We start from the raw sequence: 116,726 nt of genomic DNA, 5'->3' as shown, positions 1-116,726 counted from the left end.
AGTGCTGTACTTGCAATAGTGAGTGAGTTCTTTATTCTGAGTTCATGGGAGATCTGGTTATTTTAGAGTGTGGCACTTTTCCCCTTTGTTCCCTTGCTTCTGCTCTTGCCATGTGACATGCTGGCTCCCTGTCACCTTCTGTCATGATTGGAAGCTTCCTGAGGTCCTCACCAGGAGCAGATGCCAGCACCACACTTCCTATAAAGCCTGCAGAGCTGTGAGCCAATTAAACCTCTTTTTCTTTATAAATTACCGAGACTCGGGTATTTATAGTAATGCAAAAAAACAGCCTAATATAGGCACGTACTTGCTATTTTAGACATAACGCTATTGCACACTTAACAGACTACAGTATAGTGTAAATGTAATTTCTATATGCACTGGGAAATCAAAAAAATTCATGTGATATGCTTTATTGCAATGTTTGATTTACTGTGGTGGTTTGGAACTGAGCCCACAATATCTCCAAGGTATGCCTGTAAATTATTACAGAAGCTTGAACTCATTAGTTTAAAACTAAACACAGGCCGGATGCGGTGGCTCACTCCTGTAATGCCAGCACTTTGGGAGGCCAAGGTGGGCGGATCACAAGGTCAGAAGTTCGAGAGCAGCCTGGCCAACATGGTGAAACCCTGTCTCTACTAAAAATACAAAAATTAGCCAGGCATGGTGGCATGCACCTGTAATCCTAGCTACTTGGGAGGCTGAGGCAGAAAAATTGCTTGAATCTGGGAGGCAGAGGTTCCAGTGAGCTGAGATTGCATCACTGCACTCCAACCTGGGTGACAGAGCAAGATTCCGTCTGGGCGGTGGGGTGGATTAGGAACTAAACATTCCATTAGGGCAAAAACTAAGTGCTGTAATCTGATTGGCTAACTGTAGAATGTAAACGTGTGTGGAAAGAATGTTATCTTTGCTCCTTATTTCTCTCTAGAAAGATAAGCACAATCAGGGTATGTGGACAAGGAATTACTCTGTGAGAGATTTAATTTTTTATTTTTATCTATCTATCTATCTATCTATCTATCTATCTATCTATCTATCTATCTATTTATTTATTTTGAGACAGAGTCTGGCTCTTGTCACCCAGGCTGGAGTGTAGTGGTGCAATCTCGGCTCACTGCAACCCCAGTCCGCCTCCCAGGTTCAAGCGATTCTCCTGCCTCAGTCTCCTGAGTAGCTGAAATTACAGGCACCCATCACCATGCCCGGCTAATTTTTTGTAGTTTTAGTAGAGACAGGGTTTTGTCATGTTGGTCAGGCTGGTCTCGAACTCCTGACCTCAAGTGATCCACCCACCTCAGCCTCCCAAAGTGCTAGGATTGCAGACATGAGCCACCTTGCCCGGCAAGAGATTTAATTTAAATCTCTTTGAGGAGATTTGAATTAAAATACTTCAGGAAAAAAAAATGTCCTCAGCCAGGCGTGGTGGCTCATGCCTGTAATCCCGGCACTCTGGGAGGCTGAGGCAGGTGGATCACCTAAGGTTAGGAGTTCGAGACCAGCCTTGTCAACATGGTGAAACCCCGTCTCTACTAAAAAAAAAAAAAAAAAAATACAGAATTAGCCGAGTGTGGTGGTGCATGCCTGTAATCTCAGCTACTTGGGAGGCTGAGGCAGTAGAATTCCTTGAACCCAGGAGGTGGAGGTTGTAGTGAGCTGAGATTGTGCCACTGCACTCCAGCCTGGGCAACAAGAGCTAAACTCCGTCTCAAAAAAAAAAAAAGAAAGAAAGAAAGAAAAAGAAAAGACGGCTGGGCGCAGTGGCTCACGCCTGTAATCCCAGCACTTTGGGAGGCCAAGGCGGGTGGATCACGAGGTCAGGAGATCGAGACCATCCTGGCTAACACGGTGAAACCCTGTCTCTACTAAAAATACAAAAAATTAGCCGGGCGTGGTGGCAGGCACCTGTAGTCCCTGCTACTTGGGAGGCTGAGGCAGGAGAATGGCGTGAACCTGGGAGGTGGAGCATGCAGTGAGCTGAGATTGCACCACTGCACCCCAGCCTGGGCCACAGAGCGAGACTCCATCTCAAAAAAAAAAAAAAAAAAAAAAAAAAGAAAAAAGAAAGAAAGAAAAAGAAAAAAACCTCAAACTTTTAGGGACAGATGAACATGGACAAATTAGACCATCAGAATAGGGACAATGTATGTGTCAGGTAGGCATTAAGTTCGTAAGAGGTTTTTAAAAACTGGCTAAGTTACATGTAAATCATGGCGAGTTCTGTAAATTTGATATACTGTCATTCAGAAGAAATGTGCTGAGTACCTATATACCAGGGCCTCTGGAGGGTGCACCTACAGAGAATTAACACTACACCATCTTTTCCCTTGAGTGGAGCAGGCAAGACAGATACTTACAGAAATAAGGTTAATAATGGGGGCATGAGAAACATGATCATATTGAAAGAATCTGGGAAGGGTCTTGCAGAAAATGGGTGAGGTAAGACCAAAGATATTAACCTGAGGATACAGAGCAGGGAGAAGAGCTTTAACAAAGGCCATGGGCAGGTGAATGTATGTGTGGGGTGAGGCGAGGAAGGGTGTGTTCAGAGCTCAGGCAAGAAAGGCAGCTAGAAGCCTGTGATGGTCAGAGTTTTTTTTTTTTTAAGACGGGCTTACTATATTGCCCAGGCTGGTCTTGAACTCCTAGGCTCAAGTGATCCTCCTGCTTCGACCTCCCAAGTAACTGGGACTACAGTTATGTGCTGTTGCACCCAGCTGATGGTGAATTTTATGTGTCAACTTGAGTAGGCTGTGGTCCCAGTTATTGAATCAAACACTGGTCTAGGCGTTGCTGTAAAGGTATTTTGTAAATGTGATTAGCATTCATAATGGGTCGACTTTAAGTACAGGAGATTTTCCTAGTTAGTCTGGGTGAGCCTGATCCAATCAATTGAAAAGCCTTAAGAGTGGAACTGAGGTTTCTGTAAGGAAAAATAAATTTCATGTGTGGACTGCAGCTTCAGCTACTGCCCAAAATTCCAGCCTGCCCTTCCTGATGGCCTGCCCCATGGATTTCAGACTAGCCTAGCCAGCCCCCACAATGATGTAAGCCAAATCCTTACAATAAATTTCTTAATATATGTCTCATACTGGTTCTCCTTCTCTCTCTCTCTCTCTTTTTTTTTTTTTTTTTTTGAGATGGATTTTCACTTGCTCTTGTTGCCCAGGCTGGAGTGCAATGGCACGGTCTTGGCTGACTGCAAACTCTGCCTCCTGGTTTCAAGCGATTGTCCTGCTTCAGCCTCCCAAGTAGCTGGGATTAGAGGCGTGTGCCACCACGCCCGGCTAATTTTGTATTTTTGGTAGAGACGGGGCTTCATCTTGTTGGTCAGGCTGGTCTCAAACTCCTGACCTCAGGTGATCCACCCACCTCGGCCTCCCAAAGTGCTGGGATTACAGGTGTGAGCCACTGTGCCCAGCCTGGTTCTCTTTCTCTAGTTGACCCTGACTGATATAAAACCAGATTGTGGAGGGCTTTGAATGCCAGTTTGAGAGTGCTGAGTGCAGTCCAGATGAGGGGAGCTCTGATCTAAGACCTAGAAGGAAAGGGAAGGGAAGAGCATTGATAATTCTAGAAAATGCTGAGGGATGCCCTCTTGCCCATATTTCATATTTCCAACTAACTCCAAAGCTCAGGGCCTCTGGGAAAATTATGTAAACACCCTTCTCAGTGGAAGGGCTCCCACCCTCTCCTCACCCCGTGGGGTGTTTCGGTCTGGCTGGCTGTACCTCCCTTTGAGATTCCAGGCATTATAGGAGAGTCTAAATTCATCTACTTGTTCCAGTCAGTCATTTCTTCTGCAGGCATTTCTTTTTGTTGCTGTTTATTTACTTTTTTTTTTTTTTTTTTTTTTTTTTTGCTGGGACATGATATTTATTTATTTATTTATTTATTTATATGACAAGGTCTCACTCTGTTGCCCAGGCTGGAGTGCAGGGGTGCCATCTCAGCTCACTGCAACCTCCGTCTCCTGGGCTCAAGCAATCCTCCCACCTCAGCCTCCCAAGTGGCTGGGACTACACACGTGCACCACCACACCCAGGTAAAATTTTATTTATTTTTTTGTGGAGACGGGGTCTCACCATGTTGCCCAGGCTGGTCTCAAACTCCTGGCCTCAAGTGATCCACCCACCTCAGCCCCCCAGAGTGTTAGGATTACAGTTGTGAGCCACCGCACCCGGCATTCTGCAGGTATTTCTTTTTTTTCTTTTCTTTTCTTTTTTTTTTGAGACCAAGTCTCGCTCTGTCACCCAGGCCGGAGTGCAGTGGCGCGATCTCGGCTCACTGCAAGCCCTGCCTCCCGGGTTCACGCCATTCTCCTGCGTCAGCCTCCCGAGTAGCTGGGACTACAGGCGCCCGCCACCACGCCCGGCGAATTTTTTTGTATTTTTAGTAGAGACGGGGTTTCACTGTGTTAGCCAGGATAGTCTCGATCTCCTGACCTCGTGATCTGCCCGCCTCGGCCTCCCAAAGTGCTGGGATTACAGGTGTGAGCCACCGCGCCCGGCCTTCTGCAGGCATTTCTTGGGCAGCAACTGTGGACAAAGTACTGTACAGTGCTCAGCTTCCAGATTACAGAAATGAATAAAATGTGGCCCTTACCTCCAAGAAGCTTTACAAACAGACTTGTCGAGCACTAACTTTAACAGCAGACAGAGAGAAAGAAGCCCCCTCCTCTCCTCCCTGCAGGACCAAATCATCATTTTCTGAGCCTGCCACTTTGATCCCTAGCACAGTGGGCTTCTTGCAGCCCAATGGAAGATTTGACTAGCTGGGCTTCCTTTTCATCTTCAGGCAACCTGGCCCACTCCTGGGTATTAGCATTTCTTTCAGGGTATTTTCTCTTTTCTATCTCCTATGTCTGCTCCAATTTTTCCCTCTCGAAGCTAGTGTGACCTGCTCTCATTGTTCATATTCCCTCCTTGGCCTTGTCAGCCAACCCCCAATTCAATGCCAAGTGGTGAGCTTTCAAAGGCCACCACAAAGTCTATCACACATATAGAGACTGCCCATGCTGCAGCCCATGCCAGCCTCACCACCTCTCAGGAGTTGGCCCTTCTATTGGGGCACAGACTCCCCATCTTTTTTTTTTTTTTTTTTTGAGACAAAGTCATGCTCTGTCACCCGGGCTGGAGTGCAATGGCGGGATCTCGGCTCACTGCAACCTCTGCCTCCTGGGTTCAAGCGATTCTCCTGCCTCAGCCTCCCGAGTAGGTGAGACTACAGGCACGTGCCACCACACTCAGCTAATTTTTTGTATCTTTAGTAGAGACAGGGTTTCACTGTGTTAGCCAGGATGGTCTCGATCTCCTGACAGACTCCCAATCTTACATTCTCTGAGTCTTCAGCAAGAATGCAGGCTGTCTGAGGGCAGAGGCTATATAGCTCTTACAGTCTCTAGCATAGATCAGCCTCAGAGAGGATGCATTTTAAACACTTAAGGATTTGAATTGAAAATCTGGATTGACACTGACAGATATCTCAGGAAGTGACTTTATTTATTTATTTATTTATTTATTTGAGACAGAGTATGGCTCTGTCGCCCAGGCTGGAGTGCAGTGGCACAATCTCAGCTCACTGCAACCTCTGCCTCCCAGGTTCAAGCGATTCTCATGCATCAGCCTCCTGAGTAGCTGGGACTACAGGCACGTGCCACCACACCTGGGTACTTTTTGTATTTTTGTTTTAGTAGAGACGGGGTTTCACCAGGGGTGACGGGGTTGGCCAGGCTAATCTCGAACTCCTGACCTCAAGTGATCAGCCCGCTTCAGCCTCCCAAAGTGCTGGGATTACAGGTGTGAGCCACCATGCCCTGCCAGGAGGTGACTATTAATGACTTCTCCAAAGACTTCAACATAGGAGTCCTCTGAAAGAGCAGAGGACTTATACATGTAAATCATAGTTTTATTAATATAAGTCTATCTTAAAATGAGTCCTGTTCTGGAAGATTTTTCTCATAAAATGAAGCTGGCTTGTTTTACCTTAGATAGGATTTGGCTGAAACTTTTAGATGTGCCTCACTCTTCAAGGGTTCCCGCGAGTTGGTTTCTTGTGAATGTAGGTGTTATTGTACAAGGTCAGTATGACAGGGAGCTAGAATCATGTAGGGATTTAAAATATGGGAGCTTTCAGTCCTTCTTGACAGAAGGTGATTAGATAAAAACAGCAGGGCCAAGTGAGCTTTGTAGTTTGTTCTGGTGCTTAAGTTTTATGAACTGGGGAGTTCTCCCAGTTTAATTACTGACTTGGGGAATGTTGGGTGATGCTGGAAGTACTTGCCTTTGTTTAAAAATGCTTAAATGAAAGTATGATGAGAAAAGGTGCTTTTTAAAAGCTAATAGACCCTTTAGTTCAGCCCATTCATTTTATATAGTAAGAAATTGATAGCCAGAGAGGGGAAGTGAATGCCCAAGGTCACACAGCTAGTTTTTGGAAGAGCTGCAAGTCGAATCAAAGTCTTCTGGCTCATGGTGTAGGGCTTTCGCTTGCAACTTTGTTACAGAGCCAAGCTAATATGGGCTCAGGGCTGCAGGAACTGCAAATCAAATAAAAGTCTCTTTCATTGTTCAGCAGGAGAAAATCTGTCCAGTTTCTTCTTGGTTCCTTGAGTCTTTTCAGGTCCCTGGAGGCATTGTACATTCTTGCTGCGCCAGGTTAGGAAAGATTCCTTGCTTTACTAACAATTCTGTCCTTGGTGACGAAGGCCATATCGGCTTTTTTTGTCTATAAGTCAAACTAGGAAGCAGGAATTGCATTTACTTCCAAGAAACTGCAAACGGCTTGCCCATACTGCAGATTTATTCTCAAATTTATATGAGTGAATCAGGGAGGGGCAGTTGGGATCCTTAGCTTATAAGGGAGCAGGCTGAGGGATTGAGTGATTAGGGCTCTAGAGAAGGCAGAGAGAACAGATGTTACCTCAGTGGCTTGGGCACTCCCTACTGTCATAATCACATAATTGAGAGAAGAGATTTCTGACAGCCACATTACCAAGGTAACACAGGATGCATATCAATTTAAAAAATCATGACCGGGCGTGGTGGCTCACGCCTGTAATCCCAGCACTTTGGGAGGCTGAAGCGGGCAGATCACCTGAAGTTAGGGGTTCGAGACCAGCCTGGCCAACATGGTGAAATCCCGTCTCTACTAAAAATACAAAAGTTAGCTGTGTGTGGTGGTGGGCTCCTGTAATCCCAGCTACTTGGGAGGCTAAGGCAGGAGAATTACTTGAACCCAGGAGGTGATGGTTGCAGTGAGCAGAGATCGTGCCATTGAGATAAAGAACTGCACTCCAGTCTGGGTAAAAAGAGCAAAACTCTGTTTCAAAAATTTTTTTCTTTTAATACAAAAATTCGCTGGGTGTGGTGGTGCATACCTGTAGTACCCGCTACTTGGAAGACTGAGGCAGGAGAATCACTTGCACCCGGGAGGCAGAGGTTGCAGTGAGCTGAGATCGTGCCACTGCACTCCAGCCTGGGCAACAGAGCCAGACTCCATCTCAAAAAAAAAAAAAAATTAGATTCATTGCATTCTGCATTGGATATGAGTATATCTGACATTGCAGGAAGCCCTTATGCCCAGCACAAAGTGCTTTATTCAGTTAATCAGATGGCTGAAGTTCATTATGTTGCCCTGGCAGAGAAAATGGGGAGATGTAGTTCAAAAGATACAAAGTAGCAAATATGTAGGATGTAGGATGTAGGATGAAGTCTAGAGATCTAATGTACAACATGTAACACGTCTATGACACCAGTTTTTGCTTGGGGAGAGGAAGAGAAAAAGGTGGGTTTTTGTTGTTGTTGTTGTTGTTTGTTTTTGTTTTTTGAGACAGAATCTCACTTTGTCACCCAGGCTGGACTGCAGTGGCATGATCTCGGCTCACTGCAATCTCTGTTGCCCAGGTTCAAGCGATTCTCCTGCCTCAGTCTCCTGAGTAGCTGGAATTACAGGCATGCACCACCATGCCCAGCTAATTTTTGTCTTTTTAGTAGAGACAGCGTTTTGTCATGTTGTCCAGGCTGCTCTCGAACTCCTGACCTCAGATGATCCATCGGCCTCGGCCTGCCAAAGTGCTGGGATTACAGGTGTGAGCCACCGTGCCTGGCATGACTATTCTTTAAAAAAAAAAAAACAAAAAACCCAAAACCAAAACCAAAACCCTTTCCTATTAAGCCTAAATGTTGAGGAAAAATTAGACATTCAAGCTTCCTTTATTACAGCTGCTTTTAGCAAGGAGGATGAGGATGGAGGAAGAGCAGGAAGATGTCAGAGAAACATGTGAAGGGTATTGGCCAAAGGCCAAGATGAGCTTTGTGTACACCAGACTGTGTCCACTGAGGACAGGGATTCTCCATTGAGGAAGTGAGCTGGCTTCGCAATTTCGAAAAAAAGGCCCAGGGAAAAAGAGGTCTTGCATGTCCTTTTTGAGGGAAACTGACTGAAAATGGCTTTGCCTGAGAGCAATGGATATTTGGAGAAAACAGTCCCCCAAAGCTCTGCTAGCCAAGTTTCTACTTCCAGGCCTTTGGTGCAAGCTTAATTAGTTTCTGTGGACCAGCTGCAAATGGGGCAGTTCGATTTGCACTTGTTAAGCTTGTACAGCTAAGACTCAGGATTTTTACAGCTGCGTTTTCAGCACCACCTCATTAATCCTCACAGCCATAGAGGGAGGCTGAAGACTCAGTCATCTTCATTTTAGAGGAGAGGCCCAAAGAGATAAAATGACGTATACCCCATCATATGGCAAGTCAGTGGCTGGGCTGAAAAATAGAAGTGAGCCCTGATTCTAGGGTGAGCTGCTCAGCCTAGCCCACACAGCTTCCCTGCTTTGCTTGCTCATTGCAGATGCAGAAATCTCCGGATGGTTCCCCTCGGTCTGGGCTTGGGGCTGACCTGCTGCTAAAGTGTGTAATAGGCAACAGTTGGGGGGCAGGGGCAGGGAAGGGGAGGGAGCCTTTGATAATGCTGCCCCATCTCCTCTTGGTGTCCCTTTCTGACACCCTGTCACTTCAGGTCTTTCTCTTTTTTTTTAGATACAGGATCTTGCTCTATCACCTAGGCTGGAGTGCAGTGGCAGTGTGACTTCCTGGGCTCAAAGGATCCTCCCACCTGAGTCTCTTGAGTAGCTAGGACAACAGGCATGTGCTACCATGTCTGGCTAATTTTCTTTAAAGAGATGGGGTCTTGCTATGTTGCTCAGGTCTCCAACTCCTAGGCTCAAGCGATCCTCCGTCCTTACCTCCCAAAGTGTTGGGAAAACAGGCATGAGCCACCTTACCTGGCCTTTCCAGGTCTCATATCCCCGAACAAGCACTTGACCCCCACCCTGTGCCCAGATCCATGGAAATAGACGGGTCCCAGCTATCCTCCCCTTGAGGCTTATGCAACCAGCTGGCTCATCTGATGGGCCCCAAGTGTGTCAATACTTCCATCCAAGCATGTCTATTAGTCAAAGAGAGTGAACTTGGATGCTAGGTAGATGGCTATGGGAATGTCATCGAAAGTATCAGACACAAGACTCAAATGTCTTTGAAATGGTATGTATCTTTAAAAGGCATTCATGTTTGCATTCCTCACATGATACTTTTATTTATTTTTATTTTTTTTATTAATTTTTTTTGCACACAAAACAAACATTTTCTAAAAATACATACAAACAAAAAGATGCATATCAAACATATTAGGAAGGTTGCACATGGGAAGTCGGGGAATAAAAATGGGGGGTGGGAGTTAAAATAAATGAGAGAGAGACTTTATGTGGATCAGTGATAATAACTCAATCCTCTATTTGACAAAGAAGAGGGAGAAGGAAGAGGAAGAAAAAGAAAGTGGGATAAAGGATCAGAAAGGGAGGAAAATAGAAAAAATTAGAGTATGACTCCAGGGTAGACCTGTTTTGTTGTCACTGAGTTGGTTGGTTGGTTTGTCTGTTGTATTTTTCATGTTTCGCCAAGTTGGCCAGACTGGTCTTGAACTCCTAGCCCGAAGTGATCAACCCGCCTCGCCCCCCAGAGTGCCGGGACCACAGGCGTGAGCCACCACGACCAGCCCCCACATTGCTTCTGGCCTCCGTGGTAGACCTCCCAGATGGGGCGGCCAGGCAGAGACGCTCCTCACTTCTTCCCAGACGATAGGTGGCCGGGCAGAGGCGCTCCTCACTTCCCAGACGATGGGTGGCCGGGCAGAGGCGCTCCTCACTTCTTCCCGGACGGGGCGGCCGGGCAGAGGCGCTCCTCACTTCTTCCCGGACGGGGCGGCCGGGCAGAGGCGCTCCTCACTTCTTCCCGGACGGGGCGGCCGGGCAGAGGGATACTTTTAGATAAAAATATTTAATGTGGGCCAGGCGTGGTGGCTCATGTTGGTAATCCCAGGACTTTGAGAGGCCGAGGTGGGCAGATCACCTGAGGTCGGGAGTTCGATACCAGCCTGACCAACATGGAGAAACCCTGTCTCTACTGAAAATACAAAATTAGCTGGGCATGGTGGTGCATGCCTGGAATCCCAGCTATTCGGGAGGCTGAGGCAGGAGAATTGCTTGAACCCGGGAGGCGGAGGTTGCAGTGAGCTGAGATCATGCCATTGCACTCCAGCCTGGGCAGTGAGAGTGAAACTCTGCCTCAAAATAAATAAATAATAATAATAATGTGTCATCAGAATGATAACTTTCCTCCAAAATCTTGGAGAAAAATTCAAATGTGTCAGGAGTATGGGCCACATTGTAACTGTGGCTTTTTGTGTCTGCCAGCACATTGCCACATACTCTGGGGGGCTCAGGCCCCAGGTGGAGGAGCACAGGGAGTCCCATAACAATGGGCAGATGGTACAGGATGAGGGGACCACCTGGGAGCCACCTGCATATTTTGAAGGCTGCTTTTTGGACATAACGCTCAACCCACAAATTTCCATGCACATATACTGTTTCATCCCTGGCTCCCTCAAAGAGGCATGAGGCACAAGAGCAGACCAGTGAAGATAGGTTAGGGGACAGGTGGGCTTGCACTCACACTTCAGTGTTATAGGCCATCTGTTACCCACGGGTTGCCAGGACCCTGAGCAGCAATTACAGGTCATCTTCTGATGAGTGTGGCTGCATGCATGCCTCTGTTTCTAGGAGAAGTGATTAGCAGGTAAGGTTGAAGCCAGGCGTGGTGGCTCATGCCTGTAATCCCAGCATTTTGGGAGGCTGAGGCAGGCAGATCACTTGCGCCCAGGAGTTTGAGACCAGCCTGGGCAATATGGCAAAACCCTGTCTCTACAAAAAAATAAATAAATAAAAATAAAAATCAGTTGGATGTGGTGGGTGCCTGTAGTCCCAGCTACTTGGGAGGCTGAGGTGGGGGATCACCTGAGCTCAGGAGGTCTAGGCTGCAGTGAGCTGTGATTATGCCACTGCACTGCAGCCTGGGTGACAGAGTGAGAACCTGTTTAACAGCAACAACAAAAACCCCACAAAGGTAGGTTCCTCCCTGCACTTCCAGATGCTGTGGAGAATGACCCTGGGTCCACAGAAAGGTGGGGTTGGGCTAAGTACTATAGGGTAGTAGTTGAAAGCATGATGGGCTGGGTTTGAAAACTGATAGGCTTACCACTTACCAGCTGTGTGACCTTGGGCTAGTGATTTGTCTAGGCCTCAGTTTCCTCCTCTGATAAATGGAAATGATAACAGTACCTCTCTCAAAGGATTATTGTGAAGGTTAAATGAGATCATGTGTGTAAAGTACTTAGCAAGGTATCTAGCATATGGCAAGTGTTCATACACAGTTGTTTTTGTCTATTTAAGGGCAAGGTTCAATTTTTCTGTGTTGTGGAAGACTCCCAACATAGTACAGATGCATATTCCTTTTAGCCAAAGCCTTGAAAATGAGAATGAGGAATCAATACCCAGAGGGAAGGACATCACAGACAGGAGAGCAAGAAAAGCTAAACCTGAGCTTATTCCTAAGTGGTAGGTAAAAATCCTGCAGCTGAAAACATCACACAGACACTAGAACATGTCCCTGTTATGCTGGGGTGTGGCATCAACCAATGACTTGGTGCATGGATGTGTAGGCCTTTGTGGGTGTCACTAGAAACGCTCATGTGAAACAAGCAGTTCTGTACCTGCAAGAAGGCAGCCTTCATCATTTCCACTTTACAGTGGCTTCCAGCCGGTCAGGACATTGAACCCAATAAACCCGCCTGGAGTCCAGGACATTTCTCCAGGGACCAAGACTGAATCCTGAGAGGTCATTTCCTCCGACTCCATGGAGGATGTCCTCCTCGCTCCAGATGTACACCCACAGTCTGGCTTCCAGGCTGCAGGACGAGGAATGGCATGTGGCTATTACCTTGGAATCGGATGTGGTTATTACCCTCATCCTACTGGCTGTTTGGAGGAATTCGATCCTAAGACATAAATGTATGCCCCCTCCCAATGCTGGCAGTTGAGCCTCCCCTGCCTCTTTGGCAGCAAAAATTCTGGCAGAGGCAGGTTTTTTCAATTCATTGCTGATGAAATTACCTATTATCCACAGTGCCTTCACAACAGCTTGAAAAAAATGTGATTGTGCCAGCACCCACTGGCATTTTGGGTCCACGCCAACAGTATGAACCCATTTTCCTTTAAGTGGCTGAAGTCAGAAAGGCAGGAGTCAGGCTCTGGGACACTTGGATGGGGTGACTGGAGAGCATCAGCTTCAGGTTCAGATTGAGGCCAAAGATGGCAAGGAAGACGCTGGTGGGAATATGGCCTTTCCCTGCACTCCCAGATACTGCAGAGAATGACTCTGGGTCTGAGGTGACTGTCAGTCACCTCAGGAGAGTTTCAGGAGCTTTTGGAAAGTAGTTGGTGAAACTCAGCTGAGTTGGTGGGGCATGGAATGATGGCCCCAATTCCTCATCTTTTGATAGGAGGATGCCAGGCTGTCTAGCCATGTCCAACTACACTGCCCCAAATCAACCACTCCCAGAGGAGAGAGAGCCCTTTTCACTCACACACAAGTCTGGGATGGCTCTCTCATGACAGTCATCTCCTTCAACACTCATTCATTCTACAAATATTTGAATACTACTATGTGCCAGGTACTGTGTGGGTGGGTACCCAGGGTGTAAAACTAAATAAAAATGTTTTCTGACCTTAAGGAGCTACCAGTGTAGTTAGTGCAGGGCCTTAGAGCTCCCAAGTTTTCAGACTGTCCAGTTGGATCATTTTGAGTGGCAGTGGGCTTCAGTTTATCATGGCATTGACTCGCACTGAATCCCAACCTTAGTGTTGTAGGACAGTATGACTGGCAGGCAGCACCTGGAAGAGCTCTACCTCTAGTCCAAGGGCTGCTGCCTGTGGTTCCCTCCCATGTTTAAAGAGGAGCTTTGGCTTGATGTTGAGGAACATGCAGAGAATCCCAGCCTGACTGTGCTGCCCCTGACTGTGCTGCCCCTGGCTCCTCTTCAATGCTTTGCTTCCAAACCTCTTTAGCCATAACCTTTGCAGACATGGAAAAAAAGGAGTCTGTAGGCCGAGTGTGGTGGCTCACGCCTGTAATCCCAACAGTTTGGGAGAATGAGGTGGGTGGATCACCTGAGGTCAGGAGTTCGAGACCACCCTGACCAACATGGTGAAACCCCGTCTCTGAAAAAAAAAAAAAAAAAAAAAAAAAAATTAGCTGGGCGTGGTGGTGGGCACCTGTAATCCCAGCTACTTGGGAGGCTGAGGCAGGAGAATCACTTGAACCCAGGAGGCGGAGGTTACAGTGAGCTGAGATGACGCCATTGCACTCCAGCCTGGGTGACAGAGCGAGACTCTGTCTCAAAAAAAAAAAAGAAAAAGAGTCTGTTATCAATCTTTGGAAGTGACTAAGTAGGATGGATCACTGTACACAATTGTGTAGCTTGCATACCTAGCCAATAAGGCAAGTCGGGCTGGACAGGGCTGAAATTACCAAGCCATGTGCCCATCACACAGAGGGTGTCATGGTGGGGGCATGGGCAGCAGGAAGAACCTTTTTCTAATTTGGACAAAGATGCCTCAGGCTAGTGAAGACCTGTCAGTACCAGAAGAAAATTAGGAAACAGGAGAAACAAAATAATTTCTCACCCTTGGGTAACTCTGAAGAGCCAGAAGGGTTAGCTCTGATTAGGGTCCTAATGCTTCCATACTATGGAAACAATCCCTCCTTCCCACCCCACTACATGGCCAGAGGCTGTTGCCAGGGATTCCATAGCCTAAACTGCGAGGCAGTCAGGCTGCACTCTGAGAGCAAGAAGGCACAGTTCAGAGGGAGAGGCCCCATTTCCCAACCCCAGTCTGAGGAGTGGCCTAAAATCCTAATTTCCAGGCCATCTGATACACTAGGCACAGAGCACACTGTTTCTCCACACACTCCCCCACACCACCTCCAGCCCTTCAGCTCTGAGGTCACAGCCATGGGGTCCAGGTGAGCCAGAAGCCTCGTGGTCAAGAGAAAGAGGTAGACAATTTCCAACTCCCATGAGAAACAGGCTTCAAAGAGGAGCAAAGGGGATCCCCTGTGTGTTGGGGAGGTGGGAGGAACAGGGTCCTTAGCTGTCATCACCCACCAGTGCCCAGTACATAAGAGCAGGGGCCCAGGATGAGCACACAAAGGGCCACCACCAACCAACAATTCAAGGACACAAGGACACCCACAAAGAGGCACCGCAAAGACTTATTGGGATAGTAAGATGAATAGATTTAATCATTCTTGTTTGAAAAACAAGACATAAATTAGTATATATATATATATAATTTATATAGTTTATGTAGTATATATACTATATACAGACATTAGAAAATGTTTCCTCTCCATGAGGCTGAGGGAGAGGTGAAGGATGGTGGTGGAATGACACAGGCAGGGGCTGAGTGGCGAAGTTGGGAGAAAAAGAAGACCATGTCAGCACTCCAGCTTGCAGTGGCTGAGGGGAAAAGGATTCCCCATTGCCTGCATCTCTCGCCCATTCAACAACTTGGTCCTGGGGGAGGAGAAGCAAGGAAGTGAGGGGCTGGATTCTGCAGAAGAAACTCCCCTCCTCCTTACCGGGAGAACTCACCACTCAGAGAGACTTTATTGCACTAGGGGCTACCAAGGATGGGCAGGGGTTAAGCACAGTGTACATCTTTATAAAACTTACATCAGAATGAAAGATTTCACATGGGCCTCTGACACAGTGATGAAACAGAGGCAGACACAGGGCACAAGGGTGTGGGAAATGGGGAGATATGGAGAGGCGGACGAGAAGCAATCTATACAGAAGAAACATTGGCTTTCTTTGTTCCCTACAGTGGGACAGTTGGTAGGGACTCCGTGTCTTCACTCCCAGGAAGGTTGCGGGGATGGGGGGAGGGTTGGCAGCGGTGGTTGCGGTGGTGGTGGCAGCGGCGGCGGCGGCGGCAGCGGTGGTGGCAATAGGAGGTGTGTGTCAAGGTGGATGTTAAACAGTGTGAATTCCCTTCCAGATGACTCCAGAGAGGGAGAAAGAGGTGCAGGACTGCACCGGGTAAGGCGCTCAGCTTCTTTTCTTAGAGAGACAAATCCACAGGGTCAATACACAGCCAAAAGCATATACTCAGGATTAACATATCACGCTAGCTTCCAGAAGTTTAAGATATAGTCATCAACACCCCCCACCCCTCCCCCTTTCCCCCCTCCCCCCACCCCCCTCCCCGATCCACAGCTAAGTCAAACTCCGAAGGACAGTCTGTCTGGTAGAGAGATGTTGAGAGAGGAGCCTCATGCCTGCAGCAACAGCCCCTGTGCTGGGCTGGGCCGGGCTAGGCGGGCTCCTGGGCCTGCACTGGGTCTCCCCAGGCAGACGTTTTCACCAGGTACCTTACCCAAAACGAGTGGGGTGATCCCAGATGCTTGCTCCCTAGTGGACTGAGCTGCCCTGCCCATCAGCGAGGGGCAGGGCACTTTGGGGATGGCTGGTGTGGAGCTACTGGACCTGGAGGTGAGGGCTCCCCAGGCTGCCGGCCAGCTGGGCGGCTGCAAACAGCCTAGTGTGTCTGTTTTCTGCAGACATCTCACCCAGGCACAGGCCTCAGGGTGGCACCTGCCAGGTGAGTGTGAGCCCAAGGTGGTTGGGCACATCTGGACTGAGCGCCCTCTCCCCTCGGCACGGCAGTGTGGCCTGCTGCTACTGTCACTGCTCCCAGCAGGGGAGCTGATGCCACGAGGAGCTCAAAGCCTGAGGGTCCGCTTGCTTCAGGCTCTGGCTCCCCCAGCGCCCAACATGGATTGAGCAGGAAGTGAGCCCGATGTCACCGCTCAGCCCCAGAGAAGAGATAAAATACAGCTCTGCTGTGAGCAGAGTGAAGAGGGGCCTTTGCCCTCACAGTGAGGCCCAGAGGCCAGGAAAGGGGTGAGGACACCCAGGGCTGCAGCTAAGCCTGCAGCCCTTAAGAGAGAGCCTCAGTCAAGAGAGTTTCCACTCCCCGGAGACTGATGGGCTCTTGGACCCTGACTGGCCCAGCAGACACAGACACACTCACCACAAGATGCAAGGACCACAAAGCTCAAACCTGGGGCCATGGTTGGGGAAGGGGGACAGGTGTGGGCAGATGCCCTACTTAATAAGGGTTTTTAAGGAGTGGGTGAATGTGCTCATAACAGTCGCCGAAGTTGGGGAGCCTGGTGGATGCTCTGTGGCTGCCCCTGCAGCTGCTGCCACCTGCTGCTGCTGCTGCTGCTGCTGCTGCTGTTGTTGTTGCTGCTGCTGTTGTTGTTGTTGTTGCTGCTGCTGCTGGTTGAGGTTACGGGCTGTGGACTCCTCAGCTGCACGCAGCAGGAAGGTGTAGTTCCTCACCACCTCTTCTACCTTGGCCAGCAGCTCTTGGCGCTGGGCCTCGGAGCGCACAATGAACACCAGCCGCACGAAGGTCTCAATGAGGCTGCTCAGCACCTGGAAGCTGCCCGTGATGGCTGCCAGCATGTGAGTTGGGCTCTTGTCCACATTGGCCACACGGCGGCAGGAGGCCCGGAGCTCCTTGAACTTGAGAGCTAGCTCGAGCTTATACTCAGAGATCTGAGAGACATAGGGCTTGGGGGCACGGGCCTCGGGGCTGGCCACACACTGCCGCAGGACTGTCAGCAACTCGTTGGTGTCCAGCCGGGCAGCCAGGAAGCCATCAGGGAGGCCATAAGCATGGGCCCGCAGGGCATTGATCTTGGCCAGGCTCCCCTCGAAGGTGGACACACGGAGGTCAATCTCCTGAGTGCGGGAGGCCTCAGGGCTGCTGCTGCTGCAGGTAGCAGCATCCAGCACCTGCAGGGTCCTGCTCACCACAGGCACCACCTGCTCGTCCAGCTTCATGCCAGGCAGGATCTTCATGGGGATAGAGTAGGAGAGCTCATCCTTGCCATCACTGGCATCATCTGCCATGTCACACTTGCGGTAGTAGAAGCAGTAGCGGATGGAACAGCACTTGCTGCTCTCACTGTCCTCATCTAGCTCGGCAGGCTTCCGGTACACCTCCTCGGGCAGTGAGAACACGGCCATCTGTCTGGGGCCTTTGGTCTCTGGGGCAACCTGGACGTAGAAGGGGTCTCCCAGTGTCGGTGACTCCAGAGACCTGCTTTTGGGACCCAAGGCTATGGGGAGGCTTGTCTCTACCTCCTTGGCCTCCCTGGGCAGCATGCCCAGGGGAGGATGTGGGTAGACATCCGAGGTCAGCGAGGCCCTGTCACCCTGGTCCAGCTCACTGATACTGTAGCGGCGCATCAGTTTCCTGTAATTGGGAGCTCCCAGACACTCGCCCCCCGAGGCACACGTGGTCAGGCACGAAACACCACTCTCAGGGTCTGATCGGCACTCTCGGGATTCCAGGCTGGTAGAACGAATGCGCCGGACATTGATGGGGCTGCTGAGGCTCACGCCTGGGCCAGCCTCTGGCTGCCTCTGGCTAGGGAGGACCCTGTCCCTTTCCCTCCCCCGGAGGCTGGGCACTGGTGTCTGGGTGGCTTGTGGCCGGCCCCCCCGGCAGATGCGCTTGCAGTCGCAGCTGCGCCTCTGCTCACGGGACATGCCAGGCCCCTGCTGCACAGGGCTGCTGCGGAGCTGGCAGCTGCAGCGGCCAGGTGCTGGAGGTTGCAGGTACTCAGTGCCTGGCAGCTCCCCCTGGCTTGGTGGCTTTAGAAGTTCCTCAAGGAACTCCAGCTCATACTGCTTTACCTTCTGCAATTGGGCCTGCCGCTCATCTGTCTCCTTCTTCTGGCGGGTTGGGAAGGTGGCAGAGAATAAATTGCGTAGCCGGAAAGGACCTCGGGATGACTTGGGTTTTGCAGGGCCTTCAGAGGTCGAGTGGGCTCCATTGAGAGTTGTTTCAAGCTTCCTAGAAGGCATGGTGCTCACCTGCCGGCTGGCAGCCTGAGACCTCAGTGGGCTCTGGCCTCGAGGTTGGCAGCTGGGGCTCTGACCTCGAGACTGGCTGCTGGGGCTGTGGCCATGAGGCTGACAGCTGGGGCTGTGGCTTCTTGACTGGCAGCTGGGGCTCTGCAGAGCCATGGGGTAGGTAGCTCGGGGAACCAGGCTGGTCTCTTCGAGCTTGCTTCTTTTTGGTGTGCTCTCCAGCTGCACCTTCTCCCCTTGGCTGGAGATGGTGCCCTGCTTCTGCAGGGTGGGCTTACCACCCTCTGGTCCGCCTTTGCCTACCGCCTCCCCTGTAGCTTGCTTGCCCACTGACTCTCGGCTTGTTCGCAAAAGATAGCTTTTGGGAGGGAAATTTTGAACAGGCAGCCTGTCCTCTTGTTGGGAGAGGTGCAGGCTGTCAGACCGGCTGCCTGTGGGTGCTCTGGGGCTGGAAGAGACCTCTGCGCCCAGCTGATGCTGAGAATTCCGTGAGGTCTCTGGAGCACTGGGGCTAATTTTGAACTTCAGATTCTTATTGGCACTGCTGCTCATCATGCTAACCTCTGGCCTCCCCATGCTGGCCTCCAGCCTTCTCTCACCCCTGCTGGGGGGGTTCCCCAAAGCCCCACCAGCAGTGACTAGACTCTTACTGTGAACCACTTGCTGTAGAGCGGCCGAGATGATGGCAGGGGTCACACTGCCCTTTGGGTCCAGGATAAGCTTGGGGCTCAACCTGACCTCCTTGGGCAGGTTGTCCCTCAGCTCAGAGACCTGCTCGTCACTGAGGGATGATGTGGCTGCCCTCAGTGACATTTCTAGGCCTGCCCTAGTGTGGCCAGGCCCTTTGTCCTCAGGAACTGGGGACAGCAGACTCAGATTCTTCTGTTCACTGAGCTGTGGGGACAGTGCTGGGTGCACTGCCAAGGAGTATGTTCGTTCTCCCTCTACCTGGCCCTCTGACTGGGGCAGCTTCCTCCGAGCGCCAGGGGGGCCAGGACTCTTGCCTGTGGCGATGGGTTGGAGAGATGAGTTGGGATCCGGGCGCCCGAGAGAGTAAGGGGCCGTAAGAACGGCCTGGGCTGCACAGCTCTGGATCCGGAAGGGCAGGTCCTTGCGGGCAAGGAGGCTGTCCTTGTTGAGGTGCTGGGCCAGGAAGTAGGTGGTGTTCTGGTGCTGCTTCATGGCCGACATCATCTCTGACATGTCTGTGAGCTCTGAAGAGTTGGTTTCATGACCCGAGTCCAGCGATGATTCAGGGGTGATTGTGGCCAGCACAATCAGACCTGGAGGAACAGGGACAGGGCTTGTTATGCTTACTGAAATCAAGTTCTTTTCCAGCTCTACACGGTTGTCCCTCAGTATTCATGGGTGATTAGCTCTAGGACTCCTGAAGATTCCAAAACTTGCAGACGCTCAAGTCCCTGATATGAAATGGCATAGTATTTGCATGTAACCTATGTACATCTTTCCATGTACTTTAAAGCCTCTCTAGATTACTTATAATACCTAACACAATGTAAATGCTATGTAAATAGTTGTTATACTGTGTTGTTTAGGGAATAATGACAAGAAAAATCTGTACATGTTCAGTATAGACATATTTCTTTTTTTCAAATATTTTCGATCTGCAGTTGGTTGAATCAGTGGATGCAGAACCCTCAGATACAGAGGGCTGACTGTATAGGAAGTGCATAGAAGCCAAGGTTAGCCAGCAGTATTTCCAGCTGGAAAAAAACAGTCAGGCCTGGCGAGAATACAGGGCTGAGGGTGGGAAGAGTGGAGGGGAGGGGACAAAGAGGGGCAAGCTATAAGAAGGGGATGAAAGGCTGGAATCCAAAACAGAAGCAAAAGAGGTGGCGAGAGGATCTGGGCAGTTTTATGGCAAATTACCATGCAAATCACATGCAAAACAGCATGCTAATCACAACTATTTTTAGATTCAACAGCTAGGAAATTTTTGTTAATTGTTCTAAAGAGGGGCTGGCAAAGAGAGGTCTCTCTCTGTCCCTCCTCATCTGGCCAGGCCTGCCTACAGTCATTGCAGCTGAGGCCATTTAGCTGAGCTTGTCCTCTCTCCAGCAGCCACATGGGACTCAAGCCTAGGAGCAGCTAGCACTCTCTCCAGACTCTAAGCAAAGAGAAATGCCAGCCCTGGGGGCCAAATACATGGGGGCTGCCCAATGTCAAGGGTGTCCTCACACATGGAAAAGGCAGGCTCTCTCTGACCCCAATCCCTCGTGGTCCCTATTCCTCCCTATTCCTTTTCTGTTGCTGTGTCATTTACCTCTTCTCTTTCTTTTTCTTTTCTTTTTTTTTTTTTTTTAAGAGTCTCACTCTGTCACCCAGGCTGGAGTGCAGTGGTGCAATATCGGCTCACTGAGACCTCCGTCTCTTAGGTTCAAGTGATTCTCCTGCCTCAGCCTCCTGAGTAGCTGAGACTACAGGTGCACACCAGCCCACGCAGTTAATTTTTGTATTTTTAGTAGAGACAGGTTTTCACCATGTTGGCCAGGCTGATCTCGAACTCCTGACCTCAAGTAATCTGCCCACCTTGGCCTCCAAAAGTGCTGGGATTACAGGTGTGAGCCACCACGCCCGGCTCTCTTCTCTTTTTTTTAAGGTGTATGTATATGGAGGGACATATGTGTGACTATGGGTATGTGTCTGACATGTGTTTGTCTACAAGATGGACATACGTGTGTCTATAACAGGGAACAGCATGCATGTTGTATGGTTCTCCTATGAACTAATACTCAGTAACAATAGCTACCACTTACTGAGGCCTTACTGTGTGCTAGGCAGTGTTTACATGCTTTGCATGAATGATCTCATTCAATCCTTATGACAACCCCATGTGATAGAACTTTTATAAAACCCATTTAAGATGACGGAATGAGGCTCAGAGAGAGTAAGTGCCTTGCCAAAGGTTACACTGACAATGATTGAAGAAAGCAGGACTTGGGTGCATCTGATTCAGAGCCCATGTTCTTAAGCAGGATAAAGACCTCAGCCATGAGCAGTGATGGCCCTTGGCTCCCCTGGTCCCAGGTCACTGGGTAGTGAGTTGGTCGTTTTGCTTTTCTTTCAATCATGTGCATGCTGGATGTTCTGTTCTTCACCTGTCTTCTACATCTCTCACAGTTTTTCTCTGATCCTCCATCCTGGCCTGCATCCATAGCTGTCATGACCCCAATCCCTGGGATCTATCTGTAAGGCATTTCCAAAGAGATGCAATGACGAGAGCCAGAACTCTAGCTAGAGCTGAGCAGCTGCTCCCTGCTGAAACATCGTTGCTCCTCTGACCCTATCTAAACAACCTTTGGTACATCCACTGCCCTGACATACCTCAGTGACTCTGACACCTATTTGGGAAGACACAATGTTACCTACTGGCCCTTCTTGGACAAGAGAAGGGGGTGGAAAGAGGGAGAAGGAATCGGTCATTACCTGCAGTCTGTGGGGGTGGTGGGTGTGGTCCATCCTCGGATGCAGCCAGGGCTTCCAGAGCCTGCAGAGTGGACACCAGGGCATCATCTAGCTCCTGGGCATGATCTCGAACTGTCCGGGTCTGCACACTGTCAATCAATGTCACTGGAATCTCATCGTACAGAAGCCCACGCAGGTGGCGTCCTTGTTCCTGGCTCTGGGCAGCCCGGCGCTTGGGGTCATCCTCATCAGAGCTGTTGTCTCGGAAACCAGGGGGTGGGGCAGCAATGGCTGGCAACAGAGAAGTTGTCTCATCTTCTTCCTCCTCTTCCTCCTCACTCCCAGGTGGTGGGAGGGACATCAAATCTACTATATTGTCACGAGAGGAGCCAGGCTTCCCACCTTTGCGAGGGCCCAGCTGCTCCTGAAGTTTGGCTTTGCAAGAGTCACAGTAGAAATTCAGGGCTTCAGCCCCAAGGGAATTGTCCAAGGTGTAGGACCGGGCCCTGCTGGCACAAGGCTCGTGGTCTAGGCTAGCTGCATCAAAGTCATCAGGGACTACCTCATAACCTTGGCCAGAGCTTTTGGATGTGGGGTCAGACTTGGTTCGGGGCCTGGTCTCTTCAAAGAAGATTAGGTTCTCGTTGACATCTGTCCGGCTTTCCTGCTCCTTCCTTTGTTCCCGCATATGGAGGTAGCAGAAGCTGACAAGCTCAGAGTCGGCAGGTGGGGGCGTGCAGCGGCTCGACTTCCTGGGGCTGGTGCCCACGCTGCCCACATAACTACTCTCCTTTTTCCCCAGGTGGCCCCCAGTGACAGGGCGGTGGGCGCTGTGCATGTAATCTAAACCCAGAAAGAGAATCAACAGATGAGTCCTGGTGCCAAGGATTGTGGATGAGCTCCCTTGTCGTCTCTGGCCCATGTCTCTGCAGCACAACCGAGTGGCAGGTCCCAAGACAAAGCATTACCTGGCTGCCAAAGATTAGGGGTAGGGAAGTTGATGAGCTATGTTACTGCTGACCCTAAAAGTAGAGTGAATAGAGTCTAATAACCTGAGCTGCTAATAGCCCCATCACCTCTGAAATGGGAAAAGGCATGGGGTATGGTAGGGGTGGGGGTGAACACCCTGGTTTAGGGCCTGGTATCTGGGCATAGCTGGACTCTTACATGGATACCCTCTATCTGAAAGTCAGCTGTAAACGTATGTCCCACTTGGAACTGTTCCTGCCCCGGTCCCCACCCCTTTTCAGAGCTTTTCCAACCACCAGTGCTCTGTTGTTCTTGTTATTTTGAATCTCTTCTAGCAGAAGGAAATAAATCTGACAAGTTACTAATGCTTTAGTTAGAACCTGTTAAACAGGCTACATATAATGCCCAGGAGTTTGCATTTCAAAGAGGCCTGTTGATGGAGGGATCCTAAAAGAATAATGCTCTATATTAGAATTCCAGGGTCTGAATGTGTAAAGTATATGGGAGATATGCTGGGATGTGCATATGTGGGAGGAGGGCAGGGAAAGCATTCTTATAATTCTTCAAATTTTATTCTTTTCTGCATTCATGCAGGGCCAGCCCTACCTGCTACACATACATGTGGCAAATGCTCTCGTCAACCGCTCTTAATGATGGTAGGTGTGTGCATCTGAGAATTATCTATAGCAAATGCTTTAACTGTGAATACCTTCTCTCACTGTTTTTGGAGCTCTTCCCCATTTTATCTGTGAGAATATACTCGGACAGCAGACAGACAGATGACAAACAAGCACTAACTTAGGCTAAGGTCCTAATAGACATGATCCCACTTATTCTTCATAACAACCCAGTGAGGTAGTTATTATCATTATTCACATTTTACAGATAAAGAAACTGACTCGCCTAAGGTTACACAGACCAAGTGGTAGACTGGATTTCAGCCTAGGTCTGAAAGACTTCAAAACCCATGTTTTTAGCCATTACCCTTATAACTCATCATGGTGGTCAAGATGCTGGAAAACAAGCCTCTGAAATGCCACTCAAACTCCAGTTTGACAGAGTCAATATGCCAGTATTGCCTTTCACTAGAAATTACATCTATGACAAAAGTACCGCACTGGCACCTAACAATAAAACCCCCAAATACAGGAAGAAAAAACTGACAGAATTGAAGGGAAAAATACACAATTCAACAACAGTAGTAGGAGACTTTAATACCCTACTTTCTTTCTTTTCTTTTCTTTTCTTTTCTTTTTTTTTTTTTTTTTTGAGACAGAGTCTCACTCCGTTGCCCAGGCTAGAGTGCAGTGGTGCAACCTCGGCTCACTGCAGCCTCCACCTCCTGGGTTCAAGTGATTCTCCTGCCTCAGCATCCCAAGTAGCCGGGATTGCAGGCGCCTGCCACCACGCCTGGCTAATTTTTTGTGTTTTTGGTAGAGGCGGGGTTTCACCATGTTGGCCAGGCTGGTCTCAAACTCCTGACCTCAAGTGATCCACCTGCCCTGGCCTCCCAAATGCAGGGATTACAGGCGTTACCCACCGCATCCGGCCAATACTCCACTTTCAATAATGGATAAAACAACTAAGCAGAATATCAACAAGGAAACAGAGGACCTGAACAATACTATAAATCAAACTAGACCTAACCAAAATCTACAGAACCATCTACTTAACAGCAGCAGAATATACATTATTCTTAAGTGCATATGGAACACTGTTGTGTATAAACCATATGTTAGGATATAAAATAAGCCTTACTAGATTTAAAAGGAATAAAATAATACAAAATATATTTTCTGAGCACAACATAATTAAATTAGAAATCAGTTACAGAAGGGAGTCTGGGAAATTCACAAGTAGAAATCAAACAAAACACTTTTTTTTTTTTTGATACAGGGTCTTGCTCTGTCACCTAGGTTGGAGTGTAGTGGTGCAATCTTGGCTCACTGCAACCTCCACCTCCTGGGCTCAAGTGATCCTCCCGCCTCAGCCTCCCAAGTAGCTGGGATTACAGGCACCTGCCACCACGCCCGGCTAATTTTTTGTATTTTTGGTAGACATGAGGTTTCACCATGTTGGCCAGGCTGGTCTCAAAATCCTGGCCTCAAGTGATCTGCCTGCCTCGGCCTCCCAAAGTGCTGGGATTACAGGCATGAGCAACCGTGCCCAGCCAAAACACTCTTAAATAACCAGGCTGTCAAGGAAAAAAATCACAAGAGAAATTAGAAAATACTTCGAGATGAATAAAAATGAAAATACAACATACCAAAATTTATCGAATCTAGCTAAAGTCGTTCTTTTTTAAAATTTTTTTATTAATTTATTTTTTGAGATGGAGTTTTGCTCTTATTGCCCAGGGTGGAGTGCAATGGCACAATCTCAGCTCACTGCAACCTCCACCTCCCGGGTTCAAGCGATTCTCCTGCCTCAGCCTCCCAAGTAGCTGGGATTATAAGCATGTGCCACCATGTCTGGTTAATTTTGTATGTTTAGTAGAGATGGGGTTTCACCATGTTGGTCAGGCTGGTCTCGAACTCCTGACCTCAAGTGATCTGCCTGCCTCAGCCTCCCAAAGTGCTGGGAGTATAGGCGTGAGCCACCATGCCTGGCCTAAAATAGTTCTTAAAGGGGAAATCTGTAGCTGAAAGTGCCTACGTTAAAAAAGAGGAAAGATTTCATATGAATTACCACAAATTTCCACTTCTACCTTAAGAAACCAGAAAAACAAGAGCAAACTAAGTAGAAAGAATGAGTAAGACCTACTATTTGATAACGCAATAGGGTGACTACTGTCAATAATAACTTAATTGTACTTTTAAAAATAACTAAAAGAGCCAGAGTAATCAGACAAGAGAAATAAATAAGGGGCATCCAAATCGGTAAAGAGGAAGTCGAATTGTCACTGTTCACAGATGATATGATCATATACCTAGAAAACCCTGAAGACTCATCTAAAAAGCTCCTAGATCTGATAGATGAATTCATTAAAGTTTCAGGATACAAAATCAATGTACACAAATCAGTAGCACTGCTATACACCAACATTGACCATGCTGAGAATCAAATCAAGAACTTAACCCTTCTTACAATAGCTGCAAAAAAAATAAAATACTTAGAAATATACCTAGCCAAGGAGGTGAAAGACCTCTACGAGGAAAACTACAAAACACTGCTGAAAGAAATCACAGATGACACAAGCAAATGAAAACACAGCCTATGCTCATGGGTGGGTGCAATCAATATTGTGAAAATGACCATACTGCTAAAAGCGATCTGCAAATTCAATGCAATTCCCATCAAAATGCCATCATCATTTTTCACAGAACTAGAAAAAAAAAATCCTAAAATTTGTGTGGAACCAAAAAAGAGCCCACATAGCAAAAGCAATCCTAAGCAAAAGAATAAATCTGGAGGCATCACATTATCAGATTTCAAACTATACTACGAGGCATGGTACTGGTATAAAAATAAGTACATAGGCCAATGAAACAGAATAGAAAACCCAAAAATAAACCCAAATACTTACAACCAACTGATTTTCAACAAAGCAAACAAAAACATAAAGTGGGGAAAGGACACCCTTTTCAACAAATGGTGTTGGGACAATTGGCTAGCCCCATGTAGGAGAATGAAACTGGATCCTCATCTCTCACATTATACAAAAATTAACTCAAGAGAGATTAAGGACTTAAATCTAAGACCTGAAACCATAAAAGTTCTAGAAGATAACATTGGAAAACCCCTTCTAGACATTGGCTTACACAAGGATTTCATGACCAGGAACCCAAAAGCAAAAGCAATAAAAACAAAGATAAATAGTTGGGACTTAATTAAACTAAAGAGCTTTTGCACAGCAAAAGGTACAGTCAACAGAGTAAACAGACAACCCACAGAGTGGGAGAAAATCTTTGCAAACTATGCATCCAACAAAGGACTAATATCCAGAATCTACAAGGAGCTCAAACAAATCAGCAAGAAAAAAACAAATAATCCCACCAAAAAGTTGGCTAAGGACATGAATAGACAATTCTCAAAAGAAGGTATACAAATGGCCAACGAGCATATGGAAAAATGTGCAACATCACTAATTATCAGGGAAATGCAAATCAAAATTACAGTGCAATATCACCTTGCTCCTACAAGAATTCGCCATAATGGCCAGGTGCGGTAGCTCACGCCTATAATTCCAGCACTTTGGGAAGCTGAGGTGGGCAGATCACAAGGTCAGGAGTTCAAGACCAGCCTGACCAACATGGTGAAACTCCATCTCTACTAAAATACAAAAATTAGCCGGGCATGGTGGTGCATGCCTGTAATCCCAGCTACTCAGGAGGCTGAGCCAGGAGAATGGCTTGAACTCGGGAGACGGAGGTTGCAGTGAGCCAAGATCGTGCCACTGCACTCTAGCCTGGGTGACAGAGCAAGACTCTGACAAAAAAAAAAAAAAAGAAAAAGAAAAGAAAAGAATGGCCATAATTTAAAAATAAAAAAAAATACATGTTGGTGTGGATATGGCAAAAAGGAACACTTTTACACTGCTGGTGGGAAAGTAAACTAGTACAACCACTATGGAAAACAGTATGGAGATTCCTTAAAAAACTAAAAGTAGATCTACCATTTGATCCAAGAAGTCATTATATGAAAAAGGCACTTGCACATGCATATTTATAGCAGCACAATTCACAACTGCAAAAATATGGAACCAGCCCAAATGCCCATCAACCAACGAGTAGATAAAGAAAAATGTGGTACAGTTGGGCACAGTGGCTCATGTCTGTAATCCCAACACTTTTGGAGCCGAGATTGCACCACTTCACTCCAGCCTGGGTGACAGAGCAAGATTCCAGCTAAAAACATTAATAAATGAATATTAAAAATTTTTTTAAATGTGGTTGATGAGATTGGACACATTCAGGGTGGTATGGCTGTAGACTAAAATGTGGTAAATATATACAATGAAATACTACTCAGCCATAAAAAGGAATGAAATAATGGCATTTGCAGCAACCTGGATGGAGTTGGAGACCATTATTCTAAGTGAAGTAACTCAGGAATGGAAAACCAAACATCATATGTTCTCGCTTACAAGTGGGAGCTAAGCTATGAGGATGCAAAGGCATAAAAATGATAGGATGGACCTTGGGGACTTGCGGGGAAGGGTGGGAGGGGGTGAGGAATAAAAGATTACACACTGGGTACAGGGTATACTGCTCGGGTGATGGGTACACCAAAATCTAAGAAATCACCTCTGAAGAACTTATCCATGTAACCAAACACCACCTGTTCCCTAAAAACTATTGAAATAAAAATAAAATAAAATAACTAAAAGAGTATAATTGGATTGTTTGTAACACAAAGAAAGGATAAATGCTTGAGAGGATGGATACCCCATTCCCCATGATGTGCTTATTTCACATTGCATGACTGTATCAAAACATCTCATGTACCCCATAAATATATACAACTAATATGTACACACAAAAATTAAAAACAAAACAAAAATAAAGGCAAAAAAAGAAGAGCAAACAACCCAAAGCAAGTGGAAGGAAATACATAGAGGATAGAAAAAAAAATAGAGAAAATCAATGAAACTAAAAGTTGGTGCTTTGAACAGATTAGCTGGAAAGATCAAACAAAAAAGAGAGAAGACTCAAATTACTAAAATCAAGAATGAAAGAAAGAATATCACTATTGACCATACAGATATGGAATTGATTATAAGGGAATATGAATAAGGATATATCAACTGGATAACCTAAATGGTATGGACAAATTCTTAGAAATATACAACTTAGGCTGGGTGCAGTGGCTCGCGCCTGTAATCCCAGCACTTTGGGAGGCTGAGGTAGGTGGATCACTTGAGATCAGAAGTTGAAGACCAGCCCAACCAACATGGTGAAACCTCGTCTCTACTAAATACAAAAAATTAGCTGGGCATGGTGGCACATACTTGTAATCCCAGCTACTTGGGGGGCTGAGGCAGGAGAATAGTTTGAACCCAGGAGGTGGAGGTTGCAGTGAGCCAAGATTGCACCATTGCACTCCAGCCTGGGCAACAAGAGCAAAACGCCATCTCAAAAAAAGAAAGAAAGAAAGAAAGAAAGAAAGAAAGAAAGAAAGAAGGCAGGAAGGAAGGAAGGAAGGAAGGAAGGAAGGAAGGAAGGAAAGAAAGAAAGAAAGATACAATTTGCCAAAACTGATCAAGAAGATAGAAAATCTGAATAGACAATAAGAGGAAAAGAAATTGAATTAGGATAGGAATTAAAACTCCTCCCTCACCCCCCAAAAAAGTCCAGGCCCAGGTGACTTCACTAGTGGATTCCACCAAATGCTGAAAGAAGCACTTATACCAGCCTTTCACAAACCCTTCCAAAAATCAAAAGAGGAGAGAACACTTCTTAACTCATTATATGAGGCCAGTACTACCTTGATACCAAAACCAGACAAAGATGTCACAAGAAAACTACAGACCAATGTCTTTCATGAATACAGACACAAAATCCCTCAACAAAATACCAGCCAACTGAATTCAGCAACATCTAAAAAGAATTATACACCATGACCTAGCAGTGTATAAATACTAATAAACTGAATCCAGCAACATATAAAAAGAATTACATACCATGACCAAGTGGGATTTATTGCAGTAATGCAAGGTTGCTTTAACATCCAAAAATCAATGTAACACACCATGTTAATAGACTAGAGGACAAAAACTACATGATCATCTCAATAGATGCACAAAAACATAAATAAAAACATAAATCTAACACCCTTTCATAATAAAACACTCAATAAACTAGGAATAAAAGGGAACTTCCTCAGTATGATAAAGGTTATCTATAAAAAACTCACAGCTAACATCATACTTGATTCAAATGAAAGGATAAAAGCTTAGATCAGGAAGAAGACCAGAATGTCTGTTCTCACCATTTCTTTTCTTTCTTTCTTTTCTTTTCAGTCTGGGGTCTGTCCAGATGTTCTCACCACTTCTATCCAACACTGTACTGACTGAAAGTTCCAGCTGGGGCAATTAGGAATTAAGATGAAATATAAGACATCCAGATTGGAAAGGAAAAAGTAAAACTATCTCTTGCAGCATACAAGCTCAATGTACAAAAAATCAATTTTTTTTGTATTTTTATTTTTTGAGATGGAGTCTTGCTATGTCGCCAGGCTGGAGTGCAGTGGCACAATCTCGGCTCACTGCAACCTCCCCCTCCTGGGTTCAAGCGATTCCCCTGCCTCAGCCTCTTGAGTAGCTGGGAAAACAGGCACACGCCACCACACCCAGCTAATTTTTTGTATTTTTAGTAGAGACAGGGTTTCACCATATTGGCCAGGCTAGTCTTGAACTCCTGACCTCAAATGATCCACCTGCCTTGGCCTCCCAAAGTTCTGGGATTACAGGCATGAGCCACCATGCCCGACCTCAATTCTATTTTTATACACTAGCAATGAACAACCTGAAAATATAATTAGAAAGCCCTTCTATTTACAATAACATAAAAAAGAACAGTTATAAATATACTTATTTTTTATTATTTAAACCTTATTTTACTTAATAATTTGTCTTTTTAAAATTCGACTTTGTCTTTTAACTAGTTATGAATTTAAAAAGGAGGACAGGGCAGGGTCAAGATGGCTGACTAGAAACAGCGGCAATCAAGTTTCTCATGGAAAAGAATCATAATAAGCATGTGAATCCTTTACTGGCAACCAACATATCCAGGTTCTCTCATCAGAACTGACCAGGAGGTCGGCATGATCCATGGAGAGGAAGGAAGAATAGTGTGGTGAGGTGGCCCACCTGAGAGCCACACAAGGCAAAGGAGCCCCCATCCCCCAGCCAAGGGAGGCGCCTCCTTGAGTGACATCTCCAGGCGCAGGAGTGAACCAGATGAATAGGGCCTGACGTGAACTCCCAGCAAATAGCAGCAGCCCTACAGAAGAGGGACCTGACCATTGAAAGAAAAACAAACAGAAAGCAACAACAGCATCATCAACAACAAAAGCTCCCACCAAAACCCCATCCAAGGGTCTTTGAGGCTTCAAAGATTGAAACTACACAAACTCATGAAAATAAGAAAAAAATCAATGAAAAAAAGCTCAAAACTCAAAAGGCCAGAGTGCCTCTTCTCCTCCAAATGATCACAACGTTTTTCCAGCAAGGGCACAGAACTGGATGGAGGATGATAAGAACGAATTGACAGAAGTAGGCTTCGGAAGATAGGTAATAAAAAACTATGCTGAGCTAAAGGAGGATGTTCTAACCCAACGCAAAGAAGCTAAGAACCTTGATAAAAGGTTAGAGGAGCTGCTAACTAGAATCAGTTTAGACAGGAACATAAATGACCTGAGGGAGCTGAAAAACACAGCACAAGAACTTCATGAAGCATACACAACTGTTGATAGCTGAATCAACCAAGTGGAAGAAAGGATATTAGAGTTTGAAGACCACCTTGCTGAAATAAGGCATGCAGACAAGACTAGAGAAAAAAGAATGAAAAGGAATGAACAAAGCCTCCAAGAAATATGGGACTCTGTAAAAAGACCAAACCTACGATTGATTGGAGTACTGCAGGGAGACAGGGAGAATGGAAATAAGTTGAAAAACACACTTGTGGATATTATCCAGGAGAACTTCCCCAACATAGCAAGACAGACCAACACCCAAATTCAGGAAATACAGAGAACACCACTAAGATACTCCACGAGAAGATCAACTGCAAGGTTGGGTGCAGTGGCTCACGCCTGTAATCCCAGCACTTTAAGAGGCTGAGGCAGGCAGATTACCTAAGGTCGGGAGTTTGAGACCAGCCAGACCAACATGGAGAAACCCCGTCTCTACTAAAAATACAAAATTACCCAGGTGTGGTGGTGCATGCCTGTAATCCCAGCTACTCGGGAGGCTGAGGCAGGAGAATCACTTGAACCTGGGAGGCAGAGGTTGTGGTGAGCTGAGATTGTGCCATTGCACTCCAGCATGGGCAACAAGAGTGAAACTCTGTCTCAAAAAAAAAAAAAAGAAGAAGAAGAAGATCAACCACAAGACACATAATCATCAGATTCTCCAATTCTCCAAGGTTGAAATGAAGGAAAAAATGTTAAGGGCAGCCAGAAAGAAAGGCCAGGTCACCTACAAAGGGAAGCCAATCAGACTAACAGCAGACCTCTTAGCAGAAACTCTAAAAGCCAGAAGAGACTGGGGGCCATGCTGGGTGTTGTGGCTCACGCCTGTAATCTCAGCACTTTGGGAGGCAGAGGTGGGTGGATCACTTGAGGCCAGGGGTTCAAGACCAGCCTGGCCAACACGGTGAAACCCTCTCTCTACTAAAAATACAAAAACTAGCTGGGTGTGGTGGCATGTGCCTGTACTCCCAGCTACTCAGGAGGTTGAGGCAGGAGAATCACTTGAACCCTGGGGACAGAGGTAGCAGTGAGCCAAGACTGTGCCACTGCACTCCAGCCTGGGCGATGGAGTGAGACCCCGTCTAAAAAAAATATTGAGGACAAATATACAACATTCTTAAAGAAAAGAATTTTCAACCCAGAATTTCATATCCAGACAAACTAAGCTTCACAAGTGAAGGAGAAATAAAATACTTTCCAGACAAGCAAATGCTGAGGGATTTTGTCACCACCAGGCCTGCCTTATAAGAGCTCCTGAAAGAAGCACTAAATATGGAAAGGAAAAACCAGTACCAGCCACTGTAAAAACACACCAAAATATAAAGACAAATGACATCATGAAGAAACTACATCACCTAGTGTCCAACATAACCAGATAGCATCATGATGACAGGATCAAATTCACACATAACAATACTAACCTTAAATGCAAATGAGCTAAATGCCCCAATTAAAAGACACAGACTGGCAAATTGGATAAAGAGTCAAGACCCATGGGTGTGCTGTATTCAGTAGACCCATCTCATGTGCAAAGACACACACAGGCTCAGAATAAGGGGAAGGAGGAAAATTTACCAAGCAAATGGAAAGCAAAAAAAAAAAAAAAAAAAAAGCAGGAGTGGTAATCCCAGTCTGTGACAAAACAGACTTTAACACAACAAAGATCAAAAAAGACAAAGAAGGGCATTACATAATGGTAAAGGGAACAATTCAACAAGCAGAGCTAACTATTCCAAATATATATGTGCCCAAAACAGGAGCACCCAGATTCATAAAACAAGTTCTTAGAGACCTATGAAGAGACTTAGACTCCCACACAATAACAGCGGGAGACTTTAACACCCCATTGTCAATATTAGACAGATCAAAGAGACAGAAAATTAACAAGGATATTCAGGACTTGAACTCAGCTCTGGATCAAGTGGACCTAATAGACATCTACAGAACTCTCCACCCCAAATCAACAGAATATATATTCTTCTCAGTGCCACATGGCACTTATTCTAAAATCGACCACATAATTGGAAGTAAAACACTCCTCAGCAAATGCAAAAGAAATGAAATCATAACAAACAGTCTCACAGACCACAGTGCAATCAAATTAGAACTAAGGATTAAGAAACTCACTCAAAACTGCACAATTACATGGAAATTGAATAACCTGTTCCTGAATGACTCCTGGGTAAATAATGAAATTAAGACAGAAATCAAGAAGTTCTTTGAAACCAAGGAGAACAAAGAGACAATGTACCAGAATCTCTGGGACACAGCTAAAGCAATGTTAAGAGGGAAATTTATAGCATCAAATGCCTACATCATCAGAAAGCTAGAAAGATCTAAAATCGACATCCTAACATCACAATTAAAAGAGCTAGAGAGGCAAGAGCAAACTAATCCAAAGGCTAGCAGAAGACAAGAAATAACTAAGATCAGAGCAGAATTGAAGGATATAGAAACACAAAAAACACTCCAAAAAAAAAAATCAATGAATCCAGGAGGTGGTTTTTTGAAAAAATTAACAAAATAGACCACTAGCTAGACTAATAAAGAAGAAAACAGAGAAGAATCAAATAGACACAATAAAAAATGATACTACTGACCCCACAGAAACACAAACTGCCATCAGAGAATACTATAAACCCCTCTATGCAAATAAACTAGAAAATCTAGAAGAAATGGATAAATTCCTGGACATATACACCCTCCCAAGACTAAACCAGGAAGAAGTTGAATCCCTGAATAGACCAATAACAAGTTATGAAATTGAGGCAGTAATTAATAGACTACTAACCAAAAAAAGCCCAGGACCACACGGATTCACAGCCAAATTCTACCAGAGGTACAAAGAGGAGATGGTACCATTCCTTCTGAAACTATTCCAAAAAATTGAAAAGGAGGAACTCCTCCCTAACTCATTTTATGAAGCCAGCATCATCCTGATACTCAAACCAGGAAGAGACACAACAAAAAACAAAACTTCAGGCCAATATCCCGGATGAACTTCAATGAAAAAATCCTCAATAAAATACTGGCAAACCGAATCCAGCAGCACATCGAAAAACTTATCCATCACAATCAAGTTGGCTTCATCCCTGGGATGCAAGGCTGGTTCAACATATGCAAATCAATAAATGTAATCCATCACATAAACAGAACCAAAGACAAAAAAAACACATGATTATCTCAACTGATCCAGAAAAGGCCTTTAATAAAATTCAACATCCCTTCATGTTAAAAAATCTCAACAAGCTAGGTATTGATGGAACATATCTCAAAATAATAAGCTATTTATGACAAACCCACAGCCAATGTCATATTGAATGGGCAAAAGCTGGAAGCATTCCCTTTGAAAACCAGTACAAGACAAGGATGCCCTCTCTCACCGCTCCTATTCAACATAGTATTGGAAGTTCTGGCCAGGGCAATCAGGCAAAAGAAAGAAATAAAGGGTATTCAGATAGGAAGACAGGAAGTCAAATTGTCTCTGTTTGCAAATGACATGATTGTATATTTAGAAAACCCCATCATCTCAGCCCAAAAACTCCTTAAACTGATAAACAACTTCAGCAAAGTCTCAAGATACAAAATCAATGTGCAAAAATCACAAACATTCCTTTACACCAACAATAGACAAGCAGAGAGCCAAATCATGAATGAGCTCCCATTCACAATCACTACAAAGAGAATAAAATACCTAAGAATACAGCTAACAAGGGATGTGAAGGGCCCTGTCAAGGAGAACTACAAACCACTGCTCAAGGAAATAAGAGAGGATACAAGCAAATGCAAAAACATTCCATCCTCATGGACAGGAGGAATCAATATTGTGAAAACGGCCATACTGCTCAAATGAATTTACAGATTCAATGCTATTTCCATCAAACTACCATTGACGTCGTTCACTGAATTCGAAAAAACTACTTTAAATTTCATACGGAATCATTGAAGACCCTGTATAACCAAGACAATCCTAAGCAAAAAGAACAAAGCTGGAGGCATCGTGCTACCTGACCTCAAACTATACTACAAGGCTACAGTAACCAAAACAGCATGGTACTGGTACCAAAACAGACATATAGACAAGTGGAACAGAACAGGGACTTCAGAAATAACACCACACATCTACAACCATCTTATCTTCATTGAACCTGATAAAAACAAGCAATGGGGAAAGGATCTCCTATTCAATACATGGTGCTGGGAAAACTGGCTAGCCATATGCAGAAAACTGAAACTGGACCCCTTCCTTACACCTTATACAAAAATTAACTCAAGATGGATTAAAGACTTAAATGTAAAACCCCAAATCATAAAAACTCTAGAAGAAAACCTAGCCAATACTATTCAGGACATAGGCATAGGCAAAGATTTCATGACAAAAATGCCAAAAGCAATTACGACAAAAGCCACAATTGACAAATGGGATCAATTAAACTAAAGAGCTTCTGCATAGCAAAAGAAACTATCATCAGCATGAACAGGCAACATACAGAATGAGAGAAAATTTTTGCAATCTATCCATCTGACAAAGGTCTAATAACCAGAATTTACAAGGAACTTGAACAAATTTACAAGAAAAAAAAATCCCGTAAAAAAGAGGGCAAAAAATATGAACAGACACTTCTCAAAAGAAGGCATTTACGTGGCCAATGAACATATGAAAAAATGCTCAACAACCAAAAAAAAACAAACAAACAAAAAAAACAGGGCCGGGCATGGTGGCTCACACCTGTAATCTGAGCACTTTGGGAGGCCAAGGCAGGAGGATCACCTGAGGTCAGGAGTTTGAGACCAGCCTGGTCAACATGGTGAAACCCCATCTCTACTAAAAATACAAAAATTAGCTGGGCATGCACCTGTAGTTGCAGTTACTCGGGAGGCTGGGGCAGGAGAATTGCTTGAACTCAGGAGGCAGAGGTGGCAGTGAGCCGAGATCACGCCACTGTACTCCAGCCTGGGCAACAGAGTGAGAGTCTGTCTCCAAAAAAAAAAAAAAAAAGAAAGAAAGAAAAAGAAAAAGAAAAAAAATGCTCAACATCATTGATCATTAGAGAAATGCAAATCAAAACCACAATAAGATACCATGTCATGCCAGTCAGAATGGCGATTATTAAAAAGTCAGGAAACAATAAATGCTAGTGAGGCTGAGGAGAAATAGGAATGCTTTTACACTGTTGGTGGGAGTGTAAATTAGTTCAAACACTGTGGAAGACAGTACGGTGATTCCTCAAGGATCTAGAACCAGAAATACCATTTGACGCAGCAATCCCATTACTGGGTATATACCCAAAGGAATATAAATCATTCTACTATAAAGACACATGCACACGTATGTTTATTGCAGCACTATTTACAATAGCAAAGTCATGGAACCAACCCAAATGCCCATCAGTGATAAACTGGATAATGAAAATGTGGTACATATATACCATGGGATACTATGCATCCATAAAAAGGAATGAGATCATGTCCTTTGCAGGGACATGGATGAAGCTGGAAGCTATCATCTTCAGCAAACTAACAGAGGAACAGAAAACCAAACATCGCATGTCCTTACTCATAAATGAGAGTTGAACAATGAGAAAATATGGACACAGGGTGGGTAACAACACACACCAGGGCCTGTTGGGGATGGGGGCGCGAGGGGAAGGAACTTAGAGGACGGGTGAATAGAAGCAGCAAACCACCATGGCACATGTATACCTATGTAGCAAACCTGCACATCCTGCACATGTATCCCAGAACTTAAAGTAAAAAGAAAAAAAGAAAAAGAAAAAAAGAGAAAAAGAAAAAAACAAGACGTGCAAAATTTGTACACTGAAAACTATACAACATTTATGAAAGAAATTAAAGGAGATTTAAATAATTGGAGTATATTCTCTGCTCATGGATTGGAAGACTCAATCAATATTGTTATAATGATAGTACTTTCCAAATTGATCTATAGATTCAACATAGTCTCTGTTAAAATCCCAGCTGACTTTGTCAAAATTGACAGCTAATTCAAGAATTAATATAGAATCACAAGACACCCAGAATAACCAAAACAGTCTTGAAAAAGAAGTACAAAGTAGGATGACTCACACTTTCTGATTTCAAAATTCACTACAAAGCCATAGTGATCAAGACCGTAAAGTGGTGGCATAAGGATAGACGTATATATCAAGGGAGTAGAATTGAGAGTTCACAAATAACCTCTCACATTTATGGTGAAATAGCTCAATTCAAAAATGGAGAAATGATTTGAATAGATATTTCACCAAAGAAGATATACAAGTGGCCAAAAAGCCCATGAAAAGATGTTCAACATCATTAGCCATCAGGAAACTGTAAATCATAAACATAATGAGCTACCACTTCACACACACTATGACAGACATATTAATAAATAAAAACATGGCCAGGTGTGGTGGCTCACGCCTATAATCCCAGCACTTTGGGAGGTCAAGGTGGGTGGGTCACTTGAGGTCAGGAGTTCAAGGCCAGCCTGGCCAACATGGCAAAACCACAACTCTACTAAAAACACAAAAAATTAGCCAGGTGTGGTGGCACATGCCTGTAGTCCCAGCTACTCAGAAGGCTGAGGCAGGAGAATTGCTTGAACCCAAGAGGCAGAGGTCGCAGTGAGCTGAGATTGTGCACATGCACTCCATTCTGGGTGACAGAGTGAGACTCTGTCTCCAAAAAAAAAAAAAAGATGGACAGTAACAAGTGTTGGCAAAGACATGGTTAAAATTTAACACTCCAATATTGCTGATGGAAGTGAAAAATGGTACAGTCTCTTTAAAAAACAATTCAGCAGTTCCTCTAAAAGTTAAACATGGAGCTACCATTTGACCAGCAATTCCATTCCTAGGTATATACTGGAGAGAAAGGAAAACATATGTCCCCATAAAAACTGTCCCCATATAAACATGAATGTTTATAACAACATTATTCATAATAGTCAAAAGGTGGGAAAAAAATGTCTATCAACTGATGAATGGATAAAAAAATGTGGTATATCCATACAATAGAATGTTATTCATCAATAAAGAGGAATGAAGTACTGGTGCATGCTGCAACATGAATGACCCATGAAAACATGCTAGGAGAAAAAAGCAAGTGACAAAAGACCATATTTTATTATTCCATTTACACAAAATGTCCAGCATAGGCAAAGCTATAGAAGGAAAGTAGACCAATGGTTGCTTAGGGCTGGGCGGTGACTAGGAGGGAAATAGGGAGTGACCACTAATGGGTACAGAGTTTGTTTTGGGAGGGGAAAAAAATGTTCTAAAATTAGATTGTGATAATGGCTGTATAACCCTGTGAGTATATTAAATATATTTAAAAAATTGTATTGTGCACTTCAAATGGGTGAATTTTATGGCTTCAAAATTATATCTAAACAAAGCTGTTTATTTATTTATTTTTAAAGCACAGCTCTGGGCACATGATGAACTCTCAGTCTTTAAAAAAACAGCAAAAGACTGGGCATGGTGGCTCATGCCTGTAATCCCAGCACTTTGGGAGGCCGAGGCAGGCGGATCACCTGAGGCTAGGAGTTTGAGACCAGCCTGGCCAAAATGGTGAAACCCTGCCTCTACTAAAAATATCAAAAAATTAGCTGGGCATGGTGGTGACCACCTGTAATCCCAGCTACTCAGGAGGCTGAGGCAGGAGTATAGCTTGAACCCAGGCGGCAGAGGTTACAATGAGCCGAGATCATGATACTGCACTCCAGCCTGGGCAAAAAGAGCGAGACTCTATCTCAACAAACAAACAAACAGAGCAAAAAAGGGTACTCTGTATTGTGAAGGGACTTTATGTGGTTTATCTCACACAATCCTGTCAAATTCCTCATGAGGTAGGTAATAGTATTATCCTCATTTTACATATGAGGAAACTGAGACTAAGTTTCTGGCATTTAGTTATGATCACATAGCTAAGATATGGCAAAATAGGGACTGGAACCCAAGTCTCTGTGACTTCAGATCTCAAGCTCTTGCAATTTTCCATAGACCATGTTGCCACTTTAAATATAGAATCAATGAGTGGGGTTGGTTCAGGCCTTACTGGGCTTTACTGTATCTAGGGAACTCTAGGTCAGTTGGGGAAATATTTAATTACCCTCCATCCAGGCCTCTGAGACTTAGGGAATAAGTGCTCCAGAGGAGCAATCAGCCAGGAGTATGAACTATAAGTTCATGATGTCTCTCTACACCAAGACATTGTCCACAGGTCCTGGGGATGTACCAGGTGCTAACTACCTATGAGACAGCTGAGCAATCAGGAGAGCCAGCCTGGCAATAAGCTGCCATCAAAGGTGGCTCCCAGTGGCATGCCCAATAAGCAGATTGTGACTCCTCTCAGGCAGAGGCTGGAGTTCTAAGGGTGGCTTCCCTCCCTGCAAGATGGAAACATCTCTAAGCACTAGACTGCCAAGGCCAGGTAATGCCCTGTCCACCACTTGGTACCATGACTTCCAGATCAGAAGACAAAATGTGCCCGAAGAATCCCAAATCTCCTCCTGGCAGAAAATTAGAAGTGCCAGTAAAATGCCAGGTGCGGCTGGCTGATGGTTCGGGACAGTATGCCTCCCAGATTGCAAATATGTTGTAAATTGCTCATCAGCTTTCCCCAAGGGGATTGCCCTAATCTATCCCTCTGTACTCAGTCACTCAGAAGACTGACTAGAAAAAAATGCTTGCAAAGAACAGGACAGTAATTCAACTGGAGTTATGTTTGAAAATATATGCAGCTTATTTTTATATATATAAACATCCAGTCTGTGTGACATTGACTCAGCCAGCATTCTAGTACTTGGCCCTGCTCTATTCTATAGTCCAATAATCACTGGTCATAATGACGACCTAGAGGCCTTGCAAGAATCTCATGTTCTTTCTGAATCACCCAAAACAAGTCTACTATGTTCAGTCTTACTTTAGTACTCTGTACATTTTGCTGGGTTTTAACTACATGAAAATTGGTAAGCCACTCATGGGATATATAGTAGCCATTAACCAAAATATTCAATTCATCAGACCAAACTATTTTCTAACCACGGTAGAAAACGTAGAGTGAGTCCCTCCAACTGAGGCTCTCAAAGCCTTTTTTTCCTGGATTACCCCAGGATACAGAGAGCTCAGGGCTGCAGAAAGATGGTAGCTGCCTTTGGATTGCCCACACCCTCATTACAGATAGAGAACTGGCATTTTTTTGGACCTTTCTCTAAGCTCAGAGCCTTTCTGGGCCCTCAAACCCAGGCGCTGCTCTGTTGTATCTATTGAATCTCTTATATATAAATGCAAAAGTACTTACGTTATTGGCCTTATCCTCTTAATAATCTGTCAGTATTTCCCCTCTACTAGATTGTAAGCTATGTGAGGGCAAGGATCATAAGGACTATGTCTGTTATTCATGGCTGCTTCTTCTGCACCTGGCACATGACAAGTGCTTGATTTGTTAAGTGAATAAGTGTAGTACCTTTGGTGAAGCTACTGATAAAGCCCAAGAGGGAGTCCCTTCCCTACCATGTCCCCATTCTCCTTTTTTTTCTGAGACTTGAAGGAAGGTGATGTTTTCACTTTCCCAGTTGCTGGTTTAACTTCATCCTTCAGGCCCAATAGGCTGAGCCCTGAGTTGGACTTGCTGACAACCAGTAGCTGCTGTGGGACAAGAATAGAGCTGGCTAGACCTCTTCCTCCCTTTCCTGAGAGACCAGGACCTAACCAGGCTGTGGCTTTGGACCCTGGGGGAAAAGCCCTGATAAGGCTGGGAGGATGCCTATTCCCTATTGGCCTTTGTTAAGGAACAACAGTTGGCACTGGGGCTTCTGTTCTGGGATGAAAGTAAGGGCTGGTGTAGGAAACTGATTTCAACTTTGGACCTCGGTCCTAAAAGTCTACAATATCAGGAACTGATAATCCCTTCACTGTAACCTGAGCTGAGGTCTCCTCAGTTGTGCCCTTCCCTTCTTAGCGGCCATGAGACAAAATATGCACACCGAGTCCTAAAACTTTGCTGGGGCAGTGGCAGCTCAGTGAACTCAGGTAGAGCTGTGAGGCTCACTCTGCCCCACTCCACCCACCAAGAGCACCTAAAAATAATGGGGCCCAAGATTTAAACCATGTACCTAGGGAGATGATACCTAGTTCAAGTTCTCATGTTTCTGGCCAGAAGAGATGGGGAAGGAAGAGCAGAACTTTCTGTAGGTCTCTGCCCCTGAGCTGATTATTTCTACCCCAAGAGGGAGAAGTACCACAAAACAGAGACATCACAGTGGTCCATCTGGCTCCTGCATGGACACAGAGGCCCTGTGCTAGAGGCAACCTGAGCCCCCATCATTCTGCAGGCCCAAGGCGGATCTCAGAAGTCAGGAAGGCGGTGGGGGGTGGGGTGTTCTAAAGCCACACCTAGCCCATAGAGAATGCAAGAAAACAGATTTGCCTTTGGAAAAGCAACATGGAATGTTCGAATGTGTTCAGTGAGGCTGCAGGAACACAGGAAGCACATATCCCTCTTGTGCTTGGTGTCACTATCCCCAGAGCAAGGGGAATACTTGGGGCCAGCATTGGCTAGGGTGCTGATGGGATGATAAAAAACTGTTAGGTAGGGTGGGACTACAGAGCCACCTCCAGTGCCTTCTGAAAGTGGATTCCCTCCAAATAATCTTCACTGTCACATTTGGTCTTTGGCTGGGCTCCAGGTTCTTCACTTTGTCTTCCCTTTTCATTTTCTCCCTCTCTAGCCTGTTCAGTAGGAGGTATAGTTTACTTGGATGTGATTAGAGAGAGGAAGACCAGAAGTGACAGTGATAATGCTAATGCTGGCTTTTTCTTCATTCGGCCATCTGTAGGTTTGCTAGTATGGCCGCCTCTTCAGAGCTGTTCACCTGGAGACTTGCAGCAACTCAGCCCCCTGGTTTCTTACTATCCTAAGTCAGCTCCTTTGCTTTTCTATGTGGAATCTCCTTCATATGCCTTAGGGCCACCTATCCTTTCCCAAATCTGTGTTTGGTGGATTGCCATTCAGTTCCTATGGACAATGTCATGAGATGTAAACTTAGGCATGTCATGATGATCGTGATTAAGAGACAAGAGGTGAGAAGATGTGTATGGGAGGGGGGTGTCCACAGCCTTCTAGGTCTGGGCCATCCATCAGGAGTGTGTGTCTGCTCTCAAACACCTCGATCGAGATCTGATCTGACTACTGTTGTTTGTTTGTTTTTGAGAGGGAGTTTTGCTCTGTCACCCAGGCTGAAGCACAATGGCGGGATCTCGGCTCACTGCAACCTCTGCCTCCTGGGTTCAAGCAATTTTCCTCTCTCAGCCTCCCAAGTAGCTGGGATTACAGGGACCCACCACCACACTTGGCTTTTTTTTTTTTTTTTGAGACAGTCTCACTCTGTCACCCAGGCTGGAGTGCAGTGGCATGATCTCAGCTCACTACAACCTCCGCCTTCTGGATTCAAGTGATTCTCTTGCCTCAGCCTCCCAAACAGCTGGGACTATAGGTCCACACCACCACGTCCAGCTAATTTTTGTATTTTTAGTAGAGATGGGGTTTCACCATGTTGGCCAGACTGGTCTCAAACTCCTGACCTCAGGTGATCTGCCCACCTCAACCTCCCAAAGTGCTGGGATTACTGGTGTGAGCCACCATGCCTGGCCTATTTTTTGTATTTATTTATTTATTTATTTATTTATTTATTTATTTTTTTAGTAGAGACAGGGTTTCACCTTGTTAGCCAGGCTGGTCTCAGACTCCTGACCTCAAGTGATCCGCCTGCCTCGGCCTCCCAAAGTGTGATATAACTACTCAGAAAACCACAGCCTTGAAGAAAGAAATAGTCAAGCAGCAAGGGCAAGTGGGTTGAGAGTATTCAGCATGTGAGGAGAGCAAACTACCGGATGTCAGTCTCAGCTTCACCTATTATTTCTGGGTGCTAGGCTTGGGGAGCACTTACTGCATCTACATGAGCCTTAGGTCTAATATGTGAAGTACCTGTTCTTTGAGCCACCTACTTTTCATCAGACCTTTATATTCATTTTCATCTTCACTTCAACTGAGCCAGAACACCTGTAAATTTCCTCTAGATCTCTGCACCACTAAGTTTGCCTTAGATCCCATGCAACCATTTAATTGGCTCTATTTATCCTGTTTACTATTTTAATAATACATTCATTGGCTGACTCAATCACAATGTTGTCACAGGTATCCTTTGTGGAACAAGTACATGTGAAGGCCAGCTGTCTTTCCCACTGGGCTGTGCCAGCTAGGATATAGTGGTACAGTGTTGGCTCCTGGCAAATCAGGCACTGTTGGCACGGGGTGAGCACTAAGGCAGAGAAGCTCTTCCCTCCATGTCTCCAGAGTCCAAAGGGCCTCTGGCACAGCAAAAACCAACCGAGGTTGAGCCCTACCTGCCTTGATCATTGGAGGTGGAAGTGGCTGGCTGGCAGGCCTGGAGAAGACCATCTTCCTGGAATCCAGCAAGAGGCGGCAGTACCCCGCGATCAGGCAGGCAAAGTTGGTGGCTTCAGGCCACTCCATCAACAGCACTAGAGGCTGCAGAAGAGAAGGGAAGAAACATGAAGACATGGGAAGGAGGGAGGCAGATGCATTTTCAGAGGCATGGTAGCTAGGAAAAGATGACTTGCGTAGTTAAAGGAACCATACTTTCTGAACCAAAAATTGAGGCACATGGCTTGACAAATAGTTTATTCTGATTTGAGAATTTCTTTGTATTAACCTCTTACCCAGGTATCAAAATTAAATCAACCTTTAATTATACATTTAATGAACCACCTTTGCTGAAAAGGACTAAAATTATACAACCTCATGTGACTGCTGTGTAGCTGTATTTGTGTTTGCCAGGGCTCAGCAGATACACAGGCCAGCCGGGACAGCGGGGGTAAAGCTGGGAATCTAGGTTAGACTTCAGAACGGCCTAGAACACCCTCGATTCTAAGTCCCTTGGGTGCAAGAGCTATGTCTTGCTCATCTTCACATGCCCCTGTAACACCCAGAACACCTCCCTGGACATGGAGGAATCTCTGTGGAATCAGGCCGTAACTCTGCCTTTTGGGCTAAAGTCTTTCTGGCCTGCAGCTCTGCTCACAGCGTCATGCTCGGCCAGGCGCGGTGGCTCATGCCTGTAATCCCAGCACTTTGGGAGGCCGAGGCAGGAGGATCATCTGAGGTTAGGGGTTCGAGACCAGCCTGGCCAACATGGTGAAACCCCGTCTCTACTAAAAATACAAAAATTAGCCTGGCGTGGTGGCAGGCACCAGTAATCCCAGCTACTCCAGAGGCTGAGGCAGGAGAACTGCTTGAATCAGGCAGGTGGAGGTTGCAGTGAGCCAAGATGGTGCCACTGCACTCCAACCTGGGTGATAGAGTGAGACTTCATCAAAAAAAAAAAAAAGAGTCATTCCCTATCCCCTTTCCTTTATTTCCCTGTGTCCTTCAGATGTTGTTAACTGGTGCTTATTAAAAGAGCTCCTTGGTCAAATATGTTTGTGACATTGGGTTAAATAACACTATGCAGATAGTTTTACTATGAGAATTCATAAGACTCTTTAATATACAGTTGTGCACTGGGAAACCTCAGAAGAAAGGCTTTAATATTCTAAGTTTTCTGAATTTATTAGACCACGAAGATCTATTTTTATAGAGCATCTCATGGTAACAAGGTTATTGTTGTTGTTGTTAACCCACCTTGGGAAATACTAGCATACATTGTTGACTTCTGTTCCTAACTCTAAATCAGTCAGATTAGTCCTGGGGTTAACCGGTTAACTGCTTCAGAGACCAGGCAATGCTATTCAAGAAAATCAGCACTATTTCAAGAAAACCTCCTAGTATCTGTATTATAATTTTAACTGTGGCTTGACCAAGTTTGAGTCAGACTGAAGTCAGCCTTGGGAACATTCTCCTTGGAATAGGGCAGTGGTTTCCAGATAAAGATCATTGAAGACTGGCTAAAGAGGGAGCCATGGGGCTGTGGGTCACCCAGACCAGGCATTAATAAATAGGAGAATTAGGCAGAAGAAATGAGGCCCTTCTCTGACCAATGAGGAGGCTACTGCAACAGTCTAGGAGAGAGGTGGTTAGGGCCTCCACTAGGGTGGTGGCTGGTCCAGTGAAGACCTGACAGAACTTGATCACTAACTAGATTAGCCTTCCTTGGCTGAATCACCATTACCTTGGGCTCAATTCTGATTCTAAACCAGCTCAGCTGTTAGCTAAAGTTGCAGTGGTTTTCTTTTTCCCAGGATTCCAACACAGAGCCTGAGTTGAATATTTTGTAGTTCATATAGGCCAGGGGTCAACACACATTTTCTATAAAGGGCTGGTGAGTAAATATTTTAGGCACTGTGGGCCACACGGGCTCTGTCACAACAACTCTGCCATTATCCATAGTGTGGAAATAGCCACAGATAATCTGTAAACTAAACAAACAGGCGTGACTGTGTTCTAACAGAACTTTATTTACAGAAACAGGCAGTGAGTCAGATTTGGCTCATGGGCCATAGTTAGCCAACTGATCTAGAAGTGAAACTTCTTTTTTGCCTTTTTTTTTTTCTTTCAATAGAGACAGGGTCTTACTATGTTGCCCAGGTTTGTCTTGAACTCCTGGGCACAAGTGATCCTCCTTGGCCTCCCAAAGTGCTGGGATTTACAGGCATGAGCCACAGCGCTCGCTGAAGTGAAACTTCTTTACAGCTAGAAACAATTGTATTCATTCATCACACATCTCAAGTTATTACATTTGCTAACAGCAATCACCTTCTTTGGAAATTCTTCTCTTGGCTTCTGTTTCTGTGAGTTGTGTTCTGGTTCTGTAATCTGACCATCTTCATCTCTCTCTTGGCTGGCTCTTCATGTGCAACCTCCTCACTCTAGCTATATCCTAAGCTCAGTCTAGAGCCCTCAATTCTTCTCCATCAGGGTGTCTGCTTTAACCTCTATGCTGGCGATTCAAAAATCAACATGCCCAGTCTACTCCTTTGAATTCTTTTCCTATTGCAGAAATCATATGGTGCTATGTCTATACCACACAATCTTGTGTTGGATCAAATACTAACTTGAATTCTTTCATAGTTGTTGTACATTCAATTACAATGCATGCCACAATAAGGCATTTGGACTCTGCCCCAACTTTAAGGCAACAAGTTAGTGATGCTCCTATGGAGTTCGTGCAATACCATTGGGAGGAAAAAGGAACAGTTTGTACCTTGAGGAGCAATGGCTTTTTTTTCCAGTGATAAAGGGGCCAGAGACAGGTATTACTTTTTAGTCATTATTGGGAAGGGGTAGAAGGGACTTTCGTACCTCCAGTTAATGAATGTTTCTCAGTCACAACAGAATGGCCAAACTTGCATACAACAAAATAAAGACAAAAAAGTATGGAAAGGAAATGAACTTGGGGGGCAGGGAGTCAGATACCCCTTCTTGCTGTCTTGCTGCCACTGTAGCCCTGCCACTGATGGCAGAAGGATATACAGATACAGAGGTTTGAGTGTAAATGGCGGCTACCAGGAGGGCCCAAGACTCACTAGGCTTGCCTCAGGTGTATTCACATCGCGGCCATCCCTACTGCCACTGCTTCATTTCAGGACCTTATCATCTTCCCGCCAGATCAAAACTCCTCAAGGTATGTGTGAGTGGATGGCCTGTGTGCTGAGATACTGAGCCTCTCGGCTTCTCAGTCCTATTGCCTTTGGCCACAAGCTGCCTCATCTGGTATATATATATGCCTCATTTGTTTGTATGTTTTGTCATATAAATTGTGACATTTCTCATGATATGGAAAAGGTTGGGACACACTAACCCAAGAACCTCCAATAGCCTCCTGACTGGCCTTTCTCCCTCTAGTTTCTACCCACTTGAATACACTTCACCTCCATATGGTTGCCTGAAGATTCTTTTCTACTTTATTATTATTATTATTAGTAGTAGTAGTAGCAGTAGTAGTAAAGACATGGTCTTACTATGTTTTCCAGGCTGGTCTCAAACTCCTGGCCTCAAGTGATCCTCCCACCTCAGCCTCCCAAAGTGCTGAGATTACAGGCATGAGACACCCTGAATGACCCTGAAGGCTTTTTTTTTTTTTTTGAGACGGAGTCTCACTCTGATGCCCATGCTAGAGTGCAATGGCAGAATCTTGGCTCACTGCAGCCTCTGTCTCCTGGGTTCAAGCGATTCTCCTGTCTCAGCCTCCCAATTAGCTGGGATTACAGGTGTGTGCCACCACATCTGACTAATTTTTGTATTTTTAGTAGAGATGGCGTTTCACCATGTTGGTCAGGCTAGTCTCGAACTCCTGACTTTCAGTGATCCAACCGTCTCAGGCTCCCAAAGTCTGAAGGCTCTTTCTAAAGCACAAGTCTCACTGTCATTTAAAATCTTCAATAGCTCATCACCTGTAGAAAATCCAACTGCCTTACAATGGCATACAAAGCCCTTCAGGACCTGGACCCAACCTCCATCTCCAACCATATCTCCCATTAACTCCACTGGTGCTCCCCTCCCATCACTGTCCCTCACCTTATACTCCAACAATTACAAATACAGTTCCTCATGTTCCTTCACATCTTCATACCTTAACCTATGCTGTTCCCTCTGGCTGAAATGCTCCTGTGCCCTGCTTTGTCCACCCAACAAGCTGCCATAAACTGGCTAGATGCCTCTTGGAGAACATGACCAAGTGAAAGATGCATCCACTCATTCCAGAACTAGGCCAACCTAGTTCCTGCCCTCATGGAGCTTACAATCGAGCAGGAAATAAGACATAACCCAAATCAAATAACCATGCAAATAAATATGATTGCGAGGTGTGATAAGCACTTTGAGGAAAACGTATAGAGAGCTACCCAAACGTAGAATGTCCTGGAGTGGTACGTGGGTGGGTAAGTGTGAATGTGTGCGTGTGTGACTAATTTGGTTTCAGACGCTGGAGACAGCTTTGAGAAAATAGCATTGGCTGACAAATATAATATGAGACCATTTGACCAAAGTAGAGGCTGAATGGCTGGCTGACTAATGAGCTGGCCGGCTGCAGGGCAGTCTGACTCACTCATGCCCTGGTTGACAAGCCAGCTCAGGACAGACAGAATGCCTAACAGCCTCACATTCTGACCGCTGAGCTGCCTGGCTGGCTGTTGGCTGGCTAGTGGACAGAATTACTGACTGGAGGCTGGGAGAATGGCTGATTGACTTCATTGTCTGACCACTTCAGTTTCCCCTCTTACCCCCAATATAGCCCAGTGCTAATAATAAAACAGCACGAAAGCAAAATCCTGTGCACAGAGAGGGCCAAGCACAACCCCAGCTGGCTCAGCACAGCACAGCTCATCAGGAGCCTCTCCTTGGCATCCCCAGACAGCAAACTTGGCCCCAGCATGGGCCAAATGCAGCTCGCAGTAAAAGGAACACAGATGCACTTTTTGCGAAGAGAAAAATGAAATTTTTGCCAACAGGTAAAAATGAAATCAAAAGCAGGCAAACAAAAAGGTTGGACAGGTTCCTTAGAAACCTTCAAAAACAATTTTTTATTTTAGATAGGATTTTAATGATCATGACGTGTAATGTAACGCTTGTCCCTACAGACAGCACTAGAGAAATAAAGCTCAAACATGAGAACAGGAGACATACTGGGTCACAAGATACCCCTTGGGACATTCCTTTGATGATTTCTTTTTCCACCTTATGTGCTTCTGTGGTAATGGGGTATGGTAATGGCCCAGGTATGCCTCAGTCCCAGGCTGCCATGTCTTGAAGAAAGATATTTGAATACTACCTCATGTTTGCTCCACTAAGAGCAAGTAAGCTGAGTGAAAACTAATTAATATGCCCAGGCCATCTTCAAATGTAGCATGAGGAAAGGAGAATGGAGTTGGAGGCATGAGCCAGCCAGAAGAAGGTACAGCAGGGATTAATTTGACATGCTCTAGCCACATCTCCTTCCCAGGGTGCCCTGGGAGCTATCAGGCACTTAGCACTCTGAGATGCCAACTAGGAAAAGGATTTTCCCTGGGGTAGCCTTCACTCACTCTAGCATCCCTGAAAACAGGAAAAGGATGGAATCCAGGGGCCTGGAGGGGAAGGGTAAAAGATGATGGTCTAGAGACCCAAGGGATCAGTATATTTGGTTCTTGCCTCCACAGCACTGGGAAAGGCTAATTGGGCACAGCCAGCCAATTTGGGGGCAAGGCAGAATATCACTTAAGGTGGTGGTTCTCAGGCCAGATACAAATTAGAATCACCTGGAAGTGGTAAAGACCTGTATACCCCTGGGCCCCAACCCCCCAGAATTCTGATTTTAAATGGTCTGGGAGGAAGAGTCTGGGCATCCAGTGGTTTTTAAATCTCTACATATGATTCTAATGTGCAGTCAGGGCTGAGAACTACTTTAAATGAATCATCTTAATTTCACCAGACCCTTATAGAATATTACCAGACCAGAGTGGCCTGTCTAGGCGGAAATGGGCCAAGTCTGGTTTCTAACTTCCATGTCCCCTGTTAAGGATGTTCAGACAGTCCTTCTTCAGTGTATCCTATGCAGTTGTGTGCTGGTAAACATTTCACAACCAGTTCTTTCTTTCCTTTCTTTCCTTTCCTTCCTTTCCTTCCTTCCTCCCTCCCCCGCTCCCCCCTCCCTCCTTCCCTTCCTTCTCTTCCTTCCCTTCCTTTCCTTCCCTCCCTTCCTTCCTCCCTCCCTCCCTTCCTTGCTCTCTTTTTCTCTCTCTCTCTTTCTCTCCTTTCTTTCTTTTCTTTTCTTTCTTTTTTTCTTTTTCTTTCTCTCTCTCTCCTTCCTTTCTTCCTTTCTTTCTTTCTTTCTTTCTTTCTTTCTTTCTTTCTTTCTTTCTCTTTCTTTCTTTCATCTTTCTTTCTTTCCTTTTTTTTGACTGGCTCTCACTCTGTCACCCAAGTTGGAGTGTAGTGGCATGATCACGGCTCACTGCAACCTCTGCCTCCCAGGCTCAAGCCATCCTCCCACCTCAGCCTCCTGAGTAGCTGAGATTACAGGCGCAAGCCACCATGCCCAGCTAATTTTTGTATTTTTAGTAGAGACGGAGTTTCGCCATGTTGGCCAAGGTGGTCTGAAACTACTGGCCTCAAACAATCCAGCCATCTCAGCCTCCCAAAGTGCTAGATTACAGGCGCGAGCCACTGCGCCCGCCCCACAGCCAGTTCTTTCAAGTAGTAATTTGTAGCATTGGCCAATTTCCCTGGTGTACATACACCCACCATAGCTGCTTTCAAACCATTAACATGATGGCACTGAACAAAGAGATGGCGAGAGATGTGCCCAGCTGGCTCTGATGCACTGTGTGAGCCAGCTCCAGCACACCACTGGCTCGGTGGGTAGATTCTTACTGAGCCCAGGGAAGCCATTCTCTAGTAAGAAGCTTCCCAACCCTGCTCTCCCAATTCCTTCCCAGAGCCACCTCTCACTAAACCCAAATATTGCTGATATAAAGCACCTCTAAGAAGCTTTCCTTAATACCCCCAGCCAGAATTTTGTCCTCCCCTGTACTCCCCTAACATGCTTTTGGTAGCTCTCCTATGGCACTTCCTTCTGTGTGCCATGTATTTGTGCTTTTTTTTTTTTTTTTTTTTTTTGAGATGGAGGCTCGCTCTGTCGCCCAGGCTGTAGTGCAGTGGCACAATCTTGGCTCACTCCAACTTCCACCTCCTGGGTTCAAGGGATTCTCCTGCCTCAGCCTCCAGAGTAGCTGGGATTACAGGTGTGTGCCACGATGCATGGCTAATTTTTGTATTTTTAATAGAGACAGGGTTTTGCCATGTTGGCCAGGCTGGTCATGAACTCCTGACCTCAGGTGATCCGCCTGCCTCAGCCTCCCAAAGTGCTGGGATTACAGGCATTAGCCACCGTGAACAGCCATATTTGTGCATTTCTATCCTACAAGCTAGGTAGGGAGGGAGGTTTGTGCATTTCTATCCTACAAGCTAGAAGGCAGGGAGCCATGGTTTTCTCTCTCTCTCTCTCTCTCTTTCATTTTTGTGGAGAACAGGGTCTCACTATATTGCCAGGCAGGTCTTGAACTCCTGGGCTCAAGTTATCCTCTCACTTGTGCCTTCCTAAGTTCTGGGACTACAGGCATGAGCCACTGCACCCAGCAAGCCATGTTTTTTTCTCTCTTTTAATTTTTTTTTTTTTTTTTTTGAGACGGAGTCTCACTTTGTCCCCCAGGCTGGGATGCGGTGGCATGATCTCGGCTCACTGCAACCTTTGCCTCCCAGGTTCAAGCAATTCTCCTGCCTCAGCCTCCCAAGTAGCTGGGATTATAGGTGTGTGCCACCACGCCCAGCTGATTTTTTTTTTTTTTTTTGCATTTTTAGTGGAGATTTAGTGGAGACAGGGTTTCACCATGTTGGCTAGGCTGGTTTCGAACTCCTGACCTCAAGTGATCTGCCTCCCTTGGCCTCCCAAAGTGCTGGGATTACAGGCATGAGCAACCGTGCCCAGCCTCTTTATTAAAAAAAAAAAAAAAAAAAAAAAAATTCTGTGTTTAGCATGCTTCCCAGCAACAGCAAGTTCATACTAAATGACTGTCAAATCTAAACCTTGATCTTTTTTCTCCCTCTATCTTCCCTTTCTCCTTTCACCACAATATCATCCATTTTGCTTCTGCTGGGCACATAGTACCATTCTTCAGAGTACTTGGGACCCATGAAGTAGGCAGAAGGGCTAGGTATAATAAGACATGTGCATTGTCTGTGCAAGAGTGGTATGCAGGGGAGAATATGCACCCACATCTTACTGATTTCGCATGTTTCACATCTCCTCTTTTTTTCTCATTACTACTGCTGTCCCTCCAGCACAGGTCCTTGTCCCTTCACTCCTGGACTAGTGCCATGATCCCCTCCTCACTGCCCTAGCTTGACATTAGCTTTGCTCTCACCCGTCTTGCACCCTGGCCCAAATCAACTTTTATTTGATCACCCCTCTGCTCAAAGACCTACTGTGGATTCTCACTGTTCTACCACATTGAATCTAAATTCCACAGATTGGCCTTTGAGGCTTTTAACCAACTTGTTCTGCCCACCCCCAATCTCTGCAATCTCTTTTCTCGTTATTCTCCTCTCCAGCCAAGCAACTATGCTTATCGACCTGCACATATGGCTTGCTTATTTCTGTGCTTGCTCCTTGCCTTTGAACACATCCCACTTCTCTCTGCTAATTCATGCCTATCACTTCAAGATCCAGCTTAAAACACCCTCTTGTGGGAAGCCAGATCTGATTAACTCCTTCCTGTTCTTTTTTTCCATATTCCACATCACACTTGTCTGTAACATTTACTTCATATTACTTTTTCTTTACTGATGTTTTGCTTTTGAAAAAATAACAGGTCTCATTCATTGAGTACTTACTGTGTGCCAGGCAGTATGCTAAGACATTTTATGTACATTTTTTCATTTAATACTCACAACAGGCCAGGTGCAGTGGCTCATGCCTGTAATACCAGCACTTTGGGAGGCCGACTTGGGAGGACTGCTTGAGCCCAGGAGTTCAGGACCAGCCTCGGCAACATAGCAAGACCCCCATCTCTAAAATTAAAAATAATAATAACAATCCTGACAAAAACCTTTTGAGATAGGCATTCCATTTTGCAGTTGAGGGAATCGGGATTCAGAGAGGTTAAGACACTTTCTGAAGGTCACACAGCAAGGCTGGGATTTGAGCCTTGTCTGATTCCAGAGCTCTATACATGTTCTGATATTGTGCTTTTAAGGCAGGTCATGTGTCTTTGTGAATCTAGTCTCCCCAGTGACAATGTAGCCTCTCCAGGGCAGCATTCATTCCCACAATTGTCGCTGGATCACTCCTAGAAATAAGCATAGTGCTCCTCACTCAGGCAACACCCACTGATCCCCTGTTCAGCCTGTTTCCTCCCAGAGCTCTGGTAATATAGGTCTCAAGCCTGTGCATTCTCAAAGTGGTTGCATTACACAATCACCTAGGAAACTGAAAAAAATAAATAAATCCTGATGCCTGGGCTTCACTCATGACCAAAGAAATCATAATCTCTGAGAGTAGGACCCAGGCATCTGTTTTTTTCTTAAAGCACTTAAGGAAATTCTATTGTGTAGTCAATGTTGAGAATCACTCAGAACATAGAAGACTCAGTTGGAAAGCTGTGTCTCTATTTTAAACCCCTTTTATTTCTCAGGAAGCCACATCTCCCCTGCATGCCTTGTCTTCCCTGCCCCCTTCTCTGCCCGTCCATTTGGCTTTTTTACCCAACAACATCTGAGGAGTGCAGCAACCATTGGTTGAGGAGGTAGCCGCAAGCCAATTAAACATCGGCTCCAAGCCAGTTCCTAAACCAATGGGAATCCTGTGAATCGCAGGTGGAAAAATCAACATATTAAAGCTTTCTGGGTTTCACAAAGACAAAAATAAAGCAAATAATTTTCTCTTTTAGAAACAGCAAACACTCCACCTCTTAATCTGCTACCAATATCTCCCCCTGGGAAATCGTTTAAGAAAGGAAAGTTGCAACTCCTCTAAGAGCTTCCGCCAGCTGGCAGGCAGGCCTGCCCCCCACCCACAGTGGTCACTGGTATTCAAACAGGAGAGCTGTGGAGGGGGTGGCTGACCAAGACTGCCAGACTTTGCACAGGCGACAGCTGCTTGCCAGTCCGAAAGAGTTGATCTATGGGAATGAATCTAAGGTTCTGGAAGGGCTGGACTCTGGAAGGTGAAATAAGGACAAGGCTCTGCATGTTCCCCTTCTTCCCAGGCCCCCTCTGTTCTGTTCACATGCTCAGACACCCTCTTTTCGATGACTCAAGGTGCGTGTCCCTATGGCAGGGCCCCCCAACTGCTGTGCACATGGAATGGGTAGAGATGGGCCAAGATATTCATTCCTATACTTTCTGGGGCAGCCAGGCAGAACCTGGGGTGGACAGAGTCTCTGGTCTCTGGGGCTGCTACATTTACCCCAGTGTTCCGCATGAATATAATTTTCTTTTCTTTTTTCTTTTCTTTCTCTTTCTTTCTTTCTTTCTTTCTTTCTTCCTTATTATTATTTATTTATTTATTTATTTATTTTGAGGCAGGGTCTCACTCTGTTGCCCAGGCTGGAGTGTAGTGGTGCAATCACAGCTCACTGCAGCCTTGACCTCTCTGGCCCAGGCAATCCTCCCACCTCAGTGCCCTGAGTAGCTGGGACCACAGGTGTGTGCTACCATGCCCAGCTAAGTTTTGTATTTTTTTGTAGAGACAGGGTTTCACCATGTTGCCCAGGCTGGTCTCAAACTCCTTGGACTCAAGTTATCTGCCCACCTTGGCCTCCCAAAGCGTGGGATTATAGGCATGAGCCACCATGCCGGCCTGTGAATATAATTGTCTATGTGTGCTATGATATGAGAAAAATGGGAAGCAGTGGCCTGGGGGTAGCTCCAAGTTCTCCAGTTTCCCTGCCCTGTGCTGAGGAACTGTCTCAGGCTGATCTGACTCTCCATAGCATTCCTTAGTGCTGGCTGACCTTATTATGTGGTCAAAATGGCATGTCCCAGAGGGCTGAGAAGAGACAGATTAGCCCAAAGAGTCCCAGGGTTGAACCACTTCAGAATTACTGAACCTCACCTAACAGACCCCAATTCTCTTTTCTCAAGTTTACTTCTTCCTCTATTCCCAAGGCCTGTTCCTGAACAGAAGGAGACACTCAAAGCAGGGCTTACCTTGGCATCCATGATGCTGGTCTCCACCCGGGCCACGCCCTGGTTCTCCCGGAACAGCTGGATCTTGCTGATCTTGCTGAACTCGGACAGCACAGTGGTGAGGTTAGTTTTGAGGTCAATAACATGGCTGATGCCATGACGGGGTCCCACCAGGAGAGTGGTGGCCGACTGCTTCTCATCCTGGTGGCCAAGAATGGCAGGCAACATTCACAGAAAGAAGGGTGGAAGAGGTGGGAAGAGGAGACAGGAGGAGGAAATAGAAAACATGCATTGGACTCTGCTAATGGGATGTGAAAATATCTGGGGCTCAGTGCCACAGTAGGACAGCCTGGAGGGGAAAATGGTCTGGGACAGAAAATGGTTCCTGGGATAGAGCCCCAGATTATGGGTCCAAATGAACACCTTAGCCTCAGCAGCAGGTTGAGTAAAGTGCACAGGCAGAAGGGCTGGCTCTAGCAAAATCGTGAAGTAGGTGAGGTTTGTTTGGAGGCCTTTGGAGCACCCTCCCCTTCCAAGCCCCAGGGACTTTTCATTTGTTGCTGCAGGCCATTTGAGGCCCCCACCCAGTGCTCTGCCTGAGAAGGCGGCATCCTGTGTCTGGTCTTTACCCTCCCCCTACCAACAGCCACTCAAACTTGCACTTCTCACCCAGGCCAAAAAATAAACTGGCACAGCAACTCTGCCTAAGGTGTTGAGGGTTGATTGGGTACTTCATGGCAGCCTCCCTCCTTAAGCAGAGATTTACCTTTTAATGGGCACTCCAGTAGGTATGGCCAATAGAAATTTTAGCAGTGGTAGGTGGGTGGAAGAACGATTTGACAGTGTATGAAGGAGGTGGGAGGGGACAGTGGGCTTTCAGTGTTCTGCAAATCCCAGTATATAAATGGCTACCTCTTGGCCTGAAGGACTGGATTCCCTTAAGAGGTCTTGATAGACTCCTTGGAGGAATCAAGCTTGGGTCCTCTGGCGGCCCATTCCCTGGTATTAGCATCACCCTGAGGAACCTCTTGTGCCTGTCTATAGGCACTTTGATAAGTGGCTTTCCACCGATGTGCCGCACTAGCTGACAATACGCTCCTGGGAGCAAGACAAGCACCTGGATCCAATTAGCAAGGTGATTTGAATTTCCTTTCACCAGGGTAAACTAGCCTGGGGGGGCACAGTCTTAGGGTGGGACCAGCTGTGCCCTGCCCCAGAGCCTTGTTCCTGCAGCAAAGGTGCTGAGCAAGCAGGGGGAGAAGTAGAAGGACTCAGGAAACCTAGGGTAGGGGACTGTGGGAGTATGTGGAACAAAAATGAAATAGAGCAGGGGTTGCCTAACCATGGCCCATGGGCCAAATACCACCCACCACCTACTTTTTATGGCCCAGAAGCTAAGAATGGTTTTTAGATTTTTTAATGGTAGGGAAAAAAATCAGAAGAGGCATGTTTTGTGACATGTAAAGAGTACATGAAATTCAAATTTTCGTGTCCATAAATAGTTATTGGCACATAGCCACACCCATTTGTTTATGCATTGTCTGTGGCTGCTTTCATAATCTGACAGCAGGGCTGAGTAGTTGCCACAGTTGCCAGTATCGCCAGCCTGCAAAGCCTAAAATATTTACTATCTGGCCCTTTATGGAAAAAGTATGCTGTGCCCCCAAATCAAGGAAGAGGAACAAAAAAAGGTCATGGAGGGATACTCAAAACAAGTATCTCCTCCCACTTTATCGTTTTAGCAGAGGCAGGGCCAGGGAGTTAAGAGGTAGAAGGAGGAGGAAGAGGAAGGAAGGCCTTTAGAAATATTTGCCCCCCCTGCCCCCACACCCAAGGACAAGAGCCAACAAAGGGCTCCCTCCCCACATCCCCCCATCCTGCCCCACTGACCAGGCCTACAGTGTTGAACAAAACGCCCGTGAAGGTAGGAAGTTCATTCAGAATTCGTAGATACTGGAGCTTTGCCTGAATTGCAGAGCCCTGTGGAAAAACGCATCCAGAAATATGAGAAGCCTGAGGTGCACAGGAAAAGTAAACCCATGTTCTCAACGAGGAGTCTCAACATCCTAGGACAGACACCAGTCAGCAAGTGACACTGTGGAGATGTGAAGATACCCTTTGTAAAACAGCAGCAAGGTTCTAGTTTGGACAGCTCTTTCCTCTAGTATCTCATCTCCCTTTCTAAAATCTTGTCCTACCTCCTGATCTTCATTCCTAAAGTATCCAGCTTACTCATTTTGTTTTTGGTTTAATTCCAACTAACTGACGCCCCACCTAATCCATACCTCTCTCCTGAGATCCTTCAGACCCCTAGAGTCATGTAGATGCTGGTCATTCCCCAGCTGGGGGTCCCACTCAATACCTTTCATACTAAGCACTCCTAAGTCCCAAGCCTGCACTTCAGGCACCTGGTCTCTATCAGCATCCCCTGGGCAATTGAGCCAGAAACCTGTGAGTCACACTGGACTCCTCCTTAATCGTCTCATGTGAGGGCCAGCAGTTACCAGATCATCTGGATACTTACCCCCTAGCTCCTTTTCCAATCTATCCATCCCTCTTCTCTAGCCAGTCATTGCCTTGACATTCCCACCTATGTCAGGGTGACAGCCAGGTTACCTTCAGGACTGACACTCATTTCCCTCTTTCCCTCAAGTGCCTCCACACTTGAAAGTTTTAGAGGGAGCATCCTAAAACATAAGCTTAATCACATCAGCTTCCTGCTTTAAACCCTTCAATGGCTCCCAGCTGCCTAGAGGATGAAGTACAACCTCTTTCCTTGGCACACAAGGCCCTCCATGAACTGACTCCTGCCAACCTCTCTGGCCTCTTCTCTTGCCCCTACCTTCACCCCTTGCACACAGCTTGCATTCTCTGTACTTGCTTAGGCTGAATGATTTGCATTTCTGTCCTTGCACCATGGTTTCTCATATTTCTGGGCCTTTGTACAGATGGATCTCCCTGCCTGGGAAACACTTCCTCCCATGACCCATGCCCACGGATTCATCTAGACAAACTCTTATGTGTCTTTCAAGACCCAGGTCTGGCCTTTTCCACCTCCCTCAGGCTGGGCTTAGTGTTCTTCCTCTGTGCTTCCAGAGCACCTGTGCCTAATGCACTGTGTTGGGACTGACTAATGTGTTTCCCCATTAGACTGTGCCTGACTCAGGGGCCAAGACCAGGCCCTCTTCATCTTCATATTTCCAACCCAAGCGCTGGGGTGCCTTGAAAAAAATGTTACTTGAGGAGATGGTGGTGAGCACTGATGCTCAGTTCAGAAGAAAACAATCTGATTAAATATTCACAGCAAGGTGGGAATGGCTTAACTCTCTGGGGAAATTTGCATCTTAAAAGAGAAGCTAGTTGGTAATGCAAGAAATCTGGAATGGGAGGAATGTATGGGGGCGATTGCGTCCCATGTGTACATCTGCATGCTGATTCTAGTGCGTCTCACCACTCTCCTGCTTCTTGGGCAGGAAGCACAGGCAGATTGAATCTTACAAAGCTAAGAAGCTGCTGCCGGGCTTGGGAAAGCAGACAGTGGGAGTCCCTCAGAGCACTAGAAAGTGGAGGCAGTAACCTGATCCCTCGCCATTCCACCCAGTGACCCATTCTCCAGGTCAGGTCTTGTGCCCCCAACTCTCCCCCTTTCCCCTGGGCTGGGGTTTTGTCTCCCAGAATTCCACACCCTAGGACTGATGAATTAGAGGTGCAGAGGTACGTTTCCTTTTTTTACATTTTTTTAAAATTATTTTTTTTAAAGTAAAGACGCTGTCTCACTATGTTGCCCAGACTGGTCTCAAACTCCTGGGCTCAAGTGATCTTCCTGCTTTGGCCTCCCAAAGCACTGGGATTACAGGCATGAGCCACCACACCAGCCTAGTCATTTCCATGGAAAACATGTGCCTCCCTAGGGTCTAATGCTTTCCACATGATATATGCTCAGTCGGCACTGACTAATTGGTGAAAAGGACCTGAGAATTATCTCCTGCATCTTGGCCCCTTTGCTTTGAGGACCCTGAGCTCTCTCAGTGATGTGTCACTCAGCTGTCTCTTTGGGATGCTCAGCTTGGGGAAGACTCCTCTCCACAACTGCCCCCACACCTGGCCAAGCCGTATGTGCACCTGAGTCAAAAGCAGTGGTGAGGATCCCTAGAGGACCAGACTTTGCTGGGAAACCAATCAGGATCTCCCTGCGGCCAGTAGTGCCTGGAGCACCATGCCCAGTGGCCTACTCTGGATACCTTGGTGCCGCAGGAAGGATGTGTTTGGTGAGCCTTCAGTTGCTGAGAGAGAGATTTCCGGAGGTTCTTCTCTTTGATGCCCTGCAGGAGGGAGGGGGGAAGAAAGGGTTCCAGGCCCCACTCCTTCCTAAAAGCAGAAGAAAAGTAAGAGATTAGTGAGAGAGGCAAAGTGGGACACAGAGAAGATGGTAAGACAGAAATAGACTGAATCTGAGAGGTAGAGATGGAGGAATAGAGACTGGGAGAAAGAAAAAGGGACAGGGACAGGAAAATAACATTAGCCATAGCTCCCTAGTAGAAACTGTAGCTCTAGGGCTTCACAGTCTAGATATGAGGGACTCCAATTCTCACTCCCATCCCATGCCCTACATTTCTGAAAAGCATAGCATAGCTCAACCAGTGTACCTTTTCCCTATGCAGCTATTTGCCCCCCATCCCAAAGGGCCCCAGCACAACTCACTCCACATTCTTGAGCGAGATCTTCTGACTAGGTCGAGTGGCTGAGACAGTGATATAGATGTGGAGCGCAGCAAGGCCCAAAAGCATCTCTGGCTTGGGATCCATTCCAAAGCGTTCTCGAATAACATCATTCCGACTCTGTGAGAGAGGGCAGTCCAAACCTATCAGTTGAAGGAGACATTCCTTCCCCACCCCCTGATCTACTCCCTTACATCCCAGACAATACTCATAGTATCAGTAAGGCATGCTAGATCAAGGGACAGAGGAAGGAGCTCCCCTTGGAGCAGAGACAACAGAGGAGGCTCAGGTCTCAGAGACACTGTTCACTTCATTCAGCAGATACTAGATAGCCTTCTTCTCAGTGGCAGGGGCACACAATGGCAAGGTACAAGCAGACAGTCCAGTTCACTGCAAAAGTGAGACATGGCACCACTCCCTTTCTTTCCTCCTTTTATAAGAGACTTTCCTACTTTTTCTCGTGGGGGTTATACTCACCCCCAAGCCATACAAGGCTCCTTTACTAGCTCGGATGGAAACAAGGGGAGAAAGATACTGGGAGGGACTCTCCACAGGGCCCTGGCCCAGAAGCCCAGGATGAGAGCTGAATTGCAGGGATGGGGGAGGCATTCTTCTTCTTGGTGTCTGAAGGACAAAAATGTTGATGAGTCAATCTTCCCTATGCTATCCTAGAGGAGGTCTCCAGGAACTACTGGCCAAGGGTATGACAACCCCCAAACGCTGAGGGTCACAGCCCCAGCTATCAATGAGTCAGCTTTGGTTAGACCAGTTGCCCATTTTGTTAAAGTGGAACCAGTATGGACTAAGGGACTAGGGAGCCACAGTGATATCACTGTAATATAGGAGACAGTGGAAAAGGAATACATCATCAATATATACATACATCATCAATACACACATCATCGTCAATGATCATCTATGTAGAAAACTACAAAAATTACAAAAAACTACTACTACTTTCTACTATGTAGAAAATTACAAAAAACTACTACAACTACAGTTTTCCCTTGGTATCCATGGAGGATTTCTTCCAGGACCCCCATGGATACTGAAATTTGTGGATGCTTAAGTCCTTTATATAAAATGCTGTAGTATGTGCATGTAACCTATGCAAATCCTCCTGTATACCTCTATCACCTCTAGATTACTTATAATGCCTAATACAATTAAAATGATATATAAGTCCAGGTGCAATGGCTCATGCCTGTACTCACAGCACTTTGGGAGGCAGAGACTGGTGGATTACCTGAGATCAGGAGTTCGAGACCAGCCTGGACAACATGGTGAAACCCCGTCTCTACTAAAAATACAAAAATTAGCTGGGCATGGTGGCGGGCGCCTGTAATCCCAGCTGCTACTAGAGAGGCTGAGGCAGGAGAATCACTTGAACTCAGGAGGTGGAGGTTCCAGTGAGCCGAGAGCGAAACTCCATCTCAAAAAAAAAAAAAAAAAAAAAAAAAAGTGCTATACTGCTATGTAGGCCAGATGCTATGGTTCATGCCTGAAGTCTCAGCACTTTGGGAGGCTGAGGCAGGTGAATCACTTGAGGTCAGTTTGAGACCAGCCTGGCCAACATGGTGAAACCCTGTCTTTATTAAAAAATACAAAAATTAGTTGGGCGTGGTGGTGCATGCCTATAGTCCCCGCTACTTGGGAAGATGAGGCAGGAGAATTGTTTGAACCTGGGAGGTGGAGGTTGCAGTGAGCCGAGATCATGGCTCTGCACTCAGCCTGGGTGATAGAGCAAGACTCTGTCTCAAACTAAAATAAAATAAAAATGCTATGCAAATAGTTATTATATTATATTTTTAAATTTTGCATTTTTTATTATTGTACTGTTATTTTTTATTGTTTTTTGAATATTTTCAAAATCCACAAATACGGAACCTGTAGATATGAAGGGCCAAATGTAGTGAGTTTACCAAGGCTTCAGGATATAAGATCCATACAGAAAAATCAATTGTGTTTCTATTCTCTTAAAAATAAATCTTTTTGTACAGAGATGGGGGTCTCACTGTGTTGCCCAGGCTGGTCTTGAATTCCTGAGCTCAAGCGATCTTCCTGCTTCAGCCTCCCAAAGTGCTGCAATTACAGGCATAAGCCAACATGCCCAACCCCAACTCTATTTGTATATGCTAGCAAGAAATAATTGAAAATTGGAATTAAAATCAAAATCATTTACAATAGCATCAAAAAATATGAAATAATTAGGGACAAATCTGACGAAACATGTGAAAGACCTATATACTGAAAACTACAAAATACTGCTGAGAAAAATTATAGAAGGTATAATTAAATGTAGAAATACTGTGCTCAGGGATTGGAAGGCTCAATATTGTTAGGATGTCAATTGTCCCCAAATTGATCTATAGTTTCAACACAATCCCAATCCAAATCACAGCAGGTTTTGGTAGAAATTATCATGGTGATTCTAAAATTCACATGAAAATGCAAAGGACCTGTAATAGCCAAACCAACTTTGAAAAAGAACAAAGTTGGAGAACAAATACTTCCTGATTTCGAGAATTATTATAAAGCTCCAGTAATCAAGAGTGTGATGTTGACATAAAGACAGACAAGTAGACCAAAAGATCAGAATAGAGAGTACAGGAATAGATCTATCTATCTATCTATATATATAAACAACAGATTTTTGACAAAAGTACAAAGGCAATTCAGTGGAGGAAGGATACTCTTTTCAACAAAAGGTGCTAGAACAATTGGATATCCATATGCAAAAAAAAAAAAAAACACACACATGAAACTTTGATGGATACCTTGCACCACATACAAAAGTTAATTCAAATGGATCATAGGCCTAAATATAAAACTGTAAATGATAAAACATCTAGAAAAAAAAGAGGAAAATTCTTGTAACCTTGGGTTAGACAAAGATTTTTTAGATATGACACCAAAAGCACTGTCCATAAAAGAACAAATTAGCAAACTGGACTTCATCAAAATTTACACATTTGCTCTGTGAAAGACATTGTTTAGAGACTGAAAAGGAAAGCTACACACTGGAAGAAAATACTTGCAAATAATATATTTAACAAACGGCTTGTATCCAGAATATATAAAGAACTCTCAAAACTCAATAAGAAAACAACCCAATAAAAAAGCAGGCAAAGATCTAAACAGACACTTCACCCAAGAAGATGCATGGCATCAAATAAACACATGAAAAGATGCTCAACATCATTAGTCATTAGGAAAATGCAAATAAAAATCACAATGAGATGCCACTATGCACTATCAGAATGACTAAAGTAAAAAAAGGATACTGAAAATACCAAGTGCTGATAAGGATGTAAGAAAATGACTCTCATACATGGCTGGTGGGAATGAAAGATGGTACAACTACATTTGAAAACAGTAAAGTTTCTTTACAAAATTAAAGAGGTCTAGCATATGCTCAGACCATTCCACTCCTAAGTGTTTACCCCAAAGAAAAGAAGGCATATGTCCATGCAAAGACTGGTACGTGAATGTTCATAGAAGCTTTATTGTAATAACTAAAACCTGGAAACAACCCCAATGCTTATCAACAGGTGAATTAATAAACACATTCTGGAACATCCATACCATGAAATACTACTTGACAATAAAAATGAACGAAATAATTGATACATGCAACAACACAGATGGATCTCAAAATCAGTATGCTGAGCCAAATAAGTCAGATCAAAATAAGTGTACATTCCATGTGATCTCATATCTATATAACTCTAAAAAGTGCAAACTAATCTATAGTCACAGAAAGCAGGTCAGTGGTAGCCTAGGGCTGGGAGGGATGAATTACAAAGTGGCCTGAATAAACTTTTGGGTGTGTTGGATATGTTCAATATTTCGATTGTGGTGATGGTTTCATGGGCATAAACATAGGTCAAAACGTATGGTATTGTGTACTTTAAACATGTACGGTTTATCATTTGTCAATTAGACCTCAATAAAGCTGTTACATGTAAAAAAGAAAGAATACAGCTGAAGTCCATATCATCACGAAGCAGAAGGATAGGATAGACATGATCTTGTCACTAAATTCTAAAATATTCAAACCAAGGTAATCCTTGGAAGCTTGAATTAAGAAATTCAGGGCAAAAAAAAAAAAAAAATGAGAACTAAACTTATAAAATTCACAGAGCAACCACAACTCATTGTCTCCTAGAAGGTTGGTAAATGAACCTGAGGCTGTTTGGGAAACGTTCCTAACATTTTAGGTTGTCAAAACAGTCAAAAAGGACAATGACAATGTCTCATAGCACCTCCCTGGGTATTACCATCAGAGACAGATGAAGTTCGAGGTTTTTTTCTCTCATTAAGAGCTGTTGTATGTCCTATGGGCACCTAAAACTCAACATTTCCCAAAATGAACTCATCTTTTCCCTAAACCCGTTCCATTGTCTGTATTCTCGAACTTGGGGAATGATACCACCTCTACAAGACACTCGTTAAGTTAAAGTCTATCCATTCTACCCTTTAAATCTCTCTTGAAACCCATCCCACCTCCTTCATCATAGCCCTGGTTCTAGCCCTTGTCATTTCTTCTGGATAACTGCCATTGCTCCCTAGCTGGTGTACTTCCTTAGCACTGTGTGGTCTTTTGAAATTGCTCATCTGACCAGGCTATTCTTCTCTTTTAATAATTTCTGCTCTCCTACTCTCCCGCAGAATTTCTTTACTTTGCCTGCACATTAGGATCACTTGAGGAATTTAAAAAAATACCAGTGTTTGGACCCCACTCCCATAGATTTTGATTCAACTGGTCTTGGATGGGGCACAGCGTTTTCCCAAAGCCTCCCAGATAATTTTAATGTGCATCTAAGCTTAAAACCACCATCATAAAGCAGAGGTTCTCAAAGTCTTTTGGGCATCAGAATCCCCTGGAAGGCTTGTTAAAACACAGAGTACTGAATTCTACCTCCAGAGTTTCTGACTCAGTAGGACTGGGCTGGGGCCTAAGAATTTGCATTTCTAACAATGTCCCAGTTGATGCTGATGCTACCACTCCAGGAAGCATGAAATTGCAAAGAATCTATAACAGCCACACTTTAAGAACCGCCGCCTAGCCTCAATCATAAAGTCTATGCTTGCCTTGGCGTACCAAAAGCCTTTGATCACTGCTTCCTGTCTCTCCAATTTTATTCCCTACTCCTCTTTACCTCACATCCCGTATTCTAGCCATAAAAAGTCACTCATGGTTATCTCATGATCCCATGCTGTTTCATGCCACCATGGCTTTGTAAATGCAAGGCCCTTTGCTTAGAGTATGCCCCCTCCATTCCATCTCTCTACACAGCAAACTCTCATTCATTCTTCAAGGCTAAGAGCATGCATATATCACTTTTTCCATGAAGCGTGCACCATCTGTCTTGCGTAGAGTTGGAAAAATGCTTCCTGAGTGCCCTCATCTTCATTGCACCCTGCTGCTGTCATATTTATTGACGCACATATAAGCTCTAGTGAGCCAGGACAGTTCTTTATTCACTTCTGATTGCTAGTACCTAGCATAGGGCTTAACCCAGAGTAAGCATCTAGTGAATGTTTCTGGATAAACTGAATTGGGAATCATCTCATACTGGAGCTAGGTATTGGGGGTTGGGACCCGTTGAAACCCAAATGGGCTTGTTAAACTTTAGGATCCCGTGAGGATGCCAGAGTTACTGGGATTGCTTGTTTCTGAAAACTGATGAGATCTGAGTGGACAAATAGACAGGACTTTGAGCCACAGCCAGCTCAGGTCACCAGGCCAGCCAACTTGGCCATGGCCTACAATGGTAGCAGAAAAGGAAGGAAAGGGCCTTCAGGGCTACCTGGAGGTTGGAAAAACTTATATAGCTACTTCATTGTGATGGCAGAACAGCCTGCCTGCTTCTTTGTCTACTGGTCTGTCTGTGTATCCCCAAGTCAGACTCTACCTGGATGTATAGGTACTCAAAAGCAGCAGGATCCCGACGCAGCAGCTCCACAGGGTCTTTGGGAAAGAAGCTTATTCGGAAGAGACATTTCATTCCGTGATAGTGCGTCCGCTGTACCACCTGAATTCCAGGGATGAAAGGGGAGAAGAAAAGAGATCTGGAATCAATGGCTGGGGAGTTGGGCAGGCAGCTCAGTGGCTCCTTAAGGTGGGGCTTGGGGCAGAGCTAAGCTGTTGTTTCCTACTCTGTCTCCAACCTGGCTGATTCCACTTATCCTCAGAGGAAAGTAGTGGGGAGTCAGGTCTTTTCTGCACTTCTGACCCAAAATACGAGGAATTTTCAAATCACTTATCTAGGACATGACTTTTATCAACCATTGGGTCTAAAGCCCAAGACACTAGGCAGGAAGGGAGGGCTCCTGGCAATGGCTCAGACTCTTTTCTTGCTGTGGGATTCATGCCTTTACCTTGCAGAGGGGCTCAGCCTCAAGCAGAGTAAATTGCTGATTAGAGTAAATCAAAGGTTTAAAATATTATTTCAAGGTACAGATGAAACATCTTGGCACTGTATTGATAATTGTTGAACCTGGGAATGGGTAATAGGGTTAATGATACTATATTCCTCCTACTTGTGTGTATGTTGGAAAGTTTTCATAATAAAAAAGTTTAAAATCCCATTTGGAACAACAGACCAACTGAATTCAAAGGGTTGCTTGGGGGTGAGGGAGGTGCTTAGGCCTCCCTCCAGGCAAGACGCCCACAACCTTTCCTTCCCACCAGTGAGTCTCTGTATTGCATTTGGCTGAGAGCTAAACTTGAATCTCTCTTTCCAAAAATCCTTTCATCTTTTTGTGTCTGATTTGGGGTTTTGTTTGGCTTTCATGTAGGCTCTGAAAAGGTATTTCTTCCACTGTGCCTCTCCAACTCTGTCCCACCCTACTTGGTAGCACCGATTGGCTTTGATTGCATCTCTGACACTTCTTGGTGCTTCACTGTTGATGAAATGCTATCCAGGAATCCTGGATTTCCCTAGCCCTTTTCCATATGGTGAGGGCTAGAAAGACCGGATACTTTTTCCTACTCTACCTTGTAAAGTGATGTGGGTGACATGCCGCCTATTTTTGGCCCTACTCAGCCAATTCCCAACTCCCACTTGTCCTAGGATAAGTGGGAGTTGGGAATTGGCTGAGTAGGGTCCACTCCCTGACCCTTCCATAACAGCCTTCATGCAAAAGGCCAAGTTTTCTCCCAGGAAGCAGAAAAATCTATCATGTGGGGTTTCCAGGAGACAGAAGACTTGCAACTGCTCCTTATCTCAGCATTCTGGGTGCCATGTGGTGAATCACCCCATACTCTTCCCCCTAGAGACCAAGACTAATGATCTTCATGCTCTTGTCAGCTCACAAAGGCCAATGCCAAAAGCCTTCTGGAGGTGGATAATACCAGCTTTGGGTGAGAACTGTGACTTCTGGGAACCGGCTGAGCATATCATTATAAATTTTCCAGACAGGGAGTGCCTTGGGTCTTCTCTACTAGAGGCCACATGCAAAGCTATCTGTAAAAAAGAGTTACTTACATAAGCCAGGGGTTGCTTGTCCTGAAGAAGCAGAAACTTGTGATTCTGTTCTGGCCCGGCATACTCAAGGACAAGAGCAAAGTGCTCAATGTGCCTCAGGGAAAGGCGGTCCTGTAATGTTACCATCACATCCTGTGGGACCGAAAAGAGCCTTGAGAGGGAGATTAGTTCTGGCCCTAAGCTATTCTAAGCACCAAACATGGGAGGGGGCATTAAACACCAAGAAAAGAAATATAGTCCTGGGGAGAAGGCTGCAACACTGGCCTTTATGGTAGCCCAGCCTCTGTGATCCACAATGAGGAAAGTGACCCATGAGTGCTGCTCAGAGGCCTGGGCCCTGGGGAGAGGTGCAGGGGGTTAGAGATAGGTGTTTCTGAATTTCACCTGGGCAGGCATATGGCAAAAGAAGGTCATGTCTCTCCCTCCCTGACTCTCTCCTTCCATTCAACAAATTATCTTTTAAACGCTTACTAAGTGACAGGCACTGTGTTGGTTCTCCCTTCACCTTCTCTTATAAGTCAGAATATCCACTTGGGATAGTCTGTCAACTCTTAGGAATGAACAAAAGCAAAAGTGACATTTATATGATTAAAAAGCATACTATTTCTGGATTCATAATCTAAATCAGATGACTTGAGTTACTGGCAAAATGTTCATTTTTGACCATAACTGGATTTTATAGATGATCAATTTAGCAACTTGAAAAATGTATCCATGCAGAGGAACTATGTCATGTGTTTTGTGTACAGTCATAAATCTGACTACTTCTGGGTTCTATCTGCTCTGCTGCCCTACTTTTAATATTAGGGTGTCTGAAAACATTTCAGTAGGGTTTGCACAAATGTCAGTTCTGAGACTTCTGCCACTGATTTGCTGTGACTTTGGCTTATACACTGGGCTCCAATGTGTGTGTTCATGGAGTCAGCATCTCTCAGCCCCCAAAGGCTGGAAAGAATCAAACTTGGGAATATGAAACATCTTTACAACTGCAGTTGCCAAACAAGCCCCTCAGTGAACACTGAAAGACGTTCAGTTATTCAAATGTTAGGCTGGAAATTGGTGGGTACTTCAGAGCATCTCTTGTGTTGTCCAAGTAGACACAGAGGCGCCAGTGTTGCTGGGGCTCTGTCAGGGACAGATGAGGTTTTCTTTGCAGTTTGGCTGCACTGGGATTGTGGACAGCCAATCCGGCGATTGCCAACTGGTGTTACAAGTGTAACAGCCCCTGTGCCAGGCTGTCAATTCACCCAGGTACCTCTCTGGGACAAGTGGCTTGGCAGCCTGTCAAAGCTCCAATAAGTCGCCAGCACACCCTTCCTGGAGTCAGATTGAGATCACAAGTGAGGGGAACACTGCTGTCTTGGAAGGCTGGGGCTACCTGGAAGCCACAATGGTGCTGATGATGTGAGGTGGGAGAACTTCAGAGAAGACTCCAAGGGGAAAGAGAGGGCACTAAACACTCCAGTATGGAGACAGAGTCCACAATGGACATACCATCCCATGAATAAACCACCAAGGAGGATTCTGACACAAAGCGATATTCACATCTGGAGAAGGCACATTTGGACACCTCCTGGGTGGTCTAGTTCTGTTTCAATGCCCCCTCCCATGCCCCCTTCAATAGCCAAAAGAACATTCTATGGCACCCTAAGTCGTATGTTTTGGTCTTAGGTCCCCTGGGGGACCCACCTAGGCCTAAGCCTTTCAAAAAAATTCTCCATTCAGGGACTGTCCCACTCCCTGCAGAATACTTAGCTTCTCCAACCCTAAAACACAAAATGCCAGTAGCACACCAAATGATTGGGATGACCTAAAACATCCTTAGACACTTCCAAAAGCTCTCTAAGAGTGGGAAGTACCAATCCTGGTTGAAAATCACTGGCAAGACCCATTTTGAGCACCTGATAACTCCTCTTAGCAAACGTTTGTTGGTCCAAGAGTTTCTTTACTTATAGGATTGCCTTGGTCCCAGTACGGGAACCACAGGGTACCTGTGGACCAAGCTAGGTTTTCCGGGTAGACACTGTAGCTGCCCAGCAGTTTGGGCGGCATTAGTTGCATTAAAATACTCTTTCTGGGGATGGCATTCTCTTTCTGGAGAGAGTCCAGGAGATGCAGGAATGGATATTTCTGTCCCAGAGCAGAGTTGAATCTGGGGTGAATCATATCATCACTTCTATTCCTAAGGATTAGAGGAAAGTCACTAGGACTTTCTGACACCTGGCTGAGCTGTAAAGAATCACAGCTCAGTAATTGCTCTTCCTGTGAAAAGAACAGCCAAAGAGGCTGTGGCTGGACATTTCAAATCTTGGTTCAGTGCTTGAGATCAGGTTGTTATTTAAAAAGGAAGGCATAACTAAGCTAATCTCCCAATAGACTGTGTTTATTTCTGTGCATAAACTTGTGTAGGTGTTATTGTATCAATATAAATCACTTTTGCTTTATAAGTGGCTTAATGATCTTCATATTGCTTAGTTCTTAAAAGTCCTGAAGGACCCCATGTAACACAAACACAAAGCAGTTCACAAGTATAAGTGCACACACACGGTTTAACAATTACTAGCACACAGTTGGGCATGCAAACTTCTACCACCACTCTCATCTGGGACTGTGCATTTTTGCAGCCTTGTGCTAACAAGCATCCAGAGCTTAAAGGCCACCTTACTCCAGTGGCAAGCAGCTATGTGCAGACTCAGAGGAATACAGGACACACAACCGCATGTACTCTGGAGAGGGCAATGCTGACCAGGGGGAGGAGACTGTATGTACCTTAACAGTGGTCCGACCATCAAATGTGAATGACTTGATCTGCCCATTTTCTAAGAAAACCTTCAGGACGTTGGGGATGAGGAGGAGAGCTTCCTTCTTCATCATTTTCTGTGAACAAGCAGGGAAAGGACAAGGAGAGGGGCTCATTTAGAAGGAGGTACGAAGCCAGAGGAAGGGTGTGAAAAAGGAGAGAGAAAAGGTGATGGAGACAGAGAGCCAAAGGTGTAGGAGGACAGAGACAGAGGAAAGAGCAGATCAATAATACATGGGGACCAGAACCAAATTCCCCAACAAGACACTGAGCCATAACAAAAGCCTGCCTCCATTTGACATTACGGAGCACCCACATTCTACTGTAGTTCAAACCTCCACAGATCAGAGCAAAGGGATCACCGCACACCCCCTGAAGGGCTGATGAGAGGCCTCCTTTGGAGGCCTGATCTTATCTCTGACATTTTTTTGAACACCTTCTACAAAGCTTCTAGACTGATCTTATCTCCTGATACCTCCCTTTCCCTGAGGCCCTTCACAAGCCAAGATCATGTCCTGTCAAGGCCTTTGCTCTGCCTTTTCCCCTCCCTAGGCCCTTTCTGACCTGGCCCCTGCCTAGTCTCCACAGTCACGTCTTGCTATTCCTAGTACCCACACCTCTTTCACACCTCCATACCTCTGATGATTCTTCATTATTCAGGGACTGTCGCCCTCCCTGCACAACACTTAGCATCTCCGACCCTGAGACATGAAGTGCCAGTAGCACACCAAAGCATTGGGATGACCTGAAACACCCTCAGACATTTTCTTTTATTTTTTTTTCTTTTTCTTTTTTTGAGACGGAGTCTCGCTCTGTCACCCAGGCTGGAGTGCAGTGGCGTGATCTCAGCTCGCTGCAACCTCTGCCTCCTGAGTTCAAGTGATCTTCCTACCTCAGCCTCTCTAGTAGCAGCTGGGATTACAGGCGAGAGTCACCACGCCTGGCCCTCAGACATTTTCAAAAGCTCTCTAGGAGTGGGAGGTACCGACTCCGATTGAGACATTCTTAATAAAAATTCATTAAATAAAGACTGTTCTCTTTCTCTGAGGACTCTAAAAGAAAGAAAGAAAGAAAAAGCTGTTCCCTCTGCCTTTCTCTTTTCCTCTTTGGCAAACTCCTATTTATCCTACAAAACCCAGCTCAAATATGTATTCTGTAAAGCCTTGGTCTAATATCATCAGATACCTGGACCTGGTCTTTCCATGCATTCCTATAGCAATTTATGCACACTTCTCACAATGCTCTCACCTGGGCCTGGACTCCCCCAGGTCCCGACCTGTGATGAGGCTGCTATGGTCCATACTGGCGGCAGCATGGAGGAGGGTGCTGTTGTAACATCAGCTAATTTCACGAGTGCAGCGAGAGTTGGAAGATTGATGTCTGTCTCTCACCCAGACAAGAGCCTCACACTATGCCTGGTGGCCTGTCCGAGAGAATGAAGTAACTCTAGTTGGGTCCTAGCTACTCTGTGGCATTTGCATTCAGATTAGACTGGAGTGGGGGGCATTGTTACGCCTGTAGACTAGCGTATTTTGTTTTGTTTTGATTTGTTTTTGAGACAGGGTCTCACTCTATTGCCTAGGCTGGAGTGCAGTGGTACAATCACAGCTCACTGCAGCCTCAAACTCCTGGGCTCAAGTGATCCTCCTACCTCAGCCTCCCAAATAGCTACGACTACAGGCATGTGCCACTACACCTAGCTAAATTTTTTACTTTTTGTAGGGACAAGTTCTCACTATGTTGCCAAAACTCACCTTTATCATATTTTTGAAGGATATTTGTCTTTCACAATCAAATGGTGAAATGAGAGCACAAAGACCATGTCCTATTTATCTTTGTAGTCCCAACACTAAACAAAGTTCCTGGCACACATTTGGTGCACAATAAATGGCTGCTGAATGAATGGGCAGTAGGTGCTTGATGTGCACTTACTGAATGATCACTCTCATCCCAACCATTTCCCTGGGCCAACATCATCATCAGTTCTATAGGAATGGAAAAGCTGCAGAGATAACCAGATTCCTTAATTCACTGGGCATTCATTGAACCTCTACTGTATGCCCAACACTATGCTAAGTCTCTATGAGAGCTACAGGAGATTTAAATCCGGTCTTAAATTCTTGTTGTAGTGACTTGGCACACATACACATTATAAAACCAAAACAAACCAACAGGTATAATATGGCTAAAGTTTCCTAGATAAGGCAAATTGGATTTTGATTTTGAAGGAGACAGTGGGTGTGGATATTTGAGAAACCGGATGAGAACAGTCTAGACCTAGAGACTGTCATGGATCATGGACAAAGCATGGAAAAAGGAACAAGCAAATCCTCCCGGGTTGGGGTATGGTTGATAGTGGTGAGGAGCCAAGAGACAAGCTTGGCTGTGGTCAAGCCAAGGTGGGAAGTGATGGGATATAAAATTAGAAGAGTGTGACTCCCTGGTCCCCTCCCTGATCTTGAGATGCCTTGCTCCTGCCAGGCCCAGAGGCCCTGGATCCCAGTGGTGGCAGGTTTTATTTAGCACACTGGGTTGGACTCAGATAATTACTTAATTGAATTTGCTTAAAAATAGAGTTGGCAAGGAACACCCACAAGATTTACTTTTGCTCTGGCTGCTTAATAAAGCCTTGGAACACGAAAGGAAAGGGTTGATAGGAGAGCCTGGAGTCACCTGGGCCTGGACTCCCCCAGGTCCCGATCTGTGATGAGGCTGCTATGGTCCATACTGGCGGCAGCATGGAGGAGGGTGCTGTTGTAACATCAGGTAATTTCATGAGTGCAGCGAGAGTTGGAAGATTGATGTCTGTCTCTCACCCAGACAAGAGCCTCACACTATGCCTGGTGGCCTGTCCGAGAGAATGAAGTAACTCTAGGTGGGTCCTAGCTACTCTGTGGCATTTGCATTCAGATTAGACTGGAGTGGGGGGCATTGTTACGCCTGTAGACTAGCTGTGCCTGTAACTTAGCTGTGAAGTATGGAGAGGGGAATCACGGTGGAAGAAGGAGAAAGCGGAGAAGGGGAAGTAGAAGGGAGAGGAAGAGAAGAGAGGGGAGGGGAGTGGGGAGGAAGGGAAGGAGTTCTTCACTGGGTGGCCTGCCCTTGACTGATTACTCTGCAATGTTGAGATGGGATAGGATGCGCCTGTTCATACTTCCCAAATCCAAGTCATACGTCCTCTGGGTTTTCAAGCACTCAGAATGCAAATATCCTCCTGGTGACTTGGACCTCGGGGTCTGTTTCACCCTGATTTGCAGGGACTCCATATTACTCCTTTTCCTCTCTGCTCACCAATTATCACTTCTCTTAAACCTTTTCTTCTAGGATTGACACAGATTCCAACCATCAATTATTCAGACAGCTTGCCCAGTGGGGTCCTGTAGTCCCCTGGGTTTGCCAGCCTTCCTCATGCAGAGATGGAGGAGGGCATAGGCTGAGTTTGGGAATGAGAGTCAGGGAAATGGAGATGGAAGACACCTGTGTCCTCTATCCCTTCTGCTCACTAACTCTGCCTCAGATAATACAGAAGTGCCTGGCACCCTGCTGATTTCCCTGCTCTGGGCCTGCTATCTTCTCCCAACAACTGTGGCTGTGCCTCAGTACGTAAACGCCAAGGGCCTCCAGACAGCTCTGCCCATCATAGCTATCAAAAGCACACAAGTGCCTGTTAGCTCTAGCTATCCCCTCTGTCCCCACCGGGTTATCACTAACTTCTGCAGATTCCTGAGGGACTTGGCCAGAATGCATGACTGCTTGACACACTTCTTGTCTGCTCTTCACCTGCCTCTTCTCATTTGCACATCTGGAGCTGACAGTTCATTGCATGTAAACCTCCCAAAGCAGTAAGAAACACTGTGGCTGGCCAAGACTCCCCAAATTGGCAGCTGCATGGCATGGGCTGTCAAATATTACCCGTTCTTCGAAACAATACCACCCAGTAGTAGATTTTGTATTGTCTCAATCTGAACCACTTGTCTCCCTCAACATTGCTGAGAGGTATCCGGTAGCAAGGAACAGGTATTTATTTTGCCTCCCCTCTGGTGCTAAGAACATAGCAGGTGCCTAATAAAAACTTGGTGACTTAACGAGAGTCTGTATCATTTCCCTTAGGCAACTTTACTCATCACTGCATGGCCTTTTTCGGTCAAGATATGGAGTTGCAAGATCACTTAAACGTGAAGAGAGCTCAATTTCACCAGCCACTCATTCCCTGGGTCTTCAAGAAGCCATTATTTCCTTCCTGTTTCTATCAAGTAGCAAAAGATGTTTACGGAGCACTTGCTCTGAGTGTAAGCTACTGTGTTAGGGATGGAAATTTCCCTAAGCATCAGAAGGATCTTGAGTGAATCAATATGTATTCCTTCTCCCCACAATGCCTGGGGCCTCTCTGGATGTCACATATCCCTCTTCACTCGCTACTTTTCCCCCTCCAGCACCTGGACGCTCCCACTCTAACCCATTCGGAAAGCTGTCCACTATAAGAAGCCCCAGAGCAAGAGCTTGACAGCCAGGCAGATTATGGCCAGGGGCTGAGGAGACGGAGCTGAAGCTACACTTACTGCATCTGTTTCTCCAACTGCCAACTGCTCAGAAAATCGAACCTTCACAGGATTGGACCTCAACTTGGCCTTCTTCGCGGCACTGATGAAAGCAGATTTTGGGGACTGGAAAAAGAACAGAGAGATGGTGAGTTCTCCATATCTAGGGAAAGCCTAACCTTTGTCACGTCAGAGTTAAGATGTCCCAGTACAGGTACACTTTGCATTACTGATCAAGGAGTCAATAAACAAATAGTAATTACCTATTAGGTGCAAGGCAATGTGCTAAATGCTTCCCTATGTAATTGGTGTGTCCTGAAACAGCTGGGCATGAATTGAATTTGGGTAGATTGAACCCCATTATTAATACTCTAGGCCTAGGGGAGTTTGCAAAAGTTCTTTAGTAATAACATACATTGAGTTTTTATATATTTGGTTTTCTTAAAGTGAGATAGACCTAAAGGGTGTCTTTTTATTATTATTATTATATCTGAATATAAGCATCCCAAAGAATTTACAGAAATGATCTTGTTTACCTCACAGACATGCCCTGCCCCTAGGAAGGAGATGCATAATAAATACTATTTTAGATGCGGGAGAAAGGAGACCTAGCACTCCAAAAGGATTTATCCACAGTTACTACATTATTGGGGAATAAAGATGTGAGAGATTTAACCCAAGTCTCCTGGCTTTCTAGTTTTGGGCTCTGCACCACTTTGTTTATCCAGTTCTGTAAGAAATGCCCAAAAAATTAGCCAGGCTTGTGTTTATTTATTTATTTTTAGACGGAGTTTCACTCTTGTCGCCCAGGCTGGAGTGCAATGGTGCAATCTCGGCTCACTGCAACCTCTGCTTCCTGGGTTCAAGCGATTCTCCAGCCTTGCCTCCTGAGTAGCTGGGATTACAGACATGTGCCACCACACCCAGCTAATTTTGTATTTTTAGTAGAGATGGGGTCTCACCATGTTGGCCAGGCTGGTCTTGAACTCCTGACCTTAGGTGATCCACCTGCCTCAGCCTCCCAAAGTGCTGGGCTTACAGGCCACCATGCCTGGCTGGCTTTTTAGTTCTTGAAAACTCTCCCACAATTTTATCGGAAGCATGATTAGCAAACACTGGAAACTAAGCCTTTCCTGGGTGCCCCTTGGATTCTAGCTCCCTGCTGAGCTCCGTAAGGCCCAGCAATTAGGAATACAGGAGTCGTGCTGAGGGGCATCCTCATTGTCTTTGGGGGGCCGTTTATTCATTCATTTGACAAATTTAGCAAGGGCCTACTACATGCCACACAGTGTTCTAGGTGATGAGGGATAGAGCAGTGAATAAGACCGACAAAACTCCCTGGCCTCATACAGCGTCCATTCCAGCAGGAATAGACAGATGATAAATATCTTTTAGGTAGCAAAGAAGGACTATGAGGAAAAATAAGGCAGGGTAAAGGACTACACAAGAGAATGAGTGAGTTAGAGTGGGAGAAGTGAGGGTATTATTTTAGCGATTTTGAAATACATAATACATTATTATTAACTATAGTCACCATGCTGTGAAATAGATCTCAAAAACTTATTCCTCCTGTCTAACTGAGCCTTTGTATCCTTTGAACAGCATCTCCCCATTCCCTCCCAACCTTAGCCTCTAGTGATCACCATTCTATGCTCCACTTCTATGATTTTGACTTTTTTAGATTCCGCATATAAGTGAGATCATGTGGTATTTGTCTTTCTGTGTCTGGCTTACAATAATAATTATTATTATTTCACTTAGGATAATGTCCTCCAAGTTCATCCATGTTGTAGCAAATGACAGGATTTACTTCTTCTTAAAGGCTGAATAGTATTCCACTGTGTATTTATACCACATTTTCTTCATCCATTCATCTGTTGATGGCAGACATTTAGGTTGTTTCCATATCTTGGCTATGGTGAATAGTGCTGCCATGAACATGGGAATGCAGATGGCTCTTTGGCATACTAATTTCAATTCCCTTGGATATATATCCACAAGTAGGATTGTGCAGGTTATATTTTTAATTTTTTTTTTTTTTTTTTCTGAGAAGGAGTCTTGCTCTGTCACCCAGGCTAGAGTGCAGTGGTGTGATCTTGGCTCACTGCAACCTCTGCCTCCCCAGTTCAAGTGATTCCCCTGCCTCAGCCTCCCGAGTAGCTGGGATTACAGGCAGGCATCACCATGCCCAGCTAATTTTTGTATTTTTGGTAGAGATGGGGTTTCACCATGTTGGCCAGGCTGGTCTCGAACTACTGACCTCAAGTGATCCACCCACTTTGGCCTCCCAAAGTGCTGGGATACAGGTATGAGCCACGGCTCCCGGCCACTGTGGGAGGTTATTTTAGACAGGATGGTCAGGGAAGACCTCTCTGAGGATGAGACATTAAGCAGAAACTTAAGGAAGTGAGGGAAAGCCACCAGGTTATCTGGAGAAAGGCTTCTGGGCAGAAACTACAGTAAAGGCCCTGAGGTGAATTGAGGTGTATGAAGAACAGCAAGGAAGGCCAAGGTGGCTGGAGTGGCGTGATGGAGGGGGAGCAAGGGGGGAGATGCTCAGAGAGGCAGCTGGGGGCTGGGTCACGTAGGACCTTGTAAACCACGGTGAGAACTTTGGATTTCACTCCACTAGAGGGATTTGATTGAACAGAGTCTGATGTGCATTTTAAAAGGAAGCCTCTGGTTGCTGTGTGGAAAACAGAGCGTAGGAGGGCAATGGCAAGAGCATGGAGACCAGTTGGGGGTCTCTAAGTACAATATTTGTAACTGCAATAATATGGTTAAAACATAATGGAGGCTTGGGCTAGGATGGTAATGATGGAGTTGAAAAGTGAGTGAATTCTGGATATATTTTGAATACTGAATTAGGATGATATGTTGACTGATTGGACATGAGAGTGAGAAAAAGAGAGACTTCAACTGAAAGAATGGACTTGCCATTTACTGAGATGAAGAGGACTAGGGAGTGAATCAGGTTTGGGGCTACTTCAAACCACCACGCCTATGGGCCTTGCCATGGAGCCCGAGTCCTACAATCAGGAATTTCTTTGTGTTAAGGCTCTGAAGGTCCCTGCCAGCTGGGAATACGCTAAGCTATTATCTACCATTTACACTGCAGTTGAGATTCATTTACCAGATCAGCCACAGGAGGGCAGGGCCCTAAGATACACATCAGAAACAAACGTCCTCATTGTGTCTTAGGCCCTGGTCCCAGCTGTGTTCTCTGTCAGAGCCAGCGATCTCATTCCCACAGAGGGGAGATTGCAAAAAACCACTTGTTTCACCTGAGTCTAGCAGGAACTCAGGCAGTGAGTGTCAGTCCTGGCTGCATAGTAGAAATGCTGGGAGGAGCTTTTAAAAATCCTGAAGCCCAGGGCCCACCCCAGACCAATTACATCAGAATTCCTGGGGGTGAGGTCTGAGCATCAGTATTTTTTTCAAGTTTCTGATGATTTCCAAATGCAGCCAAGATTAAGAACCATTGAGCTACAGGAACCTTAGACTTCTCATCCTGAGCCAAAGGGGCAATTTGTTGGCAGCAGACAATATAGCACAATGAAATCCAGAGCTGGAGTCCGTTGCAGAAAGTGATTACAGTATTGATTATACATGGAGTTGATAAATGCCTTTGTGTGTTGCACAGCCTGGTGCTCCAATCCTGAGCAGGGGCTTCAGGCTGAGGCAGAAGCAAGAGAAAGGGGCAAGATAGAAAGATCTGTAGCTATGCTCAGGCAGCTGTGTTTGATTCCATCTCCACAGTCATCCAAAGTTCCACCAAGGTGCCAAAAACATGAGGCAAGTGGAATCTTTCTACCTGACAGTCACCTCTCTTCTCTGCCATCATCTGCCCTCAGATTCCTGCATGGCACAGTGTGTAGAACGAGGCATCTCTAGAGACCTGAATGGGCCATGCAGCTCAACCTTCATTTTCACATGTGAAACAGAGGCCTGGGAAGAGGATATACTTTACCCAAAGTATTGAAATAATTGAGTAGCAGAGCCGAAACCAGAACCCAGGTTTCCTGAGCCTTTGCTTAGTGGTTGTTCCCCCACAGCAGGCTAAAGCTGGGAGTCCTTTCCTGGTCTTTCATCCACTGGTTCTGGTTCTACCTTGGTGTTATGTAATGGACTCAAACAAATGAAGAACCCCAACTGGTATCCTTTTATGTATTCATCACAGTGAAGAGGATGGCATCCTTGCTATCCCTACCAAAGATGCAAGATTAGATCCTGTCCTAGAGAGTTTCTGTTTGTACCACTGAAAACAAAGATTCAGTTAATTATAGGCACAAACCACAAAGGAGAAAACGAAATTGCTGATATTTTCAGGGATTATAATCATTTCCAGGTGTCTGTTTCAGAGTTATTTTCAGCTTGTTTATACTTCATTCCTCCTTGACCCTTGTCCTGTTGGTCTCTAAGATTCCATCCTATTCTCAGTCTTCAGCCTTGATGCTGGTGACTCATTCATTGCCAGCTGGTCTCTGCTAGATGTCATGGAGTCACATCTAGCCTTATGCTCAGACACAGGTGAGGCCTGCTTTGCAGTGATAATGAGGGGCCTCTCAGAGGCCTCCGTGTCCCAAAGCATCTTCAAAGCTCAGCTGTGGGGCTTGAAGTTCGTAATATTAGGGGCACTCCTTTGAATTACAATGTTGAGAATTGGGAAGGCCCTGGTCAAAATGTGAATGCGGTAGCAGGAAGGCATAATACACTTCAGGGGCCAGCAAATTACAGGCCTACATAGGCCAAATCTTGCTCACCACCTGTTTTTGTAAATAAAGCTTTACTGGAACACAGCCGTGATCTTCATTTATGTATTGCCTATGGCTGCTTTTGTGCCACCACATATGGCCTGCAAAGCCTAAAATACTTATTATATGGCCCTTAAGAGAAACAGTTTGCCAACCTCTGCACTAATTCATAACCACGCACTAACCAGCTGTTTTTAAAACGTGTCCGATGATAAGAATCACTGAGGAGTGGTTGTTAAAGCACAGATGCCTAGGCTCACACCAGATTTTAAAAGTTAGAATCTCTGGAAGAGTGGGGCCCAGAAATTGACATTGTTGAAGACATCCCAATCCATTAAGCCTAGATTAATTGAGCACCTTAAGGCTGGAATGTTTGAGCTCTTCACTGACCCTATTTTTTTCTCCAAGCAACTGGGAATCTCATTTTGCAACAGGCACCCTTTCTGGCTAAAACGAATTTTGGCTTGAAACACGGGACTAGAATTGCTAAGTACCTCTGGGGCCACTGCAAGCCGCTTGAAGCAAATATGAAGCCAGCAGCTTGGTGGAATAAGGAATAGAAGAGAGTCTGCCTTTCCCTCAGCGCAGAATTCAGCAGCTGGTTATTTTTTGACCATTTTTTAAATTTGTTGTCTGTATTAGTACAGATGTCAGGGTTGTGATCACTCAAATCTTGACCAAAGTCAGGTATAGGGCCAAATATTTTAGAGCAAGATAGGGTCCCGCTTTGGTAACAAAAAAATGAAACTCAGGTTCTTGAAGCTTTGACTGATTCGCCCTTCTGGCTCACTGCCCTTGACACCTGAGCCTACTTATAATCAATTCCTATAGCAACCACTGTGGGAGCCTAGGACAATAGAGGACCATCCTGGGAACCAGGGGGCCTTCCTTCCCACACTCAAGACTGCCTGGACATGAACATAACCTCTGCCTGACTTCCAAAGCCCGCCACAAACTACACCTGGCTCTCTAACCACCTCTCTCCAAGATCACCTTTTGCTGTACTTGGTGGTTCTATCCACAGCTCCCTGCACACACTGGGCTTGTTATCACTCCTGGACCCACCTCATGCTGTTTCCTCCCTGTCCCCATCCTTCAGGGTCTAGAGTGTCCCTCTGACTAGCTAAATGCCATCACTTTACAGCTTAGTTCAAACTCTTTATCCTCAATCCTTCCCCAACTCCTCAATTCCCCTTCTTGGGTTTCCTATAGTACTCCTGTTAATCCACACTGCCATCACTCACATCCTCAACCAGGCTGTATAAGCAGAGATGCCATTTTATGGTAATATGTCTCCCCCTAGCATCAAGCACATAGTAGACATGGCATAAAATATATTAGTTGATTGCTAAAATTAGTAATGAATTAGTTCATTAATTCAGCATATATGGTTGGAGTATCTACCATCTGACAAACACTATACGTCAGGAAGCTCTGTAGAAAACCAGTTTCTCTGAGGTGGTTCCCATGATTTTGGCTTTCTTTTTCTGGGCAGGTAGCTCCAAGCAGAAGGGATTCCAGTTCTGTAAGTACAGGCTGTTTTCAGAACCAGAAAACTAGGGTTTCATTTGAAACAGATTATGCTTGCTTTATCAGGGTCATTCTTGGTCATAATCCGGTACTTCATCCGTTTAAAAATATTTACTGAGTACCTACTGTGTGCCAAGGTCTAAAGGTTTTAAGATTAATAAATATCCAGTCAGTCATGAGGACTAGTTGGTAATTCAAAGATTAAGGAACACTCTTAAATACACAGAAGCTTATTAAGTGGCTATCTATGCAGTACGGTTTGAGGGGCCCTGGGAAAGAACTCCTGTGACCCCTCTCCCCAGTTGTCTGCCATGCTATGAGTCACTCTTACAAGGAAAATGTCATCTGAAAGAGACTCCATATCAGAATCATTTGGTGAGCCTTTTCAAAAGACCAATACCAGGGCCTCATCTCCAGAGCTTCTAATTCAATGAGTCAGGGCAAGAGCCCAAGTATCAATATTTTCATGTTTTCTTTTTTTTTCTGTCTTTGCTGCTCGAATGAATCAGAAGTGACTATTAATAGTTTTCAGAGCTTCTCAGATGGTTATAATGGATAAACAGGGTCAAGAACCATTACCAGGCCAGGTGTGGGGGCTCACGCCTGTAATCCCAGTACTTTGGGAGGCCGAGGCGGGCAGATTACTTGAGGTCAGGGGTTCGAGACCAGCCTGGCCAACATGGCGAAACATCGTTTCTACTAAAAATGCAAAAATTAGCCGGTATAGTGGCACATGCCTGTAATTCCAGCTACTCGGGGGGCTGAGGCAGAAGAATCACTTGAACCCAGGAGGTAGAGGTTGCAGTGAGCTGAGATGGCACCACTGCACTCCAGCCTGGGTGATAGAGCGAGACTTTATAAAAAAAAAAAAATTACCAGCCACAATATGCAGGAGGAGGTATTAGGCCATTATCAGCCACAGAATGTAGGAGCTATTAATAGAAGGAGACTTGCAGATTGTCTGGTCCAGTGGGTTTTTTTGTTTGTTTGTTTGTTTGTTTTACAAATATAGACTCCTAGGCCACATCCTGGACCTATTAGGAGGTTGTCTTCTGGAAGTAGTGGTAATCAAACTTTAACATGACAAGAGTTCTGTAATAGGTAGCAGTCTCCTTGCACCCACGAGATGCCAAGTGCCTGCTGTGAACACAGTATTATTTTCTGTGATGTAGGGGGTATAACATTAAACACATATTGGAGGTCTTCAAGGTTTCAGTATAGCTAAAGAGAGAAGATCTGTCAATGGAGACTTGTTAAGGTGGTTACGTTCTACAACATTTCCATGAACATTGAATTAGTGAATACTGAACTGTTGCTCCAATATTTCACATAAATTATGGTGTTAAAATTTAAAAACAACTCATCCTAGTAGCTTCTATGTTCTTTATTTTACAAAGAGAAAATGAAGCTCAAAATTGTTAAGTGACTTGCCTGAGGCCACTCCACTCACAGGTGCCAGAGTCAAGATTCAAACCCCGTCCAACTGGCCCCAGAACTGCAGTTTGTTTCTTGCACTACACTGCACTGCCCCCTGTCGTCTCCATCCTCTGATTACCTCTGTATGAGAACTGACACAAGAAGGCAGAGCATCACCTTGTCCAACCTCGGCTGGGAACGTGGGCATTGGGTAAATCAAAATTTTCACACTCTGCACATGTCTGCAAATGACCAGGAAAGTGCCGTGAGTATTGATTTTGGGGGTTATAAATAAATTTTTGGGAGTAGGCAAATTTGCAAATAGGGAATCTGCAAATACTGAGGATCGACTGCACATGTATGTAAGGCTGACATTCAATTGGGATGCACTGGGATGGCCATACCAGTTGTAAAATACAGAGAGATTCTTTCACACTGATTGGTAAGTAGACACTGCCCTATGCTTCCTGGATGCCACCTGACCTCTCCCCCTGGACCTCCTTACAAATGTAGATCAACTACAGGGTTAACATCTGGCACAATTAGGAGGCCTTCGAGACTCTGCTCCGGTGCTATTACTGGCTTATATTTTGACTGGATTGGCTCCTACTGCACAGGTCATTAAATGTTTTGACAATTAGCCCTGTGTGTGTGTACTCGTCCACTTCTATGCTCCAAGGATTTAGAGATCACAAGACTGAGAACTAGAATGTAAGCTCTGTGAGTGCAGGGACCATGTTTGTCCTGTGCGCTGCTATATTCCCAGCCTAGAAGAGTGTCCAGAATAGTAGGTATTTAATAAATGCTTGATGAGTGAATGAACAAATTAGGGAAATGCTCATTGAGATTAGTCAGGCAAAGCTGTTTGGAGAACATGAGTATCAAACAAGGTCTTAAAAGAAACAGACATGTATTAGAAGAGATGTGGAATAGCACAAGGACAAAAGTCCACAGGGCAGTAAGAACTAAGAAGGAAATGTACCTAAGAAGGAGAAGGAAATCAGCCTGGCCGCAGCAAAGGGGCCATGGGTTGGGACCTGCAGAGTGAGCAGAACAGGGGGTAAGAAAATGTTGGAGGCACTGGGATGGGAAAGTTGAGATAGAGATTGGGGTGAGTGTTACGCCCTTTATTCTGCACCTAAGTTTGGACACTTGAGTTTTGTTTAGGTTGCTTTGTTGGCTGGAAACTGGGTTTTCTTCATTCCTTCAACCAATATTTATTAGCACCTACTCTGTGCCAGGTGCTGGGGATACAGCAGTAACAAAACACAGTCTCTACCCTCATGGAGCTGACATTCTAATGAGGGACAGAGACAATAAACATGTAAATATAATATCTCATGGGAATGTAAAATGGCACAGCCACTTTGAAAACCAGTCTGGCAGTTTTTTAATAGGCTAAATATACACTTACTATTTGACCCAGCAATCGTACTCTTGGGCATTTATCTCAGAGAAATGAAAACTTATGCCCACAAAAATCCTGTACACAAATATTATAGCAGCTTTATTTGTAGTAGCCCAAAACTGGAAACAACCCAGATGCCCTTCAATGGGTACATGATTAAACAAACTGGTACATCCACACCATGGAATACCGTGGGGTACTACTCAGCAATAAAACGGAACAAAATATTGATACATGCAACAAGCTGGATGAATCTCGAGGACATTTTGCTAAGTGAAGAAAGTCAACCCCCAAAGGTTACATATTATATAATTATATTTATATATTATTTTTGTTTGTTTTTTAGAGAAGTGGTCTCACTCTGTTGCCCAGGCTGGAGTACAGTGGTGCTATCATAGCTCAAAGCAGTCTCCAATACCTGGGCTCAAGCAATCCTCCTGCCTCAGCCTCTCAGGTAGCTGGGACTACAGGTGTGCACTACCACACCTAGCTAAATTAAAAAGAAAATTTTTAGAGACGAGTTCTCATTCTATGCTATTCAGGCTGATCTCAAATTCCTGACCTCAAGTGATCCTCCCATCTCAGCCTCCCAAGTATCTGGAATTCCAGACAGGAGCCACAGTGCCTTGCTTCCATTTATATAATATTTTTGAAATAAAATTAAGGAAATGTAAAGTAGTTGACAGGGATTGGGTGTAGGGGGTGAAGTGAGTGTGGTTATAAAAGGACAACATGAGGAATCCTTTTGGTGACAGACTTGTCCAGTGACTTTTTTAAGTTTTAAATTTTTGTGAGTGCATAGTAGGTATATATATGTCTAGGGTACATAAGATACTTTGACACAGGCATGCAACGTATAATAACAATATTATGGTAAATGGGGTATCTTTACTGTGTTGGTGGATACATAAACCCACATGTGATAAATTCACATTGAATCATATACATATGTTGTATCACTGTTGATTTCCTGGTTTTGCTATTGCACATAGTTTTTGTTTTGTTTTGCTTTTTTTTTTTTTTTTTTTTTTTTGAGATGGAGTCTCACTGTGTCACCCAGGCTGGAGTGCAGTGGTGCAATCTCAGCTCACTGCAACCTCTGCCTCCCAGGTTCAAACAATTCTCGTGCCTTAGCCTCCTGAGTAGCTGGGACTACAGGTGCGTTCCACCATCCTAGCCTAATTTTTTTGTATTTTGTGTAGGGACAGGATTTCACCATGTTGGCCAGGCTGGTCTCAAACTCCTGGCCTCAAGTGACCGACCTGCCTCGGCCTCCTAAAGTGCTGGGATTACAGGTGTGAGCCACTGCACCCAGCCTATTGCACATAGTTATGTAAGATATAACCACTGGGAGAAACAGGGTAACAAGTACATGGTATATCTCTGTGCTATCGTTGCAACTTCTTGTGATCTATAATTATTTCAAAAGAAAAGTTAAAAAATATAATATTTCAGCTCTGATGAAAAAGTAAGCAGTATCAGAAGATACTGAAGGTAGATGCTATTTTAGAAAGGGTACTCAAGGAAGGCTTCTGCAAGGTGAGATTTGAGAAGACCTGTCTAACAAAGTAAACCCACACTGGGTCTCTGATCACAGTAGTAAATTCTAACCACACACCAAGCATGTTTTAGTGGGAGAACTGGTGGTCGTTTTCAAGACAGGAGATTGGGAGGTTGGGACTGACTGCCTACTGCCCACTAGGCAACTGCACACGTGCAGCAAAGTGGTGGGGAGGGGACTATTGGTAACAACAATGGAGTGGTGGGGCTTGCCTGCCCAGAGACAAGAGAACTGGAATTGAGAAAGGCCTATCTGCCTGGGAGCATTGTGTGTACATATGTGAGAGAGCACATGAGTGCGTGTATATGTGAGTAGTGTGTGTATGTATATGTATGGGTATGAGTGGGTGAGTGTATGTGTGTGAGTGTACGCGTGAGGATATGTGTGAGTCTATTATGCATGAGGTTGTGAATGAATGTGTGAATGTATTGTGTGTGTGTGTCAGTGTGTTTGTATATGTGTGTGAGTATGTGAGTGTGTGAGTGAAGTTCACACTGATGCAGAAGAGGTCTAGGAGCTGGGGGCCATGGGGAGAGGCAGTTAGTTTGAACCAAGATTGATTTGAATCCTGCTCTTGCCTGGTGAGCCCAAGCTGTGCACCTGTGTTCCATCCCTCGCTGTGTCATCTCTCTATGGAAAATCTTGCCCCATCCCTCAAGGTCCAGCTCAGGTGCAGCCTCCTCCTTGAAGCCTTCCCTGATTTCATGTCCCTCACCTCCAACAGATGTGACCTCTCCTGTGGCTATACATTGAGGGTACGGCATCCATGCTGGAGTGCAGAGGACTGTTTGGGACATTAATAAGGGGACAGGTAGGCTGGAGGTAGAGTGAGGGCTCTGAATTTTCAACATGGAAGTTGTGCACCTGGGTTTGTGCATTTAAGTTAAGATTGCTCTAAGGATACAACCAATAATGGACACTGAACTTTCTAAATCCAACTCTTGAGGAGAGGGGCTAGAAATTTTTACTTTTAATAAGTAGTCCTGGCAACTATTATGATCAGGCATGTTTAGGTAACACTGTTCTACTTTAAATCTCTCAATGTACAGATGATGAAACAGGTCCAGAATGGGGAACTGACTCATCCAAGGTCACACAGCTGGTTAAGTGACTGTACCAGGACAAAGATGAATCTGTTTGTCCAAGTGTACCCTCCAGCAACTTTATATTAAATTCTCTCACATATGGTGCTGTGTCTCATACATTGTAGGTAACTTATATGAATGAATAAGATTGGCACCTATCATCGTCCAGGACTTTATGAGAGTTCACTTTGGACAGATACATTTTAATGGAGTACAGCCAAAAAGAAGTGGAAACTGTATTTGGAATTGAGGCAGTGGGCAGCTTAAGTGGGTAAAGGAGAAGGCACAGGACAGAACACAGCACAGCACAGCCCTTCAAAATCCTCAGCTTTGGACATGAGCAGAGACATGCTGTTCAGAAGGTATTCTTTAAGTTCGCTCCTAAATCCTTGGCTCATATGTTGGTTGTAGTCTCTGAACCCCCAACCCCATCACTGTTGCTTTCCAATATGGAAATGTCATCTCTTCTCAGTCAGGAGGAAGGGCAGATGGCAAAGAGGCTCACTCACCTGATGAGTGTGCAGAACTGTAAGAACGATGAATTCCTTAGCGCTCCTACAGAGAAAAGAGGGAATAGGAGAGTAGTGTATCACGCACTAGGTATTCATCTAGTACAAGAAGTAACACCAGAATCTTCCCCTGGCTGCATTCAGGTATATGGATTAGGATAGAGGGCAATCTGAGTGTCTGCATGGACACTTCACCTCCCATCATTTGTGGAGGCCGACACAAACCATCCATATTAATTCACACAGGCATCCGAAGATGGTATAACCATTACCTCTGGGGTTGTCATTTTTTAGGTCTTCTTTTCATATTCCTTCTCACATACTCTCTGTAGAAATCTCCAAACCTTAGTAGCAATTTTATCTGTAGACTACAAAATTCTCAAGGAAAACTAAAAGCCTGCATTATGGAACTCAAAGTCAGAGAGTCCTGGGAACCATGTACAATGATTATTGGCAATTTGGTATTTAAGTGAGAAGAGAAATTCAAAGGAAAAACCCAAAGGAGGTCATTCGGTCACCATGACTCATACTCAGCAGATTTGTTTTAATTGAGGGACCAAAAGAGAGAGCCAGGGAGCAACAGATGGAAGCCAAAACTCTCCAGATAGCAAATATTCAAAAGAATGAAGAATATGAAACTCTTCCGGCAAGAATTATGCCAATGATCAAACAGGCTGTGAAGTATGAAAATTCTCTCCCAGGAATACATAATCTTTTAAAAGAACTAAAAGAAATGGAAATAGTTTGCCTTGAAGGAGCTTCCCCTCTCCTTGTTGGCCCTTTTCAAATATTTATGTGAACAAAGTCATTTAAGAAGTAGAGTGAAGCTGCCCTTGATTCTGGATATTCAAGAAATGCCAAGGCCCGCAGCTCAAGAACTTTGAACATCTCCCACATTTGGTGAGGCAAATTACAGGGATTAATCAGCCCCAGGGTTTGGGAAGTTACCAGAAGTAAAGAGTTATGCTCCAGGAAAAATACTAAAGGAAATCCTTTATCTTGAACAGCGAAGGGGCATAACATAAGTTGGATGATGTGACTCGTCTCCTCCAGCCCCTTGCCATGTCTCCTCATTTCACTTATAACAAAGCCACAGTCCCTATGGTGGCTTCAAAGGTTCTCCATTATCTGGACTTATTTTCTACAACTCTCCTCTTTCCTTACCAACTCCAGTCCTACTGGCTTCTCCCCTGTTCCACAATTGTGCCAAACACACCCCTGGCCTTAGGGCCTTTGCACTGGCTGTTCTCTGTCCAACACCTTTTCCTCCTTCAAGTCTTTCTTCAAATGTCACCTTTCAATGAGGCCAACATTGACCCTACTGTTTAGTTACATTTTGCACCACTGTGCCCAGCATTCCTGATCCTCTTTACCTAGATCTACTTTCTATTCTTAATAACATTTATCAGCTTCTAATATGTTGTAGAACTACTTATAATCTTTTCTGCTTATGATATGTCTCCTTTCACTAAAATGTAAACTCCAGTGAGCCAGGGATCTTTGTCTGTCTTATTCACTGCTGTATCTTCAGTGTGTGGAATAGTGCTTGGTGCATCGAGGACAATAATAAATACCGGCTGATTGACTGACTGACTGAATGAATGAATGAATGAATAATCCACTGGCTCCCAAGGTTATCAAGAGTGTGCTCTGCTTTAACCCTGAAAGAGCTCTGGAACCCCTCACGAAATCAGCATACCTTGTTCTAGAGTGCAAAGATATCTACTAAAAACAAAGCAGTGACTTTCGAGGGACCAGGCTGAAAAAAACCCCAACATGCCCTAATAGGATAGAAAGAACTCACCTCATATTGGTGTGGTAGCAGAGGGTGGAGGGTAGGGAAATGCAACAGACAACTGAACTTGGAGAAGAGTCAAAGAAAAGGTCATTAGGGACAGACACATTTCATGGTATTGAGCTGGAAGGAGCATGCCAAGGAAGACATGCTCTGGACTTCAGGAGGGAACATTCCAAAGCCCTCCAGAGCTAGTTAGAGGGTGCTGTTCCATACACAGAATGCTATGACTGCCTTTGAAGGCAAGGGAAGAGCTCTGGGACCAGGTGGGCTTTTGGGAGCCCAGAAAGATGAGTGGGACGAAAACACTCTGAACCAGGAGGACTTGAAGGAGATGGAGGCAGAGATGAACTCAGACTATGCAAGGGGGTGAGAGAGAGGAGGAGAGAGAGAGAGAGAAAGAGAGAGGGAGAGAGAAAAGGAGAGTGAGAGAAAGAGCGAGCATGTACATGGTTCCATTTGTAGTGAGACAGCCAAGCTCCCCCAAACTGAGGTTAGCCCGTGCAATTTGGAGCCTTTACCTCTTATTCTCTAATTCCTTTTCAACAAATCTATGCCAGGGTGTGTTTATGTGGTGTGAATGTGGGGTAGGAGAGTGTGTATGGTGTGTGTGTGTGTGTGTGTGTGTGTGTGTAATGTGCATAGGGGTAAGGGACACGTAAAGACAATGTGATTACTCTCCATGTACAAACGGTGGTAATCCCACAACATTCCTTTTGTCATCTGCTCCCATCTGGGGAGGCATTTAGGGGCCACAAACATTATGGACAGTATCCATATTGGGAGGTTCTCTTCCTCAACCCACTGGCCAGGGATTCTGAGTTTTTTCTGGAGTGGGGGAGTTGGTCAATGTCTTGCTTGCACTGTGCATATCTAGGATATTCTTTTAATGGCTTGATTCTCATCTGTCACTTGGTCTGTCCCACTGGACAAAAACAAAGGGGCTGGGGTGAAGAGATTGTTCGGGTGGAGGGAGGTAGGGGTGAGACTCCAGCAGGGAGTTCTTTGCGTCTGTTCACATCATTGGAGATGCTAAGCCAGTGTGTATGAAGGCTCCTGCTGACCCTGAATAGCTGGCCCCTGAAGTTCTGGGTTAGCCAGGAGCCCTGTATAGGGCTTCTCTGCCTGGAAGGATTCTACTGTCAGAGCGAGCGGGGATAGTGGTAGCCCCATGTCATTGGTGAGTCAGGGGTGGGGATACTGATCAGCTCCTGCCAAGAGGCCCCTGTTACCTGATAAGTTCTATGAGCCTCTCCCTCCGGGCTTCACTCACATCTTCCTCATTAATAGCCACAATCTGGTCACCAGCCAGGAGCTTGTTCTCAGAGGGGCCTCCTGCAAAGGAGAGGAGAGAGGTGTGAGGGCTTAGGGTTACTGCTGGGAAAGTCCAGGTCTGGGCAAGTCCCCTGTGCCTGTAGGAGCTGAAGCGGATGCTGAGGCCTGGAGATGGTGCAGGCTGAGCTGTGGTAGTGTAGGGGGTGCTATTCGAGCTCTCTGCTACTGTTGCTGCTGCTGCTGCTGCCTATAAGCAGATAGAGGGCAGAGGAATGAAGACAGAGAATGGAGTGGACCTCCTTTAGTTCCATGCCAAGAAAGACATGCTCTGGACTTCAGGAGCAAGCATTCCAAAGCCCTCCAGAGCTAGTTACAGGGTGCTGTTCCAAACACAGAATGCTAAGTCTGCCTTTGAAGGCAAGGGAGGTGCTCTAGAACCAGGTGGGCTTTTGGGAGCCCCAGAAAGATAAGTGGGATGAAAACACTTTAGCTGGGCATGGTTTGGTAGCAAAAGGTCCCAAACTCAGATGAGGTCAATAAACATTTTACTGGCTTGCTTCTTAACGAGGAACACAGACTTCCATTTCATAGGCGGGACTTGCTTAGGTACAAAGAATGACTTCCAGACTACTGGAGGTGGTCAGGCGAAAGGAGGAGGAGGAAGGATCTTCCTACTTGAATATTATTCATACTTACTAGTCTGGAAGGACTTAGGCATTCACTTGTCTGAGGACAGAGGAAAAAGACCTAAAGGGTTATTTTTTTTTTTCAACACTGAGAAATGCCACTGTCCAGTAAATGAGGGGAACAAAGCACATACCCTTGGGCAGTTGGATATTTGTTTTCTCTCCCTCCCATTTCTTTTCTTTTCTTTTTTTATTTTTTTGAGATGGAGTCTTACTCTGTCACCCAGGCTAGAATGCAGTGGCGTGATCTCGGCTCACGATAACTTGCGCCTCCCAGGTTCAACAGATTCTCTCACCTCAGCCTCCTGAGTAGCTGGGATGACAGGTACACTCTACCACGCCCAGCTAATTTTTGTATTTTTAGTAGAGATGGAACATCATCATGTTGCCCAGAGTGGTCTTGAACTCTTGACCTCAGGTGATCCACCCACCTCAGCCTCCCAAAGTGCTGGGATTACAGATGTGAGCTACTGTGCCTGGCTCTCCTTCCCATTTCTACTGCAAGGTTAAGAAAGCAGACCTATCTGAGGGCTGTACCTTCTTTGTTGGGGCAAAGGGTGAGGGTAGAGGGGTACCACAAGGCTATGCTGCTTCTGATGTTTAGCAAAGATCTTCTTGGAGAAAAGCTTCTCAGAGACTTGGGGAGAATGAGAAGTCAGAACCAGCCTGACTCAAATTTGAAAGAAATGTTCACTGACATGACCCAGTATCAAACCAGCCTTGACTCTTGTTTGTGTCCACCTTGAAGGGCCAGATCCCAACTTCTCCCTCTCTCTCCAAAGAAGGGGGCTGCCCAAATTCCCAAAACATGAACATACACAACAAATACATCACTTGAGCACAGCTCAATGGCTCTGGAGTGTAGAACCTATGTGCTGAGGATGGCTGTGCCAGCACAGGCAGCAGGATTCATTGCTCGAGGAACGATTGCCCTAAACACACTAGGCCAAGTCTCCTGACAGTGCACTGGCTTCAGGAGCAAAGTGTGGTGGCTAACAGAACACTCTTTACAGCCAGACAGACCTGGACTCTAATTCCAAATCTGCGATTCACTGGTTGTGTGACCTTGGGCAAGACATTTAATCTCTCCGAGTCTCTCTTACCTCATCTATAAAATGGGAAAATAACAGTACATATGCATCATAGAAATGTTGGGAGGATGAATGAGATGATAAATATACAGCACTTAAAACAGCTGATTGATGTTGCTAAGAATTGGATAAATGATAGTTATCATACCATCCAAGGGACAATTCCTTAAACTCATTTCATTCCTTCTATCTACTTCTGCCAACAATGCCAGTCTCTTAGGTGGAGGCCACTCTTTCTATCTTCTTCTTCCCTTCCCTCCCCTCCCTTTCTTCCGTCTAACAGAAGAGGTCCTCATGGAGCTCAACCTCCTTTATGGGCCTTGGCCCTTTGATGGCACTGGTAACATCAGTCTACTACTGCTTTCACAAATGGTTTGTTGGCTTGATCAACCATAATTGCTCCTCTGTAGGATACTTTTTTTGTCTTTATTACATCCTCAAATAAAGAACCAAACAAGTCCTGTGCATTCAGGAGCCACCTGGGCCAGAAGCAGCACTATGGGTCAGCCTTTTATAGGGCTTTTATAGGGCTATGCATGCCAGCCTCATGGCTTTTTGTGGTCCGTGCCTGGGGCTTTTCTTCTCTTCACCCCTCCAACTCCTTCTTCATTGTTATACCTTTGGCAGCTGAACCCCTCTAGGCCTGGGGGCTTCCTTCAGCTGTGCAGATTCTGTCTCATTTGAAGTTAAAGTAGGGGCTCCTGGTGGTCTATTACTGAGTGTTAGCTGGTCCCTCTTTCCCAGGATAAATCTGATTTCTGATCAGAGATTCAAAACCTTTTTGTCAAACTGCATGACTGACTCCGGAGCCGTAGGTTAGCCACAGACTCCTGTACTAAATTGTTGTTGTGTGTGTGTGTGTTTTTTTTCCTCTGTGCCCTCTAGTTGAAGAGAGAGCTTACAAAAATCTTTTTCTTTCCCTTGGAGGATTGCAAAATTCATCCAATTTCTGCAAGACCAGTTTGTACTCTGGCTGCTCCTCTTGACTGAGCGAGAAACTGTTGTAAACATCTAAAGCCTCAGGCCCAGCAAGTCAGGAATAAAGCTCCATTCCGTCTGTCTTTTTTGTCAATGCCTAGCAGATTTGAAACAAAACAGTACTTCAGTCTTTTCCCATTTCATTCATGATAGCAGGGCTTCATAGCTTAGGTGGAGCTTTGCTTGTTCCATCCCACATGGTCCTTTCAGGCCCTACTTCCCCTGCATGGCATCAAACAGGCCCAGGTGCAAACCCTGACTCTGTTGCTTTATAGCTGAGTGACACTGGACAAGCCATTTCTCTTTCATTATGCTCAGTTTCCTCGTTTGCAAAATGGGAATGATATTACTTATTTACCTTGCAGGAGTGGCTGTGAGAATTAAACAATATTATGTAAAGCACATAATTAAGTAGATGCTTAATCAATGGTAGATGTTTGTTACTGCCACTCAAGCATTCAGATATTCCATTATCCTCTCCTCTCCTATCCCACCTGTGGTCTGTATCTTGATTCTGGTCTTCAATGGCTGACCTATTTCATGAGTATGTACATGTCTCCATAGCCTGATGGTTAGGTTCTTGAGAACAGGAACTGTGTCTTGTACTTCCCGACAACACTGCTGGGCTTAGAGTAGGCAATCTATAGATACTTGTTGAATTAAATAGAATAGGTACATTTTTTTTTGCAAGACATTATGGTTCTTTTATGAATGTTCTATGCAAAGAGAAGCTTTATTAAGACCCAGACACTGTTAAGCAATCAACTGTAGCATTTTTCTAGGGCCCCAAACAGCCTCAATGGTTGTGTCTATCAGTCTTGAAAGGCCAGCTCCCTCACACGGTTATTGGTTGGCAAGTCTCCAATCATTCTTCATGAATTCTTCAGCAAGACAGTTAGAATGCTTGGAAGCTCTGCTTTTTGGGAAGATATGTGGGTGTTGGGAGACAGGAGTCAGGGCTAGGGGGACACTCTGAGGGACACCTACCTGGCCTCACAGATCGAACCACCACAGGCCTCTCACTGCCAGCCACGAAGCCAAAGCCATATATAGGGTCTCGGTGAATGGTCACTTGTCGCAGTATCTCTGCTGGCAGCTGCTCACATTCCATATCATTTGCGCTCTCTTCCTGCATCACATGACTGGGGAAAAGGGAAGGTGGGAGCAAAACAAGATGCACAGGGAACTAAGCCTCAGAACCAGCAGGGAGACGCCGGTTAGGGTTCTGGCCCTGGCACCCAGGAGTTTACAGCTTAGCTTCCTACATCATCTGGAGCCAACAGAGATGATGACTGCCTCATATTTCAGATTGGAGAAAGAGAAATCTAGAAAGTAGAAGTTACTGTCTCTAGGGCTAGAGTCAATAGAAGAAACTGATGTCATGAGCCTGAAATTAGAGTCAGACCCTTCCTCTCAGATATTGGAACTCCAGAAGGAACCCAATGCAAATATTCTGCAGAAGTTAACTGTCATTCTCCACTGACTTAGCTATTAACTCCCTAAAGGAAACCAAAACCTTGCAGGAAGAGACCACAAGACAGGCAAGTAAATGGCGGAAGAAATGTGAAGTTGTTTCAGAAGATGGAGCATCTTCATGAAGCCCTGATGCAATATTTTTAAATTTTTAAAAAATTTTTATTTTTTTTTGAGACAGAGTCTGACTCTGTCACCCAGTTTGGAGTGCAGTGACACGATCTTGGCTCACTGCAACCTCCGCCTCCCGGGTTCAAGCGATTCTCCTGCCTCAGCCTCGCGAGTAGCTGGGACTACAGGCATGTGCCACCACGCCTTGCTAATTTTTGTATTTTTAGTAGAGGTGGGGTTTCGCCACGTTGGCCAGGCTGGTCTCGAACTCCTGGCCTCAAGTGATCCTCTCACCTCAGCCTCCCAAAGTGCTGGGATTACAGGCGTGAGCCACCATGCCTGGCTCGTCTTGATGCAATTTTAAACTTGAATATATCTTACGTTATATACAAAAATAAATTATTTAGGTAGCATATATAAATAAATGTGCTAATGTCTGGGACCAAAATTGTCCATAATGCCAACTTCTTTCAGTTAATGAGACACCTGGAAAAGAGTTCCTGTTGGCCAGAAGGGGAGCTGCATCCTGGGGCTGCCAGCAGGCCTGAAAGCCCAGAGGAGCTGGGAGAAAAGAAATCACTGCCCTAACACTGGGGAGAGATTACACATTGTTCTCCCGATTCCCACAACTTAAGTGACTAAAGCTTAGGAATTCCACAAGAGCTTCATAAATGTTCTCCATCAAGGGCCAGGGGAGGCATACTGCAGGCAAGAAGGGGTCTGAGTGTAGTATTCAAATGAAGAGCACTGAAGGGTAAGGGTGTAGGGACACTGAGGCCTGTGATGGCACTGGTGCCAAGGCCAGGGAAGGAGGTAAAAGGAGGAATGGATGGTCAAGGAGAAGGGCAGGGCAGGTGGAGATGGAGGAGAGAGGGCCAGGGCCAAGTGACCCAGAGCCTTAGCTTGCTCATCTGGCACCACTACAGCCCCAGACTTTTAGGCCTTCTAGATAGATGGATTTAAGTTTTCTAGCCTCAGTATGTGTATTTGCTAAAATTATGGTTCCAGGCAGAGCCCTTTGGAACAAGATACAGAGGGCCAGTAGCTGATTAATGAAACTAGTATAAGGTTTGTAAAAGAAGTAGGAGGTTTTGACACTCTGAGAGCAATGCAATTCTTTTTTTTTCTCTTTTTCTTTTCTTTTATTTTTTGGGATGGAGTCTCCCTCTGTTGCCCCAGCTGGAGTGCAGTGGCATGATCTCGGCTCACTGCAACCTCCACCGCCCAGGTTCAAGCAATTCTCCTGCCTCAGGCTCCAGGAGAGTAGCTGGGATTACAGTCACGTGCTGCCACGCCTGGCTAATTTTTATATTTTTAGTAGTGACATGGTTTCACCATGTTGGCCAGAGGCTGGTCTTGAGCTCCCGACCTCAGTCGATCCACTCGCCTCGGCCTCCCAAAGTGCTGGGATTACAGGTGTGAGCCACCGAGCCCAGCTGAGAGCAATGCAATTCTTTATTAGCTAAGAATATCAAATTCATTAGTAGCAAATGCTTCAAACCATTTAGGTTATTTATCAGGACACAGTTTCAGTAATTAGAGAGAAGCTTTAGGACTATTGATAGGGGAAGGGGAAAAGATTTAGAATAATTGTATAAAAGAGAAATTCATAGTCCAGCAAAGAACTCCGAAGTTGTCTCTATCATATGAGATCTCTCCGGCTATACCTCACGCTGGCTTGGAGTCTGTCTGTCACCCCTTCAGGAGGTGGAAGGGGATGCTAGGATGAGGTCAAGTCTCCAAAAGGCAAATTCAGAAACTTGCTCCTTCCCTCTCACAGCACTAAGATAAATGGTCACTTTTCAATAGAAAGTCACTCCGAAGCTGGAACGTGGCTGATTAGTGTCCTGGACGGGCACCCTCCTGGGACAGGGACCCTCTGAGGGTGGCCACAGGCTGGCGCCTCTTTCATTTCGGCTCCTGGTGGCAGGCAGGAGCTTTTTCTTGAAGGGAGCCAGAGAACATCTTCCTGCAGCCGCCGTCTTGCCTCACCCCTAGGGCTATTTGGAAAATGAGCCCTTTGCTTCGTGCCACCCGAACTGGTTGGCACTAAAAGGACTTCTTGGGATGGCACCAGCTCATTTCCGACATGGGCATCAGCCAGGGAAGGCTGTGCAGACTGTGGTGTGGGGAGCAGGAACTCCGGCAAGGAAGACAGACACAGGTGTGCTGCAGGAGAGCTTGGGATATTGTCTTACGCTCAGCGCTCCCCCTTGATCCCTGCCACTGCAGCCTCCCCTTTGCCCCTTTTTCCATTTTTGAAGCAGAGGACATTTCAGTTTCCATTGGGCCTTGAGGTACTACCACTTCTGAAGAAAATGGGCACCCCTGGAGCCAGAGGAATCAATAAGCAAACAGCCTTTTGTGACACAAGTGCTTTGCTTTACTCTTTTGACTCATATTAATTAATCAACAAGTATTTATCGAGTGCCTACTCAGACAGTCCAGCACTCTGGGGGACACAGGAGAAGTGACAGGTCTCTGCCCTCAAAGAGCTTTCAGTCTAGCTGGGGGAGAAAAGACAAGTGTGCATACTGAACAAGAGAATTACAGTGCTGAGACTCATAGATGAGATCTACAACTAAGTTCCAACTTGGGTGTTCAGAAGATGGGGCGGAGAAGCTGGAGAAGACTCCATGGAGGAAGTGGGGATTGTACTCGCTGGCCAAGAAAGGGCAGAGTTGGGGAGAGAGGCAAGAACCAAACTCTGTCCATAGGTGCATTCCATCTTCCTGCAGGAGGCCCAGCTATGTGGTTCATAGCTGCAGGCATGTCTCCAGGTGTGGCTGGAGCACATTCATCCCTGGGTTGTCCCTAACTGAGCTGGACTAACTGCCCTTAACTGCCTTCAATTCTGCAAGCAGCCCTTTCCTCACACCACTCCCAGGTATCTTGGGACAGAGGAGAAACACCTCCATTAACAGACCAGAAGGCCATTTTACAATTCAAATGGAAGTTGTACCTTCCCTCCTGGGGTTTGCCTTTTTCAGTGTCTGCAGCTCAGTCCCTCTGAAATTTGCTAAGTGCCTGGAGACTTGGGAGTGACACTGAAGGCAAGCAGTGATGGATGACAGGAGCTCAGCTGTCCATGGGTCACATGACTATCCTCCTGGGGGAAACAGGCAATTTGACTTTGAAAGATGTTTGGCTTCTGGTCCCTTCAAATAGGGCATCCCTGAACAAAATTGTGAAGCAGCCAATGCTTATCCCCCACCCCCCGCCACCACACGAGGTTTGTTTCTGAGGCCTGCTATTTGCTTCTGTTGTTTGCCCCAAAGTATGTAGTGCCTTCATTCTCTCCCCTTCTTACCAAAGTCCCCAAAGGCATTCCCTCACCTTGTGCCAGGCTTGCTCTCTCTATTTAGTGACCTGGGTAAGGGCCTAGCCTTTCTCTTCTGCCCAATGATAACAACATTTTATATTCGTGTGGTTCTTTTCATTTTTACACTCATTACTTCATTTGAGAAAAGATGCTTTCACATCCATTATCTCCTCTGTCCTGCCAAATAGGCTAGGTGACTGTCCCTCCTCCATCCCAGCCTTCTAGGTAGGAGATGAAGAGGCACAGACCCACAGTGGCTAAGCACATTGGTGGCCCAGCCGGGGCCACACCTCTATGCTAGGACCCACAATTGCAGCACCCCCTACCTGCTCCCACTCAGGGTCCTGGACCCTCTGGCTATCCAGAGTCTCCATTGCAAGCTGCCCCAACCCTACAGTCAGCAGCACTCTATGTCCTAGCCCAGCCTGTATGCTCAGCCCACATCATAATTAACCTGTCTCTGAGCCTGTTCACTCTGCGTTGTTGGGAGAATGAAATGAGATCATGGTTACAGAAGCACTTAGGAAGGTTAAGCATATCACACAAATGTAGAGGTGGTGATGTTATTGATAGCATTATTCGGGGTGGCTGGAGGAGCAGGGAAAGGGAGCCAAATATAAACTTCACCCGCTTCAGACAGCCAAAGCCCTACCCCCAACTCCTTGCCTCTAAGAGACAGCCCCGCAACGCACTCTGTCCACTCATTCTCCCGGCAGCTGTTTCCCTGACCCAACTACCAGACAACCTGGCTCCCTCTGGATGCCCTGATTCCTCCGTGGGCTAAACTGATCCCTCCATCACTGTCCAAAGAGGGACTGGTAGCTCGAGCTCATGCTAACAACTGTTGCTAGGCAGATGTGGCTAAAGGACAAATGAACCGAGAAGAATATGGAATGATTCTAAGCTGATGCTTTCTCTACTTGTGCTCTCATGCAGGAAGATGGAAATGTAACAGCTAAATTTCCAGGCATCCACTTTTAGTTCTCCAGCCCTCCTTGCCTTTGGCTCCTTTTTCTTTACATTTGGTTGGCTCCTTGGGGAGTCTTGTCACTCCCCTCAAGACTGGAAGGATTTGGAACCATGTGGGGCCAATTAACCCTCTGATTCTGGTAACAGAAGCCTGACTCTACTGGAAGCCCTAGAGATCCAGCATGGCAGGCTAGCAGCTGGGCCCCCATGAGATGCAACATTCCCCTGGTGGCAGAGATGGCAGCCCATCCCCAGCGCTGTGAAGTAGCTGCTCTGGGTGCCCTTTTGTAAGGAGCTTGGGCACAAACCTTTCTTCCTGTAAAGGAGTCCTTGCCTGTTATTTTGGCTAGCTGCTCCTTATTCTAGTAGTGCTGCTCAAACGTTAAAGTACATACAAATCACTTGGGAGTATTGCTAAAATGATTCTGATGCAGTAGGTCTGGAGCAAGGTCTGAGACTCTAACAAATTCCAGGGTCGTGCCCAAGCTGCTGGTCCACAGACCACACTTTGAAAAGCCAGGACTGAAAAGAGTGCTATTTTTAGACAACGGAAGAGCTATAGTCAGGTGGGAAAACTGGGGTGCTTTTATTCCACTGGGTTATGGCATTGAAGGCCTGGGTTAAAACATAAATGTTATCTTTTGTGGACACGTAAATTCATGCAAACAAAGGACTTGCTGGTTGAATCAGATTTACCCCAGGAGAGAACAGGGAGGGCTCTAAACTGACATGAAATAAGACAGATATGGTTGCACTGAGTAAAAGTAGAGAGAAGATCTGAAAGACAGGGCACTGTTTAAGTCCAACTGAAGAGTTTGGTCAGCAGAAAGACAGCCTGAGAACAGTGGCATCTGGGAGGAAAGTGAGGAAAATGCTGAAAAAGGGGACAGTGCCGAAAACAATAATAACAGCTGCCATTTACTGAGGACTTACTATGCTCCAGGTGCTGTCCACAAATTATGTCACCCCATTTTCACAATAACCTCATGAGCTAGGTGGTATTATGTCCATTTTACAGACAAGGAAACTGAGATTTGGGAAGAGAGATTAAGTAATTTGCTGAAGGATATACAACTATATATATTGTGTGGCACCAAAATGTGAACCCAGGTCTGCCTAACTCCAGGGCCAATCATCTTCCACAATTTGTGCCAAGAACCTGTGCATAAAGTAGGGGTTTTGTTGTTGTTGTTGTTGTTTTGTTTTTGAGACGGCGTCTCACTCTCATTGCCCACTGGAACCATCACAGCTCACAGCAGCCTCGACTTCCTGGGCTCAGATGATCCTCCCACCTCAGCCTCCCCAGGAGCTGGGACTACAGGTGCATGCCACCATGCCTGGCTAATTTTTTTTTTTTTTTTTGTATTTTTAGTAGAGATAGGGTTTTGCCATATTGGCTAGGCTGGTCTCGAACTCCTGGGCTCAAGCGATCCACCCGCCTCAGCCTCCCAAAGTGCTGGGATTTCAGACATGAGCCACCACACCCAGCCTAAAGTAGTTTTCTAGAAGGCAATGAGATAGGCTTCGTAGGAGGATTCAGCAGACTACTCTTCCCTAAGTGAACTGAGGGCCGCTTCAATGCTGTCTGTAAGAGCAGCCTCCCTTGAAGCCCCCCCACCCGGCGGCTCACCTATCAGAGACTCCAGCCCCAGAACTGGCTTTCTACATGCCTCTAAGCCCACTCTCCCATATGTGAGACTCATCCCATAAGGCCTTGCCTTTCTGTTCACTTCAGTCACCACCAGAAAGAAGTCTACTTGCCTCTGGTCCTTAGAACCCTGACTTTCCTCCCCATAGCAGTCTGTTTACACTCTTATACCATTTTTCTCCTCCCTTTCAAATCCTTCCAGTGTGTCCACTGGAACTCTCAGTCAACAACAAACTCTCCTGTAACCTCAATTTATTCTTGGAAAGTGTCCTTCACCTTCTTTCCCAGTTGAGACCTGTGTATTCCTTGAGGGCACCACTTCCCCACCAGCCGTCTCAAATGGAAACTGGGGTTTTTGGTTTTGCTTTGTTTTGTTTTTCTTTTGCAAAATTCAAGTCCTCCGGGACCTGCAGGTGAGATAAGTGTCCTCCTTGCTTGCCAGTGCTGCCTCCAGGCCATTACTCCTCCTTCTTTCTGCAAAATATCCTGCGTCTTTGAGGAGCCTGCCTGCTGCCCACCTCTACCACTCTCTTTCTCCTCATTGTTATCTACAGATTTCCTGAGTTGGTCCCACATTCACTGAGGACTTTAGTTCCCAGTCACATGTGATCTTTCCTTCCACTCCTTCAAAGAAATCATGGTAAAATATCTATAACATAAAAGTTACCATTTTAATCATTTTTATTATTGATTGATTCGATTGATTGAGACAGGGTCTCACTCTGTCGCCCAGGCTGGAGTACAGTGGCAGAATCATAGCTCACTTCAGCCTTGACCTCCCAGGCTCAAGCAACCCCACCTCAGACACACAAGTAGCTGGGACCACAGGCGTGTGCCACCCTGCCTATTTTTTATATTTTTTTTGTAGAAATGGGGTTTTGCCATATTGCCCAGGCTGGTCTTGAACTCTTGGGCTCAAGCAATCCACCCACCTCAGCCTCTCAAAATGTCAGGATTACAGGTGTGAACCACCATGCCCAGCCTACCATTTTTAGAAGTGCAGTTTTACAGCATTAAGTACACTCACATTATTATGCAACCATTACCACCATCCATCTCCACAACTTTTTCATCTTCCCAAACTGAAACTCTGTACCCATTAAACAGTAATCCCTCATTCCCCCTCCCTTCCCAACCCATGGAAGCCACAATTCTACTTTCTGTCTCTATGAATTTGATTACTGTAGGTATTTCATATAAGAGGAATCATATGATATCTTTTTGTGACTAGCATATTTTGCTTAGCATAATGTCTTCAAGGTTCATCCATACTGCCGCATGTGTCAGAATTTCCTTCCTTTTAAGACTAATAGTCCATTGCATGTATGTATCACATTTTATTAATCTGTTGATGCATATTTGGGTTGTTTCTACCTTTTGGTTGTTGTGAACAATGTAGCTATGAACACGGGTGTACAAATATCTGTTGCAGCCCCTGTACTCTTTTGGGTACACACCCAGAAGTGGAACTGATGAATTGTAAGGTAATTCTATGTTTTACTTTTTGAGGAATCATCATACTGTTTTCCACAGCAGCTGTACCATTTATGTTCCCACCAGCAATACACAAAGGTTCCAATTTCTCCACATTTTGGCCAACATTGCAATACTTATTATTTTCTGTGTTTTTCTTTTTTTTTTATAATAGCCTTTCTAATGGGTATGTCCACTCCAACTCTTGATATCATTATCGGTGAATTCAACATCCACAGGGTGACGAGGAGACCTCTAACAATTGCTTCTTCCACTTCACTCACTCCATGATCACCTACCTAGACTTTGGGTTATCAGATATTGCACTACCCCCAAATCTCAATGCCCAATATCCCACTCTCTACGACACCATCTGTTCTTCCAGTTTACCTCCACAAGGGCTCCCACTGCAGGAAGCATCTGAATGCATCATGATCACCTATTCACTTCCCACTTGATATTCCCTTTTCCTGGAAATCTCTTCTCTCATTTTTCACACAGTTGGCTCTTCATCCTTTAGGTCTCAGCTTAAATGTCACCTTTTCATAGATGCCCATCTGCCAGCACTTTCTCCTACTTATTACCGTTCTTACTCTCCTTCAAGTTCCTTTTTATTTTCACTTCTCTTCATGTCCAGCTTAGAGTTCCTGGTCTATCATTATGATCATTCTCTTCCAAACACCTTCAACTTCCTTACTTCCTCTTCCCCTGCTATACCTCATCCCTTGATGAACTCAATTCTCCATGCCTGCAGTAGCATGAAGTAGCTGAAGGGGTAGCTGAAGGGTGCTGGAGAAAAATCACACAACTGGGTAGCTGGATTTCACTTTAAAATCCATGGGTATACGCTCTCAATGCTGTCTGGCCATTTATCTCCCTCCCTCCCTTCCTTCCTTCCTTCCTTCCTTCCTTCCTTCCTTCCTTCCTTCCTTCCTTCCTTCCTCCCTTCCTTCTTTCCTTCCTTCCTTTCCTTCTTTTCTTTTCTTTCTTTTTTTTTTTTTTTCCCCGAGTTTCGCTGTTGATGCCCAGGCTGGAGTGCAATGGCACCATCTCGGCTCACTGCAACCTCCGCCTCCCAGGTTCGAGCAATTCTCCTGCCTCAGCCTCCTGTGTAGCTGGGATTACAGGCGCCTGCCCCTATGCCTGGCCATTTTTTGTATTTTTTAGTAGAGACAAGGTTTTGCCATGTTGGCCAGGCTGCTCTCAAACTCCTGACCTCAGGTGATCTGCCCTCCTCGGCCTCCCAAAGTGCCGGGATTACAGGCGTGAGCCACCACGCCCGGCCATGGTCAACACTTTCTCTGTCTCTAAAATGACTATTTCATCGCTCGCCCTCTCTCCTCCATCTTCCTCACTTTTCCATTTTCCCCAAAAAATCTCAGCTGACGACCTCATCCCACAGATCTTACCACCACCAAATCTATACACTACCCTGTCTACATCTGTACCCATGTTTTATTTTTTCCCTATTAAAATGGAGGTACTGGTACCAAAACAGAGATATAGACCAATGGAACAGAACAGAGCCCTCAGAAATAATGGCGCATATCTACAACTATCTGATCTTTGACAAACTTGACAAAAACAAGAAATGGGGAAAGAATTCCCTATTTAATAACTGGTGCTGGGAAAACTGGCTAGCCATATGTAGAAAGCTGAAACTGGATCCCTTCCTTACACCTTATACAAAAATTAATTCAAGATGGATTAAAGACTTACATGTTAGACCTAAAACCATAAAAACTCTAGAAGAAAACCTAGGCAATACCATTCAGGACATAGGCATGGGCAAGGACTTCATGTCTAAAACACCAAAAGCAATGGCAACAAAAGCCAAAATTGACAAATGGGATCTAATTAAACTGAAGAGCTTCTGAACAGCAAAAGAAACTACCATCAGAGTGAACAGGCAACCTACAGAATGGGAGAAAATTTTTGCAATCTACTCATCTGACAAAGGGCTAATATCCAGAATCTACAATGAACTCAAACAAATTTACAAGAAAAAAACAAACAACCCCATCAAAAACTGGGCAAAGGATATGAACGGACACTTCTCAAAAGAAGACATTCATGCAGCCAAAAGACATTTGCTCATCATCACTGGCCATCAGAGAAATGCCAATCAAAACCACAATGAGATACCATCTCACACCAGTTAGAATGGCGATCATTAAAAAGTCAGGAAACGACAGGTGCTGGAGAGGTTGTGGAAAAATAGGAACACTTTTACGCTGTTGGTGGGACTGTAAACTAGTTCAATCATTGTGGAAGTCAGTGTGGCGATTCCTCAGGGATCTAGAACTAGAAATACCATTTGACCCAGCCATCCCATTACTGGGTATATACCCAAAGGATTATAAAACATGCTGCTATAAAGACACATGCACACGTATGTTTATTGCGGCACTATTCACAATAGCGAAGACTTGGAACCAACCCAAATGTCCAACAACGATAGACTGGATTAAGAAAATGTGGCACATGTACACCATGGAATACTATGCAGCCATAAAAAATGATGAGTTCATGTTGTAGGGACATGGATGAAGCTGGAAACCATCATTCTCAGAAAACTATCACAAGGACAAAAAACCAAACACTGCGTGTTCTCACTCATACATGGGAATTGAACAATGAGAACACATGGACACAGGAAGGGGAACATCACACACCGGGGACTGCTGTGGGGTGAGGGGATGGGGGAGGGATAGCATTAGTAGATATACCTAATGTTAAATGATGAGTTAATGGGTGCAGCACACCAACATGACACATGTATACATATGTAACTAACCTGCACGTTGTGCACATGTACCCTAAAATTTAAAGTATAATAAAAGAAATGGAGGATGTTTCTTTTCTTCTATCATGGCGAATCTCCTTACTTATGTTCTGGTACCATCCCCTCTCATCTTCTCAAGGATTTTACTCCTTTGGGCATTCATTCTCTTCCCTAAATTACTAATCTCTCCACCACTCCAGAACTATGCTAGCATGCTGATGGAAATAAACCATCCTTAAGAAAACAAAGAAAATACACCTCCCTCTACTCCACAATTCCCTTGCAGTGTCTGCCTCACTTTCCTCGTCCCCTTGGCAACAAAATTCCTCAAAAACGTTTTCTACACATATGTCTCCACTTCATCTCTTTTTTTTTCTTTTAAGGACATTACATTAAGGACACAAGACTTCATCTCTTATTTGCTCCCCGATCCACTATCCCCCAGCTTCCACATCTATCACTCTGCAGAGTTGCTCTTGTTAAGGTCCCCAGTGGCCTCCATGGTCATCTCTTGGTCCTTACCTACTCAACTTCTCAATAGCTGTAGACACAGTTATCCACTGCATCCTTGCTGAAACATTCTCCTGTCTTGGCTTCTAGGACTACCTCAAGACTGTCCTCCAACCTCTCTGGCCACTTTTTCTTAGTCTCCTTCATGGGCTTCTCATCCCCTACTTAATCACTAGATATTGGGGCTCCTTGGAACTCAGTTCCAGGCCTTCTAGTCTCTCTCTACTCTCTTTCCTAAGGTGATCTCATCCAGTCCCCTGGTTTTAAATACAATCTATATTCACACAACTCCCAAATTTGCATTCTAACCACACCTCCTCTGTGAGCTCCAAAACTCATATACTCTGACATGTTTACTTTTATGCCTCACAGGAATCTCAAACTTATCATGTCCAAAACTGAACTCTTGATTTATTTTCCCTCTCAAGCCTAGGCTTCCCTCAGCCTTCCTCATCTCAGCATATGGCACCATCATCTCTTCAATTACTTAAGCCAGAAACCTGAGAGTCATTCTTGAGGCCTGTCTCTCTCTTTCCCTTACCTCCCCACCTAGTCCCTCAGTATTGTATAAGTATTGTCAGCTGTTAACTTAAAAACCCATCCAAGACCAGGCACAGTGGCTCACACCTGTAATCCCAGTATTTTGGGAGGCTGAGGTGGGCAGATCACCTGAGGTCAGAAGTTTGAGATCAGCCTGGCCAACATGGTGAAACCCTGTCTCTACTAAAAATACAAAAATTAGCTGGGCGTGGTGGCACGCACCTGTAATCCCAGCTACTCGGGAGGCTGAGGCAGGAGAATCACTTGAATTCGGGAGGCAGAGGTTGCAGTGAGCTGAGATCACACCACTGAACTCCAGCCTGGGTGACAGAGCAAGATTCTGTCAAATAAATAAATAAATAAATAAATAGGAAAAGACAAAAAGAAAGCTCATCCAGGATCTGACCAGCTCTCTCCCTCTCCATGGCTGTCACCCAGTTCAAGCCACCATCATCTCTCCTGTGAGTTGCTGCAGCAGCCTCCTTACTGGTCTCCCTGTATGCACTGCTGCCCCCTTCCAAGTCTGGTCTCTACAGATATTGCAAAAAGTCCATATCAGATCCTGTCACTCCCCTGCTTAAAACCCTTCAGACATTTCCTACTGCAAGCGAATAATATCCAAACTCCTTTTGTGTGGCCCACGAGGCCCTGTGTGATCTCTTTCTGCCCTACCTGCCAACTCCCCCACCCCTCCATGCTACTCTTCCTCTTGCCTACAATCTGGCCCTCCTGGCCTCCTTTTAGTTTCTCAACACACCAAGGTCTTTGCCACCTTAAGGCGTTTCCACTTGGTATTCCTTTTTCCTGGAAACCTCTTTTCCCATTCTTCATAAGGGTGAATTTATCCTTTAGGTCTCCACTTAAATATCACCTCCTCACAGAGAACTTCCCTGGAAACTTTACCTTGGTTATTCTCTACTATTGTAACCTGTTCATTTCATTCTGGAGACTCATCACAATTTGTAGTTATATATTCACTTATGTGATTATTTTGCTTTAAACCCCATAAAAGTAGGAACTCTGTCTTTTTTCTACAACAGTATATCTCCTCCATTTGATATGATACCTGGCACACAGTTAAGTGCTTAGTATTTTTTAAATCAACCAATGCATGAATAGAAGTGAATTTGAGGCATACAGATTAGAATCCTCTGGCCATTCCATGCAGTTTATTATCAAATGCCTACTGCTTGTGTCTCAGCCTGTGAAAGGCAGGTTTCTGAATGGGAAGTCTGGCCCATGGGAGAAACCCCTCAACATCTCTGTGCAAAGACAAAGTCAGAGAGAGAATGCAGTCAAAGAAAGAGTACAGGGAGGGCTACAAGCTAAGAAGGAATGGGAGACGGCATGGCTCCAGCCTTTTTAGGGGAGTGACAGTGGGAAATCCAACAGCTATCCCTTCTCAGGGAAGGAATTTTTTAAGGGTAGACAACTATCCTTTCAGAATGGCAAGGGGCAGGAGGATGGGCAGGGTGACTTTGAATAGTCCTTCCCACTCTGAGAGTCCCTGGGTAGATGATTTGGTTACTTTCCTAGGGCTTCCTCTCTATTTCCCTTGCAGGTCTTCATGGCCCTGCAACTTCCTCTTCAGCTGAGCTTGGAGAGGCATCTTCTGGAAAACATGGTGGTATCTGGATTCTTTTTCTGGTTGTCCAAACAGTTGCTTTTCCCCAGTGGGCTGGAATGGAGACACCTGTCATCCATTCTAGCAGGTCAGGAGGGAGCATGGGGAGAGACCAAGGTCATCTTTCCTTTCACAAATACCTGGAAGCCTAGAGTCACCTTGCAAAAGACCAACCCCATAATGCTTCAGAGAGGGAACTGCAGAGGACCCTCTATACAGCTGTCCCTTCCCCTGTCCCCTCCTCCCTCCTGGAGCTATAGTCAATATATTCAGACATGTTGTCTAATAGGTTCACACATGCTCCTAAACCCTCCCTGCTGAGGCTGCCAGCCAGGTGACAGATGTGAGGGCTGTGCCAGATGTGAGGCTGCTGCCATATGGCACTGCGTGTCACAAGGTCTGAAGCTGCTGCCACTGAGCTGTGGAAGAATTAGTGGGGAGATCCTTGTGTTTTAGCCTCCACTCACCTGTCACTGGCAGAGGCAGCGAGGGGGAACTAGAGCAATGAAATATTCATAGGAGCTTGAAGGAGTTGTCATGTCACACAAAAGAGCCCTAGGCACCCTAGCCCCCACCCTCCATGTACCACACCAACTAATTCTGAAAGAGGCAGAGACATATAGGGATTGACTGAGCCAGAAGGGGAGAGATGAGGAATGAAGGGAAAGACACAGTCAAGAGGGGAAGACAGCTGAGCAGGAAAGGGGACCAGGCAGAGCAAAGGAGGAGAGGAAAAGAGAGGCCATGAAAACGAGACAAAGAGGAGAAATGAGACAAGAGGAGGGCCTTGCAGACAGTGAAGAGGAAAGTTTAGGCTTGGGGAAGGCAAGCACTGCAGAAGCTATGCAGTCACTTCTGATTGTCTTGGCTTTTTGGAGGTGCTCTCCAGTTCCTCACCTGCTCTTTTATTTTTTATTTTTATTTTTATTTTTTGAATAAGTGAATACTGGATTTTAATTACATTTTAGACCAAATAGACCTAACAAACATATACAGAACACTTCACCCAACAGTAGCAGAATAAACATTCTTCCAAAGCACGCATGGAACATTCTCCAAGATAGAACATATATTAGGTCACAAAATAACTCTTAGAAAATTAAAGCAAACTGAAATTATATCAAGCATCTTCACTGACCACCGTGATATGAAACTAGGTATCAATAAGTGAATAAATAAGTAGAATAAGTGGTATAAATAAGTGGAAATTAAGGTGTAAATAAGTAAAAATTAAGGTAAAAATAGGTTTAAATAAATGGAAATTAAACAACACACCCCTGAACAACCAATAGGGAAAAGAAGGTATCAAAAAGGAATTTAAAAAATATTTTGAGACAAATGAAAATGAAAATGAAAATACAACATACCAAAACTTGTAAAATATAGCCAAAGCATTCCTAGGAGAAAAGCTTATGAAGGTAAATGCCTAAATGGAGAAAAAATAATCTTTAATAAGCAACCTAGTTTTGCACTTCAAGGAGCTAGAAAAAAAAAAAAACTAATGCCAAAGTTAGAAGGAAGGAAATAACAAATATCAGAGCATAAATAAATGAAATAGAGACTACAAAAATTAGAAAAATATCAACAGAACTAAGAGTTCATTTTTTGTAAAGAAAAGAACATCAACAAACTTTTAGCTAGAGTAATGAGGAAATATAAATGAATAAATGTTTTAAATGCTAATTACCCTGATGGATCACTACACATTATATGTATTGAAACATCACTATGTACTGAAGAATATGTACAATTATTATTTATCAGTTAGTACATAAAGAGCAAAAACTGCTCTTGAGCTGCCCCCCACCAGCTCTGCCCTCAGGGCTCCCACCGCTGCTAAAGGGCCACATGGTAATGACAGTCTTCTGGTAGAGGACCTTGGGTGATGAAGCTCTGGGGGAGGGGACTGCTATTTTGCCATACTGAGAGCCTAACTGCACCCTCCCCATCTCACAGATGGGGATGCAGCAGGCAAGGGGCAAATCAGAAATGGCGTGAGGAAGAGACCCAGGACACCTTCCTGACTTAGGCCAATTTCCCACTCACCAGAGGCTGTAGTGTGAGAGTGTGAGTGTGTGTGTGTGTGTGTGTGTGTGTGTGTGTGAAAGAGGAGATCAAAAAAAGAAAGTAGGAAGTGGAGAGAATTCCAGGAGGTGGGAGGGAATGGTCATGATGGGAAAAGTGGAGTTGGCAGGGAAAAGATCAGCAGGCCTGAATTATTCCCCTCACTGAACACATCTCTCCAAGGCCAGGCTGGGCTGCAGAGCCCTGGCACAGAATGCTAAGCCAGAAGAGGGTCCCCGGCCACCCAGATCTCTCTCTCCTCTTAGATCTCAGACTTCAGCCTGCCAAGGGCTGAACTGTAAACAAACCTTGGAGGGCAGACAGGGGGAGCAGGTGTGGGCCGGAGCTTCTGAGAACTTCCCAACAAGTAGCTGCTTCCAGCAGCCAAAGACCCAGGGCTCAAATAGCACCCCTCTGGGGGCTGTTTGGCAGGTGCCTGCTGCACAGGGCTCTGGGCAAAGCCTCCTGAAGCCAAATGTGGGCCTACTCAGCTGGCTGGCTGTGCCGTCTCCTTCCTTCCTGTGAGGCTGCTAAGGCATAGATGGCCTGGGCCACCAGCCTTCCATGCCCCCAACCCCTGATGCTCATCAAACTCCTGGAGAATCTCAGAGTTGGCAGGGAGCTTGGAGGTTACTGACTTCCCCTTGCCCATCCTCTGCTGATTTCCAGAAGCAGCAGGGGGAAGCTTTCTAGAAGATGACTGCAGCTGGGTATGGTGGGAAGGGCCAGATTTGAGCAAGTGGAGAGGGAGGGCACTGAGAACAGGCCCAGAGACAGAAGGGAACAGGCATATGTGGCATGAGGCATGAACACAATAGTCTGAGTAGATGAGGGGGTTGCTGGGGAAAGATTAGGTGGGAAGCAAGAAGCATAGCTGACCCGGCATAGACGGTGAGTAGGCCTTTCTCTCACTCCCTCTCTCATGTCTGGCTCCGTTGGGACTGTAGGTTCTACCCTCCACCCTCAACTCCCATGCCCCTTTGGGGACTTGTGAAGAGAGGGGCAGGCTAGTCTGGCCAGAGCTGGACAGAGAAAGGCACATCTATCTCAACGCTTTGCCTAGATGTCTATCTGCTTCTCCCGCTTGCCCGAGATGATGCAGGTTGTATCTGAAGCCAAGGACTTACGCCCAGCAGTTGCCAAGCTGACTTCCTGTGAGGGAGCAACCCCTGACTCCTTTCAGTGCACCATCTCTGATTTGTCCAATCAGGAGCACAGTCCAGGGACAGGGCAAAAATTAGGCCAAAAAGCCAGCAATCAAAGGAAGGTACATGAACAGAGGCCTGGTAAACTCATGTCACCTTGTCTGGAGGCATCCAGAAACGCCAACAGCAGCCTCAGGACAATGAGACACCTTTTATTCTGCCTAATTGCATCTTCCCGCTGAGAGGGAGGAAAGAATTATAAGGTCTTTCTTAAACAGTGGTCAGGAAAGGGGAGTGAAGTTGGTGAACCCTCCACCTAAGAATAAAAACCAAGGGCAAGAGCACGTGCTGTGCTGAACCACCAGCACAGAGGGCATGAGTTAGCACCAAAACACTCTGTACCTACCCCCACGTTGGTAGCGGGGAAACCCCTGTCTGTTTCCTGAAGGTGAGTGACAGAGAAATTACAAACCTCGGAGCACCTGCGGGCTTGTCTTTGGATGCATCAAGGACAGGCAGGGAGTGGGTGGGGAAGAAGACTGCATCCTACTATACAACCAGGCTTGGGGGAAACAGAATCCTAGGGAATCCTGAGAACCCACAAGCTCTCTATCTGGCAACACTGATTTGATGATGGACCCCAGACTTAACTTACTAAGGTAGAAAAGCAGACCCAGGCATTTTAGGAAGAATCAAAAAGAGTAAGGAAAAATGATTTTTTTTTTTTTTTGGCCCAACCTTCAGTTACTCAGAAACAATCTATTAACCAGAAAATCCGTTCCCTAAGTATTCAGGTTTGGGGATTACAATTTTTTTTTTGTTTTTTGTTTTATTTTTTTCTTTCAATAATTAAAATCCACAGAGCTGGGGCTCTCTGTTATGGAAGAATGCAAGCTCCACTCTGATGTCTCCCTTCTTATAAGGGTAATAATAGCAGAGTCCCTTACTGTGAATCAGGGCTTCCTCCACCAGCTTTTAGATAGCATTCATTCATTCATATATGTAATAAAAGTTTACTGAGTACCTACTATGTGCCCAGCATAGTGCTGAGATATGGAGATAAATAAGGCCCAGTCTGTTCCCTTAGGGAGGTTGCAGTCTAAGGTGGAGGCAGGTATGTAAACAGACTAATATAAAACCATGTGTTACCTGGTACCACAGAGGGCAGCAGAGGATGCTATGTAAGCACAGAAGAGACTATGCCCCAACCGTGCTGTGACTCCCAGCAGAAGACCACCACTCCCTCCTCTCACCAAAGGTGAGAAGGACATTCCAGGAAAGGAATGTCAAACCTGACAGCAAATGAAAAGTTAAGAAGATTCAGTAAAGAGGAAAACCTCTAGGTATTTAAGTCACTACAATCATAAAAAGAAATCATAGAATAAATTCGGGCAAAACTGAAGGGAATGTTTAAATCGAGGACTAACGCTACCCACTGACTCCTTTCATGTCACCTTATGAAATGGTACAGTGCACTCTGAAGAGGCCACAGAGACAACCGGGACACAGCCCAGCACTGGACTTGCCAGCCACATATCCAACGCACCACCCCAAAGCTACACATGGAAGGTCTCCCTCTCATGAGAGGAGGCAGGAAGGGTGGACCACCAGCAGATGCATTGAGATCCAGCCAGAGTAATAGAGACCAAAGCTATAAAGCTCACATACCCCATTATGCCCACGTTGAAGAGGGTCTATGCGGAGCCAGCTCTACGAATGGGCCAGGGCCAACAGTGAGGAGTTATAAATAACCCAACTGCAGGACCAGATGTGACACATCTGCAAGGGACCTGGCCACATTCAGGTTTCAGATTTCAGCTCACAGAGGCCAAGCTGGGGGGAGGGGGGCGAATATCAATGAACACAGCAATACTATTACTCATATCCTAGAAACAATTCCCCCCTCCCTCCCCAGGAGGTAGGAAGATGGCTTTGCCCAGTATTGCAAGTAAGGCTCTAAAAACTTTTCAGAAAATAATTCCTAATAAAGGTACTCAGATAGAGCCATAATATCGTATTAACAACTCCAAGCCAGCAGACCAGACACTTGTCTAATTAATAAAAATTATAAAGCAGAACAATTATTGATGTTACAGACACAGCACTTAGTACAACAACAAAACCCAAATCCATGCAGAACATTCCATCTTCTCTAGGAAGCCCTCTCTCCGCCAACCTGTACAATTACTTCCTTAGTGCAAAGAGGGCCTGGGGAATGGAGAGCATGTGTAGAGCTCTGGGCAACTGGCTTGGGGGAGGAGGGGGCTGCAGGGAAGACAAACCTCTGTCTCATGCACAAATCTTCTAAAGCGTAGCTCCAACTTGAGCTCTGGAGTTAGTGATCTGGGCTGGAATCCCAAATCTGTGGCAAATTGCTTAACCTCTTGAGTCTCAGTTCCTTCATCTACAAAATGGGGTTCATGGGGTGCCTACTTCGAAGCACCTACGTGAAGATTAAATATACATGAAGTGCTGGTGCAAAGTAAGTGTTCAATCAGTAACTGCTATTAGCAATTATTGTTATCATTATTACTAGGCACCTACTAATACATTGTGCTGTCTTGTTATAGCGCACTTGGTTTGCCTTTCTCCACAGGAGGAATAATGGGGATGATTTGAAAATTGATTCAAAACTCTTTGCACCTGGGCCATGACTTTAGATCTAAAGAATAAATACACTTTGCTGTAGGGACAGCAAACTCGATTTTACTACTTCATTAAAGCCAAATTCTCATCATATTTCTAGCAGTTAACAGTGAGGTGGCTTAAGTAAAACTGTTTTGAGATCCCAGGTCTGCATCTCACTGGCTGTGGGACCTTGGGCTTGTGGACCTCTCTGTGCTTCAATTTCCTCATCCGTAAAATGGGGATAGTATCTACCCCATAAGGATGTTGTGAAGATTAAAGAAGGCAAATATTAAGCACTTAGAACTGTGCCTGGCACACAGAAAGCACTGAGTGAATGCCAGCTACTGTTCTTACTGTACATGGACTAGGTAAAGAGCTTAGCACAATGTCGGGCACATAGTTATAATAGTAGCTACTAGGATCATCAGTACTCTAAGTAAAATGAGTGACTGGGGATGGAGGAAGAGAAGGAAGATCTGGGTGTTCTCTGAGAAGGGACTGAGTTAGGATAAACTCGCCTTTAGGATCTCAGGCCCCTCTCCCCTGAGTTTTACAGAGCTTAAGAAAGGAAAGTGACAGGTATGCTCCTGCATATTCCTGATTGCTAACATTTCTGTGATTGGTGCACCACCTCGAAGGGTGGTCTTGCTTCTCCACACCGCGGAGCTTCGTGAACGCTGAGGCTTCAATCTGCCCCACCGGAGGGCAGGCCAGCCAGGGTATCCTGGCCCCATGGAAGCAGAGGCGCTGAGGGGCAGGGGTGGGAGAGGCAGCTAGAAGTCCCGGACACTTCCGAAGCTTAACGGCGGGGAGAGCGGGGTCCTAGCACTCAGAGGGGCCGCCTCTGCCCCTGCTCCACTCGGGTGGTTTCCCTCCCAGCTTCTGGTTCCCCTCGCCCCTTATCTCCCCGATCCCCCCGCACCCCGCAGCGGAAAACTTCCTGCTCGCGCCGCCACTTTTCCAACAGCGTCCAAAACCTCATCCCCGCGTATCTTGCCTTCCAACTTCCTCTTTCGTGGCCTCGAAGGGACCCGAGGGCTGCCAGGCAACCCAAACGAATCCTTGGGATCTCGGGGTGAGGGACGGAGATGGATGTCTGCTCCCGACGCGTCAACTCACTCCAAAGACCAGGTGGAGGGGGGCCCATGCCAGCGCCGCCCTCAAGTCACTTTGAGGGGCCGGTGAGGACCCTAGCGCTCGACTGCTGACCCCCTAACCCCACAGACCCCTGCGTCAATGGCCAGGTGCCCCCCTAACCCGGCTGCTCAGAGCGCAGTACTTACTGTCGGGCCCCCCTCCGGGCCGGGGCTGGGCTGCTGCCCGGCCCGGGAACCCTCTTGTTGCCTCCTTCTCTCGCGCTGCCCCTGGCTGTGCCCAGCGCCTAAGGTAGCGGCAGCGGCGTCTGTAGGAAGAGAAAGATCACGCCTGCCTTAGAAACCCAGCCCCTGCTGTGACCAGAATCTTAAAGAAGGAGGCGACTGGCTCAGTCTTAGAGCCGCGGCTGAGGTGGCGAACTAGCGAGAGAGCTGTAAACACGGTGTCTGCTGCCTCTCACCCACCCGCAATCTGGCCGCCGCCCGGGACAGTCGGCGCCCCCAGGAGGACCCCTCCCCTCACCACTGGGGACCAGCCCATTCGGGGGATCCGGGAAGGGATAGGCTGGGAGGACATAGATATGCAGACAATCCAGCTGCCACTTGCTTACTAAGTGCCAGGCACTGTGCTTTACATCCATTTTTTCATTCCAGCATCCTCTCCATTGTACGGAAAATAAAATTGAGGCTCAGAGGAGCAAAGCAAAGAGCCCCCAGTACCAGCGCTAATAATATGTGGTGGGACTGATTTAAACCCCAAAGGATCTCAAATTCCGGGCTGCCTACCTCAAAAGCTACCTTGTGCTATTGCAAAGCAGCATTTGAATACCTGTGTCCCTACCTCCACTTTCCCCATTTTTTTCTGACTGGATTGGGAACAAACGGCAACTCCAAGTCAGTTTGCCTGTGGAGATGGGGCCCTGGCAGGCAGGATCCTGACTGCAGTGCCTAGAGCCAGGGAGTGGCCATCCCTCTTTACCTCAGACAATTCATTAATCCCACATTTATTATGTACCTACTATGTGCCAGACGCTATGGGAGACAGAAGAAAGAAAAGGAAGAAGTCTCAGTCCAGGTGCATTCCAGGAGACAGTCACTGAGTCTTCAAGGTCTGGGTTATGCTAGAAGTGTCAAGGGGGTGACGGTGCGGCAGTCCTAAAGGAGCAGGCAACCAGTGTTCTCAGACACCCCTTCCATGGCAGAACTTCTGGAGCCACTGTTAGGGGACATAGGGAGAGACAGGGCTTGCAGAGACAACGTGGAGAGAATCCTCGTCTCATGGGGCTGATTCTGACTCCTTCCTGCTACTGGAGTAAGGACCCACACCACCCATTCCTCTTTAAAGGATGAGTGGAAGGCAGCTTTGTTGGGACATTAAGCTCCGTGGCTTCTTTATGGGAGATACCCCAATCTTCATGCCTTGGCAATGGCATCTGTGAAATGAGAAAGATATCTTACGCTTTCCTTCTGGTCAAAATGATGAAATAACACATTTCCTGCCCCTTCTTAGTTTGATCATTTTAAAAAGAGCACTTTTAGAACTCGTATTTCTTTCAGCTTTGCCCCAGCTTATCCATGCAGTCATTCATTTAGCAAATATTTATTTATGTATTTATTTATTTTGAGACAAGGTCTGTCTCTATTGTCCAGGCTAGAGTGTAGTGGCATGATCTCAGCTCACTGCAACCTCTGCCTCCTCGTCATTTAGCAAATATTTACTAGCATCTACTTTATGCTAGGCACTGTGCTAGAAGCAGGGCACCTTTGTGGTTCTGTGGAGCGTAGTCTGCATGGAGGTGGAAAAATTACAGGGCTGGAAGTTAGGAAACACATTTGAATCACTAGTTCTTTGACTACATAGCTGTGTGACCCTGGATGAGTCATGTATCCTTTGGGGACTTCAGTTTTCTTGTTGGTCAAACTGGGATAATAACACCTTATCCTACTTCACGGGAGTATTTGTGTGGCTTGATGGAGATAATAGATGTGAAGGAGCTTTGAAAAGTATAAAGCCACTAGACAAATGTCAGGGATTAGTCTGTCTCCAAGGTGGGAGGGGGCTGCTGGAAAGTAAAGCTTAGAAGAAATCCTGGCTGACTCTCCCAAATTGATTGCACTAAATTCCATCTTCCTTGAATCACTGAGCCTGCACCTGGGTGGGAGTCTCCGCTCTGTGAAATACCGTTCTCCCTCAGCAGTGCCCATGACACACGAGTTAGTGATGACTTGGCCTTAAGCCTCAGAGATTGTTTTGGGGACTTGAATGGAACCAGCAGGACAGACTTAGCTCTGGTTTTCTAATTATTGGCAATGGCAATCTCCCCTTCCCACTTGAGCCCACCCAACTCAAGGACTGCTGGTGTCTGGGTAGAAACCACTTGAGGCCTCCAAAGACACCCATTTCAGAAAGCACAGGGCTCATGTCAGACAGCAGAGGTCGGCCATGGGGGTGGATGCTTTATTTTGTTGGAAGCTGGGGGTTCTGTATTCTGCCCAGCTTGCTGAGATCTACAACAGAACTAGTGGAGACTTTGGGAAGGTCTTTAGCTTGCTCTTCTCACCCCCTATAAGCCACCTCAAGTATACCTACAATCTAAATTACAGTACTATGCTTGCTATGCAAACATAGCTTCAATACAATTTTCCAAATTTCCGGAAGCACTATTTTCTACTCTCTCCTACCCCAAGTAAATGCACACTGTAAGGAAATATAGGGTCTCGCCAGACAAAACCAGTTTCCAGACAAATCCACTAACCTCCTCCCTTCCCCTCTCCTTCCCACTAGTTTGTAATCCTGAAGCCCCTTGGATATAAAAACGCTAGAACTGATGGCAGAGCAGAAAAGGAACCTGGGAACCACAGGAAAGCC

At 45.6% G+C, this 116,726-nt stretch overlaps 1 protein-coding gene across 1 annotated transcript; it reads right to left on the bottom strand.

Moving 5' to 3' along the window:
• Window positions 1-15,665: 15,665 nt before the first annotated feature.
• Window positions 15,666-97,751, bottom strand: FRMPD3 (FERM and PDZ domain containing 3). The gene is made up of 16 exons (XM_055268646.2): window positions 97,718-97,751; window positions 94,542-94,599; window positions 93,459-93,613; window positions 89,674-89,776; window positions 86,647-86,692; window positions 74,405-74,509; window positions 69,815-69,922; window positions 67,046-67,177; window positions 65,471-65,590; window positions 59,536-59,672; window positions 59,076-59,202; window positions 56,725-56,814; window positions 54,856-55,035; window positions 43,560-43,704; window positions 21,793-22,614; window positions 15,666-19,628 (listed from the first exon to the last, which is right to left on the bottom strand). The coding sequence occupies exons 1-16, from the start codon at window positions 97,749-97,751 to the stop codon at window positions 16,564-16,566; spliced, it is 5,427 nt and encodes a 1,808-aa protein (XP_055124621.1). The 3' UTR covers window positions 15,666-16,563.
• Between the last annotated feature and the right edge of the window lie 18,975 nt (window positions 97,752-116,726).

Source organism: Symphalangus syndactylus, chromosome X (genome assembly GCF_028878055.3).
Source record: "Symphalangus syndactylus isolate Jambi chromosome X, NHGRI_mSymSyn1-v2.1_pri, whole genome shotgun sequence".
In the NCBI taxonomy this organism is placed as follows: Eukaryota; Metazoa; Chordata; class Mammalia; order Primates; family Hylobatidae; genus Symphalangus; species Symphalangus syndactylus.
The sequence above is the reverse complement of the archived record's forward strand: the minus strand, read 5'-3'. Positions and strand labels throughout refer to the sequence as shown.

What these genes read in the sequence shown, in the direction of transcription:
- FRMPD3 (XM_055268646.2), bottom strand. Translation starts at nt 97,751, where the DNA reads ATGGAGACTCTGGATAGCCAGAGGGTCCAGGACC. An exon ending in CAACAGGAACTCTTTTCCAG is followed by an intron (nt 93,614 to 94,541) that starts GTGTCTCATTAA and finishes CCTTTTCCCCAG; the next exon opens with TCATGTGATGCAGGAAGAGA. An exon ending in ATCTCGCTCAAGAATGTGGA is followed by an intron (nt 59,203 to 59,535) that starts GTGAGTTGTGCT and finishes TTCTGCTTTTAG; the next exon opens with GAAGGAGTGGGGCCTGGAAC.